Source organism: Tachysurus fulvidraco, chromosome 7 (genome assembly GCF_022655615.1).
Source record: "Tachysurus fulvidraco isolate hzauxx_2018 chromosome 7, HZAU_PFXX_2.0, whole genome shotgun sequence".
Classification (NCBI taxonomy): Eukaryota; Metazoa; Chordata; class Actinopteri; order Siluriformes; family Bagridae; genus Tachysurus; species Tachysurus fulvidraco.
Genome location: NC_062524.1, coordinates 20,787,753 through 20,905,180, shown reverse-complemented (window position 1 = coordinate 20,905,180; position 117,428 = coordinate 20,787,753). Strand labels below are relative to the sequence as shown.

The window sequence follows — 117,428 nt, the reverse complement described above, 5'->3', positions numbered from 1 at the left end:
AGGGAAAAAAGTAGTCCATTTAAGCCAGGAGTTTCCAGAATTCTGCATAATGGCAGAACAGGTCTACTACTGAACTATTGAACTATTATGCAAATGTGGTAAATATATCCATTGTTTTTACATTCCAAAAACAACAGAACCTAAACTGCTTACAATGGTTTGCATATTATCTTAGTTTTATTGCAATCGTGAGTAGATTTACATTGTCAGTATTTATAGGAGTTATCGATTACAATTCTTTAACGCTCAAAAGTATAGTACAAAAACATGCAGTGCCCTAAATCAATGTGCCTAATGGCTAGAGCTCTGGTATGTGTGTGCCTTGGTACTGTACGTGCAGTTCCACGTCAAGCGCTCAAAGCCAAATCCCATGTACCAGTCAGCAGACAGGGAGTCCCTTGGTCAAGAATCAACCAGCTGTTCTGCACATGGAGCCTGTTAATTTTTTATTTTTTTTTTCAAAATTAGCCTCAGGCACATGTGACAGTCACCTAGGGCAGTCCTATTATTAGCTAAAATTATTATTAGACTGCCACATACACACTTAAATCCACTGTATCCACTGGTCTATGTAGGCAATGAGCTACGGAAATATACAGTTTGACAGTAAATGTCTTACAATGTCATGCTGCATATATATATATATATATATATATATATGTGTGTGTGTGTGTGTGTGTGTGTGTGTGTGTGTGTGTGTGTATATATATATATATGTATATATATATATATATATATATATATATATATATATACATATATACATATATGTATATATATATATATATATATATATATATATATATATATATATATATATATATGCAGCATGACATTGTAAGACATTTACTGTCAAACTGTATATTTACTGTATATATATATATATATATATATATACATATATATATATATATATATATACATATATATATCAGAGTCTGTAGCAGGAATATGACACAACAGGACAGGGGCAAACACAACTGAGCAATTGAGGGTTAAGGACCTTGTTCAGGGTCCCAACAGTTGCAGCTCAGTGGACTTGGGTTTCAAACTCACAATTTTACGATTGGTAGCCAAACACCTTAAACACTAGGCTACCACATCCCAATGTACAATAGCTCATGAATTTGTCCAGTCCACATTCATGTGGCCCAGATTTTGAACTCCGGCATCAGGCCTAACCTATAGCAGATAAACGATTATCATATAAAATCAATAGCAACATATAAATTGTGTACAGTGCAGTCGATGGTTCTTATTGTAAGGACAGAAGCACAAGAATGCATAATCAACCCTGCTGTCTAGATAGAAAGGACTGCCCTCTTTTCTCTTCCGTCAACGAGGGCAGATTTTAAGCAGTAATAAAATCAAGTTATAAATTAAAGTTAAAATCCAATAATCACATATAAAAATCAACCACCTAGTGTAACTTTCTGATATTTGTCTGGTGTTTACATTTCAACAACAACAACAACAACTCCCCTAATCCCACCCATATTCACGAAATTCCAGCCCTCATTATCTACGGTGGCCCGAATAGTTTTTTAGTTTTTTTTTATTGTAACGAGTTATAAGCAAACAATCAAACAAACAAGGTACATAATCAAATCACAAAATAACATTACAATAATCAGCCATAAGTTGAGCATAGCCAGTAACAAACAGATATCACAATAAAACAAACTAACAATATATATATATTATATATCAAAAAGGGCTTTATTTTAAATTACTGTAGTTCAGTTCTGTCTAACAGAGAAATCGATTTGAGGGCTTTTGTGTGTTTAACTAGTTTTAAGGATTTGCTTAGTTCAGGAGTTAAGCCTGGTTCAGGTTAAAAGAAGCTACAGCAAAAGAAAAACATTAAACTTTCTTTTATTGTCTAGATTGATAGTCAGCCACAAATGAAAAATAACACATCTAAATCTAGGAATGAATAACAAATCATTTAAAAAGCCACAGTGAGTGTTTTCACACATACTGGTGGTATACAGTGATATGTCGTTTATATTCACTCTGGTCCAAACGCCAGGGCTTCATGTTTCCATGACGACTGACCAGAAAAGACGCACGTGACATCATATTTACATGACTCCCGATTGTTAAAATGAGTATCAAATTAACGATAAACTTTAACAACAGAGACACACGTACGCAGTTTATTTGTCGCGCTGCTGCTTTTGTTTCACGCTCTAGCAGTTAATAAACAGAACTGCATGCGTCTTGCGGAAGAACATTGTAACCAGCGCTACTTCTCTCCGTTTATGACTATGGACGAGTCACTCGGGTCCTGTGCTACTCCACAACGGCGGCGACCCGCTGGAATAAAAATATTAATTAAAATTTTAGGGGCTAGCCTCGCCCATGTGGCCCGAAGAATGTCCACAAGGTGCCTGACAGGATGTTCATCTAAATATAAACAAGCATTGGACCGGAAGTTAATTTTACACACGTTTTTTTTAATTATTATTGTTATTATATTAAATAAAATTCAAACGTACTATATAAAAATGATATAACTACACTTTAAATGAAATATCACACGAACAACTTTAATTTAAAGTTTTTTTATACAGCGTACTTGAATTTAGTTTTATTTCCCACCCGTATTCAGACAAGCCCCGCCTCCTGAATTTAGCTCGTGTCGCACTTATACAGTAAAGCGAAATCGTCGGAACGCGGGTGTGAAAACACCAGGCGTTCGTCATCAGCTTCCGGTTTGAGGCTGACGTTCCTTTTCCTGCCTGTTCCCGTGGCAGAGGTTGTGTTCATCTGCTGGAGAAAGTGTACAACATGCCATCGTTAGTTTTAACCAGCAGTGACAACGTTAACACCATGAACGACGTGAACGAGGGATTAGACTCCAATATGGAAATCAAAGTAAGTATAAATCTTAGCTTTAATCCGTGTATTTATTATGAATAAGTTACCATGCTAGCTACCATGCTAGCTAATTAACGGTTCAGAGTTAAACTAGCTTATATATTATTACAAACTTTTCCTTTACGCCATTTATTTTAGTTTATGTGAGTCGACAAATTTTCCAGATTTAAAGAAGACTGTGGCTGATTAGACTGATGAAAGCTAATTAAATAGCCAGCATGCTAGCTCGTTAGCATGCTATCTGGCTCCACGTGTGCTGATGGGGAAAAAAAAAAAAGTCGTCTCACGTGCCCCCTATTGGACATCATGTGAACTGCACAGAGTGTAGCAACCATAACCATGTCAGAAATGGCTTACTAACACACAACTAAATCTATACTCACAGTCTAAGGCTGTGAAATATGTCCATGACAACTTTTTAATGCTATTGTTTGGTTTGTTATATATTTAAAGAGAAGCATGTTTGTGCAAATGACATCTTGTATCTTAGTAACATCTGAGTGACATGTCAGTCAGTAGAATCAATAATCCTCAGAACTGCCCCAGACTTAATTATTTTTGTGAAATTATTACATACCATTTAATAATTGTATAATATTTTAGGGTTTTAAAGTTGTAAACAGAAAATTAGGCGTTTGTAGAAAATTGGCAGACATGGTGTGGGATGTGGTAGCCTTGTGGTTCAGGTGATGGACTACTGATCAGAAGGTCATGAGATCAAAACCCAGGTCCTCCAAGCTGCCACTGCTGGGCCCCTGAGCAAGGCTCTTAACCCTCAATTACTCAGTTGTATAAATTGAAATAAATTGTAAGACACTCTGGATAAAGGGTGTCTGCTAAAATGCTGTAAATGTAAAATTGTGACATTTCAAGCTAAAACGGGGTTTGCGTAAAGCCTTTCTCCATCCTTTAATAGTGTGACTGACAAAATATAAATATTGAATGTCAATATAGTATTTTTTTAATGGTGTTTTCTCTAAGCACTATTAATCACTTATTTAAACTGCTACCCTCTCGCAAACGATTCATATCCATCACCTCACAAACCAACAGACTTGAGAACAGCAGCTATCCAGCACAATACTGGAGCTAAATGATGCAGACTTGTGAACACACACACACACACACACACACACACGTCTTATCCAGCATTTTATTCACGAATCCTATAGATTACCTATAGATCCTATAGTACGTTCTCCGCGTACCTCAGTACATGTTTATTCACATATCTTATTACTCAGTATGTGTTCATTACATTATTTTATATTACATTTTTATAAATACATTATTGTCATGTTTACGTTCCATTACATTGTAATACATTTTTAATTCGATAAAAATAATTGGACAATAACTGTATAGTTCTATCTGTATAAATATTTACATATTTATACCTATTTATTATTCACAATAACTTATTTGAATAATATGACTTATTACCGTTGCCTTGACTGTAGTTGACTTGACTTGCACCAAATTATAAGTGAATTGTGCCGTAAGGACTGCTTTAATTCGCTGTATTCAGTATAGTGATGATAAATTATTTTAAAATTAATTATACGGTCGTGATGAATTTATTGTTACTGCTGCAAATTTGATGGATTTTCCAGTGCGTCCTGCTATACTTCATTTCACAGCGGTTTACCACTGCTAACAATTTATCTCTTAAAAATGCAATGTTTTATTTCTTACCCATGACAACATTAGTGATTTAGTCAAAACTGTAAATAACAAGCTAGCAGACTAGCTGTCAGTTTAGCAAGTTACACAATGGTTCAGAAAATCGGTTTAGCATTAGCGTAGCATGATAATTTTGTATTTATATATATTATTAGTGCTGGGCAACGATTAAATGTTTTAATCGCATGATTTTTCTGTGATTAGTCGCGATTAATCGCAGCATGCGCAAAATTCAATATTGAAATCAAAAGTAGTGTATTGTGTAATTTTATTCTTTCAAAGTACTGCTGTATGAACAAAAGTGCAATAACCTTTGGTTTGTCAAAACTTTAAACAAATAAAGTGCTTTTTTACAGCAGTTAAAAGTTAGTAGTAGTTAACACTTCTTGTAAATCTTAACTTAAACATTAATGTAATCAAATTAAATATAACATTAACGTATAAATAAAACATTAAAACATTAATGTTTTATTTAGTTTGTAAAAAAAAAAAAATTATGTCCAAAACCTTTAAAAAAATGTCCAGAAGATTTCGGTACCTTTTTCCATTTTTTCTGTCCGCACCAGATAATTTCTATTTCGCGCTGTAGCTCTCTTAGGCACACAACAAATGCTTTCATTGGTTGAGACGCGTGATGACGCTCATCCTAAGCAGTCAGTAGCCTACTGATAAACATCCCACCCCTCCTGTGACCCATGGTATGTGTTGTATTCGGTTGTATTATTACAGTCTATCTATGTGTATTCAAACGCAGTGAGCAACGGACTTTCAAAATAAAAAGTACTTTAACGCGCGATAAACTAATTGTCGGCGTTAATTAATTCATGCGTTAACTCGATAAAAAACGTGTTAACTTGCCCAGCCCTAATATATATATATATATATATATATACTACAGCTGAGCCGGATCAATAAGTAATAGTAAATTACTTATTGATCCGGCTCAGCTTTAGTATATATATAGCAGATTTTTTAAGATGCTCACAGAAATGTCTTCTGTAATCACCAGAAAAAGAAAGACAAAGCCAAGAAGAAAATTTCCATAACCGAAGAGTCTGCTGAATGCGATCCACCAGCTCCCAAAAAGTTAAAACGACAAAAGGTGGACACAGCCGACGGGACAGTGCAGAGCTCTCCTGATGTTAACGGAAACGTCAGGAAGAAAGCAGTTAAAGTTCATTCCGGTGACGAGCTCGTGAATCCAGCAGGCGAGCAGCCAGAGGTAATGTAATCTGTGTACACAACCTGGCGTGATCTCTCACACGTTTCTACAATGTAAATCAGGCACCTTTTAGTGACGTGACATACGGCTAAGTATGGTGACCCGTATGGTGACCCATACTCAGAATTCATTCTCTGCATTTAATCCATCCAAAGTGCACACACACAGCAGTGAACACACACACAGCAGTGAACACGCGTGCACACACTGAACACACACCCAGAGTAGTGGGCAGCCATTTATGCTGCAGCAGCCGGGAAGCAGTTGGGACGACCTTGCTCAAGGACACCTCAGTCGTGGTATTGCCGGCCCGAGACTCGAATCCACAACCTTAGGGTTAGGAGTCAAACTCTAACCATTAGAGAGGCCACGACTCTAGGCGTTGGGTTCAGGTAAATAATCGACTTGAACAGTGACAGAAATGTCCTTGGCAAACATTAGGTCATCTTTAGGTCAAATTAGGTCATCCCCATTTGCCGCCGCCCCCCCCCCCCCCTTCTGCATAGATAATCTGCATAATCTGTTTTTGTTTAAAAATCTGTTCGTAATTAAGTTTAAATACAGGATGATTGCAACATCAACAACCAATCATCATTTTGTATTTATTTATTTATTGTGTTGTATCCTGTTTGTTGACAAAAGAAAATGATTTATATTTGTTAGGTATCCAGTAAATGACTGGAGTGCTTGTTGTTCCATTATTATATTTTAATTACCTTCGTTCTATAATGATGGCAGGATTAATTAAGTTGTCGGTTACAAATCACTTGAACGGTGACTCTCATAGCAGGCTTTTAAACTATCGTTTAGTTCCTTTCTATTCTGATTATGTAAACAATTTTAATAATACATGAAGTTATTCATTCACAAGCTATTGGACCTGAAGAAAAAAAACCACAAAACTGCGGGACAAAAAGCAAAATCAGACAGTAAAGCAGAATTGCATGTTGTACATATTTTTTCCCGATTTGCTTGACTTTCGATTTGTTCGATGTGTGTGAACAAGAACTAAAAAATGAATCTGATTAGGAACTGGTTTAACTAGAAATGTATGTTTATCGATTGCACTATTTCTCTTGTCTGTTTTTAATTAATTTCGACATGCTCTTTGGTTCCACGGACATCCTAACAGAAGAAGAAGAAGAAAAAGAAGGCAGCGACACCAGACAACGATACAACCGAACAAACACCATCAGTCAATGGCACAAGTACAAAATCTCCAAAGACTCCAGCGAAAGTCAACGGGCATTTGACAGATGTCACCCCGACACCATCCAGTGAAGACTCCAGCAGCGAGAGTGAAAAGGATGTGGTAGGTTACTGGGTGGATTGTATCTCTCTCTCTCACACACACACCCACACACACACACACTCCGCAATAATGACATATCACAGTGTGTGTGAAGCTTAGAGGAGTGTAACGTGTGTTCAGTTGTGCAGATCTTAAGTTGCCATTTTAATCTTTTAAACCATGAATTTACTCAAATTAGAGTTTTTGTTCTACATTAACATGCCACTAATAGACAATTTAATAACACACGTTAAAAAATACAACAACTTCATTACGGGAAAATACTGCTTTTTCAGGAAGTATCATTTACCGTAGTAATTAAAACTGTAATGTAAATTGAGGCTTTAAGCTATTTGATCATTTATTTTGTAAAGCTCCGCCTAGTCAGCTGAAAAGTACCTAATTTGCATCAGGAAGTAAAGTTTATCACGTAACGTACGTGGTGATACGTTTATCTCCTGCGAGCACAGGCTTATTGCTCTTGACATTTCATGGTGTCGCTGTGTTTTGTTTCACGAAAACTCTTCAAACTTCAAAATAGTTTTAAGTACTGATTTTGACCATGTACTTTGTTCATGTTACCACAGAAATACTGACTCATGACTCGAGCTGCAAGCGCTGTGTTATGTAAGAGGCTTAAATATGGCATTGTTCCTCTTACACGGAATCCCTGATTGTTTAGAGAGAATTGGCTGTGATTCACTTGTATGTATTTCGTAAATCAGTTATGTAAAGGTTATAATACTGCAAACATTGACAGAATTATTAACGCAATATTTAATCAGTACATATCTATGTCTTGGTTTGGAGATCTTCTATAACGGTTTATTTAATGAAAAAAAAAATCCCATGATGATTTTTTTTTGTTGTTGTTTTTTGTTTTTTGTTTTCTTCAGGAGACACCAGAGCAAAAAGAGGGAGCTTTCTCTAATTTCAAAATCTCACAGGACACCATCAAACTGCTCCAAGGTTTTGACCACTCCTTAGTTGATGTGTATATTTTTTTTATAGCATATACGATACTTGTGTGTCGGGATCGTGCACTAATGTATACGTTTATGTATATCGCAGCACGGGGTGTGACGTATCTGTTTGACATTCAAGTAAAGACCTTCAACTCCGTGTACGACGGGAAGGACGTTGTCGGCCAAGCTCGTACCGGCACGGGAAAGACGTTCTCTTTTGCGATCCCGCTAGTGGAGAAACTACAGTCCGGAGCCGACGAGAGAAGAAGAGGGAGAGCGCCAAAGGTGAATGCTTTAGTTCAAAGTTAAAAAAAAGCATTGAGTAGTACTCGTTTAATCAGATTGCTGCATCTGGTCAAGTATAAAGAAGAATATTTTGTGATCTTTGGCTTATTTCATGTGGCCTTTTAATGCCTCAAAATTAAAGAGTTAACCTTATGTGCCTTTAACAGGTGCTGGTTCTCGCACCAACTCGAGAGCTGGCAATTCAGGTGTCTAAAGACTTCAAGGACATCACCAAGAAGCTCTCCGTTCACTGCTTCTACGGAGGAAGCTCCTACAACCCTCAAGGTATTACTGAATACTAGTCTGATTGTTATGGGATCGGATTTCAGGCGGGCTCGAAAGATTTCATAAAGCTAAGAATAACTTTTAGTCACACCTTGCTCATTACGCAACAGTAAACCAAGCTTAGTCACCCATCTTAATTTCTTGATTAATATGTCACTTTGTGAAAAAGCAAAGCATGTAGTTTAATAATGATGGTTGAGATAATGACTGTTTTAAATTGCTACGCTTACGTTAGACAAATGGCTTTGATTTGAAAGCAACGTAGCCTTGTCCTCATGTCACACTCATAGTTTTGCACGTAACTTTATTTACAAAACGGTTTGAGTTCAGACCGAGCATTCGCATGAATATTCTTCTTCGCATTGAAAATTGTTTCTTTGACCTACATGCCCGTATATTCGGTGATCCCTGTGATCTATTTCTGCCGCAGTTGATGCCATTCGCAGCGGGATCGACGTTCTTGTCGGCACCCCAGGTCGAATAAAAGACCACCTTCAGAACAACAAACTGGATCTGTCCCAACTGAAACATGTGGTGCTGGATGAAGTGGACCAAATGCTCGATATGGGCTTTGCTGAACAAGTAGAGGAGATCCTCTCTGCTTCCTACAAAAAAGGTGAGCCGTTTTTCCACAGAAGGAAAACCAAATTCTTATCTTAATTCTTGTTAATTGCTTAATATTCTAAAGGGCTGATGTCACAAGTGGGTGTTGTCTGGAAATCAAGTAAACATGGCAAAATATTATGGTTATTGGTATAGAAAGTTCTTTTAAGGAACCATTAAAATATTCCACCAACACGATGTATAGTTTAGATAAGTTTAGATATATAAACTATACATTTAAATAAGATGAAACAATAGGCGTAAAAGCCATAAGCATGAGAGACACTGCATGTTTATACGCCTATGCTCTTTATTGTGATTTACATACTGAAATTTTGTGTAACACTCAGGACAATTGAATGTACTTTACAAACACATTTATATTCATGGCATTTGGCAGATGCCCTTATCACAGAAAGGCCCTAATAAGAAGTACATCCTGATACCGGCTCTGCTTTTGGTATTGCTCAACTTTCCTTTCAGCCTGATACTCAACTGTGCACACGACTAGCACATGACCCATGGCAATGATGGCAGAGACCAATGGTTAAGGTGATTGATAAAGGATTAATAAGAATGGTTGCAGGTTTAAGCCCCAGCTGTTGAACCCGTGAGCAAGGCCCTTAACTGCTGTGGCTTTAATGACAACTAAAGCTTTCTTTCTCTTCTGTCCATTTCAGGTGCTGAAAGCAACCCTCAGACTCTGCTCTTTTCTGCCACTTGCCCTCCATGGGTTTATGACGTGGCTAAGAAATACATGCGCTCCCAGTACGTCCACGTGGACCTCATCGGCAAAAAATCTCAGAAAGCCGCCACCACAGTTGAGGTAAGGTGTCATCACTGTTCCCTGAAACATCAGAGTTAGCAGTGCTTTCGCAGTACAGGGGGCAAATATGCACAGTGTGAAGCGGTTGACTTGTCTCTTAGCAACAGACACCTGATATCTTGGTAGCATCAGGCAGCAAAACACTGAACATCACAGAATTGGTGAAATACACGACACTGAAAAATTAACTGAAGCCGGGTATCAGCGAACACCTGGATAACCGCTCAATAAACTTAAAAAGGGCAAAAAATATTAGAAAGCCGTGAAAGATGACCCATGCTCGGGCACTGGAAATCAGACGTGTCCTCTTTTTCTCCTCACTGTTTTCTCTCAGACTGTTTTTCAAATCCATTCACAGTTGCTAATGGCACGTATATGCAAATATGTCATTAAACCAGGATTTAAATGTTAGAGTATGAAGTCAGATATAGAGCCTGGGTAAACTTACAAGCATGAAAAAAGATTTTATTACTTGAACCAGAAATGAAGTCAGCTTGGCATTTTGTCATCAGTAAATCAGTAAAGCTATTGAAAAAATGTATACATAAAAGAATTTATATTCCACCATGATACATATTCACTCTTATGCTGTGAATCCCCCAGATTATTTACATGGGAAGTTACAAAACTAGTTGGCTTTCATTTTGTGCGCAATGAAAGCGTTATGAGCTCTTCCTGGAAGTTCCTGGAAAGGTTTTCAATAATAATATATGTTGAAGTAATTAGCACAGCACAATTACTTAATAAGAAAAAGGAAAGAAGATATTTCCTTCTTTAAAATGGCATTGCTGCAGGTGTCCATGGTTCAGATGCCCAGACCCTCCAAAAAAAAAAAAAGAAGCTGGGTTTTTGGACAGTTGTGACGAGAAGAAATCCATTAGGCATTTGTAGATCGAGACTCTGCACATGTGGAAGAAGCCTTTTTGGCTTTGGCACAATACCCAGAATGCCAACACTGCCCATCACGCTGAGAATACCTTCTTCACAGTGAAGCGTGGCAGCATCATGGTGGCGTAAACACATCCCAGAGGATTGAAGGTGTAAACTCTGTAAATCATAGGGTTAAAAAAAAAAAAAAGAATGCTACCAAATACAGGAAAGTTTCTAGGTCAAGAAGAGTAAATATCTATTCAATCCACTGTTTTTGTGTACTGGACTTTTTCAAGTATGCATGCCAATGTAAATGAGTATCAAAAAATACCCTGATTTCCTGAACCTATATCTGGTCTAACTGGCTGTCATAAAAGAATGAGGATGTGTCCGGGCAGATATTTTTTTTTCCTTTTATGAAATCGTTAGATTAAATCTTTGGCATTATGCTGACCTGCACATGACTTGTGGGGTGTGTTTGTGTGTGTTTGTGTGTGTTTGTGTGTGTTTGTGTGTGTTTGTGTGTGTGTGTGTGTGTGTGTGTGTGTGTGTGTGTGTGTGTTTGTGTGTGTGTTTGTGTGTGTGTTTGTGTGTGTGTTTGTGTGTGTGTTTGTGTGTGTGTGGGTGGGAGAGTGGGTGGGAGGGTGGGGGGTGTTTTCCATCTAGACTTCTTTTTAAAGCTTTCCTATGATTTAGTCATCAAGTGAAACTCTGCTCTGAATGAAGCTCAACCTTATTCTCCAGAAGTACTGGAACAGCAAGAACGGTTCTTTGTATTTTGCTATCCAATGCAGAAGTTTGGGTTCGAGAACAAAAGCTAAACATGTTACGATAAATCCGTTTCAGCTTCTGTTTCCTGATCTTTGCATCTAGATCTGTTACAGCTTAGAACCTGCCACCTTTTGTTTGAACCCTCCAATCATTCAAGAAGATTGATTGGTTGTGTGTTGTTGCTTGTCTGGTCTCCCAACTCTTGGTTTGAGCTCTGGTTTTCCCTGTGAAGACCACATTTATTGGTCGGATAAAAAAAACGGATATAAATATAAAACGGATAAATAAACATGAAGAAAAGAGGGATGTCACTGAGTGAAACCCAAGCCATTTTGAAGCTGAGAGAAGGTGGTAACTCAAGCTGAGCAACTCTACACTCATTGGGCATAACCAGAAAACCAGTTTGAAGAGGTCTGTCAAGGAAAACCGGAACATTATGGCAAACTTTGAGAGCTGCGAAGGAATAACTCAAATAACAGACAACCAATTAATAACAGTAAGAATTTGAAAAGATTCAAAGAAGCACAGAAATACAAAGATGAGGAAACAAGATTAAAACCTCCAGCAAAGTAATAAATGTCAAAGTGTGTAGAAAGAAAGGAACTCCTCGGGAGATCCAAAAGCGCATCTGTCATAGCACGGTTGTAGTAGTATCATGGTTTGGGCTTGCATGGCTGCTTCTAGAAAGGGATCATCTATCATCTGTTGATTTAAAAAAAAAATCATCCAGTCAAATTGGCAGGAACTGCCATCATGCAGCAAAATCTAAACTCTAAAAGGACTTCATTTGGTGGGGGTTTTGGGAGTGGAAGGCTGTGGATTGGCCAAGTCAGTCACCAAAACCTAACCCAGTGGAGCAGCATTTAACCTTCTGAAAAGAAGACTGAAGCAAAACAAACAATATCTGAAAGAAGTGTGGTACAAGCCCAAAAAAAGCATCACAAAAGAAGATTGATGAGAGTTTGATGTCAGGGGGTTGTTTCTTGAGTCTTCTTTTGGATCTTCTGTTGGAAGGGTTCTGTTTGTTCCCAGGGCAACTATTGCACGTTTTTGCACATTTTATACCCTGGGCATTTGTGTTGGAGCTTTCCTCATGGACCCAGCCACGGCTCTCTGGAACCTGTCACTTGAATGTTTAGCCCACTGTTCACTAGCATAAGTCCATTTTATTTTAATTAATTGTATGCTTTAATTGTTTCCCAGCACCTGGCCATAGCATGCCATTGGTCTCAGAGAGCAGCAGTGATTGGTGATGTAGTGCAGGTGTACAGCGGCAGCCACGGGCGCACCATCGTCTTCTGTGAGACCAAGAGGGAAGCACACGAGCTGTCCATGAACACCTCCATCAAACAGGTTTGCTGCTTGTACTTTATTAACTGTGCCGTTATTAGCAAACTGTACAACATTAATGTCTGATCATTATATTAGTCTCCCAACATGTTTCAACATGCCGTGTTAAGAGAATCTTATTTTCCTGTCCAGAGCTCACAATCTTTGCATGGAGACATTCCTCAGAAACAACGAGAGCTCACACTGAAGGGCTTCAGGAACGGCACCTTCGAGGTCTTGGTGGCCACCAACGTGGCTGCACGAGGCCTGGACATCCCAGAAGTTGATTTGGTTGTACAGTGTTCTCCTCCAAAGGTTAGAAAATTCTGATTGGGATTTTATTCATGGGGTTGAAATGTGTTGATACTATTTATAAGATTTTATCTTGCTGCTTTCATTCTTTCAGCTGTTTTCATAGTTTCTTTTGCTTTCAGGACGTTGAGTCATATATTCACCGCTCTGGACGAACTGGCAGAGCTGGAAGAACTGGCATCTGCATCTGTTTTTATCAGCGCAAAGAAGAAGACCAACTGCGATACGTGGAGCAGAAGGCTGTGAGTCTCTGACAAAACCGGGCACTTACTGCACGCTAACGACCATCTGATCATCCGAGTCATTCTGTTTTTGTTTTATTCACCAGGGCATTACTTTCAAGCGTGTTGGCGTCCCAACTGCGAATGACATCGTCAAATCTTCCAGTAAAGATGCAGTCAGGTGATTTCCTCATTAATTTATTACATCAGAGTTTTTCCACACATTCCCGGGGTCCCACCCCTAAACAGTGTATGAGCACAAAAGCATTTAACGATTGATGGTAAAATGCATGGAATTCAATGTGAGAAATATAGCTGCAAGCAGCGATGGCGGGCCCTCGCACTTTTTTTCATCGCTATATGGTGCCTCCAAGAAAACAATGCACGGTGGGCAAGTGCATCAAGTTGGTAAATATCAGTGGACTATTTTATGTTGATACTGAACCATTTGGGGACTGTGGGTAAATGAACCCCCACATTTTAGACAAACGGGGCGCTAGTGAGCCACTTAAGAGACACACTTTTGTCTGACCTTTTTGTCCAGACTTAACAGCTGACAAATGTGATGTATGTGTCAAATTTCAAGTTAATCTAAGCACGTGAAAAGCCTTAAATATGCCTGAAATAAAAGTAAACTTTGACACGATGCCATGGCAACGGTGTTTGAGATATCAAAAATCCCTTCACGCATTAGATTCAATCGCATGAATCCTCTAGGAGGAGTTTTTAAAAGTTCATTGCATGCAATTTGGAAAAAATCCACCTTTGTGACTGACACACTTCCTGGGGCCTGTTGGTGGCGCTATAGCCGGAACTCACAATAAGCACATCGATGCGATCGGAATCCTTGGCCGAACATACACCCCACGTGTCAACACAATAGGACATTTTTTGCTTTAGATATTAGACATTTCCTGTTTCTCTGAATTCGCCATAACTTAGTCGCCTCGCCATGGCAGCACCGTTCGAGATATCAAAAATCCTTTCAGAATTTAGCAAGTGCAATGTCTCGGCATCATGTTCACCACGTTTGATGTCAATCGCATGAATTCCCTAGGGGGACTATTTAAAAGTTCACCGCATGCAATTATGAAATAATCCAAAATGGCAGGCTTCCTGTTGGCCGGAGCTCATAGTTTAGAGCGTGAAAGTTGTTCGGGTGGATGAGATCTATATGCGTACCAACTCTCGTACATGTGCGTACATAATTGCCCGATCTGTGCACAAATGTTTGTTTTTGCATTACAAGGGGCGCTACAGAGCCCCCCCTGCCATTCCCGTATTCCAGCCTTGGCCCAAGCCTAGCGTCGCACGACTCTGACGTGTGTGCCAAATTTCAAGAGTTTTCGAGCATGTTAAGGGACCCCAATTGGCCAATGTGTGCTAAAAAAAAAAAGAAAATAATAAACCCGAGCAAAAACAGGGCTTCGCACCATCGGTGCTCGGGCCCTAATTAACATAAGTGTAAGTATTTTTCATAGTGATGCATTAAAAAAGCTCAATATTGTTTGCATATTGCACACTTGACTGCATGTAAGTATCATTTTCAGTATTACTGTAAGTGGATTTTATCATGACCAATTTAGACCTTTGACATGTAGGATCTTGCACCACCAAAAAATCTTTGTTTCTTGCTTTCTTTCTTTATGGCTTGCTTGCTTTCTTTCTTTCTTTCTTTCTGGCTTGCTTGCTTTCTATCTTTTCTTTCTGGCTTGCTTTCTTTCTTTCTCTCTGGCTGGCTCTCTCCCTCTCTCTCTCTCTCCCGCTGGCTTGCTTGCTTGCTTTCTATCTTTCTGGCTGGCTTTCTGGCTTTATTGCTTTCTGGCTGGCTTGCTTTCTTTAAGCATTATAAGCATGTTATGAGAGAGTTACTTCTTTTGAACTAGTTTGCACAGATCAACACGGCTATTTCTCCACGTCGTCGTTATACACGAGAAAATATTTGGCTGCAACATTTTAGTCACTTTGTCTGTGCGACGGTATTCGTGTGGGATTAGTGTGCTGTTTTAGATGTAAGCTTAAACATTGGCCCAATCCCAACTAATTATAGTCAGAAAAACAATTTTAATCTTTAATGAATTCTGACACTTGATACAGTTGCAAGGCGGCAATCTGGGCATATATTAAATGTTCTGTTACACAAAAGCAAATTCACATGTAATCTAATCTAATAATAAGCAGCGTTTAATTATTAGGTGTGATTGAGAAGAGAACATTTCTTCTTTAATCTTGGCGCTGATGGAGAAGCACCCTAATTATTGGCATTGCGTGTGTGTGTAAGCTTGATTAAAGAAGCTTTACCCTATGATTTAGTCTTAATTTTTGAAATTTGTGGTGGTTTTGTTTGCAGATTCCTGGATTCTGTACCACCTACAGCTATAGAACATTTCCGCGCTGCAGCAGAGAGGCTAATCGAAGAGCGAGGTGCGGTGGAGGCGCTCGCCGCTGCTCTAGCACACATATCAGGAGCCACAAGTCTGGAGCAGAGATCGCTCCTCAACTCAGACGCTGTAAGTGTATCAAACGAGTCTATTTCCTGGACATGCATTATAGATTCAAGTTGACATTTAACAAAACGCTTAGTGACTCATCATTTGATCATTTGTCCCATGCATATGTAATGACCACCATTCCTGTACTAGCCTTTTTATTTCCAAGCATAAAGGAAATAAATGCAGCTTATAGTAATAAACCATAAAGACACAAGTTTACTGACTGATACCAAGCATAGTTCATATTAAACGAACTTCTCATACAAGAAAACAGCACCATTATAATAAGAGTTCTGCATTTTTCATTGCTCGGCATCAGCATTTTAAATGCTTTATTAGTAAGGTGAGATTATATGGAGCTTCAGCTGACCAAGGCTTCTGTAAATGAGCTCTTTAGGTATCGTTTATGTTGCATGCAGTCTGGGCTCCGGTATAAAAAGATGAAGCCTGTTATTTTAATTGAACTCTGCATTTGGATCATATGCAGCACTTTGAGAGAATGTATGAGAGAATGTATTAGTTTCTAATAGATTTGTGTACGATTATAATGGAGCCTGTTTTTGTCACAGGGCTATACCACGTTAGTGCTCAGCTGCTCTCAGGAAATGCATAACATCGGCTTTGCCTGGCGAGGGCTGAAGGAGCAGCTCGGGGAGGAGATAGACGACCAAATTAAACGCATGACCTTCCTGAAGAGTAAAACGGTGCGTTTGTGAACCTTTATGTAGCAAACATTTTGCATTTCACTTGAATAATTGCAGAATACATAAGATATGACTGTTATTTATTTGTCGGTTTCTTTCTTAGGGGGTTTGCTTTGACTTCCCAGCTGATAAGGTGAAAGAAATCCAGGTATGGGAATGTGTGTGTGCGTGTCTGTCTGTGTGTGCGTGTCTGTCTGTGTGTGCGTGTCTGTCTGTGTGTGCGTGTCTGTCTGTGTGTGCGTGTCTGTCTGTGTGTGCGTGTCTGTCTGTGTGTGCGTGTCTGTCTGTGTGTGCGTGTCTGTCTGTGTGTGCGTGTCTGTCTGTCTGTCTGTCTCTGTCTGTCTGTCTGTCTGTCTGTCTGTCTCTGTCTGTCTGTGTACACGCAGTACATTGCAGTACGCCTCACTTGTTGTATCAAATTCTGCACTAATTGCAAAAGCTTCCCTACTCTGTAAACCTGTAATCCCAAAATCATGTCAAGTTCAGTTCTCAAGCTGTCATAAGCACACGCTTGAGTTTTGAAAATCTAGTACTTTAAACTAACCTGTTGGACTCCAGATTCTCAAATATCACAACTTTTGCCCTTCTTTAGCTGTCAAAACTAATCACCCTGAACGAAACAAACGGAAGAACTTCCAAACTAAAGACTGTCATTCTCTCTCATTTTACAGGAAAAATGGCAAGACGGCCGCAGGTGGCAGCTGACCATCGCCACTGAACTTCCTGAATTGGAGGAAAGCATGCGGAACCGTGGAGAACGAGGATCTGGTTCTAGGGCCCGAGGTCGTGGTGGATTCCGCAGCGGTTTCCGTGGGGGCAACAACCGAAGTGGAGGAAGAGGAGGTGGAGGAAGAGGAGGTGGGAGAAGAGGAGGTGGTCAAAAAAGAAACTTCAGCCAGGCTTTTGACTATTAAACATCACACACTTGCTCTTGAGTGACTTTTTTTTTTCTTCAGCCTTGACGATTTGGTTGGTCAATATTTTTCCACTTTGTATTCGGTGAATCGACTATTGCCCTTCACCGGAAAACTGCTTTCCTTAACAAACTAATTGCGTTGCAATTGTGTATTTCAACAGCTCTATTTAAGCCCATTCACATGAATGTGAATTTCATTAAAGTTGTCTTGATACACATACATTGTTGTTTCTGTCTTTATTTTACACTTTATATTTGGTTAGTACATCTTCAAGCAAAGGAGTTTTTACAAATTAGACGCTCAGACCTTGCTTCTAATTCCTCTCATTACACACCTGGGTTGTTATAAATAAATGTACAATTTTAAAGTATTTAAAAATATTTATTATAAAAAGCAGTTATAGTATTTATAAAGTCTTCAACTGGCAAGTTACTCAGCGCAGTTGTTCTAAATGAGTTTCTCAGTGCTCTTAATGTTCATACACAGGCAGCCGTGCTTAGCTTTTTAGTCCATGAGTGCATGTTCTGGATTTGATTGCATTTTAGCCTGCTTACAATCCACTCCTGCATGTGCTCTTACAGAATGTGATTTAGTTGTCTTGCAGGTTATCACAGACATACTGACTTGTCATGTTATGATTGTGCCAGTCTGCCTGGAAGGGATAGCTTGAACAGTCCATTATTTCATCTGTAATAAAATAATGGTTTTAGAGAACCACAATAATGAGGACAATTCTACAGCAATGTTAAAAAGTGGAATGTTTTGCTAACTTACAAAAACCTTCCATCCAAGAATTGGCTGATCTCCAGCCTCTTTCGTGCTCGTTCAAAGTGCTCCAGTGGTCCGTGTTCTGTAGGTGATCTACTATCTATAACACAAAAGACCGTCAGGACGACAACAGCGCTGTCCAGGTGCTTCAGAGCTACAGAAACTTACTATGCTAACATCTGCTTCAGTTAGATCAAGATTTAAGTGTAAGGATTAGCCATGTTAGAATCTAAAATAGGTTAAACCAGTTAATCAGGCCTACAGGTTGGAAAAACACCATGTGATTTCCTTAACAAAGGGAGAATCACTGACTCGAATAGTAGGAAGTTGGCAGCCTTATCTTTGCTGTTTTCATGTTCTCTTAAGCAGTAGTATTTTCTGAATCGTTCACACTCTAGCACAAATGCTTAAAATCATCTTCTAACCTATGCATCCAGTAAAAACATATTTTATCTGCACTATTAGTAAGCTGCTTGTAAGAGGGAACATCATCTCTCCAATATTAGTATGTTCCAGCAACTCAAATGAAGTCATCCTACAAGGTTTAAAAGTGTCGAACCAGTCACTACTTTACTAGACATTTTAAACTTCATGGAAAAATTTTTCCATTTTAAAAATCATGGAAAAGTTATAGATGTGGCTGGTATAAAAGGGCTAGATGAACTAAACTTTTTGGTATTTGAAAGATAAAAAAAACCCCATCAGTTTAAGGTATTTAGCATCCACACAAGTTAATAAATTACTGGAGCCAAACTCTAATCATCGAATCTACAAGGCTAAAATGTCATCAAAATTAAATATAACTATAATCAGAAGTCTGATATTCAACATTCTGTGTGAAATTTAATGTGTTAATTAATAATAAAATTTGATTAAATCAAATATCCGACAGAAACTAAGTGATGTCTCGTGTCGGCGGCTTCCAATGGCAGATTTAATTAGAGTGTGTATTAATGGGAAGAAAAGAGCAAAGCTCACTAATTAGCAGTCATGTAATACATAATTTTGAGTATAATCTCAGTATCTCAATTGGACATTGAGTGCTTCGCTTGTCCCACCAATTAATGACACTGTAATAAACTCAAGCATCTGAGCACCAGAAAGAATAGTATAACCTGTTAATTTAACATTGTAACGGGTACATATTGTAAATTGTTAGTATAAAGTTGATTATTTGCTAATTGTTTGTTTTTATCGTGTATCCTTTTTTGTTGTTTATTTGTTCATGTTGCTGAGAATTAAACTACTATAACTTAGCTACTAGCTAACTAGCTACTATAACTTGCTTCAAAAACAAATACTAAAATCACTAGCCATTAAAAGTAAATAGTTTATGTTCTTAAACTTGCCTTTAAAACTGCTTCAGACTGCTCCTGGTATTCCATTGCATTTGCTTGGTCTTCTGTGGAAGAGGTAACGTTCATAAGCACCGTCCGAAGAAATCTTCACTACGAATCAGAGTAATATATCATTTCTCTCACCGTGTGTGGTTGGGCTGATATTAGCTGAGGAACAGAGGTAAGGAGCTGATCGTTCTTCTTTCACAGACGGTAATGTAGAGTAGCAGTTTTTAGCAAACATCTCAGAAGCAGCACCTTTGACTTCCTCCTTATACCTGCTGAAAGCCTCTGCAGAAGAATAAGAACCGAACATTATTCTCCTATATGACGAAGGTCGTTTGATTCAAATGATTTTCATGGATAAATTAAAAAGACCAAAAAAAAGGCTTTGGATTTTAATTGATATTTTGGTGGTGTTTGTATCTAATGAGACTTTCCTCACCTGTAAACCTTTCTGGAGGTAGAGTGGCGTGTGGTAGTAATGCGGGCAAACCGACTTTGTTGTCTTCCATGTCTAAGCTGGACACTAGAGAAGGTGACACCAGACACTAAAGAGTATGTTTTGTTCACTTGCACCATCATTCAGTTGGACTTTTGTATGTTCAGGAGCTATTATATTATAATAAACTTCATAGTTATTTGATTTTTTTTGTTTTTTATCAGAATATGAATCATAATTTATTGGCCACATAATCTAGGGCACACGTTTACTTATTAATTTAGTCAGTATTTCCTAGACCCAAGGTGGATAAACAAGCTTTCAGTGACTTGTTGACTATAATATGCAAATGTAAATACCAGTCTAGTGGGGTCTAAGAAATCTTGGAGTTCATAGCTTTCTTTTTTCTTTAGTCTTCTAACACTTACAAACTCTAACTCATGGATTAGATTTATATATTGGAAATGTGGATACCGTTGGTGAAATCCTACTTATTTTTACTCAAAGCAGTCTAGATTATTAATAAGAATAGCAGAAATCTGATATAGTCTCTAGTATGTAGCACATCTAGGTAATTGTACTTAGTCCCAAGCCTTATGTTGGAGACTATATTGTATGTGTAAATGAGTGTGTTTAGTTCTTTCTTCCAGCATTTTGCACTTGTTTGTTGCTAAAGTCTTTCAGCAGCTGCATTAATGTTGGCTCATTTGATAGCTTTCTGCTTAGACTGTATTCCACCGCATCTATGACTAAATTTAAATGTAATATAAAAGTGATGTGTGAGCTTTTAACGCTTACCTTTTCTCTTCTTTGGCAATTTGCTGTTAGGAAGTAGAATATAGACTCTAAAAGCATTGTGGCCTTTCTTGATGCTTTTGTCTCTAAGCTCTTGGACATCTGGCAAGGAGTTGAGAGCACAGCGGAAGTTGGCTTTCCAAGTCTTGGGATCTGGTTTGTCTATGCCAGGTTTGTATCTCCCTGAAAGCCACAATTAGTAAAACACAAAACACAAAATATATTGATTTACCACAGTTATTATAGTCAAACCATGAAGAACTCTTCCAAAACCTAAATAAGTGTCATTGCGATAAGGGGATTATTATAGTGAGCTTGAACAATATCTAATTTGTTACAGCATTTTACAATAATAATTGTATTTTTTCCCTCTTAAAATCAGTGTTTAGACAACCTAGAAATATGGAAGGGCAGCAAGCTCTGAGATATATCAAATGTCTTTAAGTTTCAAGCAAGCCACTGATATAGTTTCTTTCTGATGTAGCTCAGTCATATGGGCTCACAGTTTGCAATCGTATCTGCATGTGTTGGGGAAGCCATGCTGAGATGTAATTGGAGACAGTGTCCATTGGTGCCTGGACTTGTCTTTCACCTGTATGGATGGCCCAGTTTCTGAACAAAGTGGCGTCCTTGTCTATATTCCAGCCGTGTCGAGCGGCATGTTTCCAAGGAATCTGGAAGACCTGAGCAGTCTACAGTTTGAATATGAAAGAAAAAAAAGAGAGAAAAAAAAAAGCTCTGATGAAAACTATCTTTCAGTAGCAGGTTTTTGTGATATAATACGGTTAATAAAAAAATATGAAGTTCATAGACATAGGATATGCATGAATCTTATGGAGATGGTTTTTTTCCTCTTTATTCCCTATTACCAAAAATACCAACCTTATAGCTAATATATAGCGATAAATTATAGCGAATATTGTACTTGTTACATTGTATTGTACTTGTTACATTGTTAAACTAGATATAATTTTGCGTATACTTTTGTAGATTAGAAATTAGATTAGAAAAATAAACTTCACGTAAAGAATACATGCGTTGAATAGTTATTAAAAACACTACAAAATAATAAGCACGTGTTGTTGTTTTTTTGTTTGTTTGTTTTTTAGATATTGAATGTCATTCATTTTAGTGACTAATGCCGTGATCAGACTAACATGACACATATATCTGTGTGAAGTGTGAGTAAGTCCTCTTATTATCAGCTGTCATATCACGGCAGCTCAGTATTTAATTTCTATGCACAACATATATGTTATTTAAAAACATTTTAACACATTTAGAAAACATCAAGCAATCATGAAAACAGAAAATTCATCCTTACTTCATCTAGCCATATGACTCCAGGATATCTCCCTGACTTAATCTGTTCTTCCAGCCATGGCCGTAAACGCAGGCGACCCTGGTGCATCTTTGAGTTTTGGTCCTTCTCGAGAGACTACTGTAATTTTGCCCTCCTTCTTTATCCTGTGTAGTTTGACAAGTCAGCAATGTACATGCTTATTTTTTCAAGTCTTTCCTTCGATCTAGTTTCAGATTACTCACAATGTTTTTGCCAACAGTGTTTACATCGGCTACAGCGTTGTAATTTGATGCTACTGATAAGACACACATGTAGCATACCTGTGATCATTAACATAGGAAAATAATATTGTAACATTAAATTTAATTACATTGCAAATAAAAAAACGAAGGATCAGAACAAGGAAATAACTTACCTCTTGCACAGAAGGTTGCTTTGTGCAGGAGAAAAAACTGCCAAAACGATTCAGCAGGGCATAGCTTCTTTTTCATGCTTCGTACCTGCTCCAACAGGTTTCTGCTGTTTCCAAAAAACTTGCCGGAGAATTTCTCTGGTAGTGGATGACCTAACCACCCGCCCTATCTTCAATTCACTGGAAGGTATTTTTTTTTTTTTTTTTTTTTTGCTGCTATAGAATTTGTCTCTAAAAAAATTTTTACTCGTAAAAAACTGTAAGATTATTTTAATATACTACTGATACTATTAATATAGAAAAAACTGAACTACCAAGGGCAGATATCAAGTCTAATGGATTCCAAGTATTGATACTTTGCTTTAGAGAATAACATAAAGAATTTAATAATATATTGCTAGACATCAGACTATAATGTTCGCTCTGAAATAAAGTCTGTTGTGGAAAATTAGTTCATTTTCGAAAGAAAGGAATGTTTTTTTTTTAATCGTATAGGATTAAAATTAAGAGCGTATGGAAAAGTATCGGTTTAATCCCCTGGCTTATATATAAGCCTATATAATATACCTGCTTTAGTCTATACCACATATTAAAGAAAACTGACTACTGTGAGGGGGGCATGGTGGCTTACTGGATAGCACGTTTGCCTCACACCTCCAGAGTTGGGGGTTTGATTCCCGACCTCTGCCTTGTGTGTGGAGTTTGCATGCATGGTAGGTTGATTGGCATCTCTGGAAAATTGTCTGTAGTGTTTGAGTGTGTGAGTGAATGAGAGTGTGGGTGTGTGTGTGTGTGTGTGCCCTGTGATGGGTTGGCACTTCCTCCAGGGTGTATCCTGCCTTGATGCCTGATGACACCTGAGATCAGGCTCCCCGTGACACAAGAAGATTGGATAAGCGGTAGAAAATGAATGACTACTGTGAATTAAATAAGTGACTTAAGCATAGAAGATCAAAAGCATAGTATATAATTGGTGAAAGATCATATCTCCACCTTTTTTCCTGGGAACTTGACTAAACTGGTATAAAATTTTAGGTAAAAACAAACAACCTGAGGGTAAGAAGTATGGAAGGCATTTATTCATTCATCAGGAGTGGATTGGCAGCCTACTCTCTACTCTAAATTGATTCTCAAAATTAGGGTCACAAAAAGGACCCTTAAGCAACCCCAGAACTACACCACTGGCGGAGGTTCAATGCAAGTCTCCTAACGGAACATGGAGAGATGCAATCATGCTATAGTGCACTGTGATGGCTGCCACTCCCTCACCCCCTAGCCCACGCCTTCACCGCTTTGCACCGCCAGTCTGACAAGAGGGTCTGTGACCAGCGCTGAGCATGGCTGCAGGACCGGATGGCTGCTTGCCTGTGCTGGATTACCTCCACTCTGTTGCAAGTCGTGTGTTTATGGTGTACTGATTATGTGCTTATGTTGCTGAGGTGTTTTTTCTGTTCCCACACTGTACTCCCCACAGGAGCATAGTCTGGGGGTTGTTTTTTTCTCCTCCCTTCCCTCATGTTATGCTGTATTTCTTTTTCAAATCCTCTGTCTTCTTGTTCTGTCCCCCCTTGTCATATTGTATGTAGTGTATGTATGGACAGGTTGATGGCTAATTTCGCTGGTACAGTCCAGTGACAATAAAGGCTACTACTACACAACATTTTATTATAGGTGGAAGCCTAGCAACTCTTTATATACAATATATAGTTTCTGAAGGAAAGTGTGTGTGTGTGTGTGTGTGTGTGTGTGTGTGTGTGTGTGTGTGTGTGTGTGTGTGTGTGTGTGTGTGTGTGTGTGTGTGTGTGTGTGTCACACTTCTTCAGCAACTACAAATTATAGATTGTTAGGTATCTGTGTGTGCTCACTGATGTGCGCGTGTGATTAGCGAATGCTAGTCCATATGGTCCGATCCCACAGAAGAGCTACCCCCCCCCCCCCCCCCCGTTGAGCTATATATGCCAATCATGAGCTCCCAGTGTTTTGAGTTCCTAGTCTTATCACCTCTGCTTCCAGACCTACTTCATCAATCCTGATGCCCTACCCCAGTTTGGAGTCTCGTCACCGGGTGTCACTCTGCTGGAAATTGAACTTTATCTGTTCAATTGAAGTCAAGTCAAGAATCTTTTATTGTCATTTAGACCACAAATAGGTGCTACATAAAACAACACAGAGCTACACAAGACAAGACAGAGTTACATAGAACAACACAGAGCTAAGGACTGAAAATAAGTTGTCCTAGCCACATAAATTCCATCTGTGCAACCTAGTACAAACAGTGCAAGACAAGTTTTTGTAAGTTATAATAGGAAGCACATCTGGCCTGTCTGGATATTTTGTTATATTATTTAATAATCATAATCATAATCAGACCTGTGTTGCTTTCCCTGCAGTTTTATTATTGGAATTTGTGTGTGTGTGTGTGTGTGTGTGTGTGTGTGTGTGTGTGTGTGTGTGTGTGTGTGTGTGTGTGTGTGTGTGTGTGTGTGTGTGTGTGTGTTAGTTCGCTAACAGTTCAGTTTTGGGTGTTGAGAAGCCTGATGGCTTGAGGAAAGAATCTGTTGCACGGTCTGGTTGTGAGGGCACGAATGCTATGGTACCTTTTTCCAGATTGCAGGAGACTGAATAGTGTGTGTGAGGGATGTGTTGGGTTATCCATAATGCTGTGGATCTGCATGGACAGCCCATGACCCACAGCATTGCTGTGGATGGGGCTGCATGGAGACATGGTTATTAGTGGACATGGAATTAGTGTGAAATGGACATGGTCTCCTGTAAAATGGACATGACATAGACATTGTCTCCTGGAAAATATCCTGAACTATTAGTTTCCCAGGAGCTCTTGGTTGCTTAATTACACCCAAATACAAACTGTTAAAGGGCATTATTTACATTTATAATATTTCCTGTCCAGTGTCACCCAAATGAGGATCCTGGTTCCTCTGGTTTCTATTAAGGTTTTTTCCTCATATCATCTCAGGGAGTTTATTCTTGTATGATAGATTTACATTTAGAAGCATTAAGAGATAGACTCTTTTACATTTATCGACATTGACAGGTTTTGGAGGTTTAGGGGGATGTTTTTATTTAGTGGACTTCTCACCATCATGCTTTTGTTGCCTATTGCTGTCACAGAGATGAAGACTGCTTATCTTCTGTTTTTTTTAAACTGTTATCTAAAATGAGATAACATGCTGAGTGAGTCAAAAACAGATCACAGGAAATAAAGTGCAAAATTATCAAACATGCAGTTACATAACTAAAATACTTACAGTAGGTGTGTACTTTCAAGATGATGTATTGTTTCTCACGAAAAGATACGATCCCCTAAGATCTCCTTTTCCTCATACCTGAACACAAAGAAAATGTCTTTAGTGACAGTTTTAATTGGTGCCCAGAAACCATGTGTAACCACCCACCTGTAAATCTAATAAAACTGTCTCTCACTACATTGTCACATTATTAGTGAGCAAGGATGCATGATGATCCGAAAGAAAAGCAGCACTGGTAAGAGATAAGTTCATGATATTTATTTCTTAGTTTACAGCATTATCGTTATTATTGATATTCTAATATAAACTCTCTCTAAATTAGCTTCTTCACAATAAAGGAAAATTTTAAATTCTTTTATGTTGTAGGGCCAAAGAGGCCTGGGATGCTGCTCGGGAAACACCTATAATTACAGATGAGCAAAAGCCACGCAAGTGTCTAAACTTCATCCAAATCATCACATGTACCTTTGTTGGACTGCTGGTGTTTGGGCTTGCCTTCTTCAGCAAAGTAAGCATTAATACAAACTAGAATATCAATTTTCCTGTTTGGTAGCCATATATTACGAAGCATTTGAACATATATGATTGTTATTTTTGTTTTCTTCATTATAGACATCTCTGTTGCTGTTAATAAACCTCTGCAGCGATACGTCAACCACCATAAAAAACAAAACGTATGCTCTCCTCTTCATCGGGTGCCTTCTAATTGCTCCAAGTGTTTTAATTCTGCTCAAAAGCATTTGGAAAATTACTTTTAAGGATTCAAAATCCCCATCACTGCAAACATTATTATGGGTAAGTGCTGACCATAATCCGATTAGTTGTTGTTCTTTCAACATTGTTAAGATTTTTAAATAAACAACATCTTCCTTGTTAATATTTTCAGTGTCACAATTTTATATCCAGTGTTTTCTTTAGACCAGTACTTGTACTTAAGCTTTACTTATTTACAATTAGAGAACTTACTTCTTTTCCACTCACTGTATTGCTTCATTAGCAATTTTACTGGAAACCTAAGTTGCCAATACAATACAGTAAACTGACAGTAAACAACTACGAATCATTTTACGATAAAAAACTGTAATATAATACATCGGATAAAATAGCACATAACCCATAATACATTTAGTTGACGCAAAATACAACTGAGTTGAAAGGTCTTGCTCAGGTCTTGTTCTGTGGCGAAGAGATTTGAACGCAAAACTTTATATGCTGTGATTTGGAACCTTGTGGTTTAGTGTAGTGTTAGAAGTTGAATCCATACACATTAACTTTGGTGGCTCATTGGGTACGATTTTATGTCACAAATAAGAAGGTTGTGTGTTCAAGTCCCACTAAGCTATGGCAAAGTTGTACATGAAATGAGCAAATGTATTAAATATACAAATGTAATATATTACTCTAATTCTGTAAAATCAGTTTATATATAATTATATATGTCTAATTGTATATGCACTGTATTTTTGTAAAACATATATCAGGTAATGATGGCATGTGAAATGACAAAAAAAATTCAAAAAGTGACTAAAATGAAAATACCTTCAGCAGATGTCTGTGCCTAGTGGTGCAAATGCTAGTGCAGACCTGAAAGTGTAGTAGGCTAATTAAAAAAAATTATTTTGTAACTTATGTAATGTTTTCTTTTTGTATTGTTTATAAAGAATTCATTCCTACATATTTTGACTTCTGTTGTTTCGTGACTTCTGTTGAAACAAAGGTGTGACTTATGTAATATTTAAATGAGTGGTTCATGTTGCCAGGGAAATTCCAAATCAGAAAAGATTGATTGGTATAGATTTTAACTCTAATTAAAAGTATCAGTTTAAAAGAACTTATTTCCTGAATCTCCTGTTGGTTAATGCTTATTAACTGTCAAATCTTAAGGATAACAAAGATTGTTTAAACATTTATTGGTTGAGTTTATTCCTCCCCCGGTCCAAAGACATGCATGGTAGGTTAATTGGCATCTCTGGAAAATTGTCCGTAGTGTGTGAGTGTGTGAGTGAATGAGAGTGTGTGTGTGCCCTGCGATGGGTTGGCACTCCGTCCAGGGTGTATCCTGCCTCGATGCCCGATGACGCCTGAGATAGGCACAGGCTGCCCGTGACCCGAGTAGTTCGGATAAGCGGTAGAAAATGAGTGAGAGTGAGAGTGGTTGAGTTTATGCAACAAAGTTTGCATGTTCTGCCAGCACTCAGGGGTTTTCCTACAGCTACTCTAGTTACCTTCCCCAGTTCAAAGACATGTGTTGGAGGCTGATTGACATCTCTAAATTGTCTGTAGTGTGTAAATGGCTCTGATTGTGTGTGTTTGTGATAGACCGTCCAGGGTGTCACCTTACTTGTTCCCCAAGTCTCTCCTTGTGTCCCTGTGTAGAATAAGCACTACAGAAAATGGATGGATGGATGGACCATAATACCGTTGCTGTGTATTATAATGTACACTGCATTTAACTGAACTAATATTGTGTCCTTTGTCTGTGTTCAGATTGTTGCAGTGGAAATTTTGGTGGCTCTCGGCTCTTCAGTCCTTACCCTGGTCTCTATGCCCAGATTTGACGTCCTGACTAATGTGATGCTTCTGAATGCCATTAGTACATTATCAGCCATGCTGCAAGTCATCGGAAATGCAGTCGCACACGGAAGGAGACGATTCATCTCTACTTCGTTAGCCGCTGTCATTTTCTCAATTGCAGGTCTTATCTTCTTTGCGATTAACACCACCAAACAGCAACTTGGAGACACAAACATAAAGCTGTTTGTGGGTTTAGCCATAGGAGGCACTTTCCTGGTCTCTTTGAACTGGTGGGAAAACTACGCCATGCTTTTCAACATCGTCTTCTTCCAGAACACAATCCGGGACATCAAAAGGTCCCGAAACTTCGTGAACATTGTGGCTAGCTTGGTGCGAATCGCTGTGACCTTCACTGTGCTTGGTGCTTATGTGAAGCTCTCGGGACAGGACTGGTCATCAGTGCTGGAAGTCGAAAAATTTACCAAAATCCTCGTCTTGAGCCTCTTCGCTATTCAGGTTCTAGCTTCAGCTCTGTGTCGCTACATGGCCGTGGTTGCATGCAAAATGCACGCTGTGCGTCGCAGCTTCCTTATTCCCATGATCTTCACTTCTCCTGCCACGGTGGGGGCCTTCGCACTGGCTATCTGGATTCCCTTTCTGACATACAAGCAGCAGGTAATAATAATAATAATAATAATAATAATAATAATAATAATAATAATAATAATAATAATTTGGGAATGAGGAATGAGTATGTTATTATCTCTACCAGCTATCTTAAATTAGCTATTAGGACACCTTCTTTATGCCCTATCCTATCTTCTGTTTTTACAACCAAGTTTGTTTTACTCACTTAGTTTATAGTTTTTATTTATATTTTTTTTGGTAAATAGAGGTATATTGCCAAAAAGAACATACTTTTATGTATTTTGGGAGTTTGATAGTTTGCTAAAACACAATGAATTTTTGGAGCTTTCTCTCTGTCTGTCAGTTTCTCTCTCTCTCTCTCTCTCTCTCTCTCTCTCTCTCTCTCTCTCTCTCTCTCACACACACACACACACACACACACACACACACACACACACACACACACACACACACACACACACACACACACACACATGGTTTTCTATTGTTTAATGTATAAAATTTCTTTTGTTTTAAAGGTGTTTTTTACTTTGTTTTCCAGTTCAGTAACTCCACAGCCAACTCCACAGAATTTTCTGACTACTGTAGCACCTTTGCGATTGTGCCAAAGCCAGGACTTGACGTTGTGAGACTGTTGCTGAGTGATTTAACTCGTGGCATGTGTCACCATATCTCGGACAAGGATACTGTGGTGGGATTTGGTCTGCTTGGATTGTCCTTGGTGAGCTGGTGGCTCGGTCTGGTGCTCTGCACACTCTACATCTGGTTCTTGAACATGGGACGTATTGCCAGGACGAAGGAACTGTTTGTGTGTAACATTTATGAAGCAGCATTTATTGATCAGTCCATGCTCCTGAACACCAAGTTCGAAATTGTGCTTCAGCCAAAACAAACCAGGTAATTAAATGTGTGCTTAATATAGGACAATTCATATTGATGTATATCATCATCTGGAATTAACAGTCCTACATTTTCACTAGTAGGGAACAAGAGAAGGTGACCATCTACCTCTGTGCAACCATGTGGCATGAGACTGCAGATGAAATGCTGAAGATGATTATCTCAATGTTCAGGTATTCTGATGGTGAAAAAGACCTTTTACTTGAGAACTTCACAGATCAATCTTAAATGAATGGTTTCTCTATTTTTTATGCAGGCTGGACAAATTCCGACCAAAGAAAAACCAATTTAATGATGTTGTTTTTGAGTCTCACATTTATTTCGATGATGCTTTTCTGACCAAAGACAACAAGCGATGTGTCAACGAGTATGCCGAGATCCTGGTGGAAGTCATCAGAGAAGTTTATCTGTAAGTAAATATGCAAACAAGCTGCAAAAATACATTGTACCATATGCCATAAATTACATAATATAATAGACAGATACTAAAGTACTAATATATTGTATATAAAGATATATAGTTTAACCTGAATTATAAATGTAAAATGTGTGTGTGTGTGTGTGTGTGTGTGTGTGTGTGTGTGTGTGTGTGTGTGTGTGTGTGTGTGTGTGTGTGTGTGTGTGTGTGTGTGTGTGTGTGTGTGTGTGTTTTGATTATATACAGCATATTCACAGAAGATAGCAAAAGTGTATTTAGGAACAGAAAGTCGCTTCCAGACCAGAAAATCTTCCAGACACCGTACGGCTGCCGGCTGCAGTACACACTTCCTCACGGCAACTTGCTGTTTGTTCATTTCAAGGACAAACACCAGATCCGCCACAAAAAGAGATGGTCTCAGGTGAGCTGCTGCAGATAACGTTGTGAAAAACACAAAATTGTAATTACAGAAATATTTTTGTCTTCATCCAAACCAGTGAATGAATAATCTTTCATAATGGTATTATATGGTAAGCTCCATGTCCAACATTCTCCTACTAATATACTTACTCTACCTCCTCTGAACATGTCCAAACCATCTTAATCTGGCCTCCCAAACTTTGTCTCCCAAACGTCCAACATGAGCTGTCCCTTTGCTGTACTCGTTCCTAATCCTGTCCAATCTTGTCACTCCCAAAGAGAACCTCAACATCTTCATCTCAGCTACCTCTGGCTCTGACTCCTGTCTCTTCTTCAGTGACACTTTCTGTATCCATACAGCATGGCCGGTCTCACCACTGTCCTGTACACCTTTCCCTTGATTCTCGCTAATATTTTCCTATCACACAGAACTCCTGACATCTTTCTCCACCCATTCTCAAGTTTCAACTAGTCATCCTAAATACAACCCTACCCAAACCAGCTTTAGATGCTAGTTTACATAATTATCGGATGTCTTCCATTGTGGTTGGAGTCAAGGGCAAGCTTTAGGCACAGATACACACTTAACATCTATAAGTATGCTGAAAGTTTATCTACTTTCTTACAAGGTGTCATTTTAAAGCACTGATTCCATTTCTTTCCACTAAAGATCATGTACATGTACTACCTGCTTGGCTGGAGGCTGCACAAGAACTACTATCAGATGTTCAAGCAAGGGGATGTGCATTCGGCAAATGTTGAAGAGCAACTAAAAGTGAGTTTGATTATCCTAAAATATCTTCTTTACTGCCTCGTAGCTTAGAATTTCATGACTTAGAATTTAATTTTTCTTCCAGAAAGCCAAGGAGAACACATACCTTCTGGCTCTAGATGGAGACACAGATTTCCAGCCTTCAGCCGTCATGCTTTTAGTGGATCGGCTCAGGTTGTACCCTGAAGTGGGAGCTGCTTGTGGCAGGATCAATCCCACTGGCACAGGTGATTAATAACACATTTTATTGAAGTACAAAAGTGCGAGAAGAAAAAATAAATAGCTTAGGCATTTATTTGAAGTAAGCCATTTAAGTCGAGTATGCAATGTTCACAAAGGAACTAGCCTCTCTGTTTTTAGTTAATATTGATGTGTTTCTGAAATTGTTTACATTGTTCTAATGCTTGTTAAGTGTTTGTTAATCTAGGGGGCATGGTGGCTTGGTGGTTAGCACATTTGCCTTGTACCTTTGGGTTTGATATCCCCATCCAACCTGTGTGTATGGAGTTTGCATGTTCACTGTGTGCTTTGGTAATATCGTCCCCAGACCAAAGACATGCAATTCAGGCTGAAGGGCATCTCTGATTTATCTTGCCCTCTGATGGATTTGACACCCTGACCAGGGTCTGTCTGCAATGCCTTGTAGTTAAAGCAGTATAGAAGATTCATGGATGTAGAAATCTATTGCTATTTTATTAACAAGACATCACTGCTGAACACAGCAGTCTTTTTTTTTTATTAAACTCATTATCCCTCAATTTGGTTGTTTGTCAATTTCCAACCATTAACAAGCTCTTGCTTATCAAACAACAGCTACAAAACAGACTAGTACATACTTCAAATGAAGCTATGCATCTAGTAGAAAAGCTCTAACTGCCATTATTTCTCTTACATTGAGTTTGTTAATGCTGAGAATTTCTGTAGATAGTTTCACTTTTACTGACAGTAGAATGAACACCATCCTTTCTACCCCGAAAACTCAGCCAGCTTTGCTGTCTTGGGCTCCTGTGTAGAAATGTGCTCATAAAGAAATCAAGATATATAAATAATGTAAAGATTTGCGCCACCCTTATGTTGATGCTCTTTAAAATTAGAAAAATAGTAGCTTTACACTGTATGTTTTGCAGGTCCGATGGTGTGGTATCAGAAATTTGAGTATGCTGTGGGTCACTGGCTGCAGAAGACAGCCGAACACGTGTTCGGATCTGTGTTGTGCAGCCCGGGCTGTTTCAGCCTGATGCGTGCAGAAGCACTCATGAGTGACAATGTCATGAAGAGGTACACAACAAAAGCGACTGAGGCGTCCCATTGTCTACAGTATGACCAGGGTGAGTGACAAAGCGCAAAGACAAAAGAGATGAGAAAAAATGACATTAATCACTGTACATATTCTTAATACATATATATGTAGTGTTTATCCACGTGCAGCTTGTATGTTCTGCCTCTGTGTTTGCAGGTGAAGACCGCTGGCTGTGCACACTACTCCTGCAGCAGGGATGGCGAGTGGAGTACAACGCTGCCTCTGACTCATTCACTAATGCACCACAGGAGTTCAAGGAGTTTTACAACCAGCGGAGGCGCTGGGGTCCGTCCACCATGGCCAACACTCTGGATCTTCTTTCCAGTGGCACTATCACCGCACAACTCAACAAGTCCATATCACGGCCCTACATTCTGTACCAGACTTTCACCATGGCCTCTTCGATCTTAGGGCCAGCTACAGTCTGCCTCATGATTGCAGGTGAGAGTTAAGATGTTCTTGAGAGGCTCAGATGTGTTTCACTGTTTTCATTTAACCGTATTTCAAAATGTATTGTGCAAATTGACAGTACAAAAAACTGGCTTTGGGTCTATTAAAGGAATGCTATTTAGGCACTGATTTTTGCACTACTGATAAAAACGGTTTGAGAGTTGAAATCCCTGAGAATATCCTGCTAAATGGAAACGTATTGATATACATGCTGCTTTATGTGGAATTACTTAGTCACTACATGTTAGTGTTAAACCTCAGAAAAGGGCTTTACACTTGAACAGCCAACAATCCTACAATCAATTTGCTCATCAATTGATTTTATTTGATATTATTACATTAAACTGTACATTTTATGTTGCTATTAGTATGAACAATCTAGAAAAGCAGATGTTCATGTAGAGTGCACTGTGTGTGTGTGTGTGTGTGTGTGTGTGTGTGTGTGTGTGTGTGTGTGTGTGTGTGTGTGTGTGTGTGTGTGTGTGTGTGTGTGTGTGAGTGTGCTTTAGCATAATTCGCACAATTATTTCTTATGTTAAATTCACTTGTCTTTTCAACAGGATGCCTTAAATTTGTCCTCAAAGTAGAAGCACACGTTGGACTTGTAATAGCAATTGTTCCTCCTTTAATCTACCTGATTCTCTGCTATTATCTTGGACAAGCAAAATCAGACCTGCAAATTACCATTGCTGCAATTATGAGCATAGTTTATGCTTTTCTGATGACAGCATCCATATTAGCTATTATAGGTAAGTAAAGTTTTCTGTGCTTTTCTTTCTAATAATGGCTATGGGATATAGTAATTTTATTAAGACTATGTTAAAAACTAACGTGTTAAAAAAATAATGAGGGTGAAGAGCAACTGAGTGCTAAGAGCCTTGCTTAGCCCTGAGGTTCAAACTCAGAATTTTAGTAGTTCACTAATTTTTTAAAGATGGCAACTTTAACCACTAAGCCATCACTACTTCTTCTAATGATGAAGACCTTTATACCAGTGTAACAATGACAAAATACGTGAAGTAGTTCTGGTTCAAGAAGATCACAGAACAAATCCTTCTTAAACATTTTATACTCATTTTACCTCTTTGTAATTTAAACAGGGTTAAATTAAAACTGAGAACTGAATATAACCCAAATGGCTGGGTGATACTATTGTCATGTGATACTATTGTCTAGCCAGATGTCTTTAAATGGTAATCATATTTATGAACACCTTGGCTTAGTCTTGTTTCAGGTGTTATAACCCTAAAAGTCATGTCATACTATTGTTTAAATGTTAATCACGGTCAAACATACTCTTTAAGTGACGACTCTTGATGTCCTGCTGCAACTCCCATAACTATTGATTAATATTATAACAATAAAGCATTCTAACCTGTTCCTCTATAGTATTTAAGCCTTTTTGGTAATGAGCTCTTTCTGATGTGTATCTTGTAGTGGAAACTGGGTTCAGACAATCTGTAATTTCTTACACCTTGTACAGTACCATTTACAAACACACATTGCTATGTATTTTTAACATGCATTCTATGTCCTTTAGTTTATCTTCATATTCAGTGTTTCATTTTATTGTTATGTTTTGTCACATCCCTCCATCGAAATAACTATTCTTAGCCTGTTTGAGAATAAAGGTGACTGAGTTTATTTGCTAAAATATATTATTTCTCCACACTAAATAAATGTTACTCTGAAATAATACAGTATGTAAAAAACATTGTGATTAACAATTTAACTCTTCATCTGTGCATGTGTTCAGGGGACATGGTACAGCAGGGGACTTTTGTAACCCCAGCCGGATTATTCTTTGTTGGCATATTGGTCTTGTACACTATCACGGCTCTTCTTCATCCTCATGAGTTCCATCTTATCATCTATGGACTCCTTTACATGATTTGCATCCCAAGTGGTTACCTGCTGCTGGCAATTTATTCCATGGTCAACATGAACAACGTGTCATGGGGCACTCGTGAATCTGCCAACCAGGCCAGTGGACCTAACCAGACCATATCGAAAAATGTCAAGTGTCAGAAGCTGTTAAAATTATGTGGCTACAATCTGGAGATTCAACTGAACAAAGAGGAAAAAGTGACTGCCGTACCGGAGATTGCACCACAAGCCACACCTTTAAAAGCTGAAAGCAAAGAGGTCACTCAACCCAAAGAACAGTAAGATACCTAAACTATTATGTGAACATTCTGATGGATGTGTAAACTGTTAAACCTTTAAAATTGGTTATTTAACAAATGTAAAAAATGATGCACGCTAAATTAAAGCAACCTTGCTTTCACAGACAAGTACCTCTTGTAGACAACAACTGTAAGTAAACAAACAATTTGACTATAATTAGTATATATCCATTACTCTAAATATGTATTTGGTAAAACAGATTTTTAACAAAGATTTCTTTCATAGTTTTTCTAAAGCAGTTGTCAGATAGGTCTGGTGAACTGTCCCTAATTCGGCAAAAACTTAATCAGGTGGGTATCATGACCATTATTTATTTATTTATTTTTGATTGATTGATTGATTGATTGATTGATTGATTGATTGATTGTTCAATATTTCATATAATATTTTTTGAACTGTAAATTTAAGTTTTGCCCCAAATTCACAGCAGGATGCAATAAAAGGAGAGAATTTAAGAATTTAAGTATAAAGTATAAATAATAAAGTACAAAATTTTGCCTCTTTTCAAAATAGACATGACTTATTACCAAAATGATCTCCTAATGGAACAACAAATTTTAAGCAATATATTAGTAAACGTGTAGGAATAGGTTTAATAATAGGGTTATTGTTATATTATAATAAAAAATACTATTCCTACTTGCTAAGAGATCTTATTTTTTGCAATGCTTTGACCGTACACTTTGGGTAATTTTTCTGTTTGGAAGGTAAACCAGAACTAAAATAACAGTCTGCCACTCAGACTACAACCTCTAAGCCTGGTTTGTCCAATTTGGTTTGTGTGGATTTTTAGGAAATTGTATTTGTGAGTTCACACATGCATAGCACCTGTATCCCTGTTCTATTCAAGCCTGTTGTTTCTTATTTTGGCCATTTTTTTGTGAAAAAACTGGACCCCAGAATGTACTTACAGAATATTATAATCTGTTATTGCATTAGGAAGAAGAAACGTTTTGGGTGGACCTTATTGAGCAGTACTTAAAACCATTAGAGTCAGATAAAAAAAAGGAGGAAAGAATCAAAGAAGATCTGAAAGACCTACGCAATAAGGTTGGTTAGTCTAATAAATAATAATACTAATACTAATAAATAGTTGATAAACAGTAAGATATATGCCTATCAGAGATGACAATTGTAGGGATAATTAAGTAATGAACTCACACAGTGATCTTATCTAATAATCTTCTCTAAATTTTCAGGCAACATTTGTGTTTTTTATCTGTAATGCCCTGTGGCTTGTGGCTACTTTTTTTCTGCAAATCATTGGCAAAGCAGTGAGCATCAGTATCCCTAAAGTTTTTGCCAATGGAACTGTTGACCTAGATGGACAGTTATCTATCGATCCTATTGGACTGATGTTCCTCTTAAGTTTCGCAGTTCTCCTTCTTGTTCAGTTTTGTGCAATGCTGTGGCACAGGTACCTAAAACATGAAGTTTGTGTTGCATTATATTTAAAAGTGCTCTGAATGATTACTATTTGTATGTTATTAATGTGTGTTTCTTTCTCTTTAGAATCCAGACTGTAATACACTTCATTGCTTACACTGGAACTGAGTCTGCGACTAACAGGAGGGTGAAAAGACAATCTGTGGCACTGATCACTGAAGTCATTGATGAAAATGTGAATAGTTTTTTGTTTGTTTGCTTGTTTGTTTCAACTTTATTCTTCAGTGTAATTGCTAAAATTATTAGTGCCCTGAAATCATTTCATGTTGAATATGTACAGTATTTGATAACCATGATGGAATACACATTTACTAACTTCAAGGTTCATTTTCTCTTCAGAATTTTCTTTAGGATTAAACTTGATCTAAAGAGTGGATGATCTAAAATATGAGCTGTGATGGAAAACTTTGCAACAACACACAAGCCTGGGAAACCTAAGAATCCACAAGCCTGGGAATCCGGGAATATCTGCATCTCAAAAGGTCTAACAGTGTACTGTTTAGGATTGTTAAAGTACTGTTAGACCTTTTGAGTTTAAGTTTGTTTACTTAATCTTATGTTTAGTTTTAAAAATGTTGTTATTGTTAATTTATAATTAGAATTATTTCATGATTTTTTATAGAAAAACTGTCAGACATATCATCTGATTCATGTCTTTTCTTAGTTGTTTATTATATAAATTGTGCAGCTTCTCTGTCTAATGAGCCACATACATAATCTGTAATTAATAATTACATGTTTATATCCATATAAAATTATATGTCCAAGAAAAAACTTACTTATATTAACTTACTTTTATTTAGACATTTAACCTAATCATGAAGGTCTCTTCTTCTCTCATCCAGCCAATGACTGTATGCTACATGTCAATGGAATATGTATCCAAAGCCTACCTCATTAAAATGTGACAATATGCAATATACAGACAATATACTGTAATGTTTTGTGCTTGAGTTTCTTCCAAGTTTCTTTGAGGTTGTCTGAAGTTATGGATAGCCAGCAAGACACAGTCTCCTGGCCGGCAAGTCATTGTGTGGACTTTCTGAGTTGAGCCGCTTGTATTGGTCTTTGGTGGGTGCTCTCCCATTCTTATTTACAGTACATCATTGACATTGTCACATTGAGCTAAAGAGAGGGTATGTTTTGCTGTGGGAAAGAGTGCTCCCAGGATGCAACTGAAAGGAATGCTTTGGTTTTGGTCCTGGTAGATGGGGCAAGAAAATAAACATTGTATGATCAGTTTGTAGGTAGTGACCGCTTAAAGCTGGAGAAAGAAAATGCAGTGGAGGTGACAGTGAACCAGTGTGTCCTTGTTTCTCTAGTATATTTGAGGTTGTGGAGCAGTAACCATGGGAAGCCCAGGATGGGGTGCTGGGTGGATAAAGCTACAGTATAAGCTCAAAGTTAGGAAATGGTGATATTAAGATGTACCAAATTGCAGAGTCGGAAACCAGGAACAGGCAGGGTCAAACTACACAGGGCAGGAAAAGGGGGAATAAAATAGCTGCTGCCCCAGGAGTGCTTTTCCCAAGATGATCATTAAACTGGAAGTGGTCATCCTGAAACCAGAAGTGACATCGGAAGTGACATGCCGACAGCTCATATAAAAAAACAAAAATTTGTCTTCAACCATTTAAAATGAAAAATAAAAGACTTTCAAATGATATGAGCCAATCTTTTATTCACAATAAAACATTAATAACAGAACAAATGTGTAAATTGATAAATTATTTTTATCCACTAAATGAGCTCATTTCAAATTTGATGCCAGCTACAGGTTTTAAAAATGAGTTGGTATGGGGGCAATAAATGGCTGAAAAAAGTGAGAAATTTTTAAAAGATACAGCTGGGAGAACATCTAGCAACTAATTAAATTAATTGATATCAGGTTTGTAACATGATTAGCTATAAAAGAGAGGCAGAGACTCTCAGGAGTAAAGATAGGCAGAAGCTCTCAAATCTGTGAACGAGTGCATAAAAAGATTGTGGAATACTTTAAAAATAATGTTCCTTAACATCAAATTGCAAAGGCTTTGCAAAGCTCATCATCTACAGGGCATAACATCATCAAAAGAAGATAAAAACTGGAGAAATCTCTGTGCGTAAGGGACAAAGCTGAAGACCTTTATTGGATGCCCGTGGTCTTCAGGCCCTCAGACAACACTGAATCACTCATCAGCATGATTGTGTCAATAGCATTAATAAATGGACGCAAGAAACCACTTTCGGTAAATCCAATCTGACCTGCCATCTGCAGATGCGAACTAAATACCTATCATGCAAATAAAAAAGACATACTATATGTGAACATGGTCCAGAAGTGCCATTGTGTCGTATGCACATGATTTAGCTGTGTGTGGGCAGACAGTGGTCAAACTGAGAATTGCTTCTTTTACTGCTAGACTTCCGCTACATTTAGCTCGTAACTTTGGGGTCCCCACAATGAATCATCTGTTTCCACCCAGCTCTATACTCGGCAGTCTCTACTTTTGTACCAATTACCTACATGTCTTCTTTTAACACATCCATGTATCTCCTCTTTGGCCTGCCTCCTTACCTCTTACCTGGCAGCTCCATCTTCAGCATCCTTCTACCAATATGACTACTCTCTATCCACTGCACATGTCCAAACCATTTCAATCTAGCCTCTCTAACCTTGTCCCCAAAACAGCCAACCTGAGCTGATCCTAAACATCCTCATCTGTGCTACCTCCATACAGCATAGAGCCTTAGGTGAGGCTGGGTCACTAGTTGCTCTCATATGTTGAGCATCACCTATTTTATTCCTGATACTTTTGATTTTATCAGTGTAGAATCTCATAAAATCTCACTACTGAACTGTGATGGAATAGTGTGTTCAGATTTCTGTTTTTTTTTTGTTAATCTAGCCACTGTGCTAAATAAAAACCTAGGATAATACCGAGTTCTACCGAGTCGATATTGTGGTGAGACACAGTTAGTTTGTTCTACAGGTAGTGTGTTCATTATGAGGTAATGGTCTGTGATGTCAATCACTACTCTCTCCCATCTGGGAATACTCTCCATCACACTAACTCGCTTTAGAATCTCTCCTTCTCTTCAAACTCATAGCCTACTTGTGGAGCATAAACACTGACCACATTCAACATCACCCCTTAAATTTCTAACTTCAAACTGTTTACCCTGTCTGACACTCTTTTTACCTCTAAAACATTGCTCACAATCTTATCCTTCAGGATCACTCCTAATTTCACAATACCCAATTTCTTGTCCTATCCATACCATAATAAAACAGTTTGAACCCCCCTCTAATTCTATGTACTTTGCTCCCCTTCAACCTGGTCTCCTGCACACACATTATATCTACCTTCTGTCTCTCCATCATGTCTGCCAGTTCTCTACATCCCCTCTCTGCTTCCCTGTCATTTTACCAACGTGAGGAGTTTCTATTCTCAGACCTATACACCTGCCTTCTTCCTTTTCTCTCTCTGTCTTCGAACAGCCCATGTGGATGAGTTGCTCGCAGTTAGTGAATGTGGTTCAAAAATAAAAGAAATTAATAAACAATGTCATACTGAAACAGATAAAAAAAAATTTGCACTCAATGAATATCGCATTAGTAATTGTGCATGAATATATCATCCTTTACTATTATTATCCCTGACGTTCACAAAAGAATTCTTTCTTATATCTGACAAAAGAATATAATTAATGACATACTCGCTGACGAAACTAGGAGGGGTAATGTGCAGTTTGATTGGTCAACGCCTACGAATATATCTGTCAGTGGTGTGTCAACTTGTCACTTTGTCGCTGAACAAGTATGCATGAACATCTGAGTGAAAAAGAGCACAGGTAAGAATTCAGTCTTATCTTTCTTTCTTGTCTTTTCATTTTCAATTCATTTCTGTTTATATTTAAAGACTAGCTTTGTATCTATTTGTTCATGAGTATTATTATAATAATGCACAGAAAAATCAGTAAAAATGTAAAATTTATTTTAAAACTAAAGAGTTTATGTTCTGGTATTTTGTAGGGCCAGGCAGGCCTGGGATGCTGCTCGGGAAACACCTATTATTACAGATGAGCTAAAACCGCGCAAGTTTGTGTACTTCATCCAAATCATAATCTGTACTTTTGTGGGAATCTTGGTGTTTGGACTTGCCTTCTTTAGCAAAGTAGGTTTGATATAAACAGTTATATATCTAATATGCATATATTTTAAGGCATTGGTATGTGATAAATATGTTGGTTATTTCTGTCTTTATCATTTCAGGCATCTCTTTTGCTATTAATAAACCTTTGCAGCAATACATCAATCACCATAGAAACCAAACCTTACGCTTTCCTCTTCATTGGGTGCCTTCTAATTGCTCCATGCATTTTACTGTTGATCAAAAGCATTTGGAAAATTACTTTTAAGGACTCAAAAACCCCATCAATGCAGACATTGCTATGGGTAAGTACTGACCATAATTCAAATATATAGGATATTTATGAGCTTGTGAAATCAAACAAACACCCTTAAATCTAGCACCCTAAATTTGTCTTTCAAAATGAAGAATATTTACATTTTAAAACGTTTCATCTTATTCATGACTCAACAAAAATTATTTTTAGGCCCAGCTAAGCTAGTGTGATCCATAGATCGAATATCTTTGCTCTGAGGGAACCCTAAAAAATAAAGGTTGTATGTGGAATCCTTCACCAGAGATTTCTAGAAAAGCGCTTTATTTGCTTTAATTACAATTTCTATTTTTCTCGGTAACCTGTTGGTTCGAGTTAAGTGCGTGTGATTTAAGGACATTTATTTCATTATTAAAGCTAATTAGCAAATTATCAGCTTAGAGCTGTAAAAAGTTGGCCCTTTATGTAGTTAAAGTTAAAACATGGAGGCAGGTGCAATTGCAGGTGGAACAAGTTTTATTAATACACTTTGAGACAATTCAAAACACTAGGCAGTCAGGGAACTGAAAGAGATCAGTAACACAAAGTCTAAGCATTAAACAATCTATGGCTGTAAACGAGTTGCTTGCACTCGTGAGGATACAGCACTGAAACTCCACTCCACTAAGTACCATGTACAAATAATAACTACCATCCTACTTTCATACTGTATGATTTAGTTATATGAGAAACTGCTTTCCTGTACAGTCAGTCTGTTACATATGAACAGTCCTTTTTGTACAGAAAACTAAATGGAAAGGAACTAAATTTAATGGCTGGACCAGTAAGATTAAGGAGTAAGATGATAAACATAGGACATAGTGTTTAAAGTGTGATTACATCAAAATAGAAGGCAAATAAGGATGTAATTTTATTTTATCTTTGTCCCTGACCATGACGGTTATGCTCAAAGATATATGTTCAGACTCCTAAATGTTTTTGACTTATAGAAAAAAGCATGACATGTGTAAGATCAAAATGCCCATCATTGATGTTGTTTATGTTGCCAGAGAGATCCTCTGTATTAAAAGTACATTTGTTGGATAATGCTTATTAACTGTCAACTATGTAGTATCACAAAGGTTGTTTAATTTATTGCCTGAGACTTTAATGCATTTCTGTGTATTTTGTATTACTGTTTAATTTAATTTTACATCAAATTGCTCATTTTTGTTCAGATTGTTGCAGTGGAAACTTTGGTGGCTCTCGGCTCTTCCGTCCTTACCCTGGTCTCTATGCCCAGATTTGACATCCTGACTAATGTGATGCTTCTGAATGGCATTAGTACATTATCAGCCATCCTGCAAGTAATCGCAAATGCAGTCGCACACGGAAGGAGACGATTCATTGCAACTTCGTTAGCCGCTGTCATTTTCTCAATTGCAGGTTTTATCTTCTTTGTTGCTAACTACCTTAGAAAGCAAGATGGAGACAAGGACATAGGGCTATTTGTGGGTTTAGCCATAGGAGGCACTTTCCTGGTCTCTTTGAACTGGTGGGAAAACTACGCCACTCTTTTCAACATCGTCTTCTTCCAGAACACAATCCGGGACATCAAAAGGTCCCGAAACTTTGTGAACATTGTGGCTAGCTTGGTGCGAATCGCTGTGACCTCCACTGTCCTTGGTGCTTATGTGAAGCTCTCGGGACAGGACTGGTCATCAGTGCTGAAAGTCGAAAAATTTACTGAAATTCTCGTCTTGAGCCTCTTCGCTATTCAGGTTCTAGCTTCAGCTCTGTGTCGCTACATGACCGTGGTTGCATGCAAAATGCACGCTGTGCGTCGCAGCTTCCTTATTCCCATGATCTTCACTTCTCCTGCCATGGTGGGGGCCTTCGCACTGGCTATCTGGATTCCAGTTAACTATCAACAGGTAGAAATAATAAAAAAATAAGATTAAAAATGCTTTATTTAGATACAAATTGACGGAAAAGGCGTTAGATATACAAGGCAGATAAAGTCTATCTTACTCTAAAAACTTTGTTTAAGCAGTACTTTTGCAATTCTTTCTGCAGAATGCTTCATTTTCTGACTACTGTAGCACCTTTGCGATTGTGCCAAAGCCAGGACTTGACGTTGTGAGACTGTTGGTGAGTGATTTAACTCGTGGCATGTGTCACCATATCTCGGACAAGGATACTGTAGTGGGATTTGGTCTGCTTGGATTGTCCTTGGTGAGCTGGTGGCTCGGTCTGGTGCTCTGCACACTCTACATCTGGTTCTTGAACATGGGACGTATTGCCAGGACGAAGGACCTCTTTGTGTGTGACATTTATGAAGCAGCATTTATTGATCAGTCCATGCTCCTGAACACCAGGTTCGAGATTGTGCTTCAGCCAAAACAAGCCAGGTAATTAAATGCTTAATATAGGACAATTCATATTGATGTATATCATCATCTGGAATTAACAGTCCTACATTTTCACTAATAGGGAACAGGAGAAGGTGACCATCTACCTCTGTGCAACCATGTGGCATGAGACTGCAGATGAAATGCTGAAGATGATTATCTCAATGTTCAGGTATTCTGATGGTGAAAAAGACCTTTTATGTGAGAACTTCACAGATCAATCTTAAATAAATGGTTTCTCTATTTTTTTTTCAGGCTGGACAAATTCCGACCAAAGAAAAACCAATTTAATGATGTTGTTTTTGAGTCTCACATTTATTTCGACGATGCTTTTCTGACCAAAGACAACAAGCGATGTGTCAACGAGTATGCCGAGACCCTGGTGGAAGTCATCAGAGAAGTTTATGTGTAAGTGAATAATCTATGAATAATCTTGTAACATGTGTGTGGATTTAGGAAGGAAATAGGGACAACTCAGCTGGGCTCATTGTTTTTCTGTTTGTATCTTTTGCGTTTTCTATCATTGGGTCTCGCACACACAAACAGACAAACGCGTGCATGGGCATGCATGGATGCACACAGCTCATGCACAGTGGCTTCTATGCCATGCTGTCCTTTAATCTCCTCAACATTGTTCCCTGAAACAAAAAACACTTAGAAATCACATAAATCACCCAGAAAGGTGAATGAGCACACTCATTCATACTACACATTTTCCCAACTCCACTCTCCATTCACAAACTCACTGCTATATACCCCCGCTGCTAACTCAGGGGGCTGTCTGGCCTGCCACAGACTCCCCCTGATGAGACAGGAAATCTGTCACATCTCACCTTATGCCCCAATTAAGAAGTACATTGGTTAAATCACTCAGGGCCTGCAGGGCTTATGTGGATTTCTTCTTTCTATGCATGAATTTGAAAAAATGATCTAGAAGATAGACACACAGTCTGCAGTAGAAACTGCTACTATACAGAGCAGGAAAGTTCACATCCTACAGTGTTGAAACACTAATTACACACACACACACACCCAACATGATTCAGCAATGCACGATATAAGGAATTACATTTTTGTGTGATGAGGACAAATATACAAAAAATTGTTTTCACTATCATTTGAATACACTATCATAACATTTTAGCAATGTGCCATACGATACTTCAATGATACTGAAAATGACACCTGCTATAGTCATCTATCTTTCTTTTCTTCGTACTTATTACACATCCAGCAGGCTACACCAGGTAGCCATCTGACTAATAACTTTCAAAACAGAAATGGGAGAATTGGGGGTTAATCCTGTTACTCATCTTAGCAGCATAATATTTGCTATTATGTTATATTGCATTAGTTTATATAGTTTCTCTGAGCTCTTCTTTTTCTAGAACTAACTTTTACCATTTTGAATCCTAGGTTATTTGGTATGAATATTACAAATATTTAAAAAAAAAAATGCATAGCCTTTAATTCAAAAATGCTGATGTGGTTCAGGCAGAAATTGAGTCATCCTTGGCACTGTCCATATAATAATAATAATAATAATAATAATAATAATAATAATAATAATAATAATAATAATAATAATAATAATAATAATAATAATAATAATATAATAAGAGAGTGAAGGGATGGTCTTGATGATTCAGGGGAGCTGTAAGGACTCAGTGACTGCGTATCATCCTCACCTCCTAGGTTTTCAGCATCAGTGTAACACTCTAGAGTGTTTGGGAAGAGGTGAATAAACAGGAGGCAATTTAACTTCTCTCTTTTTAGCACTTTTCAGCACAAAAAACGCCTGTTTTACTTGGGCTCTACGATCATACACATGCATCGGTACTTTTTATATATATCACAAAAGGCAACCACAAATACAGTATATGTAACCATATGCCTAAAACACCATTGTGGCTGCAAACGACCTGTGCAAAAGTATTAATATACTAAATAATAATGTATTATAATTATTATATTTTTTTTGTAAGTTATAATAGGAAGCACATCTGGCCTGTCTGGATATTTTGTTATATTATTTAATAATCATAATCATAATCACACCTGTGTTGCTTTACCTGCATTTTTATAATTGGAATTTGTGTGTGTGTGTGTGTGTGTGTGTGTGTGTGTGTGTGTGTGTGTGTGTGTGTGTGTGTGTGTGTGTGTCCTGATTATATACAGCATATTCACAGAAGATAGCAAAAGTGTATTTAGGAACAGAAAGCTGCTTCCAGACCAGAAAATCTTCCAGACACCGTATGGCTGCCGGCTGCAGTACACACTTCCCCATGGCAACTTGCTATTTGTTCATTTCAAGGACAAACACCAGATCCGCCACAAAAAGAGATGGTCTCAGGTGAGCTGCTGCAGACTTCTATATTTCCTGAAACATTTCCTCCACAGTAATCATGCTTAACAATTGTAGCATGCTGTAATGTTTCAGGTATACACTATACCAGTATGACTGCATACCATTATGTTTTAAAATGATTCCATTACTGGATTCATTCTGGGTGTAAATGTTAAAGATGAAGAAGAAAAACAGTTTTGCAAAAAGCAAAATAATATACTATTTTATGAGTTTTAGATAATTATATTATATAAATTACAGAGGCTAAATTTGAGGAAAATGTTTAATAATCAATAGTTTTTTTAGACTTTAATATTGCAATACTGTGTAAAAGTAATACTGTATAATGAGAGTTTCATAACACAATCCAACTGATCAATAATGAAACTTGTTGGCAAGCCTTTTTGTTTTTTCTTAAATATATTGTGTCTATTAATTATTGCAACCCTACAAAATCCACATTGTCACTATGCTTAACGTATCCTACTTACAGGATAATTGTAATTATGCTTCTCTTCTTTTCACTAAAGATCATGTACATGTACTACCTTCTTGGCTGGAGGCTGCACAAGCAATACTATGAGATGTACCTGGAAGGGGATGAGCAGCTGACAGTTATTGAAGACCAATTAAAAGTATGTGTGATCATCCTAAAATTACTGAATTAAGCCTGTCTCGTAATCTAATCTAAGAAGAATTTCCTTTCTCCTCCAGAAAGCCAAGGAGAACACGTACATTCTGGCCCTAGATGGAGACACAGATTTCCAGCCTTCAGCCGTCATGCTTTTAGTGGATCGGCTCAGGTTGTACCCTGAAGTGGGAGCTGCTTGTGGCAGGATCAATCCCACTGGCACAGGTGATTAATAAGAAGAAGAAGAATAAGAATAAGAAAAAGAAGAAGAAGAAGAAATATCAAGAGGTTGTGAGTTCATTAGACTTACTGGCAAATCTAAATATGTATCTCTGGTCAAATGGTATTATGCTCATACTTACAAAACATGGGTGGAGTCCAAAGTGGGTGTGATATTCTAAACACCTCCAATGCAGTGTGTTTTGGTTAGAATGGTGTATTCATATCAGACCACATACATATAGAAGCAGATGTTGAAGCCATATAAATGCATTTATATCCCAGTTTTCCTCTGTATCTCAGACTATGTGAGTTGCTGTACTGCATCTTGCTGTTGTTTTTGGTTTTGTTAATGACTTGTTGATGACTTAAGTTGCTGTTTCATTTTTTTGCTTTTTTTTTTGTTGTGTTTTGTACTTATAGGCTGATGTAGTAATCTAATGGGATGTCATTAAAAAAGCATATAAACACTGGCCAGCAATTTGGTCCTTTGCCAATTCCCACCAGTAATCTGGCTCTCCCTTATCATGCTATCATCTCTGTTTGGTAAAAGCTCTGTGTGTGTGTTGCAGGTCCGATGGTGTGGTATCAGAAATTCGAGTATGCTGTGGGTCACTGGCTGCAGAAGACAGCTGAACATGTGTTCGGATCTGTGTTGTGCAGCCCGGGCTGTTTCAGCCTGATGCGTGCAGAAGCACTCATGAGTGACAATGTCATGAAGAGATACACAACAAAAGCGACTGAGGCGTCCCATTGTCTACAGTATGACCAGGGTGAGTGACAAAGCGCAAAGACAAAAGAGACAAAAAAAAATGACATTAATCACTGTACATACTCTTAATACATATATATGTAGTGTTTATCCACGTGCAGCTTGTATGTTCTGCCTCTGTGTTTGCAGGTGAAGACCGCTGGCTGTGCACACTACTCCTGCAGCAGGGATGGCGAGTGGAGTACAACGCTGCCTCTGACTCATACACTAATGCACCACAGGAGTTCAAGGAGTTTTACAACCAGCGGAGGCGCTGGGGTCCGTCCACCATGGCCAACACTCTGGATCTTCTTTCCAGTGGCACTATCACCGCACAACTCAACAAGTCCATATCACGGCCCTACATTCTGTACCAGACTTTCACCATGGCTGCCTCAATCTTGGGGCCAGCTACAGTCTGCCTCATGATTGCAGGTGAGAGTTTAGATGCTGTTTATATGCTAAGACCTGTTTCACCATTTCTTTTCAGATCCATTTTAATCATTTAAGTCTATTTAGCACTAGCATTAGACCTCTGTTGTGGAACACATCAGTCATTCGGGATAGATGTTATAGATGAATAATAATTTATTTTTAAACTTTAACATTTTTATACTGTTTCTATACTTATATACTTTTTGTTTCTATATAGTGAATTTCCCCACTGTAGGATCAATAAAGTTAATCTTATCTTACTTCTGCTTTGAGACAATGTCAACTGTTAAAAGCACTATACAAATAAATTGAATTAAATTCAGTTCAATTCAACCTTAACCATCACTATATAATGCTGTAAGCAAACATAAGGAGTTTAAAGCAGGAAATGACCACTAAACTTAATATCTTTTCAGCGTTGAACATCAATAACTTTTCCTTCAGGCACTGTGAATATAAAAATATAGACATTACAAAAGTTTGAGAGACTTAATTTTTGACTGACTTCAAAAGTTCAATACTTTGAAATGGTTAATATATGTTTATAAATGTTTAATGTATGGTTACCTCTAATGTATTGTGAAGTTCTTTGAGTTGCTCTGAAGTGTCAGTGCAAAACCAGGAATATTACTCCAGGAAGATAATTGATTAGTGTAATGAATCCACTGACAGTAATAACATTGATCTCCTGTACCATTCCTTGCTACCTCAGGTTAAGTTAAATTCATTTCGTAAATGAAACAATGAAAATTAGTTGAAATAATAGAAGGTTAAGAGCGGGGGTGGTGAGTTTGGACAAAGTTTAGATGTATATCAAAAGATAGCTTAATTCAAGGTATAAGTTTGAAAAAGATAGCAAAACAGATTTTAAGACACATTTGGCGTTGTGTTAAAATCACCTCTCTTCTCAACAGGATGCTTTACGTTTGTTCTGAAAATAAACGCCAACGTTGCTCTTGTGATGGCAGTTGTTCCTCCTGCAATCTACATGGTTCTCTGCTATTGTCTTGGCCATGCAAAATCAGACTTACAAATCAGCATTGCTGGTGTCATGAGCATAATCTATGCTTTTCTTATGACAGCAACCATCTTATCGATTATAGGTAAGTGAAGTTTGCTTTTACTTCGAACCTTTGCTTTTATTCCAATTAAAAAGCTATGCTGTAATGCATTGTTTTGATTAAAAAACAAAGAAACATGAGCCTTTACTTGGGCCTTTAGGAATTTACATCTTTTCATGTACTATTGTTAATAAGAATCACTTCTGCTCTGTACTGCACCATCCATGTGCACACGTTGTTGGTCCTTTATTTTAGATCTGACTGTTATCATCTTTAGCATTTCGTAACAAAAGGTAAACAATTTGCAGTGTCTATTAATATTGTAGTGTGACTGTGACTGTTTTAGTATTTCCCCAATAAATAATACAGGGCTTCACAAAATTCTCCCTGTATCCGTGTGGGTTATATCTGGGTTGTTCAGCATGTTTAAATTACTGATAAAATAAGATAAACTCTATGTAATACTTTAATCAGGAGATGGGTGGCAAGCTTGGGACAACTCAGAAAGGAGCTCGTCAGGACTTTGAATCGAAAATCACTTTGAGTTTTAGTGATTTTATTTTATTTGCACATGTATAGATGGCTCATTCTTCCCATGGCTCTTGTCTCTCTCCATTTTATCCTTGCTACTGCTTATTGAAACACAGAACAGTTGTTAGAATAATCTTGAACAGATGCCTTGACATTTACCTTTCCCAGCTATTCTACTAACTATTCCCAAACTGGTACTTGACCACAACCCTGCCTCCAAAACATCAAATAATCCATACAGTTTGCTCAAAATTTATATTGTACATATTTCATACCAAAATTCATCTTCTTATCTGTGTTTTTATGTGTTTTCAGGGGACATGGTATTGCAGCAGACTTTCATGACCCCAAGTGGCTTGTTCTTTATTGGCATAATCGTCATGTACACTACCACAGCTCTTCTTCATCCTCATGAGTTCCATCTTATCATCTTTGGCTTTCTTTACATCATCTGCATCCCCAGTGGCTACCTGCTACTGGCAATTTACTCCATGGTCAACATGAATAACGTGTCATGGGGCACTCGTGAATCTGGCAACCAGACCAGTGGACCTGACCAGACCACAGCAAAAAATGTCAAGTGTCAGAAGCTGTTCAAAATATGTGGATACAACTTTGAGTTTCAGGTGAACAAAGAAGAGAAGGTGAAGAGTACACTGCCAGAGAATGAAGCCCTTCTACAGAGTGTTGATACCAAACCTAAAAAAAAGTAATATATGTTTAAAAATAAATAAATAACATTAAATAATATTAACAATTTTATGGCTGATTAATCCATTTTAGCCAAACTACTGTGGCTTAAGTGGCTGAACACTAAATGAATGTAATTTTGTTTTTTCAGACCTTTCATTGATAACTGTGAGTAAACATAAACTTTTGACACTTTTATACATTTATTTTATATAACAGTTCCACAGAAAATTAACAAAGATTTTTTTGGATAGATTTCATTGAACAGTTGGCAGAACGCTCCGGTGACCTGGCTCTTAGGGAGGACAGATTTAACTTGGTGGGTATTACCATTGTTTTTTCCAAAAGATCAATCGATATGCATTTTATCTTGGGACACAGATGCCTCTATTTTTTTTACTGTACTACCTTTTCTATAGCACCGTATAAATTAGGTTATTGTTAAATTAGGTGCTTACTGATAAAGCAGAATATTCAACTGACATTTTTTTATGGTTTCTGATTCTTTGTTATGCCAAAATATCTTCAGTGCCTTACATAAGTAATACTTGCCCTAAAACCTGCCTTAATTTCTCAGTTAGTTCATGGTCTGATTTTTGACTGTAAGATTTTACACATAAACATATTTGTTTTATACTGGAATATTTATGGTCGTCCTGTTTGAATCAGAGGAACTATATAGAAACTATAATGCCCCAACTTCCCAAATATCAGGGCTTATCAGGGACATCTAAAATCAAATACATTTTATTTCAGTTCTGCTCTACAAAATATAGAAACCTTGTAGTGTGCACTATGTAATGAATTATTAAATGTGTGATGTTAATACAATGTCTACTGTTTCCTTTTTTGGCTATTCATCACGTAAAATTAAATACTGTAGCTGATGGCTCACAGAACACAATCCTAATCCTTTTTTAAAATTCATTTATTTATTTGTTTATTTGTTTATTAGGAAGAAGGAAAGTTTTGGAAGGACCTAATTGAACTATACCTAAAACCCCTAGAGACTGATAAAAGAAAGGAGGAAAAAATCAAAGCAGATCTTAAAGTTCTACGTGACAAGGTTTGTCAATGGGAAGCTGACATAGTTAACCTGGCCTGAATAATACGTTTCTCCCTTTTTCCACATTGTCCCTATTAACAATTTAACAATTAATAAAAATTTTAAATTCTTGAATAAACTAAAGTCAAATGGCAGTTGCTTTGTCAAGGACGCTTGAAAGATCAACCACAGTATATTGGTGTATTTTTGAATATTGTTTGTTCAATAGCCTGGAATTTTGTATACCTATTAACTGAAAAATGCCTAGAAGACATCAGTCTAGTAAGAATATTTGAATAATGAAAGGACACAGCAATCTTGTCTAATAATCTTCTCTAAATTTTCAGGCAACGTTTGTGTTTTTTATCTGTAATGCCCTGTGGCTTGTGGCTACTTTCTTTCTGCAAGCCATTGGCAGCGCAGTGAGCATCAAGATCCCTAAAGTTTTTACCAATGGAACTGTTGACCCAGCTGGACAGATATTTATCGACCCCATTGGACTGATGTTCCTCTTGAGTTTTGCAGGCCTCCTTCTTATCCAGTTTTTAGCTATGCTGTGGCACAGGTACCTATAATACGTATCTTGTTTTCCATTATATTTAAAAGTGCTCTGAACGATTACTATGTAACATGTACATGTATGTTTTTTCATTTAGAATCCAGACTTTAATACACTTCATTGCTTATACTGGGACTGAGGCCGAGGTTAACAGGAACATGAGAAATCAAGCTTTGGCACTGATCTCTGACAAAAATGATGAAAATGTAAGTTTGACAGTTTTATGAATGCCTTGGAACGATTTAACATTGTAATATGTTTCTTATCTATGATAACATAAGCATTTAATAGGTTAATTTCTCTCTTCAGAATTTTCTTTAGGAGGAAATTAAATTGACTAAAAGCCTCGAAGTGGATGATGCAAAAGATGATATGTACTGGGAAACTATTTAGCAACACACAAACCTGGCAAACCTACAATGCCAACTTAATGTAATTGAAAGCAATATATTTTTCAAATACTGTTTAATAACTATTTGTTACTTTTCTTCTCTAATGATTGTTAATATTATTATTATCATTATTATCATTATTATCATTATTCTTATTTATTTTATTCTTTTTGTTGTATATATTTTATTTCTGTATTTCTGTTACAAGACAGATCTGAGTCATTTTGCATGAACACAGCAAAAATTATTGTAAATTGTCCTAGACTGACTGACAGATCATAAAAATGTTATTTTGCAATAAATCACTGCATATAAGCACGGTATGTCAACAATTCTTTTAACCACACCTCTGTACTACTTATACACCTCACCCAAAATTTAATGTCACGCAAATGCTTCATGTCGTCATTAAGAGAAAATGAATCACCTGGATTGAAGATAGAAATCTACAGTTGAGCCCTTTGTAAAAATGAATGCAATTTGCAAAACCAATAGAGCACATGTGGCATCTATTTAAATTAAATCCAGAATGTTTTTAGATTACTGAAGATGAATATTATATTATGAAGAGGATTAAGAAGAGGATATATATATATATATATATATATATATATATATATATATATATATATATATATATATATATATATATATATATATATACACAGTGCCTTGCAAAAGTATTCATACCCACTGAACCTTTCCACATTTTGACATGTCACAACCACAAAGAAAAATGTATTTTATTGGGATTTTATGAAATAGACCGAAAGAACGTGGCACATAATTGTGAAGTGGAATGAAAATTATAAATGGTGTTCAATTTTTTTTACAAATAAATATGTGAAAAGTGTGGTGCGCATTTGTATTCAGACCCCTTTACTCTGATACCCCTAACTAAAATCCAGTGAAACCAACTGCCTTCAGAAGTCACCTAATTAGTAAATAGAGTGCACCTGTGTGTAATTTAATCTTAATATAAATACAGCTGTTCTGTCAAGCCATCAGAAGTGTGTTAGAGAACATTAGTGAACAAACAGCATCATGAAGACCAAAGAACATACCAGACAGGTCAGGGATGAAGTTGTGGAGAAGTTTAAAACAGGGTTAGGTTAGAAATTAATATCCCAAGTCTTGAACATCTCACAGAGCATTTGTACAATCCATCATCCGGAAATGGAAAGAGTATGGCACAACTGCAATCCTACCAAGACATGGCCGTCCATCTAAACTGACAGGCCATGCAAGGAGAGCATTAATCAGAGAAGCAGCAAAGAGGCCCATGGTAACTCTGGAGGAGCTGCAGAGATCCACAGCTCAGGTGGGAGAATCTGTCCACAGGACAACTATTAGTCGTGCACTCCACAAATCTGGTCTTTATGGAAGAGTGGCAAGAGGAGAGCCATTGTTGAAAGAAAGCCATAAGAAATCCCGTTTGCAGTTTGCGACAAGCCATGTGTGGGACACAGCAAGCACGTGGAAGAAGGTGCTCTGGTCAGATGAAACCAAAATTCCAAATATTATGTGGCCAAAATTCGGCCAAAATTCAAAACATTATATATAGTGGAAACCTAACACTGCACATTACCCTGAACATACCATCCCCACCATGAAACATGGTGGTGGCAGCATGCTTTTCTTCAGCAGGGACAGGGAAGCTGGTCAGAGTTGATGGGAAGATGGATGGAGCCAAATACAGGGAAATCTTAGATGAAAACCTGTTAGAGTCTGCAAAAGACTTGAGACTGTGCCGGAGGTTCACCTTCCAGCAAGACAATGACCCTAAACATACAGCCAGAGCTACAATGGAGTGGTTTAGATCAAAGCATATTCATGTGTTAGAATAGCCCAGTCAAAGTCAAGACCTAAATCCAATTGAGAATATGTGGCGAGACAGAATCGCTGTTCACAGACACTCGCCATCCGATCTGACTGAGCTTAAGCTATTATGCAAAGAAGAATGGGCAAAGATTTCACTCTCTAGATGTGCAAAGCTGGTAGAGACCTACCCCAAAAGACAACTGTGTTGGTCTATCACATAAAATCCTAATAAAATACATTTTTGTTTGTGGTTGTAAAATGAAAATGTGAAAAAGTTCAGGGGGGTATGAATACTTTTGCAAGACACTGTATATACACATATATGTGTGTACATATATTCAGGGCTTAAACTGAAGATTTTTTGTCTTGACACATGGTTTAATTCTCTCCTAGAATGGCATAATGTATGCGTGTGATATTTAATTTTTCTTTATATTGGATTAAAAAGCGATTTGATGTTAAACCAGTCAAATCAGCACTTCCACAGTGGAGGCTCCAAACAACAGATATGTGTTTGCCCTATTGTCAGGAGATTGTGAGTTATAATCTGTGGATTGTCAAGAAAATAAAATACTTTTTAAATGGGAAGGATGGCATTACTGTCTCTATATTCCCAGTAAGAGTGACAATAGCCAGCAATGAGCATTAGTGACCTTATGACTGAGTAACGGGGCTAGTGCTTTTCTAATGCTTTAGTTCTTTCATTTAATTAATATTGTCAAAATAATAAATGTAATGTCATTGGACAATGCAGAAAAACTAGTTCATGCCTGTGTTACCTCTAGATAGCATTACTGCAATGCCTTACTGATGGATGAGTGTCATTGATTTTAAGTTTGTGTTATTTTCTGAAGGTGTAGTGATGTATTGATGTAGTGTACTTCCCAATAATATGTGTTTAGATTCATGTGTCATGGAAGCACGTGCTAGCTTGTTTCACTTGTTAGTTGGCATGTGTTAAGGGAGTTCAAGTTTGCTTTAATGTGAAATGCAATGACGTTTTTCTACAGAGGTACACACCTTTAAATAGCATGCATCCAACATACAAATCAGAATAACAAAAAGACAGCAGCATCAGTTGAAATTCACCTGTCCAACTATAGTCAAATATCAAACTCTTTCATTTCCAAGATCCTAGAAAAGTTTTTGAACAGAAATTATGTACATATCATATCTACAAATAATAATATGTAATAATAATTTATGTACGAGTTAGGATTGAGTCATATCTTAGTACATAGAGAGTGCTGGGAACAAACCTCAAGTCTTATTGGCTGATTGCTATCAGTTTGAACACATACACAGTCAAAGTTTGGTGTTTAGCAAAGTTCTGTTTAGAATAATTCATAAACATGGTATTAGCTTTCACTGTTGTACTGATGGCACATAGTTGTATGTTTGTAGCAGCTTTATTCATGTAGAGGAATATGTAAAGGACATTAGACAGTGGATGCTTTTAATCTTCCTCCTACTTACTGTAATTCTGACAAAACAGAAGCACTTTTTTCATGGCCACCTGAAGCTAGAGGTAAGATTTCTGATTACAGTGTAACTCTGGATGGCATTTCTGTTTCACCATGTGCAGCAGTAAAAAAGCCTGGTGTGATTATTGACTCCAGTCATCTGAAGCTCATGTAGATACTAACACTTTGTATAGCCTATTTTCATTTAAGATATATTGCTAAGATAAGAAATATAACGTCATTACTCAATACAGAAAAACTTCATAGATGTGTTAACTCTAGATTGGATTACTGTAGACACTGTTGCCCCAGTCAGATTACAGAAGGATAGAGATAAAACACTTGCACCATGGTATAATAGTCATACTCACACCCTCAAGAGAAAAACCCGTAACCTCGAACGGAAATGGAGAAAAACTAAATTAGAGGTGTTTAGAATTGCGTATAAGGACAGTATGTCCAGCTATAGACAGGCTCTAAAAGCTGCTAGGGCTGAGCACCTGAGCAAACTCATAGAAAATAACCAGAACAATCCCAGGTTTTTATTTAGCACAGTGGCTAGTTTAACAAAAAATCAGAAATCTGAACACACTATTCCATCACATTTCAGTAGTGAGGACTTTATGAGATTCTTCACTGATAAAATCGAAAGTATCAGGAATAAAATAGGTGACGCCCAACATATGAGAGCAACCAGTGACACAATCTTACCTAAGGCTTTACACAGCTTTACAAGTACAGAACAGGAAGAGTTAGATAAACTTATTACTACAGCTAAATCAACAACATGTTCACTAGACCCCATCCCAACTAAATTACTGAAAGAAGTGTTACATAAAGCTGGTGAGCCTCTTCTTAATATCATTAACTCCTCGTTGTTCTTTAGGTTACGTCCCGAAGTCTTTCAAGTTAGCAGTTATTAGGCCACTCATCAAAAAACCTAACTTAGACCCTAATGAACTATCAAATTACAGACCTATCTCACACCTTCCGTTTATGTCTAAAATACTTGAAAAGGTTGTGTCTGTTCAACTGAGCTCCTTCTTACAGGAGAGCAACATCCTTGAAGAGTTTCAGTCAGGTTTCAGGCCCCATCATAGCACAGAAACTGCACTTGTTAAAGTTACAAACGACTTGTTCTTAGCTTCGGACCAAGACTGTATGTCACTATTAGTTCTACTTGACCTTAGTGCTGCATTCGACACTATAGATCACAACATTCTTCTAGATCACTTACAATATTACACAAGTATTCATGGTCAGGCTTTAAGCTGGTTTAGATCCTACCTGTCTGACCGATACCATTTTGTAGAATTAAATGGTGAATCCTCCAGTTTACTACCAGTTAATTATGGGGTCCCTCAAGGATCAGTTCTAGGACCTCTGCTTTTCTCTATATACATGCTTCCATTAGGGAACATTATTAGAAGACATGGGATTAGTTTCCATTGTTATGCTGATGACACACAGTTCTATATCTCATCAAAACCAGATGAAATAGCCACAGTGTCCAAATTAACTCAGTGCCTTAGAGAGATAAAAGACTGGATGAGCTGCAACTTTCTATTGTTAAACTCCGATAAGACTGAAATACTACTCATAGGTCCAAAAACCAGTGCACATAAACTCTCACAACTTAACTCCCATTTAGAGGGATGTACTATTACAAGTAGCTCGACAGTGAAAGACCTCTGTGTTATACTAGACAGTAACTTGGCTTTTAAAAATCATATCGCTCATACTACCAAAACAGCCTTCTTCCACCTTAGAAATATTGCCAAGCTGAGAAACATCCTGTCTGTATCTGATGCTGAGAAGCTAGTTCATGCGTTCATGACCTCTAGACTGGACTATTGTAATGCATTACTAGGTGGTTGTCCTGCATCTTTAATAAATAGGTTACAGTTAGTCCAAAATGCAGCTGCCAGAGTTCTCACTAGGACAAGAAAGTATGACCATATAACCTCAATTTTATCAACTCTACACTGGCTACCTGTTAAGTATAGAATTGACTACAAACTGCTGCTACTTACGTACAAGGCTCTTAATGGTTTAGCTCCCATGTATCTAACTAGTCTTCTAACACGTTACAATCCTTCACGCTCTCTGAGATCACAAAACTCAGGGCTTTTGGTAGTTCCCAGAATATCTAAGTCTACTAAAGGTGGTAGAGCATTTTCTTATTTAGCTCCCAAACTTTGGAATAGTCTTCCTGATAGGGTTCGGGGCGCAGACACACTTTCCCAGTTTAAATGTAGATTAAAAACTCATCTCTTCAGTCAGGCGTACACATAATACATCCCATAATATCATGCACCGGTATATCAGACCAGCACATTTTTATGAACAGCAGATATGTTAATCCCTTTCCACTGCTTCTCTCTTTGTACCCATCCCGAGGCAGCCAGACACTGTACCAGCTCCCAACTTCCTCTGTGGGACGAAGCCTTTGGACGTCCACTGAGCCGAGGCCGACTCTAAGAATCCTGAGACATCTCCAGTTAGACTCTGTGGTACTCAGGAGATCAGAAGTCCTTGAACCTCACACCAATACAACATTTAACTGACTGTATATTACAATCACACCGCCAGTGTCACCCAGATGAGGATGGGTTCCCCCTTGAGTCCGGTTCCTCTCAAGGTTTTTCCTTGCCACTGCTGCCTGAGTCACCTCAGACTTGCTCATAGGGGAATAAATACATACACACTGTGAACTATATACATCTAATAATAATCTAGAATTTTTATTCTGTTAATTCTTATTTCTTTTATTATTCATTATTTCCTTTATCATTAATTATGTTTACCTTCTGCTCTGTGTTTATGTTCTGTAAAGCTGCTTTGAGACAATGTCTACTGTAAAAAGCGCTATACAAATAAACTTGAATTGAATACTGTAATGCCTTACTGACTGGATGTTCCAGTAAATGCATATCATCGAGAAAATGATCATACATACATGTAAATACATAAATGTAGACACCCGTTGATTTGATCAATGATGTCTCAGTCTAGAGGAACTCAAATACTAACCAATTAAAATGCAAAAAAGTGGTCACATGACACACAGGGGTCCATTTTTACTTCTGCTTTCAGCATATGTGTACATGTCTCAGGGCCCCATATTTTCTCATATGTTTCATAGGAAATCACAAAAAAGTGCGTGTTGCCAACATGCATAGGCCCAAATCAGGCATTCTAGGATGGAATACATTATCTAAATGTATTTGTCAATAAGACTGTGTAGTGCAAGGTTTACAATCCTCTTATTTTCTATGGCACTTCAAAAAATTAAAAGCACAAATGACAGTTGATGTGAGTGAGGATGAGGCAAAATGTGGTATTGAGGAAGATGAGGTCACAGTGACAATTCAGGAAGGGATAGATTGAAAGTGAAGACTGAAATAAGGATGAAGAAGAAAGTACCACAATGGTAGAAAATTAACAGGAAGAAGTTTAGAAATATGGGAAAGCTGGTGATGGTGAAAATAGAGGTACTGTTGCGAGGAATTGCTTCATCATGAAATGCATTATTAAGGAAGGAGATTTTTGTGTGTATAAGCTTGTGTACATGCAGGTATTTGTGTGTATATTTGCTTACTTGTAAAGATAAGATGCATAATGGGATAAGGTTTTTTAATGTTTACCTTGAAACAACATTGATTGTAACGGTTTGATATGATGATAGGATGATTTGGTTATATTTGTGTTCCTAGATGGTTGCAAACCTCAGCTGGTTAGGAAACGTTATATAATGTTTATTAAATATGAAAAGCATAATTTAAAAAAAAATAGGTGAATTTCATTGTTCATGTGTTTGATAAATTGATGATATTTTTTTTGTTTGTTTTTGCATAAAAATATCAAATGTTTAAATTTATCTGTTATATGTTGCCTTGAGGTAACTATTCTTTAATCAATCAATCAATCAATCAATCAATCAATCAATCAATCAATCAATCAATTCATTCATTCATTCATTCATTAAAAAATAATTAAAATGTTTACTGATATTGTTATAGTGTTCAATATTGAGAAGGAACTTTTTCACATTTTGTTTGAACAAAAATATTTTGTTTTTGAACCGTTTCCATGTTTGTTTTTTGGAGAAAATCTGTAATTGTTTTTTTTTTGCCATGGATGAGACATCATGCATTGCTCAACCCTGGTAGTTTCTTTGTCATGCTTGCCATAAATATGTTTGCCATAAACCTTGGCCCTCCCATTTTAATACCACAACAATAAAATAATAAAATTAAATGCACCAATTTTCCTATTATGTACAAACAGTGGAATCTAATTAAAGCAGTTACTTTATTTACGTCATTTATTTGATGATTCACCAAGTTGTCCAAGGAGGAAACACCCAAATCATTTTATTTTATTTTTAATAGGAGACAGTCCAGTTGTTTGTTACTCCTACAACTTTATTCCAACCATCATCAATCTCATTCCTTGGGCATCTTAGGCAGTGCTGAAAATTGAATGTTAGGCCATATCTCAGCAATGGATTTGGCTGTAGTTAGCTTACTCAATTTTATACTCAATTATAATGCTTTTAACAATGGGCATTGTCACAGAGCAGGAATATATAATTTCACTATCTATACTGTCATTTTTAAATAATTGTAGCCCTAATGATCAAGATAGAGGTCACAGTGGTAAGGAAAAATTCCCTGTATAATATTTGGAAGAAACCTTGAGAGGAGACTCAAAAAGTAACCCATTCTCAACTGTGTGACCCCATTAGTGTGATTATAAATAATTTCCCTTCACTAACAGTGTACTATATCGTCAAAAAATGCAAATTCATAACCATGGGGTTTATTCTAGTTTCAACATAAAGCCTATCTTGCTGAAGTTATCAACATTTCACTGATGGAGACTTGAGTGCAAACTGTGTGTCTGTGGGTGTGTTGGTGTGAGTGTGTGTGTGTGCGTGCGTGCGTGCATGCGTGCGTGCGTGTGTGTGTGTGTGTGTGTGTGTGTGTGTGTGTGTGTGTATGACAGAGAGAGAGAGACCGCAGGGAATCCGGCAATTCTAGCTATGACAGCATAACTGAACAATGAGCCAGAAGGTGACAAAGATATCAGGACACCCTGAGACATAAAGTATGAAAACTTTTTGTCTACACAGTTATGGAGCAGTATTGAAAATATTGTTGTCATTCATTCATTCATTCATTCATTCATTCATTTTCTACCACTTATCTGAACTTCTTGGATAACGGGGAGCCTGTGCCTATCTCAGGTGTCATCGGGCATCAAGGCAGGATACACCCTGGATGGAGTGCCAACCCATCGCAGGGCACACACACACTCTCATTCACTCACAAATTCACACACTACAGACAATTTTCCAAAGATGCCAATCAACCTACCATGCATGTCTTTGGACCGGGGGAGGAAACCAGAGTACCCGGAGTGAACCCCTGAGGCACCTGGAGAACATGCAAACTCCACACACACAAGGCAGAGGTGGGAATCGAACCCCCAGCCCTGGAGGTGTGAGGCAAACGTGCTAACCACTAAGCCACCGTGCCCCCCCATTGTTGTCATATGATTATAAATAATATTTTATTAATATATATTAACATATATTTATTATTATTATTATTATTATTATTATTATTATTATTATTATTATTATTATTATTATTATTATTATTAAAAACATCTCCCTTACAAATATAAATTTAATGTTCTAAGCTTCAATGCATTCTGGTGTATATCTTTTAGCACCTGTGAGTGAGGATCCATAATGAAGAGGCTTTTTTAAACAAACCAAACTTAGTATTAAAGAAAGTCAATGGTCATACACACAGGCATACAAAACTGGGCCAAAAAGTAATTCAGAAATTAAATAAAAAAAGAGAAGCAAAGGTTCAATTATCCACATTGTCAGTCAGTATAAAATAATACTCAATTACGTAAGAAATTACACAACATGTAAATTTGTGCAAGATTATTTGCTCAGTTGGCTTAAATAGTCCAATATCCAGAAACAACACGAAAGCACTTGTTTAAAGAGTCCACAATGATTCTGGGAAATGTGGCCTCTGTTCTTAGCGACGGCAACCTCCTTGGAGGAGGACAACCTCTTTTTATAGTGCTTTGAATTCTCCATCAATAAATACATCAACGATGGTTCACTAGCTAACAGAACATCAGCCTAAAATCTCTGCACAAACACAAACAGGGAAAATAAGAGCTAGTTTAAGTGAAAGATGTAGGACTTCACCTGCAATTCCACAACCTCGGTGCCAGAACAGAAAAGAGTCTTGATGTATACCTACCTCTTAACCTGAGAAATAGTGGGACTAGTAGAGCAGTGCTAGTAGATCGGAGAGAGCATGGTACAGTGTAAGGAGTGATAAGAGTGTGCCACCATTTCTACACAGTCTACATCAGGACCTGGGAGTCCATGAGTACAGACTGGTCTAGGATATCCCCTGTGGGCACCAATGGGGACTTCTCTGGACCATACCTTTTCAAGTTCACAATGTGCCTGCCTTTTAAGTCACAAATATACTAAACGTAGTATGGTGGTCCACACTCAATATTGAGTTGGGAGGATGCTTAACTCTGGATAGTAGCCCTAAAAGAAATGAAGCAAATTTTATATGTAGGAGGTCATTTAAGTCTACAGTCGACAGGTTAATTTATTTGTTATTACTATACACTAATGACATTTGGCTTTGAGATCAAAAGATAAATTATTGAAGAGAGATCGAAAGTAAAGTTTTAATTTCCTTATTTTCACATTGCACGAAACTTAGAACATGACACCTTTTGTTTGAACCCACCCATTTCTCAGGTGATTAAAATATTTCAACAGGCGACCGGTGTTTCGTGTTACCTAGGTGTGTCCCGTTTGATTGATTGTTTATATTATTAATAGCACTGAATATATGGGTTAGTTTCGCTCTGGGGTTTAAATGTGAAGACCGCATTTGTTTTTAAAAACAGAAAAGCAAACATAAAGATCAGAGAGACTGATATATATATATATATATATATATATATATATATATATATATATATATATATATATATATATATATATATATATGATTTTCTCACCTTTGAGAAAATAATATTGTAATTTATTATATTGTATGTAATAATATATTGTTTCCGTTAAGAAATTTGAGTTTGGATGATTTTTTTATTTTTATTTAACGGTAATAAAATATATGGCCAAAAGTTGGATCACCTGGCCATTATATCAATATGTGGTTATTCTGACACATTTTTGTCTTTATATGTTGTAGCATTACCTCTAAAATTTCTCTTCACTGGAACTAAGAGACCCACACCTGTTACAACATGACAACTGTAGACAAAAAGAGCTCCATGAACACACGATTTGTCTAGCTTGGAGTGGAAGAACATATATGGCCTGCTCAGAGCCCTGACCTCAACCTCACTGAATGTTTGTAACCAAATTGCATAAATGGGATGATCCGTTTAATAAGTATTGTATAAATGGACAGTGAGACCTATTATCTGACTTAATAGTTACTGTATAAGCTAAAGCCAAATAAGCACACTATTGTCTCAGCAGTAAAATTTCCCCTTAGCTCTAAACTATTCTATTGTATAATTGAGATACATGTAAGTTGCTTGTTATACTGTAAGCGTGTCTGTCAGAGAAGATAGATGTAAAATGCAGCAAGAGGGCGACAAATTACATACCTTCAATTAGCCTCATGACTCACATCACTGTTTCACCTACTTTTAGATCAGAGGTTATAAAAACCAATCACAAAAGCTCTCTAATCCTAACCAACCCTGCCGGTTAGAATTAGCTTTACAGTTGTTTCACCGGAAATCAGATACAAGTAATCAGAGAAGAACAAGCCCACACAAGCTAGAAGGAGTTAAAAAATGCTCACAAAATGAAGCCTATAGTTAACTGCATGCCTAAACCTATGAGAAACCTGTTAACCAGACAACCTTAAACTGTTCTGATACAAATTATGGTTTGAAACTCAAATACTAAAATTATTGTGTTGACCTTTATAAGAATATATCACTTTTTGGAAGTTATTTATTTATTTGTTATTTAAATATATTATTAATTTTCAAATACGAAGCCAAACAAAGAACATTATTTCATTCCTCACACATAGCAGAAACAAGAAAGACTTTCTAGAAGGTGGATATGGAATGATGCAATCTAAAAACAATATTAAATATAATTTCACTATATAATCTGCACAGTTCTTATGAATACAATATACTCAAGTCAAGTCAAGTCACTTTTATTGTCACATCGCCACAACACATGTTCCATGGTGAGTGAAATTCATGGGAGCATGCTCCAGAAATTGCAGAACAATTTACGTACAGTAATTAAGGAAACAGAAATTAAGAACAGTTTACATACGGGTGAAAATGTGCAAAATGCTCATTACCATTCTCATACATAGTCAGTACACAGTGTGCTATTAGACATATTTACAATGCACTACACATTATATACAATATGTACTTTATGTACAAGTATAAATATAAATATTATATATATGTAATATGTTAAGGTGCAACAGACTGTACAGATACAGAAATGTCCAGTGGTACAGATGGTACTGTTGAAGTTAAAGTGCAGTGTGTGGCATACCATATTGTGGAAGTATGCTGTAGGCTGTGTTAGTTATGACTGTTACTCTATAAGAATGCTGAAGATGGCAGCCGAGAACTAGGTGAGTCAGGGTTATGTCCAGAATATGTGACATAGGATGGCTGGACCTTGATGATCAAGGTATACCAAGATTGACTAGCTATTATTTATCACTCAAATCCTTACACTAGCCCATTTTTTCCACTTAAAACACATCAACTTCATAAACTGACCTTTAACTTGCTGCCTAATATAATCCCACAACTGATGCCATTGTACCAGGACAATCAGCGTTATTCACTTCACTGTCAGTGGTTTTAATGTAATGCTGAATGGAATATACTGTGAATACTATCTATCTATCTATCTATCTATCTATCTATCTATCTATCTATCTATCTATCTATCTATCTATCTATCTATCTATATATATATATATATATATATATATATATATATATATATATATATATTGGTAATACAATATCTCTATTGTATTAGCTTTAAATAGCGTGATTATACGTTACTGTTATTTTAATACTCCATGTTACATTTGATTAAAATGGTTGTTAGTTACCAGTTTTTGGTCTTTGCCCTGTATATAAACTAATCATTTCCTGTTAAAGTCACAAAGGGAATCTCTGCTCAGTTGATCCTTGTACCTGTTTATGGCCTTGTGTATTATAAATGAGGCAGGGCTAAGGGTCTAGTCATAGCTCGAGGAAAAAGGCTTAAATAAACCAGTCTCTAGATGTGACTTGATTCTGTACTGTTCATGGACTAGCAGAACAACATGGAAGAGCTGAGGAATAGGGGCCAAAAGAGAGAGGGGAGGCACAGGTACAATCAAATCTAATTTGTTTTATATGTGACATATTTCTTGCCTAGTCGAGATCTAGTATTTATCTTTGCCAGTTAGTTAAGTGGATCAAGTGGATCAAGTGGATTTGTGAGAAAGTTGTAAGAATATTATTATTATCCACCTTTAGTTAAAAAAAGAAGTATATCGTGCCAGTTTGGTCTACACATATTACCAGCTTATGGCTATGAAAGTAATGTGTCCCTAATCAACTTACATTATACATACATGCACTGTACATATAATTGTCAACTGGAAGAATTATGTGCCATTTTCGGTGTAAATTTGAGTGTCTCAATATGAACGATACACTAATGCTTTTACAGGGACACATGGGATCCCTTTCAGCTAAATCCGATTGGAGCTGAGAAAGAAAAGAAGAAAACATGCTTGATGTTAATGCAGCACTTCATGGCAGTGGTTATAGGCTTATTGGTCTTGACCAGTGCCGTCATCAGCAAGGTGAATTGTAACACTGAAACTTTTGCATTACGTATGGATAATTCCTGTTATTTATTGCGCAGGCTTCATAACAACAGCTATAACTGTTTCTGTTTATTCTACCCAAGTAACAACTCGCATGGAACTGCTGCTGTATCTACAGCAGTTTATAATGGATTTTATGATAGCACTGAACTATGACAACTTTGTACTCTGTAATCTATATCATCCTGAATACTCCTACCCTCACTGGTATAAAGTGATATCCTAGCAACGTGTAGAACAAACCAGCAATCTGATGACTTGGAAACTTTGTAATAAGGAAGTAAATTAAGAATCATCACAGGGATCTTTAGGGATCCTAATAAAATTCAAATTCACACGGTATCTTTTGAGATAATTGAAGCTAATAAAATCATTCAGTCATACTGTGTTTTTTGTGTAATTGTCTTTATTTAATTTATTGTTTCAAAGTCATGACACGTCATGAAGTTTCCTAAATTTTCTCCACAAGGAATATGGAATCTATTATTAAATCTTGCACACATTCTACCACTGGAAGAAAAATCCATGCTGTTTTCAGTTCTTTTTGTTTTTGTTGTGGTTGTTGTTTTCCATCCCTAAATAAGCTTAAACAGCTTGGTAATAATATAACAAATCTTATTTCAGGGTTCTCTTCTGACATTGGCCACACTTTCTAGTCCAAAATCCCTCAGGACTTCTACAGATAGGCAGTTCTACACCCTACTGCTGATGTGTGCCCTGGTAACACCCAACCTGCTGGTGTTCCTCAAATGTCTGTGGAAATGTGCCTTCAAAAGCTATGTTTCCCCCAACATGAAAATCTTGGGAATTGTGAGTTAATCTAATGCAAATCATTTAAACAAATTCTTCATTAATTGGTGACTTATATACGTTGGTTTTATATATATATAGATATATAGATATATATATGACTTTGTTTGCAAAGATCTGGATAGGCAGCGAAACATGACAAAATGGTATCAACAGATATTAATTATTAACCAGTAATGATTAGTTTATGCGTACAAATAATTCAATGTGTTGGTGTTTTTCTGTGGAGTTTCATGTTATTACAGTAAATAGATGGGTTGTTTTTAATATGTCTTTGGGAAAATAAATGTATACTTCTCAGTCTACTTGTCCAGGTAGACGAATTTTAAAAACAATTTGATTTTGCTAATCAGGAAGAACAAAGATGAAAAAAAATCTGTGAAGACTCTTCACTTTCTGAATTGATGTCTCTAACTCTGTAACAGTCTCAGTCTCAAGACGTTACCAGAAAAACAGTGTCCGACCATGAGCTACAGAAACAACAGTATATATCATGTGTATCTATATTTATTTTTCATAAGTATATAAATGTCTACAGGGATTTAGGATCAATGAGTCACAACACTTTAGTGACCTGAACAACATAAAACTAAAAAAAGACACTGGTAATGAAATATGGCCCCGTAAACTGCATAGATTTTCACACTAAATTAAGTGGTTCACAAATGTTTTCATATTATATTGCAGATTTCAGCAATTGAGATCTCAGTGGCGGTGGGGACCTCAGTCTTGGTTCTGGTTGTGATGCCTCAGTTTGATGTTCTGACCAACCTTTTCATATCAGGAGGAGTTTGCATTGGCACTGCCTTCCTTCATGCTTTCTTTCGACTTCAGCACCACCGCTGGATGATCATTTTCCCTATTTGCTCCATTGTTCTAGTGTCCACTGGCTACTGCCTGCTTGCTATTGATTACTATGTGCGAATAACTTCTCATACCGCACACCAAGAGCAAGACTGTTATTACTATGTTGGCATTGCTATATTTGCTTCTCTTCTAATTTCTTTTAACTGGTGGGAAAATTCTCTACAGGCCAGCAACAAGATTCAGGATATGCTAAGCGAATTAGATAGGTTCAGAGATTCTGTCTTCATGTTTACCAGTCTCATGAGGATTGCTGTTACTGTTGGGGTGTATTTCTTTTATTATTGCCTAATAGCTGAGAACCGCATCAACTGGGGTGCTTTCACAGAAATTTCAGAAGATACACTTGAGGTGGGCCTTGGAGTGTTTTTCCTCCAAATCTTCTGCTCTGCTGCCTGCCATTGGTTTGGGGTTGTGGCCTGCAAGATACATGCAGTGAGAATGAGCTTTGCCACGCCAGTCTCACTGACAGGTCCTGTAACACTGATTGTAGGCATAACACTTTTCCTGACTCAAGCAAGCACCTTGGATGTGGAACCAGATATCTCATACTTCTCTGAGTTGACTGCCAACTACTCACCAATCTATAACCCATTTCTGGACTTTTGTTCTGGTATTGTGAAGCTGAAGGATTCTAACAGTACTTCACTGATCATCCTGGAGCTCACCAATAGTATCTGTAAAACAACACTGAGTAGTCATTATGCAGTTTGGCCTTTCTCCATGCTTGCACTTGAAGGTGCCTGCATGTGGCTTGGGTTGATTTCATGCTCATATTATGTGTGGAGCATGAAGGTGCCCCTTATTGAGCGGACATCACAGCTCTTTGTCCGCCGGCTGTATGAATCCGCTTTCATCGATCAGTCACTACTACTAAACACCAAAATGAAAGTGAAAAACCCAGAGAGGTAAAATATCCATTTAACTTAGTTGAACACCAAATGTCATTTTGGTAAAATTTTGAAAACGTGTTTCACATTTTATAAATATATGAATTTCAGCCATGAAGAGGTAGAAAATGTTGTCATATATCTCTGTGCAACAATGTGGCATGAAACATATGATGAGATGCTTAAGATCCTTACCTCAATGTTCAGGTAAAATTTGCTTTGTATTGTTTATATAAAGAAAATAGGTCTACTTGTAATGTCTAGCTCATTCCAATTTGTCATGGTTTTAGGCTGGACAGGTACAGAGGTGACCCAAAAGAAGAACATAAGAATTTCTTTGAATTCGAATGCCATATTTATGTTGATGATGCCTTCATGAAAGAGACAGAGACTGACACAAAGTTGGTCAATTCATATGTGGAAGATCTAATCAATGTGGTCATAGAAGTGTACAGGTAACAACCATTTAAAAAATTCATTAGTTTGTGATTTTTCAAATGATTCTTTCCTAATTAAATGTTAACTTCTATGCTGTTCAGAGTATTCACAAACAAAGAGCCAGATGAGGTGTCTATCATTGACACTCCTTATGGTGGTCGGATTGCATTTGTGCTACCTGAGGGAAATATGTTATATGTCCATCTCAAGGACAAAGAGCTTATAAGAAACAAAAAGAGATGGTCACAGGTGAGATGGAAGAAATTATAAATACTGAGCTGTGTTTTAGAATTAAGATCATTCAACTGCAACCTTTCATAATTTGATTGTTTTTCTTTGCAGATAATGTATATGTATTATCTCCTGGGTTGGAAAGGTTACATAGTGAAAAATCCGCAGAAAATCACTGTAAGATTTCTTATAATATCATGTTAAAGTGGTACTCTGTATTTTTTATCAACTCTTTGTAAGATAAGCAGTATAGAAAATGGATGAATTGATGTTTATGTGGATGTTTCTTTTTTTGTGTGCTAACAGAGACAGAACTTTGTACACCGTCCAAGTCTCATATCACTGGATGGAGAAGCTTACCTCTTACCAAACTTTGACAATGATAGTAAAAGAAAATACATATCAGATGACAATACATATATCTTGGCTTTGGATGGTGACACTGACTTCCACCCCTCTGCTGTGATTTTACTGGTTGATCGTCTGCGAATGTATGCTAATGTAGGTGCTGCGTGTGGAAGAATTCATCCAACTGGAATGGGTAAGATTGTTTTCATTTTATTAAAATTTGTCTCATTCATACTCAGAATGTACTTGTAACAATACCAGCTGAACCTCCACCCCAGACCCAACAGAGGGAGCCCTCACCAGAATATTGAACTGTGCTCAGGTCAAGAGTTACATCCTGATTTTAGCTATTTAAACCTAGCTCATGCTAAGCTAGTTGCAAATTATTGTCAGTTCTCTGACTTACCAAGCCGCGTCTCGGTTCTCCCGTATTGTGCCCTTTGGATTTTGTGTTTTTGGATCTGTTTGCCTTTCTGTATTTTCTGACCTCTGCCTTCTCTCTCATTCTATCTGCTTCTCTATTTGGATTTCTTTGCTTGTGCTTTGAATAAACTTCACATATGGATTCTAATCCTTTTGATTCAGCCTGCTCCTTACAATACAGTACTACTTCAGGTGCTAATGAGCGCTCAAATTTTGATTGCAGGGCCAATGGTGTGGTACCAGAAATTTGAGTATGCTGTGGGTCACTGGCTCCAGAAAACAGCAGAGCATGTATTTGGGTGTGTTCTTTGCAGCCCTGGATGCTTCAGTCTGTTCAGGGGGTCAGCTTTAATGGATGACAATGTGCTCAAGAGATACACCACCAAAGCCACAAGGGCTTCTGAGTACGTCCAATATGATCAAGGTAACAGACATTGGGGGACTGATTGCACCAACCCACAATCCAACACCTGCAAAATAAAATGTGGGGAGGTTATTATGGTCAAGGGAAGTTCTAACATTTAACTAATTCATTACACTGGCAAACCATTTCCAATGTATTTTAGGTGAGGATCGCTGGCTTTGCACATTGCTTCTGCAGCAGGGATGGAGAGTGGAGTACAACGCTGCCTCGGATGCTTATACTAATTCTCCTCAAGAATTTAAGGAGTTCTACAACCAAAGGCGCCGCTGGGGCCCCTCAACTCTTGCCAATACTTTAGACCTCCTACACAGTGGAAAAGAAACTGTAAAAAGAAACTCTTCCATATCTATGCTCTACATCTTCTACCAAATTTTCACTGTCGCTTCTTCGATTCTTGGACCTGCTTCAGTCACCTTGATGGTAGCTGGTCAGTATATCAAGCCAATATATTCTGGCATATTATTGATCAGAAAATGTCAGTGTTGCATAAATCTAAGAAAATGAACTGTTCTGTATTATTGACCTGAGATATATTTTTTTATCTTTCTTTTTTCTTTAGGGGCTTTCCAGTTTGTGTTTAGAATTGAAGGGACTCTGTCTATTATCATATCCGTCATACCACCAGTTGTTTACATGCTAATTTGTTTCTTCACCAAATCCAACTTTCAAATTACCATCGCAGCCATTCTAAGTGTTTTCTATGCATTTCTAATGACCGCGTCTTTCTTCTCCATTATTGGTGAGTGACATCCTATTAGTCCAAACTGCATTTTTTTTTTTTGCTATAGATATCCATCATCTTATATCTATAAGAAAACTCAACAGTGATATAGCCTTCCATAGCACTGTTTGTGATCACTTTGTTCTACTTAAACATCCCAATGTGCCAACAGGTGACATGGTGAAAGAAGGCACATTCATCACCCCTACTGGGATATTTCTGGTGTCCATGGCGATCTTGTACTTTGTCACAGCATTACTTCATCCGCAGGAGTTTGGCATGATTGTCTACGGTCTCATGTATTTTATATGCATCCCCAGTGGTTACCTCCTCCTTACTATCTACTCCTTGGTCAACATGAACATAGTCTCCTGGGGCACTCGTGAATCCGCCAAAGAGAAGGAACAGAAAAGACATGTTGGAGTTTTGTGCAACCGCAACTGCAAACTCTGTTGCTGGGATGTAAATATCCAAGTCACTCAAGAAACTGAAAACTTGATGCTACAGCAAATCCAGCAGGCAGTTAATCCAAATGGTTTATCCAATGCTTCATCAGGCAGAGCAGAGAAGGAGACAACTTTGCAGGATGCCGAAGAAAGTTTAAATCACTCTGAAACTGACAATAACCCTATGGAAAATAATAGAGGTGTTTCACTGAGGATGAGGAACATCAAGAATCTGTCCAATGACAAGGAAGATACAAAATCTGTGAACAGGTAGACCTGCATCCAGCTATTATTTCCACTCAAACATTAATTACGACTGGGTCTACTACTGTACTTCATGCCAGACAAAAACAGCAATTTCTAATATGTGTAAAAGTATATAGTGAATAAAATTACATAGTTTTTTTAATTAGAGACCTGCATTTGAGGCAAGGGACATTTGTATTTTCTGTCTATATATATATATATATATTTTTTTTTTTTTTTTACAGTACAAGTGACTTCAGCATGGATCAAAAAACGAACACATCATATGATGATGAGGAGGAGGAGGATGAGGAGGAATATGACGACTTGGATACATACAATGATAAAGAGGAGCAAGAAAAGGAAGTTGTACCTGAGAGTGGTAAGTCTTAAAAATGAGTAATTGGTTTGATCAACCTAAATCTTTAGCCAGCAGCATTAGCAAATCTATTATAAAGTCATTCTTTTTGTTGAACAGACTGGGTCAAACCAGTGAAATCTGTATTCCTGAGGAAGCTTACTTTTGCAAATCTTAAGAGGAACCTCCAGGAGCAGATTAGGTACACCCTCAGAAATAAGAACCAGGAAGATCTGTGTGAGGAACTTGTGCAGACACTATCAGAAACGCTTACTGAAGAACTAAGGGACAAAGTGGGCCCGGAGGATATTTTGTCGGAGAGCCAACTAGAAGAACTACAGGATGCACTTAATGAGTCAGCTAGGAGGATCCTGAAGAGCAACCGCATGCAAATCAACCACATGAAGCGACTGGAGGCAAGAGTCAAGAGAGCTATAGAGAAAACCCTGGTAGCTCCTCAGGTTATAAGACTGAGTGAGGTAAGGACAGCACTGGGCTCACTTCATCACATACTGGAAGCAATAATTCAATAATTGCTCTTTAATAAATTCAGCCTGGAAATTAGCAACTTTATGAGGATTGGTCTGTAGATGATTTTATTAGTCATACTAATCATTGAATCAAATTTTTATCTATCGATCCAGGATGAGACAGACTTCTGGAACAAACTGATAGAGCGCTATCTGAAACCTATACAAGATCCCAAAAGCCATCTAGAGCTAGTGGAAAGGGAACTGAAATCCCTACGGAACAAGGTAACAGTCCTAACAATCTCAGATTCTCTTCCTTAATTTCATTGAAATCCATTAATCTAGTCTTTAACTTCATTAAAATTCCTACTCTGTTTCTATTCCAGGCAGTATTTCTGTACTTTATTGTGAACGTCTTATGGGTTGTGGCCACATTTTTTCTTCAAGCCATTGGAGGTGACATAATTAGCATCAAGATTCCTAAATATCTGCCTAATGGCACTTTGGCTGATGAACCTTTGAAGGTGGAACCACTAAGTTTAATGTTCTTGCTGTCTTTTGCCTTACTTCTGTTGATCCAGTTTCTGGCTATGCTTTACCACAGGTACATTACATATGCATAATACAGTATGATACGATTCAAATGAGCTTAAGTGTTGTACTGAGGATTTTATATGCTTTCTTCTCTTTTTTTTTGTCTCCGGTAACAGAGTATACACCTTTATCCATGTGTTAGCCTACAGAGGCATGGAGAAGGACTACAGAGAAAAGGATCAAGTGAGTAATCATTTTGATTCATTCTTTTGAATATATTTGGGTATTTTACCAAATGTATGTCTATATTAGCTTTGGACCCAATATCCCAAGAATGTATGATGAAAACGGTGGGTTTAATACACTGCCGATTATTTTTTTGTGCAGGATGAGGAAGCCATGATCTTGGAGAACCAAAATGTAAATGAGCTTGTCATTACCGATGCTGACTTGAGATGAGATGAAGAGATGTGCGATTTCGGTAAATTTATATTTACTTATGACTGCGCTCTTGTAATAACAGTTTTAGTACAAGTACAAGTTTTATTGTACTAAAAATGCAAATGAAAATCCAGCCAATAGAAAGGGAAAATAATGCAATGACTCAAGTATGTGCAATAAATACTGTGTACTGTATTTATATAAATGTGATTCTTTTATGGTGAAGCCTAAGAAAGAAAAGCTGTAGCTGAAAAGACTCTCTTCAGCCCTATTTCTAAAGAGTTTGTGTTAACATAAGCGGGCATAAAATAATTCTTATCAACAAATGATAAAGCTATCATATAATCATTTACATTCAATATTGACCAACTCGTTTGTATCGGTGCTGTATATTGTAAATCAAAATCCCAGATTCCTGAAAGAGCATTGTCATCATTATAAAGGCACAAAGTCACCAGACTCACACAACAAGGTTATGCTCTGTCTGGTTCTTTTTTTTTTTTTACAACCAAATGACTGTCCATTTATGAGCCAGATGCCAGAAGTTTAAAAATGAAGCTGTAATTTCTGGTTAGTTAGTTTACTGCTGGATTAGACTTAGTAATGCAATCCTCCAAGCTGACTGTGTGATCTTGTGATTATTTTTAAATCGATTCCAAATATAATAATTACCTGGCTCTATAATAGTCGTGGTAGTTTTTGTTGTTAACTTTAATGTAATGGTTCAACAACATATCTGTGTAAATGATTGTTAATTCTTTCTCAATCTAGATTTTATGTGATTTGGAGAGAAGATTATGAAAGTTTGTTTACAAGGTTCAGTATTTGTGGTATAGAAAAAGTGAAAAAGACAAGTGCCTGTTGTTCATATACTTACACATTCGATGGAAAGTGCTAGTTAAATGAAAGTGTTAGATAAATGTTAACGTTGAATGCTATTAAATTTTATGCAAAAATAATGCCTTTTTGTTTGTTGATTGATTTTGCATAAATTGAGGAAAATGACTCGGAGTGGCAGGATAAGATTGGGGGGAGACGCCATTATCAAGAGCGACTTACAGAAGTCTCTCACATCCTGATACTGGTTCACTAGGTCACTGATATAGAATAACTAAAGTTACTAGAATAAGGGTATATAAAACACTGTTGGTGGTACTATAGCAAGACAAGCACACAGTTTTAAGTGTGAATTTAAGCACTTCGGGAATAAGAAGACCTGGATTCATACACTGGATACATATGGCCAAATGTATGTGGACAACTAACGATCATGCATATATGACAAATTTAAAAAGTGTTTGTATATCACTATTCACAATTGACATTGTCTCAATGCAGCTTTACAGAAGCATAGCAACAATAAAATTTTTAAAGTGTAAAATTCAATTACTATTTATCTCCAACATTTATCACTAATGATCAAGATGGAGGCGACGGTGGCAAGGAAAAACTCCTTGAGATGATAAGAGGAAGAAACCTTGTGAGGAACCATGAGGAACCCACCATCATAATGTCCTTTCTACAGCAGTTTGTATTCAAATAAAATTGTGCAAGCAAGAGCTCTTGAGAAACTAATAGGTCAGAGTCATTTCTGAGTTCATTATGAGGTCATGGTCTGATATCATCTGAGATCATTCTCAGAGGAGATTGGAGCTTATAACACTATATAACATTATAACAGCAAAGTGGGGAAGTCGTGGCCTAATGGTTAGAGAGATTGACTCCTAACCCTAAGATTGTGGGTTTGAGTCTTGGGCTGGCAATACCACGACTGGACCCCCCCACCCCCACCCCACCCACCCACCCACTCACACCAGCCAAAAATGGACCAGCTCCCTCTTACCTCAAAGCTCTCATCACTCCTCTACCTCACACCTTCCAATCTATCAATCTGCCCCACTGGTCCCACCATCTCTAAGGTTAAAAGGTAGGTATACATCAAAACTCTTTTCTGTTCTGTCACAGAGGTGTTGGAATGGAAGCTCCTCTTACTGAAACACTTCAACTAGCTCTTATTTTTCCTGTTCGTTTTTATTTATTTAAAAAAAACAGAAAGCCAGTTTAGCTGTACACGCAAGAGCCGCCTTTATCAGTGGATAAAACTCGAGCCAGACGTCATACCTTGAACGATGCACATTTATAGCCAGAACAAACCAGCAGTTAATGCAGTAAATCAGCTTTTAATTCAGATTTTATTTGTTTTGAGTTTAACTTTATATTACACCTCTTAGCCATGAATAAATTAACTGAAATGACAATTCCAGAAATCAGTAGCTTGATGTGTACCAAAGATTTTTTGTTAAAAAAAAAACAAACAAAAAAAACAAAAACAAACCTAAGTGTGCGTAACAGTCTTGGAAAAAATCAATTTCTTTATATACATTTATATTCCAATCTATTCTGAAAGTCTACGAGCTCAATTGTACTGATGATATTATTCAGATAAAATTCTAAGTGTTTTTTGTGTTTGAAATATTATTTCTGAAAGTTATGATCTGCTCGTTATGGAGAGAAAGCCGCCGCCCGTCACGGCTGCTCATCATTTCGCTGTTTTTTTCTCCATGCTGGAAAGAGAAGAGAAAAACAAAGGAGAAAGAAGATATAATTATTTTGTATTACAAAGCTGTTCTCAAAGGTTTCAATACTTTGATAGACAAGTTGACAGAATTGTAGACTAGAGGTCAATCAGTTAGCTCATTGGAGCAGTGCTGGCTCATGTGGTTAAGGCTCTTGTTGTTGATTGGAGGATCGAGGTTCAAGCCACAGCACTTACAAGCTGCCACTGTTGGGCCCTTGAGTGAGGCCCTTGACCCTCTTTGCTCCAGGGGCGTTGTATCATGTCTGATCCTGTGCTCTGACCTCAACCTCCAAAGTTGGGATATGTGAAAAAAAAAAATAAAAGGCTTCTTCTCTTACCGAGAAGGCTATAAAACGGTGACAACTTACTTGTATTTAATAAGCCGTCCTCCCTGAACGAGCTGCGCCGCCTCGTTGGTGAAATGGCAGGCGAAGAGGAGCCAGTTCCTTGGCTGTACCTTGTAGGCAAATCTCATAAACAGCAGCGAGTAGCAGGTCAGAGCTGGAGAAAGTGAGATAAATATCTGTGTAAATATTTAAGGTAAAAGTAATACAGCTCATACGGATGAGATCAAAAGTGATGGAACAGGAGACTACATGGTGTACTGACCGAACCTCACTCACTTTCATGATCTTCTCCGCTTAAACCAAACAATTTTTTTTTAAATCAGTCCATAATAAAGTGTATTAACACCTCAAAAGCAGTCACCAGTGTTACCTCGACGCAAAAGAGAAAAATGATCTGTCTCCTTTCAGCTTTTGAGGACAGAGATCCTGTTATAACTGGTTCAACTGCTATAATAAACAGACTGAAACCTATTATTGGCTAAATCTAAAAGCTTAGATGCCTCTATTATGGAAAAAACACTCCGGAAATATTGGCACCTTTGGAAAGACGGGTTAATTAAGGGATTAGGGAAAAAATGGTCTGTTTTTATTTGCCATAATCTCATCTAGAAAACTGAGAGAACTGGAGCTACAGAAAATATATATATATATATATTCAGTTGTGCACAAAAGTCTGAGACCTCCCTTGTTTTTCATCAAGTGATGATTCTAATTCATTCCATTTTCATACAACAATATCAAACATGAAGTTTTTATTTATCTTGAAGTTTGATGTTACAAATAACACGTTCCATACAGGTTTACTGTTAAAGACCTCTGGGTGTGATTCATAATGATGAAAACTAATTATGGAAAACTACTTAAAACCCTCAACACATTTTTTTAACCAGGGTGCCAATCATTTTAGAGCTGACTCTGCATATATACAAAAAAAAAAGCAAATCGCAGATGTCGCATTTTATATCTACGCATGTGTGCCAACCACAGACAAAGCATCAGTTTGTGAAACTATTTAAACTAGACACATCTGCTTTATCACTTACCAAAGGTCATTCGTCCGCTGATAATTTCTGGACTTTTCTTCATGTCGCTGATGGCAGCAATCGGCAGCCCCCAGTTTGCTACTGGACCCCAAAAGTGCTGAAAATGAATAAAGCAGATCAGCAACAGTACAATCTCATTTAATCAAACGTTCTTAAAAGATCTATGTGAATGCTGAATGATGTATATGGTACATGTCAGAAACACACTAAAGGGATTTTCACACGTGAAATAGTTAATATTGGGTTCTTGTAAACCCCTGAGACATACAGACTACTAGGTTATCTTGAGTCACATTGCTCATAGTTCACCTGGGGTTAACAATAAATCCCGTGATTGGATAAACTCAGAACGATCATGTTAAATAACAGTCATGTCTGTCTTCTGTGCCCAAGCAAGCATTGTTATCTTTCACAGCTTTGTTATCATTTTCCGTTGTGTAATTGTATTCAGTTGTTGATATCCAGCTGCTGTTAATGTTTCAGAGAATTCCTTAAACGCTCTATTATTTCTTTCAGCCAGACAGTTTGACTTTTCTGAGCAGGACTAATAATAACTCTCCTCTTCGCTCCAATTGACATGCATTCTGTCACTGTTTCACTTAGTTTCTTATTTTTCCCTCAAGTAACTCCTACCGCAATTAGTGTTTATACAACACGAGGGGTTTTTTTTTATTTTTTTACGCACACTTGTTACTGCAATGCATTCACTTCAGAGCAGGGTTTATAACCCAGAGTAAAAAAGTCATAATAACTGCACTTTTAAATCTAGTGATAAACTTGCTTTTACATGGAAAACTAAAAACCCAGACCTCCTCAGCCAATATTCAGTTTACTTCACAGTATCCGTATATCACTTTTAACAATTGACATTGAAACCCACCCTCATAATGTCCTTTCTACTGCAGTTTGTATTCAAATGGAATTGTGCAACCAAGCACTCATGAGAAACTGGCATACTTGGATGTTCCATTATATAAACAAATAAAAAAATGATCTTTTTCAAATCGCTGTGGAATAAGTGAAATAAAACCATCCTGTCAAGGATTATTTCTCTATAACAACATGTCAAGTGTTTTCAACGTGTCAACTTATAAAAAATCATAACCAAGGAGACACACTTACTGTGCTGGTGTTGAAGGTTCCATGTGCAGTGGAAAGAAAGAAAAAAGAAAAATATTATTGAAGGGAAAATGAAGAAAAGCTTAATTCATACAAACTGACATTAAATGTAAAGTGTAAATCCTCTCATATAAAACTCTCATAACTTACTTTAAAAAAATGGACCTAAAAGAGCAGAATGCTAAACTCATTTCTAAGGACTTATATTTAATGTATATTCGCACTATATGGGTAGAAAAAGAGCCCAGATTTGTTTGTTTGCTTGCTTTAAACAAGACTTTATTTATTTGCTTGTCAGAACTATCAATACATGCTGACATGTAAACAGAGGAGGCTGTGTTCTAATAAGCAGTCATGTTTATACAAAGTGCACTAGGTAAGCGGTTGAACGAGTGACGTCATACACTACCTAGTGTAAGTAGTGAAGTGAACAGGGAGTCATTTACGACGTGACCTTTGACAAATCGCCCTTCAATTCGGTCAAAGCTCATTTCTGTTAAAAATTCTCTAAAGTGAATAAAGTGAACGGCAGTTTAATGAGCGATCTCGTTAATTATTCGACTAACTAACTAATTGCTCACGAATGGTCAGAATTTGTAGTAGAACTTGTATATATTCAGTTAGCTAGCAGATTGCTAGCTATCTTACCTCATCAAATAATCCCTGAACTCCTTACTACGGAGATGGTCCACAGCTTTACGGGCTAAAGTGCCAGCCATTGTTTCACTCAAGTATAAAAGAAAACGTACAAATTAAACAATCTAAGATGGAAGGACGAGATGTTCGTTTCAGAGTCTGCTGGAAAGTAGAGGACAAATCTGTTTTACGTTGCCAGCAACGATGCGTCACTTCCGGTTTTAGCCACTTTTTCAGTATAAGAGTCCTTACTCAACATCGAATACTACTAGTATACTGTCCTGCATGTGGTATATAATTCGTTACATATATTGTACATTGCTATGTGTATATAACTTATTTTTAAAAAAGGCTTTTGTTAAAAAAAGTAGAAGACAAATTGCCGGCAACGAAACGTCACTTCCGGTTTTAGCCGTTTTTTTCAGTATAAGAGTCTTTATTCAATATCAAATACTAGTATTCTGTACTGTATGCAGTATATAATTTATGACAGATACAATCGTATATTGTCCATTGGTGTGTGTATACAGCTTATAAAAAAGGCTTAAAGGCTTTTGTCAAGAAACTCTACTAATTTAAAATGGGTACTTAGGGTATTTAGAATCAGAAGCTAGTTTGAAAAGCTGAAAAGCAGGTTTTTACATAACAGGTTTAACAAAAATCACTACTGATACTTCACACCCTGGACACAACCTCTTTCAGTGATACAAAGCTTTGTTTACCAAAACAGCCAGACACAGGAACAGTTTCTGTTCCCAGGCCCCTTATCAATTGATTAACAACTCACCATAATTATATTCCCTGCTTCCTATCTATAAGTACTGCATTATCAGAACTGTGTCATCATATCATCAGTATATGTTACACACACACACTGCTGCTGTATATTGTACAAAAGCATAATATTGCATAATACTTTTATTTGCACTACCATGTACCCTCACACTTTATTATTGATCTGTCATATATTCTGTATTCATATTTAATACCCGTACTGTCTATATTGTCTCTCATCGTCGTCTTGTATAGTAATAGTATTGTGTTATTTATGTCTGTATTGTCTTGTATAGTATAGTGTTATTTATGTCTGTACTTTTGACAGTCACAAACAGCTGGAACCAAATTCCTTGTGTGCATCACTTGGCCAATAAACCTGATTCTGATTCTGATACTAATTCTGTTTTTTTGTTTGTTTGTTTGTTTGTTTGTTTTAAATTATTTAATAATTTTTTTCTTGCTTTTGGCTTTTTTAAAGGGTTGTGGCTTAAAGTAAGGCATTGACCTCAAATCTTTAAAGTGGGAGGTGTTCTGAAAGTTAGGGAAGAAATTCTTGGACATGTTGAAACGGAGAGAATTTGAGGCAGAAAGATCTTTTTATTGCATTGACTACTAGGATTACAGACATGGTCCTAGAAAATTGAGTGTTGTCCTTCCTGTAAATGGCCACTAGAGGAGGACGTTTTACACAAAGTTTGAAAAGATATCAGAAGATTAAATTTCATTCATTCATTCATTCATTCATTCATTCATTCGTTCATTCATTCATTCATTCATTCATTCATTCATTCATTTCTACCGCTTATCCGAACTACTACAAAATATGTGAAATCTTGAATGAAAAGTTATTGAAATCTGAATATATTTTAATTGGCATCAACACACTGTTAGACATAGTATTTTTTCTATAACTAATAACTTATTATTAAATTTAAAGCATTTCACTGCATATCGTACCCTGTATGTATGTGACAAATAAAGTTCGTTTTGATTGAATTATAGGCTTCTTCATATGCTTGTAAGATTTAATGCTGTAGTACTTTAATTTAATGTGCTATTACTTCATTAAAAAGACTTTATGCTCATTTGTTATTATATAATTTGTTATAGCTTTAACCTCCACGAACACTAGGAGGCGCAAATACGCCATAACATTAGAAGAAGCGGCGTTCCAAAATGGCGATGGACGGTATGTCCACGTCTGCATCAGGACTACCGTATCATCATGTTTCCGACTATTATCCGAGGAAACTTGGTCCTAAGCCGGACGTGGTACCTTCTGGCGTAACGGAGAGGAAAACCGGACCTGCAGATAAACCTGACATGGTCTCAGTGGACGTTATTAACTTCAAGGATTCGGGTATTTCATTAGCATCTTCTGTGTGGGACGAATTCCAAACGGCGGTATTGCTCCCTATCTAGGTGCCCTACATAGTGTGCGAAACGGTGTTCTTCGTAGCCTTTTTTAGTGCACTTCGTATTCATTACGGCGCCGTTTGAGATACGGCCTTAGCTACATTGCTAACGTTTAGCTAATTCAAACAATAAGCTATGAACGTTATCTTCCCAATAACTACAGAAGTTAAACATCATAAAATAATATATGTGAAAAGGTGTTCCGTATAATATGAACAATTAACATGCTTTTTGTTTTATACGTTGTCACCGGATCTGTTTTAGTGACTTAGCTTGTTGCTAACTGAGTGTCTAATGACCTGTGTTTGTGTTTCTAAGTGAAACTGTATAGTTTATATAATAACGTCTTTACTCTGTGATGAGTGTAATACGTCTGTATGAGTGTTATTCTGCTTAAAAGCTTTGTTTCTTGTGTTTGTTTACAGATAGACCAGTACACAGGAAGAAACAAGAAGCAGACACATATGTTCTGGTAAAATTCTTCACCTTTTTACAGTCTGTGTGTCTGTTAAACTGCTTGAGTTCAGTTGATCTGGATCTGACAGAGTGTCTGTATTTAGAGAATTTCCACTTTCTGTAAAACGTGTAAAACTGGTTGTGTAAGCTGGATCAGGTGAAGTTAAAGTCATCTCCAGGAGCTCCAAATCATGTGTCAGGAAGATAGAATGTTGACATTTGTTCAAAACTGTATTGAAAATTAAGCTAAAAACATATTAAGCCTTTAGGACGCGATTGTATCTCGTCTGTAATCTCTCTCATCTTCTTTTCAGTATTTAGTATTTATTACGTTGTTAGGAACTTAAAATAAGTTCAATGACCGTGATGGGATGTGAAAAACTGTGCAGTACTGTTTGGACAAAAATAGATTGTTTCTTTTACTTGTGATCGACAAGACTTTCTCTTTAAGTCATTTCGTAGCTGTGACGTGGTCAATTTACAAATATACCAGGAGCCAAAGGGATTTAACGCCATTCATCCCACACACACGCAAACAGGTTGTTGTAGTATGACTTATAAGGTTGATGCACTTTTTTCTCAGGTTTTTGAATTATGGACGTGACTGAATTAAAATGATAAAAGAATAGCTTGACTGTAATAGACAGAAATGCATTAGAATCTGCACTTTTTAAAAGTTCACGGTTGAGGTATCTGTCCTGTCACGCATGTAACTAACTGTAACACTTATAACTCTACTGGCCGCTGAAGTGTTGTATCAGTGTTTGTTCTGGTATAAAGTAGGTTTAGTGACAATTTTGAGAAGGTTTGTTTTAAGTCGACAATACTCCAACAACGTACGAGCACTTTTACTATCAGTGGCTAAATTCACTGCCCATTTCCGGAAAATATCATGCTCCAGTTGAAAATATCATGCTCCAGCTTATTTTTGTTGTAATCCATAAGGACAGAATATCATAACCCTTTAAAATAACACAACTCGAGTACAATTAACATCTCTCTCGTACAAAGAGTTATCTCTGATTATACAGTGTATATATGTATATATAATTGAATGTGGTCTTTCAGAGCCTTTAGGACACGATTGTATCTCGTCTGTGATCTCTCGTCTGCTTTTTAGTATTTATTATATTGTTAGGAACTTAAAATAATGTTAACAGTGATGTGTGAAATGTGAAAAATGTTGTAAACCATCAAGTATTCCATTATTTGAAAGATGTTTGTTCAATACAGTAGGCACAAAAGCTTCATCCCGCTCTCACTGATGTCAGTTCAGTAACTAAAATGTATTCCTACCTTTAGGAATTTTACTGGTGGTCATTTTACTTTATCTGTTGTCTGCCCTGGTTCCACTAATGTGATATACACACAAACAACAATAGGAAGAAACTTACCACCATCGTTTTTTGTCGGTACTTTCTGTTTCCACAAAATGGCCCATTGGAATCAATAATACAGAATCATTTGAAGGGAAATGGTTTAAATTTTATTGTCCAGTTTCACCCAGGTAAGGTTGTGTTCCCTTTTGAGTCTGGGTCCTCTCAAGCATTTATCTTCCAAACATCTCAGGACGTTTTAGCCCCTGCTTTGGTAATTAGGAGTAAATTTCACATTTCTACATGCTGCTTTGTGACTACGTCTATCGGTAAAGTCATTATACAAATAAAATTGAATTGATCGAAACCATCATATCACTTACTCCACCGACCAGGCAACACAAACTGTCATGTTACCTAACACCAGAAATGACAAGGTCTCATTGAAAATAAATGGAAACCAGACTCCTCTTTTTGCAGTCACGTCACCGCTGATGTGACATGAACAGGGTTTGGAAATAGGCATAATGTTGAGGAAGAAACAGAACGAGCCACACGCAACGTTATCTGTAAAGTTTGCCAGAATGTAGACACACTTAAAGATCTTCAGTACTGAATATTAAAATCTTAATGTAAATGTTTCATAGCTATTTTGAATTAAATAAAAAATAATACTAATGAGTATCAGGAAGTTTATTTAAAACTATAACGTTTTGGTTGTTGTTGTTTTTTTGTTCACTCCTAAAGGGCACCATTCATCCTTTCCGCAAGTCACACAAGTCCATCTTTAGCAAGTTCATCCAGGAGTTTAACCTGGTCACTTCAGAGAGACGGGTGAGTGATTTCAGTGTTTTTAGTTTGGGTATAAACTGAAAGTTGTGGTTTAAGATCAAATGCTAATCTTTTTTATTTTTTTTTTAAATGTAACTTTCTTTCTTTTTTTTTTTATTTCCCCTGAAAGTCATAAGGTTACTTGTCTAAATCACTGTAACTGCAGCGGATGTAGTCATGGGGTGTCAGAATTGGGCTGTAATCCAGTTCTGTTCGTTATAAGTGCTCTGCTTTACAAACCAAGCAGGATAGGATTACACATTATACTTTAACAAGCCAGCAGAGATCAATATGAGGTCTGTGTTTGGGATCAAGGATGGGTACTTTATTAGTTACGTCTTTGGAAAGCTACTTAGTTAAACATTTTCACTGAAGTAATTCAGTAAAATATATTGAATATGAATTCTTTTTCTAAACACATTGTACCTGGAGGTGTTTTTTGTTTTTTTTATTGGCTTGAAGAGACCAATGATGGTATTGTGAGTTGCTGGTATACAGTTGAGTCTGTTTGACCATCAAGTATTTGAAAGTGGCTTTGCTTCTGTCTTTTTCTCTTTATCAACACAGGTACATAACATACATACACCAAGGTGATAGTACCCTTTGTTTCTCTGGTCACGCTTTTTAATGTGAGACTCCAGGTTGACATATCAGGGATAAATCTGTACAGGTTCCACTACTGTATTATATAATTTATGAAATAATTATTCTGACAGTTTTTTTTTTTCACAGGCCCTTTGGCATTGTTAATTTATGCAGGGTTTAATGTACGTGTTTGACTCTGTTGCTTGCATGCTTGATGTTTCCCGAGACAAGATTAATATCATCGAGTATCACTCTGAGTTATGCATAAAGGGGATATGCAACCTTGTAATACATGGAATGGCATGTGTTTAAATGTGTTGCAGTCATGGAGGATTTTACTGTTCGGGCTGCTGAATGTAGTCTGCACAGCTTCTCTGCTGATGTGGTGCAACTCCACAAACAGTATGGGTAAGTACACCGCTGCTTTTAGATGATTATAGAAAAGCATATATATGTTATATAAATATATAATATAGCATCTAACACAGGACAGCACAATGTGGGGAGGGTTGTTGAGGAACTTCAGAAGAAAAACATTTTCAGTTGATTGTAAACTTATACAGTTATACATATATTTCTGTGTGTACGTGTTATGTGAATGTATACATAAACATATTAGGTATCAGGTGACCGTGTGTGTGAGGGGAAAAGTGAAAAAATATAGACAGACGGCAGAAACTGCCACCACTGCACTGTACACAGGAAACGTGTATTGAGCAGAGAAGTGAAAGCCGATCTCGACGTCAATACCAAGCAGACCGATCTGCACTTCTTCCTGCAGACAAAGGACAAAAGATCCAGAGGACAAGAGTGTGTTGGTACACTTCACATATGGTGTTTATCCACACCGAAATGAAACGCTAATATTTATGGCATTGAGAGGAAGATTTTGTTTCTTGCATGCTTGCTCGAGTTGTAGCAGCAGGGATCGAGACCGAATCTGCCGCACCCTCTAAAAGATATACAAACGCTCACTCACAGATATTTTTTTTAAGGCAAAACTGTAGTCAGTCACGTAGCAGCAGCGCAGTACGTACAGTAAACAACAGGTACGGGTGAAGAGCTTCAGGTAACGTTCACATTAACATCCATGCAATAGTCCTAGTCTAAGATCACGTTTTTCTTCCACTCTGATGTTTTTAATGTCATATGGGTTTGTTAGAAACTACTAATCTGAGACTTTCACACACAAAGGTCTATAGAATTTATACAGAGTGGTAGAAGGAATAAAAAGTTCTAGGGTGTAAAACACTGTACATTACAGTAGGCATGGGAGAATGGAGAACATTCTAGAAAATTCCCTTGTCTTTCCAGCAAGTTTAGGCCAAGGTCAGGTGCGCGCTAAGAGAGATAAAGGAAGCCACAAGAGCTGGAGTCATTTGTAAACATATCAAATGGTGAAGTTCATGATGGCACAATGAAAAAAGAGCCATGTATGGCTTTCATGGAAGGGTGATGAGGAAAAATCCTCTTCTTTCCAACATCTAAAGGAACCACAAAAGTTCAGGAACAAAATCCGTCACACCGATAAGACCAAGGTTCGGCGAAAACTGAAAACAGCACATCACAAACGCCTCATAACAACATGTACGGTAGTGCAGGGGTAAGGATCTGGGCTTGTTGTGCAGCCAGGGAATCATAAAAACTTGCAGGCATCGAGACAGACAATGGCCTCTACGTTATACCAGAATATTCTTGAGACAATAGGAAGCCATCTATCCAGCAGCTAATATGTGCTCAAATTTGGTCTTGCAAGACACAAACAAGTCTAAGTTTTTGCTGTCACCTGAGGTTGTTTCTAGAAATAATTTAAGGCCTGATAAATTAAACCTAGAATTAAAGAGGGGGTAATTTTTCTTTCTTATGATTATATAGATTAGATATAGAAATATATATAGAAAGCCACTGATGGGTAACATTGATTATTCTTTTACAATGGTACCTGTAAAGAAGTGGAGTTAGGCAGCAAGTGAACAGACCGTTCTCAAAGTTGAGGTGTTGGAAGCTGTAAAAACAGGAAAGCGTAAGGATTGAGTGAATTGTCTAGCTGATTAGTATGAATAGATACATTAGATATAGCACAATCACAAAATTTCTTTCGTGATTGAAAGTATCTTCAAAGATATTTTCTACAGAACAGCTTAAGATCTCATTGTTTTCCCCATTTTAATTTTTTCAGCAATAATTTTTTGTCACTCTTTATTTTATGATGGTTTTGGCAACTTGATGCCCCACACATTTGTCTTTGTGTGTCCATCTCCATTTGTTTGAGCATGTAAGCAATCTTCACGTCCCACAGAAAGCTCTAAAATGTAAAACAGATGAGTCTACAGGACGGCGCTTGCTTCAGTCAGCTCGCCGAGGTCAAATTCTGCATCGGAAGACTGGATCGCGTTACCAGCTGTCGAAAATGTACACACTTTAATCCAATACGCACATTCTTCTTTTGTCGACACTTCTTTTAGCTAGATCGATGTGGCACAATGTCTCAAATTGAAGTGGACTAGGTGCTTCGAGACAAAAATGGGAAGAGACTGTGTGTTCTTTTTCTGCTTTAGAAAAGCGATGACCAGTATTGTCATTTTTACTGTGGGTTATTTTAGTAAACTTGCTTTATGGATGGCATCCTGTCTTTTACATTGTGTGTAGGACTGATTCTTCACTTAGATTGTCTATCAAGAGCAAGTCATTGGGGTGTGATGGTGGGTGTGGGTGTGTGTGTGTGATGGTGGGTGTGGGTGTGTGTGTGTGATGGTGGGTGTGGGTGTGTGTGTGTGATGGTGGGTGTGGGTGTGTGTGTGTGATGGTGGGTGTGGGTGTGTGTGTGTGATGGTGGGTGTGGGTGTGTGTGTGTGATGGTGGGTGTGTGTGTGTGATGGTGGGTGTGTGTGTGTGATGGTGGGTGTGTGTGTGTGATGGTGGGTGTGTGTGTGTGTGTGATGGCTGGGGGGTGTGGTGTGTGTGTGATGCTGGTGGGTGCTGTGTGGGTGTGTGTGTGACTGGTGGGTGTGTGTGTGTGATGTGGGCTGGTGGGTGGGTGTGTGTGGTGTGCTGGTGGGTGTGGGTGTGTGTGTTGTGTGCTGGTGGGGTGTGGGTTGGGTGGGTGGGGTGGGATTGTGTGCTGTGTGTTGATGGGGGTGTGTGTGTGCTGGGTGGTGATGGGTGTGTTGTGTGCTGGTGTGTTGTGTGTGCTGGTTGGGTGTGTGATGGGTGTGTGTGATGGTGGGTGTGGGTGTGTGTGATGGTGGGTGTGGGTGTGATGGTGGGTGTGTGTGATTGGGTTGTGTATGGAATGGGTGTGGTGGGGGTGTGATTGAGGGGGGTGTGATGGGGTGTGTGGTGGGTGTGTGATGGGGTGGGATGGGTGGTTGTGTAATGGGGTGTGATGGGGGTGTGTGTGTGTGTGTGTGTGATGGGTGTGCATGTGTGTGTGATGGGGGGGGGGTGTGATGGGTGTGTGTGATGGGTGTGTGTGATGGGTGTGTGTGATGGGTGTGTGTGATGGGTGTGTGCGTGTGATGGGTGTAAGGGGGGGTAGTCAGATTAGTAGGTCACCAACGGTCAAATGTCTGCTTTCCAGCTGACCAAGAAACGTGTTTGTTTTTTTTACTGTAGTCGTCTTATACTCCCTACCTTCATTTCATTTTTCACCCTTAACCATATCCTATCTTCACTTCACAAATAATTTGACATCTTTTGGTTTATTTCCAGATTCTTAGTATGATTGTCACTTAATTAGCTATTGTTTGAGTCATTTCCTTTGTTTGTGTTTTTCTCTGTTGCATTGTTGTCCTCTGCTTATAACTGATAGGAGGAAAGAGACAACTGGCCACAATGAGATCTTAAGCCAGAGTGAAATATAAAAATATTTTACTCTGTTATTTATAATACAGCTCCAATTTCAGCACCTCATGAATGTTTTGCTTTTGCAAAGCGATCTTCTTTATTATTAATACCAGTTAAACATCAGTGTTTTTCTCACTCAGATGTTGTGGTTCTTAAATAAATGTTCTTGTGGAAGCCCTTAAAGCAATGAAACATCAATATAAGCTCCTGTGAGACGTGTCTGAACTCTTCTATTCATTACAGACTACTTAACGTCTTGTATTCCTTCCTCCGTCTGTGGCCTTGCCTTACACAGACCTATTAATTATTCTTTAAAACCACTCCCTGCCTACAATTTCAAAGAAGTCCTCACCATTTGTCAAGTCACTGAACGCTGAACAAGCTACATTTACTATCTGCTCTTCACTTAGGAGAGAATATTTACCATAAATATCTGTATCTGGTTAAAGACCGGATTGCTTTATTAAATATTTGATTATTCATGTCAACAAGTTTGTATTTTTCATTGAGTGCTATCTTCGTTCCTATGTTGACCTGATGTGGTTTATTCTTGACATTTATATGGTGCGAATAAAAAGTTGTAATTAAGGCTCGGTCAACGGAATCCAATTTGTTGACAATATTATGCCCAGTCTCTTGTGTCTGTTGTTCACATGGACAGCGTTTGTCCATGCCATGCTTTCGCCTCGGCTCTACCAGCAGCGCCGTCTCAGTTTACTCCCAAAGAAGCTCATGTCAGCAGGGCTCGCGTCCTTCCACATTCTCCTGTTTCCCTCACCAGGTGTTACATTGTAGTCGATCAATAAGGCTTTTGGTTTACATCTGGCCTGATATATCGCTATTTCAACATGCCGCGTCAACAGACACCCGAGCTCAATGACAGCCGAGCGCTGCAGTTTGCAAATTTTCACTCTCTTATCGAAAATACCGGGTTTCCGAGCTGTCCTGCGACCGCACAGCAGAAGGCGAATGCAATCACCACGACTGTGCATTCTTAACTTTACGCTTTTGTTTTGAATAACCAAGCAATGCTTGATGCTGTGTTAATGGACCTCACAATCCCACAGGGGAGGAAGAGGAAGGAGGGCAGCTAGCAGTGGGCAATTTGACATGTTTTGGTGCTCAGGCCCTGCAGACACTTATTAAATATTAATCTCTCTGCTCCGGCTCCGTTTTCCACCACTGCTTCTCCTCCTTTCATATGCATTGATTGGGTCTGTAAACATACACAAGTGACCTTAATCTGCTCACAATATGCTACAAGGGTTTGGTTCCCCTCCACCAGGGATTTGGCTGTCTATCACTATACAGTGTCGCTTGTATTTTTCTTCCTTTCAGCGTTTTGCAGTTGTGCCTACGAACCCAGTAACAACACAATGTTCCATTTGATGGTGTGTTGTTTTTTTTTAATCGTACAATCCAACAGACAGACAACTAATACCAACCGACTTTTTACTGTCACATTAAGGCTTCACTGGTGTTTGATATGTAATATATATCGCAGACCTTTATTCATATTGTGCGTCCTTTCCATGATGTTTATTTTGTATTGAATTGCAAAGAGTCTTAATTTCCCCTTCATGTCCATAACATGCACGACATCTGCAGCGTGGCTTTCTCAAGCTTTATTCAAATGAATCTCTTTACTTATGTGCAATTGAATGCTCTTTATTTATAGCTTCTTTTGCTCTGTTACAGCTTTAACAGCCTACACGTACCTCACCATTTTTGATCTTTTCAGGTAAGTGTCTACAATATGCGCAACCTTTCTAAAGAGCTACTCCAGCAGTTCAGTCCAGTAGTAACAGCAGAATAAGACAGCAATGGAGGCTTAGCCATGTTCAGTTATTTGCATTGTAATACACCGCCCTTTTTTTGACCCATGCTGCTCAGAGTCTGAATGGATCACACGAACACCATCCTTATTAAGTTTCTAATTTAATAGGGTTTTAATTAGTTTAATTAAACCTAAAGGACACATTCAGACAATGCACATTTATGCTGTTTTTGAAAATATATCATTTCGAGAAACCAATGTACAGTCTTGGTATAACCCAAATAATTTGGCAGCACCCCTACTTTTTTATGCTTTAAAATATTATTTATTTTATTTAAAATAATTACATTAATTTTATAAAATTAATTTTAAAATTAAATTTTCAAAAGTTTTCTTTTAATATACAGATTTAAAACTTAATAATACATATAATGTAATGATGGCATCTAATAAAGTTATGTACTTATAGTGTTTCCCATAGCTTATTTTTTTATTATTAATTCTGTTCTGTTCTATTCCAGTTTGATAACATGCCTCATAAGCTCCTGGGTGACTATGAAAAAGCCAAGTCAGACCTTTTCATTTGGGTAAGTGCAAGATTCATTTCTTTTTAGTCTAAGGCTTTCTTATTCCACAAGATCTCAATCACATCTTTAGCGTGACACTGAACCAAAGACACTGACACTTCTGCTTTTCCATAGCAAAGTCTTGCTTTGCTTTCTTGCCCAGCGTGATCATGAGCAATGCTAAAATGTTTTGTTTTTTTCTTTCCCTATCTTATGTTTTGTCAGCTTCGAGCGCTTTGAGGTCCTGGCAGTGTTTGCCTCTACAGTTCTGGCTCAGCTGGGTGCTTTGTTCATCCTGAAGGAAAGGTGAGTCATTTCCATCTCTACTCCTCCCTGCTCTGAAAGTTAAAATTACATTTTCATAACTGTCTCATTGACTTGAACCTAGTTTGTTACAAGCTACTCTACCTGTGTACTATGGTATTAGTCTAAACCTAGTTTATGCTCGAGAGCTTTCTGAAGCTCACCACAGATATTATTCTAACTCGATGAAATAGTGAGTAGCATTACATTATCCACTTGACAAAAGTGATCACTCCTTTAGACTTTTGTATGGAATATGAAAGTCATGAGCTTAATATACAGTAACCGAGCAGAAACGGCAACATTAATGAGTCACGACTTACGGACATATCAGATCTATTAAATGTTTATCAGAGCATAATGGAATACCCATTACCTGTTTGATGCTTGGACATCTTCCTGCCCCATAAACTTTTCATTGCAGTAGTGCTGCCTATAATATAAATGTAATATAGTACACATACATGTTTGTTTACCAACAAGGTTCTTGTAGAGTAATGTTCATTGTTGTCATCTTTGCAGCGTGGAGCGCTTTATGGAGCAGCCAGAGGTGCACACGTAAGCTTCCGTTCCTTTCCACTTACACACACTCGTGTTTCCAAATGTGTACATGCACACAGCACCTAATCCTACAACAGTGTCAGGAGACAGCAACTAACCCGAGTCCCTGCTGGGAGCGTTAATCCTCTCCACTCAACAAACGAGATTATCAGCTAGTCATTCCATGTTTCTCCAAACAAAAGATTAACGTCTACATCTGTCCTCGCTTTCTAATGTCGGTTCAACTCATAAACATTGCATACTTACACTGGTCCAGTGAAAAATGCCTTCTCTGGCCCATTTCTATTAAGACTTTCAACAATCTCGTCATGCTTTTAGATAAGCTTTAATGCTATAGACCACCTGTCATGTCTAATCTGTTTAAGTATAAGTCCTTCCTGACCTGACATCACTTGGTTGTTTGACTTACTGTTGATTTGATTTGTGCTGCTTTCCTGTAGAGGGCGCCTTTTAGTCGGGACCTTTGTGGCTCTGTTTTTCAACCTGCTGACTCTCCTTTCAATCAAGAACAAGCCCTTTGCCTACGTTTCTGAGGGTAGGCTTTTTTCATTGCATTTTTCTTCATGGCAAGAACTTGAATCTAAAGGTCAATCCAAATAATCAAAAAACTGTAATAAGTTTGAGAGCGTACAGATAATACAGAGCGTACCATAGTTAGTATTAGCTGTTTCCTAGTCGAAGGTAAATGACATGGTGTGACTCAGCTAGTTTAGAAGTAGATGATTTCTTCAAATGTTTACTGTGGGCTAATGTAAAAGGCACTTATAACAGTTCTTGTCCACAGAGTGACGTCCGCCATTTGAAAACGTTTTTTTCCGTCATCCTGCTTAATGAGTTCTCTGTTTATTTGCTTAACCGATTGAATCAAAATCAATGAACAATAAACAATCAAACACTGTTAATATAATTATAATAATTTATAATAATTTGCATGTATTGTGAGAATATGCCTGAGAATCTCACGCTGGGGGTTTGATGCATTAGACTCTACCCAGGCCTGATCAGGTGACGACACGGCTACCGGTACCTCACTCACCCACAAATACGAGATCCGAATCTGGATTTTTCTTTTACAGTCTTTCCTTCTCTTTCCAACAGCTGCCAGCACCAGTTGGCTTCAGGAACATGTAGCTGACCTGAGCCAAAGGTAAGATCCTTTTTCACTTTGTCATCCATCTGTGAATGATCCTTATCTTTCAACTCCCAAATGGAAGGCTTTGACTTCTGGAGACTAGTTGTATGTTAGGGAAGATGTTTTCGCATCTCTTGTGTGGATGTAGTGAGTACAAATGGTCTACAGCATTTCTCTCTTCAGGTTTCCTAAAATTACCCTTATGACCTTAAGGGCAGAGCTACAACTGAAGGTCATGCTGGTCACAGCTGGTGTAATTACTGGGGTCACTGGAATCTTTTTGTCCTCTGATCCCATGTATGAGCCTGTCTGAGATTATTTTTCCTTTGTAGGAAAGAAATGGTTCAACTGTGAGACCAAAAGACTTGTTCAGCCAGTGGATTTATAAATAATGAATATGAAGGCAGCATTCTCAAACCTGAAGCTGCTACCATTTTGTCCAAGATACACAGACATATTTAAAATTAAACTGTTGACATTAAATGGATAGTTTGGCAATATGGAATGAAGTTTTCTTTAGGTAGGGTTTAGTATTTTAAATTCAGACCGTGGTGTTTTGACCACTCTGAATTACACGGCATTAAAACTCTAGTCTAGACCACAACATCCAATCTGAGACCAACAGAGAAAGGTGTTATTTGTCTTGTTTCATGAAAGCGTATTATTATTATTATTTTATTGAGATCTATCCTAATGCCGTTCTTTACGTTGGCGTTCTCCTCACTTGCTGCTGAGGATGGCTCCACATGGACAGCCTAAAGATACATGAGCTCACTGTGGGGTGGTATCTCTTAGAAACCATAAAGAAGGCTTTGGACTACAATCGATACAAACAGTTTAACACAAAGCGATCAGTCGGTAGCTTCAACAAAATTGACTTGATGTTAAAACAGAAGGAATTTCTTGGTTATGTAATTGCACATCTTTGACCATATGCGACACAGTCATCTAAGGGATGTTATTTATCATTGCACTATCCAGAGTCACCCAGATGAGGATGGCTTCTCTTTTGAATCTGGTTCATCTAAAGGTTTCTTTCTCATTTCATCTCTGGGAGTTTTTCCTCACCACCACCTCTGGCTTGCTCATTATGGATCAATTTTATACATTTTAAAATTTTATTTTGAATTTATATATTTCTGTAAAGCTGCATTGTCTATTGTAAAAAGCTCTGTGCAAATTGAATTGATTTGAATTACTCACTAAGAAACAATCAGACCTGTCTGTAAACCGTTTCTGGGGAGTACATTGTATACAAGTATATTGATTAAAATGAAATCTTTGTGAAGTATGATATAAAGATCTAGTGTGGTGCTCTAACCGTCTGCACAACAAGCGTCTGGTGAGAAATAAACATCACGTCTCTTTATTTAATATAAATATTATACGCATTTTTAAAGCTTGAGTGATTACTAAGTAAAAAACCGCTGCTAACTAGAGTGGATTTACTGATTGGATTGAGGTTTTATGTAACATATTATCAACTATTTGTTTTGCTATAATCTCATGTTTTCCATCACAGAGGAAGCTGAGATTATACAGTAGAATTTGTGGCAGGTTTTGGAATCACAACGCATGGCTTCTACTAGGATTAAATGAATGCACCAGTGAGATTATCTGATTATTAGAAGAAATGTGCCTCATTCACTTCAATTTCAGATTTATTTATTTTAATAGTGAAATATAACAAGTTGCAGGTTTACAGCATGTTCCGAGTTTAGACTGAAATTGTTTTGACTATCTTGCCCTGGTGTTAATCCAGTATTGAGTTTTCCTTAATCATATTTTTGTTCTGGTTTATCAGCTGCCAAGTTTGAGTGCTGTTATACAGGTTGTCCCAAAATTCTCCACACAAGTGGGAAAATTTGGAAATGAACTCTCTTTAGCAAAATGTAACTTTATTTAAACAAATTTCAAAATTAAATATACTTCAAATGCAACCCTGTACCAGCTTCCTGATCCACCAACAGCAATGATTTCTATACGTTCTTCTATGGAGGCTTTTAGGACATCCAAAATTTTTATAGACATATTTTAAGATGTTTGTTGCTCTGAGTGGTTTGAGCTTGTTTTCTGCAGCAGAACAACCCTGGATTTACCTCCAGTATAGATATTACAGTGATCGATGTAAATGTAAAATTCTAGGACTAGTCAAATTGTAGTTTAAGTTGTTTTGTTTTAACACTGTAAAGATATTTATGTTCATTGCACTGTTTTGGTGTTTGCAGTCTTTGTGGGATCGTCCCAGCACTCAGCAGCGTTTTATTGCCTCGGATGAATCCCTTTGTCCTTATCAACCTGGCTGGAGCTTTTGCTCTTGGAATCACTTACATGCTGATCGAGATTAAGTAAGAGCTTTAAAGCATTTCTCTCACACAGCATTTACCCAGATATAACTGAACTACTTTTAGACCTAATGACAAAAAATGTTTTTTTTTGTTTGTTTGTTTTTTTATCACAATCTGGGTTTTATCTTTTTCTATTTTTGGTAACTTCAGACAAAAATTAGCTGGCAGTATATGAAATGCAGATTAGGATCAATGAAACCAGGTTATAGTGAGCACACTGCTGAATACAGACCTCCACATGGGTCACATATTTGGTTTGTAAAATAGGCTCCACTTCTGTGACACCGTGTACCTTCGATTTCCACGTACTGTTCACAGTAAACTTATACAAACACTACATACTGTAAAAATCATCCCGCTTTTTAAATATAATGCTTAAGTAATCCCATCAAATTCTGTTTTTGCAGCAACTATAATGCAGTGGACACTGCGTCTGCCGTAGTAATCGCCCTCATGACCTTTGGCACCATGTATCCCATGAGTGTGTACAGTGGAAAGGTTCTTCTCCAGGTATCATAATACTGTTTAATTGTATTAGTAACATCCATCTAGGTATAATCAAATAACAACATTGTTGATGTCGATTGAAATCGATTTATTGGTCAAGTTTCTTACTTTCTATACAGACCACTCCTTCCCATGTCATTGGACAGCTTGACAAAGTGCTTAGAGAGGTGAGTTTCATTGCAGTTGTAGTTTATAAGATTAAATAAATCATGCTACTTCTGGTCGAGATGTTTATACAGGAACATGATCGTTGTTAACAATGCGTAACTCTTCCTGCAGGTTTCAACCCTGGATGGAGTTTTGGAAGTTCGGAATGAACACTTCTGGACTATAGGCTTTGGCTCTCTGGTGCGATATTGGTTTTGTTTTATTCTTTTTGTTTTTCTTTTTTTTTGAATTTTTTTTTTTTATTTTCCTGTAGCATAAACTTATAATCTTTTTTTCAGGTAGTGTTTATAAATTGGAAGTCTTTTTGTTTTTATTTCTCTGTAAGAAATGTAAGAAGTTATAGGAAAAGAATCACTCCTGATTGGTGTGCTGAACCTGTGATTGATTTTGTGGAAGGGTTTTAACTTTAACTCGTGGAATATCTTTTTGTTTTTTTACGTGTACAGTGGGCACTCTGGGACTCACCAAAACTAGACAGCTGAAGATTTTTCTATTCATAAGCTTTCAAGTATCTATGAACCTCTGCCCACTGTACACTCTGATTCCTGATGTGTTCCTTTTTGTTAGAAGCCCATCCACCTTTGTTGTTTTTTTGTGATGCTTTTCTGCTTACTTTGGTTGTAAAGAAGGGGTTAGACTTCCTGAAAGATCAAGCTAGTTTGTCCATACATCTCTGACCTTCCTTATCAATGTCTAAACCATACAGACAGATCTTTTGCATGTTAAAAAAAAAAGAATCCTCTTTCAAATACTATTTTGTTTAATGTAGTGTAAACCTTCAGAAACCAGAGAATGTAGACAGGCCCTCACTACAGTGACTGTAAAATTCTGTAACTTTGAGTTTATTTAAGTAATCGTGTTTCCTTTGTTTTGCTTTCTCGTAAACATAGGCCGGCTCCGTCCACGTGCGCATCCGGCGGGATGCCAACGAGCAAATGGTGCTGGCTCATGTGACCAGTCGTCTCCACACACTTGTCTCCACACTCACTGTACAAATCTTCAAGGACGATTGGACACGTCCATCCTTGTCCACCGGCCCTCTCAATCTATCCGACATGCCGATGGCATCCGGGAAGCAACTGGAAGAACTGGATCCAATGACTTCTACGCCCTCTAAACCAAGTAGCCCACCACCCGAGTTCTCTTTTAACACACCTGGAAGAAATGTGCGACCTGTTTTACTCCCAAATATTCATCAGCAAAGACCTTATAACATCGGCCTCGCATATGGACCTTCTCCATACAATACGGTGCTCAGTCAGGGTTTAGCCCAGCCAGGAAGCAGCCTGGGTGTGGGTTTGGGGACAGGACCAAGAATTCCCTCCATTCAGAGCTACAGGACTTCTTTTAGTGCAGCTCCAAACATATACGGAAGCAATCTGCTGCCTTCACAGAGCAGTGCGTATAAACACTGATGGTACTGTCCAAGTTGGACTAAAACGTCAACTAAGAACATGCTGAGCTGCAGAGGAACGTAACTATTATGACTATTTAATTAATAGGACCAACAGTCTTCTCCTTAAAGAATTTTCTAATTACGTTTTTTGTACTATTAAACAGATCACACTCAGTTTTGCCCAATGACATTGATGTAGGAAGGTCATGTAAAAAAAAAGAGCTGAATCGACTTTTGCGTTAAAATGACTTCTGTGTGTGGGTTTGTGTGTTTGATCAGAATTCTGCCCAGGAATGCTTGAATATAAGCATTATACCTGTTTTGTGTTTAAAGACGTAATTGATTCTTCATCTGTTTGCAAGATCCACTTTTATCCAGTAACTGCAAACAACAATTACTCATATTAAGTACTGGTAATTGTATGTCAATGACCAAAATGCAACATCTACATATATTAAATATTTCTACTTAAGGAAAACATGTAGGTATTATTGTTGTTGACTATATAATTAAGAGAGGATGCAGCAGCTGTCTATAACATCAACAATTTCACTTAATTTGCATTTAGCTTTAAACCAAGCAGGTGATTTTATTTGGATATATAGAAAATGTGTGGTGTTCTGAGGAGACTTTCTGACATTACTGAGGCTAACAACATAGAAAACTGTTAAAATATGGAAAATCACACAATCGCATTTATATATGTTATTTTTGTTGGGTAAATGTGGCAGTTAAACTACTCTGATCAAGTTGTTATATCCCTGATAAATACAGGCCAGGATTGGCAAGCAAGATTTGTGTCTATAAGTGGCTTTAACTTGGGTATCTAGGAATGTTGATCTTTTAGCATTACTCTACTCTACTGGTCCTACCGCCACTCAGGGTAAGAGGTAGGTATACATCAAGACTCGGTTCTGGCAACGAGGTGGTGGAATGAACTTCCACTAGATGTCCGAACAGCTAAGTCACTAGCACTCTTTAAACGATGAGCTAAGACCTACATCTTCCTGAAACAGCTCTTATTTTCCCTGTTTGTTTTTATGTATCTAAATTTTGTACGTCCCTCTGGATAAGGACATCTGCCAAGTGCTCTTACATGTAAATGATGTAGGCTTTTTTCCAACATGACTCTGAATTCTACATTTTAGTGGTGCAGGACAACATTAATAATGAAAACAACTAATGGTGAAAATGCTATCATCCCTCACTTATTTAATAGGCTAATGTCTAATGAATCATTAGAAGTATCCCCCTAATTGGTAAGTGTGGATTGAAAACATAATCACAGTCTAGCAATTTGATTTCTTCTGTGTTTGCAACAGTGCAGTGCATAAAATTATACAGATTGCAGGCCAGCAGCTTTGGGTAATGTTCATAATAACCATCAGAATAGGGGAAAATTGGTTCTTAGTGGTTTTGTCCATGCAACAGTTGTTATCACCAAATGAACTGGTGTAAGTATTTTTTAAATCTAACTGCTGATCTCCTGGGAGTCTTCACACACAGCAGTTTCTAGAGATTCTTTACTCAGAATGGTGTAAAAAAAAAAAAAATTATAATAATCCCATGAATGGCCTTTCTGCTGTAAGAAAAGCCTTGTTGATTAGAGAGACTGGTCCAAGCTGACAGAATACAGAATCTTATAGTCACGCTGTATAATTGTGGTGAGCAGAAAACCATATTCAATTGCACAATACAACAAACCCTGAGGTGGAGGAGCTGCAAAAGGTGAGGAGCTACAACAGCTGAAGACCACATCAGGTTCCACATCTGTCAGCCAGGAACAGAAGGCTGAGGCTTCAGTAGGCACAGGATCTCCAAAAAAAAAAAAGGTTTGTTTAAATCTGAAAAGCATAGCCTGGTCTGATGAGCTTTGATTTTAAACTGAGTCACAAAGATGGCACAATTTATAGAATATACAGCCAACCAAATAAGCAGTCAAACATATTGTGATCTACAGGATCTTGTTTCTAGACAATATGTAGTTTTATTGAAAATTTGAGGTGAGTATTGGGAATAAAAAAAATCTTTTGTAATAAAATACAATTAACTTTAGTAAGAATTCCCATAGCTTTTTTTCCTGTAAAGTTTCTGACCGAAACTGCTCATGAGACAGAAGACAAAATTAATGCCCGATCTGTGAATATAGTGTGTTGAGTTTTCTCTTGTCATCATGTCATTGTTTCATTATCTATATTACACAAATGTCTTTTGCAGTATCATTAAATACAATTAGAAAAAAGATGGCATTGACGATGTTTGCTTTTGCTTCGAGTGGCCTGATTTGCATATAATTTTATTAATTTCTTTCAAACTTTACATCCCTTTTGTATGTTTATTCACAAAAAAAATGTGAAGGTAGAAAAAGACGGGTGAAATAATGTATTTGTATTTAAGCATTATCTAAGTAAGAATATGTTCTGTGAGCACTGTATTAAGAACTCCAGTACATCTACTAATACAATGTGTGTATGCAGTTTTTAGTGCATTTTGCAAAGTGACCACGGGTTGAGGTAGTAGGTGAGACAAGTCCAGAAATGTCCAAGTTTCAGCTGTTCTCCTGGTTGAGGACCTTAATGACCTGCAGGAAGAAGCTTCTCATTCTCTGTATGTTTGCCATTCAGGAGCAGAAGTGCTTCCTTGACCAAAATGAGTCCTTTGTTCAGATTCCTATTTTTGGTGACAGAAGTGGTTTTCTGCTCTTATAGCAATTCATCCACATGATGTGTGTTCTGAGATTCTTTTCTGCACACCACGGTTGTAAAGAGTTACCAAGCTGAGTAAGGTTGCTTTCTATCATGTCAGGGATTTTTTCCTCATCATCATCACCTCTGGCTTGACCATTATGAATAATAAAAGAAACATAAAATTTCAAATAGATTTTATGTATCAAAATTTGCTAACAGCCCAGCTGCGGGTAAATGCTGGCTGGTGTGTGGGCTGGTTAGAGATACACATATATTCTGGGATTGTCCAAAAATATCCAGATTTTGGTGAGGGGTAACGGATGAGATCATGAAGATTCTGAATACTTCTTTCACGCCCATGTTTTTTATGCTCAAAGTTATACCCCAGGATCTGTGTAGCAAAAACCAAAGTTATATTCTATAGGTACTCTTATTGAGTGCACGAAAAACCATAACAATTAACAGGATGAAACCACACCCTCCAGAAAGGTCCCACTCGAATGAAAAACTCAAATCTTTTTATGAAATGAATCATATGACAGTAAGGAAGTAGTGTTGGGTCCATGGTGAACTCAGAGTTTGCGATGACCCATTAGTTTCTCGGGAGCTCTCAGGTTGCGCTATTATAAACTCTTGTAAAAATGACAATATTTACATTTACATCACTTCCTATCCAGTGTCACCAAAATCAGGATGAGGTTCCCTTCTGAGCCTGGTTTCTATCAAGGTTTCTTCCTCATATCATCTTAGGGAGTTTTTCCTTGCTGCCGTCACCTCCGGCTTGCTCATTAGGGATAGGCATGCATATATACAGTACAGACCAAAAGTTTGGACACACCTTCCAAAAGTTTGGACACACCACCTTTTCAACAGGACAATGACCCCAAACACACCTCCAGGCTGTGTAAGGGCTATTTGACCATGAAGGAGAGTGACGGGGTGCTGCGCCAGATGACCTGGCCTCCACAGTCACCAGACCTGAACCCAATCGAGATGGTTTGGGGTGAGCTGGACCGCAGAGTGAAGGCAAAAGGGCCAACAAGTGCTAAGCATCTCTGGGAACTCCTTCAAGACTGTTGGAAGACCATTTCAGGTGACTACCTCTTGAAGCTCATTAAGAGAATGCCAAGCGTGTGCAAAGCAGTAATCAAAGCAAAAGGTGGCTACTTTGAAGAACCTAGAATATGACATATTTTCAGTTGTTCCACACTTTTTTGTTATGTACGTATATAATTCCACATGTGTTAATTCATAGTTTTGATGCCTTCAGTGTGAATCTACAATTTTCATATTCATGAAAATAAAGAAAACTCTTTGAATGAGAAGGTGTGTCCAAACTTTTGGTCACTTCTGTAAAGCTGCTATGAATGTACAATGTGAATTGTTAAAAGTGCTTTACAAATAAATTGAATTTGAAATTGAATATTGAACATGGACATTTTCACACAAAGCTGGACACGTAGTACTATGTATTTTGATTCACTGAAAATGCCTAGATCAATAAGGAACTATTACTTTTACCCTAAATTTAAAAAAAAAATTAATTGTTTATTTCTTTAATCATCAATTGTATTTTCATGTGTTTTCTTTTATGTGTTTTCTTTCTGCTTATGATATTTTTGGTTATTTACTCGTCACTGGATGTTCAGTTCATTGATTGTAATCTGTTTCAATGTATAAACATAAAGTAAAAAGAAAATTTTAAAAAGAGCTATAAAAGAAATAGAATACAGATAGAATTGAACTGAATTACCCTCATCTTCATCCTCAGCTTGAATCAGTCTGATCATTATTACCTATTCATTTGAATGTTTGATGTGAACATTAATTGAAGCTTTTGACCTGCATCTGCACGCTTTCATGCATTTTGCTGCTTCCACATGATTGGATAGTTGCTCAAATGAGCAGTTGTTCTTATTAAAGTGGCCCATGACCAGATATACTGTATACTCATTGAGTAACAATAGCATAAACAGCTAATGTTTTGTCTACATACAGTACACCTTTCCCCTAATTACCGTTAATGATACTGTACAGGATACAAACAGATATTTAACCTTACACATAATGTTGGGTAAACTTAACATTAATATAATCTCTCCACATGAGCACTTAATATACTTTTTTATCTTAGTATAATTATTGCAGTGATGTTAATTAAGTCTAGAACAATTAATCTCAGTTTTGTAAAGCAGGAAACAGAGTCTAATATACATATTTGTCCATCGTATCCAATTTACATGACATGCAGTATTTTAATATCTAAATATTTTGGTGGCAGGATCCCAGGTTCGATTCATGGGCAGGTTTCAACCCAGTCATTGAGGGGTTAAGAGTACTTTCTATTTGTAGGTCGATCCTAATCCAACTTGACAGCATGCCTCATGTGCCTTGTGAGGTCATTTGTATGAAAAATAAAAAAAAAACAATATACTGTGTTATTTATAAAGGAGGTAGTTCTTAAATCTTTGATGAAATGTGCTTGTAACATATCATAAACATTTAGTTCTGTTCTACTAATGTTCCTGATACAAAGTCCTGATAATGCTGAAGCAAATATTGTTTTCAGCTTTATTATAGTTACTATAAATGAAAGACTTGTATAATGCATTTTTTACTCCAATCCTCTTGTGAGAAAAATAAGGACATTGTTTATCATATCAACACTTTTTCTATTGCGTTTTGTTCTTTTATTAGCAATGCAGTCTAAAATAACATAAAGAAGAGATGAGTAAAGATGAGTAAAGCTAACAGCGAGTCCTGATTGGTAAGGGATTCAGGAAATGGCTGAGTCATGAAAAACAAAATCATGTCTCTTGTTTTTCCATGTAGGAACTGTGTATACCTTGTCTTTCCACTTGACTGGGTAAAGTTGCGTGATGCAATGTGACATTAGAGGAGTTTGTTGACCATTAGGTCATTTAATTGAAGTGCTTAGTCTTCTCTAATTTCCTTTCCACCCCCGACCTCCTCTCTGTTCACTCTTCTATGTGAAATCACAGAGGTAAAGAAAATCCTTGAACGTAGAAGGCCCTTCTGTCACAGTCTGTACATGATTCTGGATACTGAAGGACACTTCAAGGTCTGAGGCTAGTCATAGTGACCATGTACATAAAGTCAATTATTTTATAATGCGATCAATGTGTTTTTATGTGTTATTGTGAGTAATATGTTATTGTGTAAAAAATGTGTATTTTGGGTTTCAATTCTATTCAGTTCAATTTGTGTAGCAGAATGGTCACAACTCAGTTTCACAGAAACATACAAAAAAAGATTAAATCCAAAAAAAAAATCTAAATTAATCAATTTATCCCTAATGAGCAAGAAATGGCAAGGAAATACTTCCTGAGATTATATTAGGAAGAAACCTTAAGAGAAACCATAGTAATATTATAATGTGTTTATTAAATTATTTCCCTGCTATAACTGTGTACGATATGATAAATATTTGAAGATGCAATTTTACAATAAAGACTTGAGAGCAAAACTGTAAGTCTCAAAACTAAGTATTAGACTTTTTTATTTGCCTGATTATTCCTTTTAGTAACAGCAAACATTTTTGGTAGGGATAATTATTGTTATTAGTGTGAGCAGGTCTTAAATTGACATGGAGGGGTGTTTAGAAAAACTGCTTTTTTATTTATTGCATATGACACATATTTGATGCGTAATGTATAATTGTTAATCTGTCAGAATCGCAGTGAAAATGGAAAGCTTGAAAATACATGCAATTTTTTTTTGTTATACTGAAATAAATGCTATGGTTACAATATGAAGTGATTTATAAGACAACAGTTATATTATACCATAATATTTAAACTTCATTACAGTGTCAGCAATGTCTCAGATACAGAAGGTCCTGTGAGGTGTTCAATTCAATGGACGTTCTCTCAAAATAGCTTTAACAGAAGCTTTGAAACAGAATCAAAATTAAGTTACTATTTCAGGAAATACTTCCTGAGATGATATAATGAAGAAACCTTGAGAGGAGCCAGACTCAGAAGGGAACCTCATCCTCATTTGGTTACACTGGACAGGAAATAATGTAAATGTAAATAATGTCCTTTCTACAACAGTTTGTAGTCCAGTGGAATTGTGCAACCAAGAGCTCCTGAGGAACAGGTCAGGATAATTCATTACAGAGTTCATTACAGACTGAACACTAATTCCTTTCTCCCAAAGACTTCAAATCTTCACTGTCTGGAAAGAAAAAGCAGTGAGAGTGAGAGTGAGATTCAGAGTGTGTGTGTGTGTGTGTGTGTGTGAGAGAGAGAGAGAGAGAGAGAGAGAGAGAGAGAGAGAGAGAGAGAGAGAGAGAGAGAATTATTATTATTATTATTATTATTATTATTATTATTATTATTATTATTATTATTATTATTATTATTATTATTATTATTAGGTGTTCCCTGTACCTACCAAAAGAGGTTCATGAAAGGACAACTGATGAACCTTCAACAGTATCATGGTCACCCAAGGCTTATGAAGGAATGTAGTGGTCTGATCCCTCATCTGATAGAAAGGTGTCACAACACAGCATAGCTACAGACTGGACAAAGTGCTGACACCACTGAAAGCTACAATGAGAACATGAGCATCAGAATTGGACCATGGAGCAACGGAAGAAGGTGGCCTGGTCTGATGAGTCACGATAGAGCCATAATTATATAATTTTATGGTGTTGTTGCTATACTTACATTACATTCAGCTTATTTTTGCCTCCTTTTTTGCACTGAATGTAGCCCATTTGAAATGTTAATAGATCAGTAGGTGGCGCTCTTCTCTGCGGACTAAGTCTAAACAGCAGCCGCTGACTTAATGCTGTCTTTGGAAAACTGTACTGGAACAGATATTTTGTAGAGGTTTTCCACATTGGTCCATACTGTCACATGTGTATAACACCTAACATACGTCTTCATATCTGAAATAGAATTTTTTAATTCAAATGATTTATATATATATATATATATATATATATATATATATATATATATATATATATATATATATATATATATATATATATATATATATACATTACTCATTTTTTATATTTACTGAGCAACTATTTCATCAGTTAATGTCTAATATTTTACAAACAATCCCATTAGATTTTGCTACAGGTTTGATTAGTAAAACACTTAAATTATTTGCTAATTATGGCAACATGATCTCATCTTTAAATGTCTAATATTCTAAAGAAAATACAGATTTTTTTTATTTTGTCATGTTTTTGTTGTTGTGTTACCAAAGTTTAGATAATTAAATTACAAAAATATTCGATTGAAGTATTATAATCAATGTTACAGCTGTGTCAATGTCCATCTTTTCTTCAAAAACATTGAAAATTAAAACCTGAAGCAAAAGTCACATGTTTCCTAAAGACTAGAGATCAATATTTAATTGAAACTGACTATTAAAAAAAGCCTCCAATAAATTCTGTTCCATGTGCATTTCTTTTTTAAAAACAAGTAAATACTTTATCACAGTAATAGCCAAAGCACATATGTGTAATCATGCATCAACTTGTATATGGTTTATATTTACTTTTGTGTGTGAGGTGTCCAGCAGTCATTCCACAGCTTAATACAGTTGTGGTCTATATTATTTTAATGACAAATGGTAAAAAAAAAAAAAAAAATCATAGGATAGTGTTGCAAGCATGTCAAGAATAACTGATTCCTTTTCTTTTTCTTTTTTGGATTTTATTTATCCGCAGTTCTCTTTTTTAGACCTAGTATCAAGTTGCAAGGAACATCAAAGAGGAGAATTTGGCATGCAAGCAAGTCAAAGATTGTTTGAATTTGGAAAGATTTTTTTATCTGTTTTATTGCTTTCTGCTTTTTTTCAGAATCATTTTCTCACTGAGGACTTCTATTAGGAACATCTGCTCAGGTTTACTTCTGTTTGGTGTGTGTGTGTGTGTGTGTGTGTGTGTGTGTGTGTGTGTGTGTGTGTGTGTGTGTGTGTGTGTGTGTGTGTGTGTGTGTGTGTGTGTGTGTGTGTGTACAAGGGTGGTGTGCATCCTCCAGATTGGTGGCAGGAAGTAGACCTTCTTTGTGTCCTGCAATCACTAATGTGGTCGAGGTCAATGAGTCTGATTGTCATAGCTTACAGATGTTCATCGATGTGAATGCAGATTTCATTTATTTTGATTGCAGTAAAAGCAGTTTGCATCCATTGCAATGCAAATGCAGCTATTTAAATGTATTTAAAGGAAGATACTTGTTGCATTGGAAGTAATGTTCAATGTAAACTGAAGAAATGTTAGTAAGATTTAAAACCACCATTCAAAGGTGTCTGTGCTACACTGTAGAAACATTTAGCAGACAATTATTTATTTACTTAAAGATTTACATATTATGATGCTTAGATCATTGTTAATTAATGCTCTTGACAATATACAATAGCTTTTTATAATCTTTAATTGGGATCATTCTGTAAACACTTGGAGGTTTTCCTTGATGCACACTCTCATGGAGTTTAAGATTTAAACATACACACAGTCCTTTGTTAACACAATTAACCATATACTAGTCATTTCTTTAATAAAGAAAAATCTTTAAAAAAAAAAAATCGATAAATCTTACAAGCAGTCACAGTATTGGTGAACCAGTAATAAAATTTCTAGTTATGATAATTGTCCAATATATAAAAGAATGTTATGTTTGTATACATCTTAAAAAGGTTATATTTACAGAACCTTTTTATTTGATCACATCATTAATAACACAACAGTAGAGTATTGATGTGTGTTCAAATGGTAATTAATAGTAGACAAATCTGACTAAATGTAAACAGTCTATATAAGCTTCATTAGAAAATGAATGAACAATAGCAGATACTTTGCCCTATTTGTATTATTTTATATTTTTTTCTCCATATAATGATTATTTCCTGAGAAAAACACTATATAAAAGCTCTATAAATTTGTATAGCGCTTTTAACAATGGACAGAATATAAATAAAAATTCAATTCTTAATTCTGTCTATTTTATTGAGCAAATTAATGTAAGCCATAAAATTAAAAAAATAAATTGAATATAAATTTTACTTAATACTCAAACTGATATTTGCTGATGTCACATGATGCTGAAGTTAGGCTGTTGGTATCAAAAGCACACTTTATAATTGAAATTTCATCACCCAGGAGTTATGTTTGTGCTTCACTTCTTGTCTGCAGCTGTTTCAAATTTCAATTTATTTTTTTTTATAATAAAAGTAATTTGAGATTTTTATTTCTTCTTGTTACCAAAATTCAATTCAGTTCAATTTTATTTGTATAGCACTTTTAACAGTGGATGTTGTCACCAAAATGAAATATATAAATTTTAGATTTAATGAAATATTTATCAATTTATTTCTAACAAGCTAATAAGGCGATGAGGAAAATATACGAGCAAAAAAACTTTGAGAGGCTTCAGATCCAGAAGGCAACCCATGCTCATAAAAATCACTCTTAACTCATCTTTGCTTTATACTGTAGGACCTTAACAGACCAATGACTGGATTGATAGATACCACGATATAACATGGTGGTGAAATAATGATGTTTTGCTTTTCCGGTTAAGAATGAATGGTGTAGCTAAGCCCATGTTTTGGAAGATCTGTTCAAATGTGTTCAATTGGAGTCAGCCCGTTTCTTACTCTAACGACATCTCTGTTTATTCATAACGCTGATTAATTATTAAGCCTATTTTCCTTGAGCAAACATCACCCATGTTGCTATACAATTTCATTCTGTGCTGTTTCGTTGAGATGAGTGTAAACATTGCATTCTCGGTCTTTGGAATTTCACTCATGTGGGAAAAATGTGATGTTTGTTTGCAGTGCAGCCTTATTTACGGCATCTGTTATCCAGCTGCTTAGTTCCTCGCATATGCAGGGGATTTGCACCGTTCAAGCTCCAAATCAAGCATTTGTTTGTTTACTGCTTGTAATAATGACAGAATCCAGTTTTCCGAAGGTTTACTGCAGATATCTCTCTGCTATCCCACAAATGCCATATAGGCACTCTTTCAGTGGAAGCTTAGTGCTGTGTACACAAAGTTTGTGCACATAAAATGTGATATTTGGTTTGGATCAGTGCATGACAATTATAATAGATTATCAACCATCAATGATTTAGATTTATCAGAGACTTTTATTTATATTGTAAGTTTGCAGGGCTGCAGTTTAGATAGATAGATGTCCAGCACATCCCACAGAAGCTCCATCCGATTGAGATCTGGGTAGTTTAATTGTCTCTGGCAGACAAATAAACACCTTGAACTCTTTGTCACATTCCTCAAACCATTCCTGAACAATTGTTGTTGTGTTTCAGAGAGCATTATACTGATGAAAGCGGTCACTGCCATCAGGGATTACCATTGCCATAAAGGGCTTTTTGGGGAGGTGATACGTGTCAAAGTAACATCCAGGTGAATGCCAGGACTCGGGTTTTCCAGGGTTTCACAGCAGAACATTGCCATAGTGTTCATAATGCATCTTGGTGCCATCTCTTCCAAGGTAAGCGACATACACATCCACCCATCCACATAATGTAAAAGAAAACTTAATTCATTAAGTTTCCATTCTTCCATTGCACCAACTATTGTGGCATGTTAGTGACACAAAACACACAGATACTGAAGTACATTTGATGTGACAGCTGTTAAATTTTAGAATAATAATAGGATGACCTGACTCTCCCATAACCTTTACTTTCCCCACTTTACATAGAAAAACAGTAGAGGTTTATCTTTCCCAAGCAGACCATCACAGAACTAGAAATGCAGAGTGGATGTTTGTCTATAGATTACAGTCATATTGAGATGCAGCTGCAGTCGGAATGTGATGGTCTGAAGCTACTGATGAAAAATTTAAGGTTTTCAAATGAAAACATTTGGCCATTTAGGAAAAGAAATTGTGTGCCCCTGACTGAAGTATCAGTAATGTTCGTATGATTTGAGGTCAGACATGTGCATATAATCCAAATCTAGGATACTTTTGGAGCATTAAGACATCTTTTTCTACTCATTTGCTTAAAACCCAACATTTGTAAATGTTTTAGTTGAAGCTTTGACTGTGTAACAGCTTTTCACTTAATCTTACCTCTGTTATCTGAGTTCTGTCTTTCTGGTCTTTTTTTTTTTTTTTTCATTTTCCTTGTAGGCCATTTTAAGTAATAAGTTCTAGTAATAAGTTTGGCCACTTTTCTTCAGAACTGAATAGTATGAATGATTAGTTTTTCCAAAAACAGCCTATACTGCCAATCAGCTATGGATTTTTATCATGCTTATAGCGTATTAGGAGGATGTGGTAGCCCAGTGGTTAAGGTGTCAGCCTACCAGGTCCACCAAGCTGCCACCACTGGGGCCTGGAGCAATGCCCTTAACCCTCAATTGCTCAGTTGTATAAAATGAGATAGAAATGTAAGCCAGTCTAGATAAGATAAGAATGTCTGCCAAATGGCAATAATGTAAATGTAATATTAAATATTAGACCACTGCCCTCTAGATAGCTTTTCTAAGCCTTTTTACCAAGTCACTTGTGGTGGAGAATATCCTCTAGACAAACATACTGTAGCCGTGTCATATTCTTTGAATTTTTCAAGAATTAATTGAAAGTGTTAATAATGGATTAACAAACTCTAAGCAACAGGTGTATATACTGTATATATTGAGACCATTTGACTGTTGATTTACACAGGTGAACTTAATTAAACTAATTCTATGGCTTTATTCTTTATGACTAATTCTCTTGCTTGCTTCAGAACTAATGCATAGGTTTTACAGCAAGAATGTGAATATCTTCTTATGCAATCAAAATTTTCTAAAATGTTATAAAATCATTTAGAATTTTAACCCTCTACACACACTTTAATGTTATTGTGTACATTCATGACATATAACCACATTTAAGTCTGGTTAAGTCCATTAAACAACTGAATGAATAAATAAATAAATAAATAAATAAATAAATAAATAAATAAATAAATAAATAAATAAATAAATAAATAAATAAATAAATCTATCTATCTATCTATCAATCCATCCATCCATCCATACATCCATACATCCATACATCCAGCAAAAAAGTTGAAAATGCTTCTGAGCAGAATTGTCCTAGTGCAGTATCTGAAGACTGGGTAAACAGCATAACATTCTTTACTAATAAATGTTCTGTTATGGTTTTCTTTTGTTCGTTTGAGACGATGTAAAACTACTTAAAAGCAATATAAAAGAATCTGAAGAAAGGAAGAAATTCAAAAGCAATCTGTGTTTAATGATAACTTCTATTATTCCCTTTTAGTGATGATGTAACTAAAGTGGAAGGTTGTATGTTTACATTGGTTGTGGAAATATTTCGTCTGTCTGTTTGCAAGAAAAGGATTCCAGGTGTGCTGTGGGTTTACCATCCAGCATGAAGACTGTTTCCCAGAACGCATTGTTTTTAGTTTATATTTACATTTATTTATTTGGCAGATGCTTTCATCTAAAACAGCTTACAAGTGAATCCAATTCAAGGACAGTGAACTGCAGTAAAAGGTTAAGGGGCAACTCTGAACAGACTTCTTGGAGTCATATGCACAGGACCTTATTCCCTGAACCAACACAGTTTTTTTTATTAATTCTTTATAAAAATCTTGATATTCTAGACCTCCAAGTTTTATCAATGCAAGTCTTCAGTCGCTGTATTATGAAGTGGGTGTTTGCCATAGTAATAAAGTTTATCGGTAGGTCAAGCATCTAGCATTCTACGTGGTTTTCTTGCTACTAAATAAAAAATTCTGCAGTAAGATTTAGTATTTGTATATATTGTTTATATGCATCATCTCATCGGAGATGAAAGAGAAGCTGTGTGTACTCTACTGACTTCACTTCTATTTGAAATTGTCGCACCAAGTTGACCTATGACCAAGTGATCTATATTGATCTATTAACGTTTCACCACAATGCTGGACATGTCCACATCTAGTTACCTACTGTTTCTGCTGCTCACATCGTCATAACTCGCCAGCTCTTATTAAAAATAAATGACCTCTGGTCCCTTCTACTGCGTCCCTATTACTCAGGTCTCTTCCTATTACAAGTTCCAGTATGTGTGAATGTAGCTTAACTCACATTAAATCTTTCCAGTACTGTATGTGTGAATGTAGATTAACTCACATAAAATCTCCAAACAAATACCATATAATATCAAAGCTGACTCATTTCTGATCAGTTTGATTGTTTTGAATGACACCATTTACCCTATACTTTTCAATATCATTTTAATTGCTTTAAAGAATTTCTACTGGTTCTGTCTCTCCAGGAATAGAGGATGAAACTTGTGACAAGGTGAAAAGCTGAATTTTTATTATAAATATGTACTATATCTTTGGTTCTTTACTGTATAGCACAGTATTCAAAAGTTCACTAGCTCAGTAAATAATCTCCTATCTAATAATTTTGCTAAAACCTTTGTATTTAATTCCTTTGCTATCGTGCTCCTTAACGTCAGGTTTCCTGCGATAAGATATGATATTACATTTAGTTTCATGTTCATGTTTCATGTTTTCAAATGATTGCTAATTTGTATGGAAGGCATGATTTTCCCAATCTTCTTCTTCAAGGGCTGCAGGTTTTCATTCAAACCAAGCAGGAGCAGCCACACATGATTCCACTTGTTTAATCAATTAGTCTTGGTCTTCAAACAACTGATGAGTTGTATTAAGTGTGCTGCTGCTTGCTTCTAATGAAAACCTGCAGCCATAGTAACCGTATGGGAATAAGATTGGATGCTATTGAGCTGTGTCTAAAATCATCTACTATGAGCTAGAAGATAAGATAAGGTTTATATATAGTATTATAGTATTATAGGTATAGTAGGTTTATATAAAATAAATTCAATGCATTCATTTGCAGTTTTTAAAAAACAATTGAACCACTGAGTTGCGGTTTCACACAAGATAAATTGTACTGTATATTACTGTACTTGTTTTATACTGTACCAACACTGAAAACAATATTAGCACAAATATATTTATTGTTCAGGGGTCATGGTGGCTTAGTGGTTAGCACATTTGCCTTGAACCACTGCAGTTGAGGATTTTATTCCTGCTTCTGCCCTGTGAGCAGAGTTTGCATGTTCTCCCACTGTAGGTTGACTGGCATCTTTAAATTGTCTGTATTGTGCATGTACTGTATGTGTGATTGTGCTCTCTGATAGGTCAAGCATCCTTCCCCCTGCCTTGCACCTCAAGTCCCCTGGTATACACTCCAGGTTCCTAACAACCTGTGAAGGGTAAGCAATACCAAACATGGATGAGTTAAATATTAAGTGTGCAATGTCTATTTCGGGGTACAATGAACATACGCCCCACACTAATTCACAATTAGGGGCCATTTAGTTTGATCAATTCTTAGGCATGTTTTAGGAAGGTGGAAGGAAATAAGAAAACCAGAGGGCAACCCATGTAGACTTGCACACAATGTGGTAGCTAAGAAATTAGGCTTCCATTAATGAACCCATTAATTATAAATGATTATCAATATCTGTCAAAAAAAGCCGAAATATATAAATGTACCTGCTTATAACATAAATAGGCGGCCTTCTAGTGAAATTCTTGTCAATTCGATGAATTGCACTTGCTCATTTGAGTTCCTATAAAGTTTGCACAAGATTTGCTGATCTCATTTCCACTGAAGTACTTAAAGATGAAAGTATTGTGGATTTACCACTGAATGCATCCTCAGAACGGCAGGATTACTGTCTCAGTTTGCTTAACCTCTTCACCTGAGCTATAGCAGGGGTCACAGTGACACAAAGGCAAGTGTCCTTACCCCGATTAGTTTACAAGTCATCAAGCACACTGAGGGCACAGGGTCAATAAGTCCACATGTCCATGATGGCACTCTGAGGAAAGTTTTTGTGAGCTGAGGGAAACTAAAATCAGATCAAATGATCTGACATATAATAAAAGCCTCCATTACTTAAATAAATTAAGAATGTGAGATTTCTGGTATGTTCTAATTGAAAATGCTTATAATAAGGAAAATGCAAACAAAAAAACATGTTTCTGAGGTGAAACTTCTTCCTTCCTTTTTGGTTTTATCGGCTACCTGACATCTGAATTTCTACTGTAATTATGTGACCTGATTTTCATTTAAAACCAAATGAATATAATAAAAATAATTATGAACAAACACATTCCGCCTCTACTGACTAAATGTTTTGAATCTTTTTATTTAATTACAGGTAGAATAACCTGCACTAAACATTTCCTGCAGCTGATCTGCAATGTGAGGAGGAATTTGAGATGTTTTCTCTGTAGACCGATCTATTTCAGTTCAATCATTATTTCAGTTCAATTGGATGTAGGACGTAGGATGAGTCTTCCTTAAGTCATGCAATAACATCTGACAAGGTCTGGGATTATACAAAATTGCAAACCAGGTACATGCTTTCATAGTGTAGGATTATACATTAATTATGCATGAATATTTTGGTAAGTAAAATAAATTGGGAAAACTGAGGTTATGGGAGCGTTAGGGAAATATTTGTCATAGCTAACCAAAAAAAAAAAAAAAAAAAACCTTAACAGTGCAAGTTCTGGGAACCAAAAAATGTTAGCTGGGGTCTCATATTTCATATTGCTCACTATAAAATTGTTTAATGTAGATCTAATTATGTGTTTTGGGTCACTGCGGCTTCTATTACGCTTCAGGTGACCAAGCACTACTATCCTGAAAATATCCTGTAAACTTGCTTGATACAATTTTGAATTCATTGTTCCCTCAATCATTACAAGATGTCCAGGCCCAGATGCAGCTTAGCATCCAAAAGCATGACTCCTGCTCAGTTGTGTCCTCTGAAATGTGTTGGTTCACATCAACACTTATTTCTTAAGTAGAGCAGACACTGTGAGTAACCAGACGTTATGGGCCTTTTTAGGGCCTGACTCCAATTTACCTCGAATTGATGTGCTTGTTAGCACAGAGGTTCACATACTTTTTTGGTAAAACCTAGACTGTAAATGTTTGAACTGTATACACAGTTTGAGAAAAACAAGTGGAAAAGCTCGGATGTTGAAAACAGGTTTCAGGGGACGCGGTTACTGAAGATGAATGACCAGATGAATGAGGAAAGACATTGCCTACACAAAAGAAATAAAGAAAGAAAGAGAAAAAACAGGTGACATATGCGAGTCGGCTCTCAACGTTCACATAAAAGAACCGACTCAGAGAACCGACTCTCCACCGAATGCACGGATTTATTTTTTATTTATTTTCTACTACTACTACTACTACTACTAATAATAATAATAATAATAATAATAATAATAATAATAATAATAAGAAGAAGAAGAAGAAGAAGAAGAAGAAGAAGAAGAAGAAGAAGAAGAAGAATGATAATGATAATGATAATGATAACAATTATAATCATAATCATAATTTATAACTAATAATTGCCTACTACAGGTTTGGGGTACAGAAAACTATGTATTTATTTTAGTCTTATACACTACGCTTTCTATTAATCGGTGCTCCGTATTGGCTCCAAACACACTTTCCATAAAAACAGAAATACAAATATAAATCGGATCATATATATATATATGAATCATATATATGAATACAAATATAAATCGAATCATATATATATATAGACCTCAAATAGTCTGTTTGTTTGGGGGGGGGGGGGGGTTGGCTACTGTGTGCGTTTCATAGTACAGATGAATGCGTTTAAAATAATAATTAGCATATTTCTTTATTTCTTTATTTGCCAAAATGGAAAAGTGATCTAGAATTTATTTTACTAAATTAAACTAGATTAGATTTAGATTTTTTTTTATTAAAATAAAACGGTTTTAAGTATTTAACAGATCTCAAGCTTAGTGGCTCGAGTAAAGTGTAGAATTGGTGAGAATATTATTCTTTGTATGTAAATGTCTCCCAAAAAAAACCCGTATGAAATGAAAAGCACAGTTCCCGTCTGAAACACATCTCATCAAATGCAACGCTCATCAAATCCAACGCCTCTGCATTATATATATATATATATATATATATATATATATATATATATATATATATGTTTGGATTAACAATAATTATTAACGACATATTAATCAATTCCTAAAAGGCTGCTTTCCACCTTTTTTGACAGAAGGGCAGAAATAATTTTAGTATTACACACACAAACATTCATAACTAGGGGCAATTTAGACAATCCAATCCTACCAGCACATATGTCGGTGAAAACCTAAGCTGACACGTGCGATGTGATGATGGAGAAACTCAGCACACAGTAACCCAAGTTCAGGATCGACCCGGAAACCCTGCAGCTCTTCCACTGAACACACCACACTATACCCGCCTGTGCTTATTAAACTGTTCACTATACCAGAACAAAATAAAATCTCCGCCATAGAGGCCGGTTTAAACTCAGTTAAGAACTGCTTTATTGTGTGTGTGTGTGTGTGTGTGTGTGTGTGTGTGTGTGTGTGTGTGTGTGTGTGTGTGTGTGTGTGTGTGTGTGTGTGTGTGTGTGTGTGTGTGTGTGTGTGTGTGTGCGTGCGTGCGTGCGTGCGTGCGTGTGCGTGTGTGTATGTTCTTTTATTTAGATAAATAGACAATTATTTGGATAATAATAATAATAATAATAATAATAATAATAATAATAATAATAATAATAATAATAATAATAATAGCAACCACATTACACACATCACACATTTTTAGATTTGGAAATCTTTAATTTATATTTTGTTTGCAAGTGGATATTAAGTTTTGTGATAATTCTTTCCACTAGAAAACGTTGCTTACATTTTTCACTATACCCGATTTCAATTAAATTGAGTCTTCTGAACTAAAACCAGTCCAAAAGAATCCTGTCATATCTGTATTTTTAAAGGTCCAAAAGCACCCTTTCATTCTATAGTGAGAGTAATTCTACACATAAAGTATACTACAGACACTTTCCTGACATCCCTCCTCATACAAATGACGCCTGTGAGCACATTTCACCATTTCACGTGTTTGTTCACAATGTCTATATTTTGTTACAGTTAAGTTAGTGAACATTTTATCCTTAATTAAATTACAGCTTGCTTTCTAGATCTTTTTTGTTTTGTTTTGTTTTGTTTTGTTTTGTTTTGTTTTGTTTTGTTTTGTTTTGTTTTGTTTTGTTTTGCTTTGTTTTGTTTTGTTTTGTTTTGTCTGAAAGCTTCCAAAACATTTATTACAAAAAACTATTGGATAATTAAGTACTTTAGGTATTTAAGTATCTAACTTTTTTTGCAGTCAATTTTTTAAAATTGATTTACTATCATGGATATAAATAATGTTAAAAATGTTATATTACACTAAATTTATTAAATTTTATGCGTGATAATTGTATCTAAGCATAATAAATTATTATTATTATTGTTATTTTTATTTATTTTTTTTGAGAGGTTGAGGTTGGGTTTCATTTTGTTCCACTGTTTAAACGAATGCAACTTTAAGGAATAGACCGAAAATGGGTACAAAAAACCTCCCTGTCGAACCCTTTAAAGCATGTAAAAAAAATAAACAATTAATAAATGAAAAAATAAATAGAAAGCAAGTGCATCGTGTATGTGTGTGTGATCCTTGGTCTTTTCTTTTGCCATGTTATTTAAAGGAAAACCAATTTTGAACCCTCTGTAGTTTTTGCCAGATTTATAAGCTTTTATCAGTTGTTGTAATTGTTGTTTAGAAAATATTTATTTGAACCTACAATTTATAAATATAATAACACATTTTGGATGGTAATTTCTCAGTTGAGTAATTGGAAGCTTTGCAATTTTTATCACAGAAAACAGACACATAAATGCATGTTTTAACTGAATTATGAACCCACATGGGAAATTATTAACACACTACTTAATGGAAAAATACACTAAATCCCAAAACAAAGGATTATTAAAATCTTGACTGGCATTGATCTAAAATAAGGCTTAAGCATTTATAGCCTGTATTAATAGATATTTATTATAATATAGACTACTAAATTAGAACCCCATAAAATACGTCACACAAACAAAATATCCATGATAGTGAAAGCTTCTCTGTTGATGTGCTATTTTCAGGTGAAGCTATTTTTCAAAAGTAAAAAAAAAGATTCCACAATCCAACTATTTTATTTTAAATCTAAATAATAAATAGAAATGTTTAGAAATAAAATGTAACTTTTGAACAGGTCCTCACAAAAAATAGAGGTCTCAGTTGTAGACTACTATTGTTTACTAATTCTTACCTAATAGGTTAGCTTAATGAATACAAGTGCTTTTTTAAATCTAACAGAGACTAGTGACTTTTTCTTTTTATACCGAGCCGATTTGTTGCACTTGATTCATTTGTGAATTTCCTGAATTTTAAGTCAATAACATGCAGTATGTGTATTTGTGACACTGTTAATAAGATCTGTAATATACATGAATGCCTAGGTAGTGGTTAAACAGATTGTAATTATGGGAACAAATATGGGTATTCTCTTTTTACTAAAATATTTACTTTAGAAGCATCTGTACACCTATTCATCCCTGCAATTATTTAATCAGCCAATCATGTTGCAGCCTTGCAGTGTAGAAAATCATGCACAGCATCATAATAGGAAAAAATAGATCTGTGTAAATCTGATCGTGCACATGATTGTTGGTGTTGGGCTGG

General features: G+C 36.9%; 7 protein-coding genes across 10 annotated transcripts; 5 read left to right on the top strand and 2 right to left on the bottom strand.

The window, feature by feature from the left end:
• Positions 1-2,723: 2,723 nt before the first annotated feature.
• On the top strand, positions 2,724-17,878 carry ddx21 (DEAD (Asp-Glu-Ala-Asp) box helicase 21). Of its 2 annotated transcripts, none has more exons than XM_027174476.2 (16): positions 2,724-2,880; positions 5,576-5,788; positions 6,921-7,100; positions 7,976-8,048; positions 8,151-8,329; positions 8,497-8,614; positions 9,045-9,230; positions 9,898-10,043; positions 12,888-13,037; positions 13,167-13,328; positions 13,448-13,567; positions 13,654-13,727; positions 15,897-16,056; positions 16,608-16,742; positions 16,846-16,890; positions 17,414-17,878. In XM_027174476.2, exons 1-16 carry the CDS (start codon positions 2,794-2,796, stop codon positions 17,654-17,656), a joined length of 2,271 nt encoding a protein of 756 aa, XP_027030277.1. In that variant the 5' UTR covers positions 2,724-2,793; the 3' UTR covers positions 17,657-17,878. The 2 variants fall into 2 exon arrangements, with proteins under 2 accessions (XP_027030277.1, XP_027030276.1); XM_027174475.2 differs by having other exon boundaries at positions 6,918-7,100.
• irf1a (interferon regulatory factor 1a) lies at positions 17,694-22,795 on the bottom strand. The gene is given in 11 exon segments (XM_047816293.1): positions 17,694-18,346; positions 18,434-18,527; positions 19,777-19,829; positions 19,909-20,055; positions 20,210-20,293; positions 21,005-21,184; positions 21,594-21,693; positions 22,326-22,423; positions 22,426-22,468; positions 22,720-22,767; positions 22,769-22,795. Coding segments are annotated over 11 exon segments (972 nt in total). The 3' UTR covers positions 17,694-18,248.
• Positions 22,796-26,088: 3,293 nt separating this feature from the next.
• LOC113660675 (chitin synthase chs-2-like) lies at positions 26,089-38,704 on the top strand. 2 transcript variants are annotated; one of them, XM_047816875.1, is made up of 20 exons: positions 26,089-26,220; positions 26,352-26,493; positions 26,598-26,780; positions 28,473-29,174; positions 29,689-30,044; positions 30,131-30,220; positions 30,304-30,456; positions 30,712-30,886; positions 31,556-31,660; positions 31,743-31,884; positions 32,785-32,985; positions 33,114-33,398; positions 33,968-34,156; positions 35,164-35,572; positions 35,698-35,723; positions 35,820-35,884; positions 36,534-36,644; positions 36,794-37,011; positions 37,107-37,215; positions 37,380-38,704. In XM_047816875.1, exons 1-20 carry the CDS (start codon positions 26,189-26,191, stop codon positions 37,389-37,391), a joined length of 3,705 nt encoding a protein of 1,234 aa, XP_047672831.1. In that variant the 5' UTR covers positions 26,089-26,188; the 3' UTR covers positions 37,392-38,704. The 2 variants fall into 2 exon arrangements, with proteins under 2 accessions (XP_047672831.1, XP_047672829.1); XM_047816873.1 differs by having other exon boundaries at positions 30,128-30,220.
• A 2,110-nt stretch (positions 38,705-40,814) lies between these two features.
• Positions 40,815-52,792, top strand: LOC113660776 (chitin synthase chs-2-like). The gene is made up of 20 exons (XM_027174561.2): positions 40,815-40,874; positions 41,056-41,197; positions 41,296-41,478; positions 42,644-43,339; positions 43,482-43,816; positions 43,899-43,988; positions 44,072-44,224; positions 45,995-46,169; positions 46,694-46,798; positions 46,878-47,019; positions 47,586-47,786; positions 47,915-48,199; positions 49,114-49,302; positions 50,107-50,500; positions 50,633-50,649; positions 50,736-50,800; positions 51,437-51,547; positions 51,874-52,091; positions 52,183-52,291; positions 52,395-52,792. The coding sequence occupies exons 1-20, from the start codon at positions 40,843-40,845 to the stop codon at positions 52,404-52,406; spliced, it is 3,654 nt and encodes a 1,217-aa protein (XP_027030362.2). The 5' UTR covers positions 40,815-40,842; the 3' UTR covers positions 52,407-52,792.
• Positions 52,793-65,069: 12,277 nt separating this feature from the next.
• chs1 (chitin synthase 1) lies at positions 65,070-73,464 on the top strand. The gene is made up of 19 exons (XM_027174577.2): positions 65,070-65,227; positions 65,573-65,708; positions 66,357-66,542; positions 67,230-68,314; positions 68,408-68,503; positions 68,587-68,751; positions 68,836-68,983; positions 69,077-69,142; positions 69,272-69,506; positions 69,960-70,160; positions 70,303-70,587; positions 70,720-70,899; positions 71,054-71,597; positions 71,819-71,955; positions 72,052-72,410; positions 72,576-72,686; positions 72,788-73,005; positions 73,112-73,178; positions 73,323-73,464. Exons 1-19 carry the CDS (start codon positions 65,181-65,183, stop codon positions 73,392-73,394), a joined length of 4,338 nt encoding a protein of 1,445 aa, XP_027030378.2. The 5' UTR covers positions 65,070-65,180; the 3' UTR covers positions 73,395-73,464.
• Positions 73,465-75,436: 1,972 nt separating this feature from the next.
• On the bottom strand, positions 75,437-79,314 carry mpc1 (mitochondrial pyruvate carrier 1). The gene is made up of 5 exons (XM_027174276.2): positions 79,112-79,314; positions 78,467-78,470; positions 77,345-77,441; positions 76,323-76,455; positions 75,437-75,940 (listed from the first exon to the last, which is right to left on the bottom strand). Exons 1-5 carry the CDS (start codon positions 79,180-79,182, stop codon positions 75,916-75,918), a joined length of 330 nt encoding a protein of 109 aa, XP_027030077.1. The 5' UTR covers positions 79,183-79,314; the 3' UTR covers positions 75,437-75,915.
• Positions 79,315-81,014: 1,700 nt separating this feature from the next.
• On the top strand, positions 81,015-97,878 carry slc30a6 (solute carrier family 30 member 6). Of its 2 annotated transcripts, none has more exons than XM_027174530.2 (15): positions 81,015-81,236; positions 81,718-81,764; positions 83,812-83,898; positions 84,804-84,888; positions 90,025-90,067; positions 90,625-90,690; positions 90,895-90,975; positions 91,495-91,530; positions 91,974-92,068; positions 92,632-92,680; positions 94,894-95,013; positions 95,421-95,523; positions 95,640-95,687; positions 95,800-95,868; positions 96,579-97,878. In XM_027174530.2, the coding sequence occupies exons 1-15, from the start codon at positions 81,053-81,055 to the stop codon at positions 97,101-97,103; spliced, it is 1,638 nt and encodes a 545-aa protein (XP_027030331.2). In that variant the 5' UTR covers positions 81,015-81,052; the 3' UTR covers positions 97,104-97,878. The 2 variants fall into 2 exon arrangements, with proteins under 2 accessions (XP_027030331.2, XP_027030332.1); XM_027174531.2 differs by having other exon boundaries at positions 81,209-81,298.
• The last annotated feature ends 19,550 nt before the right edge of the window (positions 97,879-117,428 follow it).

Bases quoted from the DNA above. Each gene is read 5' to 3' on its own strand.
- ddx21 (XM_027174475.2), top strand. From the start codon at position 2,794: ATGCCATCGTTAGTTTTAACCAGCAGTGACAACGTTAACACCATGAAC. The intron at 2,881-5,575 runs GTAAGTATAAAT...TGTAATCACCAG, and splicing joins ACTCCAATATGGAAATCAAA to AAAAAGAAAGACAAAGCCAA. The intron at 13,329-13,447 runs GTTAGAAAATTC...TTTTGCTTTCAG, and splicing joins TACAGTGTTCTCCTCCAAAG to GACGTTGAGTCATATATTCA.
- LOC113660675 (XM_047816873.1), top strand. From the start codon at position 26,189: ATGCATGATGATCCGAAAGAAAAGCAGCACTG. The intron at 31,661-31,742 runs GTGAGTTTGATT...TTTTTCTTCCAG, and splicing joins ATGTTGAAGAGCAACTAAAA to AAAGCCAAGGAGAACACATA. The intron at 35,573-35,697 runs GTAAGATACCTA...TTGCTTTCACAG, and splicing joins GTCACTCAACCCAAAGAACA to ACAAGTACCTCTTGTAGACA.
- LOC113660776 (XM_027174561.2), top strand. From the start codon at position 40,843: ATGCATGAACATCTGAGTGAAAAAGAGCACAG. The intron at 41,198-41,295 runs GTAGGTTTGATA...TTATCATTTCAG, and splicing joins GACTTGCCTTCTTTAGCAAA to GCATCTCTTTTGCTATTAAT. The intron at 46,170-46,693 runs GTGAGCTGCTGC...TTTTCACTAAAG, and splicing joins ACAAAAAGAGATGGTCTCAG to ATCATGTACATGTACTACCT.
- chs1 (XM_027174577.2), top strand. From the start codon at position 65,181: ATGGAAGAGCTGAGGAATAGGGGCCAAAAGAGAGAGGGGAGGCACAG. The intron at 66,543-67,229 runs GTGAGTTAATCT...ATTATATTGCAG, and splicing joins ACATGAAAATCTTGGGAATT to ATTTCAGCAATTGAGATCTC. The intron at 68,504-68,586 runs GTAAAATTTGCT...TCATGGTTTTAG, and splicing joins ATCCTTACCTCAATGTTCAG to GCTGGACAGGTACAGAGGTG.
- mpc1 (XM_027174276.2), bottom strand. From the start codon at position 79,182: ATGGCTGGCACTTTAGCCCGTAAAGCTGTGGACCATCTCCGTAGTAAG. The intron at 76,456-77,344 runs GTAAGTGATAAA...CACTTTCTCCAG, and splicing joins CAGCGGACGAATGACCTTTG to CTCTGACCTGCTACTCGCTG. The intron at 75,941-76,322 runs GTAAGTTGTCAC...TTCTCTTTCCAG, and splicing joins GGACGGCTTATTAAATACAA to CATGGAGAAAAAAACAGCGA.
- slc30a6 (XM_027174530.2), top strand. From the start codon at position 81,053: ATGGCGATGGACGGTATGTCCACGTCTGCATCAGGACTACCGTATCAT. The intron at 81,237-81,717 runs GTATTTCATTAG...GTTTGTTTACAG, and splicing joins TATTAACTTCAAGGATTCGG to ATAGACCAGTACACAGGAAG. The intron at 81,765-83,811 runs GTAAAATTCTTC...TCACTCCTAAAG, and splicing joins AAGCAGACACATATGTTCTG to GGCACCATTCATCCTTTCCG.